General features: G+C 43.9%; 1 pseudogene; it reads left to right on the top strand.

The window, feature by feature from the left end:
• Nucleotides 1-30,185: 30,185 nt before the first annotated feature.
• Nucleotides 30,186-31,113, top strand: LOC115077704 (annotated as a pseudogene).
• The last annotated feature ends 113,066 nt before the right edge of the window (nucleotides 31,114-144,179 follow it).

Raw genomic sequence — 144,179 nt, 5'->3', positions numbered from 1 at the left:
CGAGAGGGGTCCGAGCCTGCTTCATCGCCCCTAGAGGGGTCCGAACCTGCTACAACGCCCCGAGAGGGGTCCGAGCCTGCGACAACGCCCGGAGAGGTGTTCGAGCCTGCTTCATCACCCTGAAAGGGGTCCGAGCCTGCTTCATCGCCCCGAGAGGGGTCCGAACCTGCTACAACACCCCGAGAGGGGTCCGAGCCTGCTTCATCGCCCCGAAAGGGGTCCGAGCCTGCTTCATCGCCCCGAGAAGGGTCCGAACCTGCTACAACGCCCGGAGAGGTGTTCGAGCCTGCTACAATGCCCGGAGAGGGGTCCGAGCCTGCTACATCGCCCCGAGAGGGGTCCGAGCCTGCTTCATCGCCCCGAGAGGGGTCCGAGCCTGCTACAATGCCCCGAGAGGGGTCCGAGCCTGCTACAACGCCCGGAGAGGTGTTCGAGCCTGCTTCATCGCCCCGAGAGGGGTCTGAGCCTGCTTCATCGCCCCGAGAGGGGTCTGAGCCTGCTTCAACGCCCCGAGAGGGGTCCGAACCTGCTACAACGCCCCGAGAGGGGTCCGAGCCTGCTACAACGCCCGGAGAGGTGTTCGAGCCTGCTTCATCGCCCCGAAAGGGGTCCGAACCTGCTTCATCACCCCGAGAGGGCTAGGAGCCTGTTACAATGCCCCGAGAGGGCTCGGAGCCTGTTACAACGCCCCGAGAGGGGTCCGAGCCTCTTACAACGCCCCGAGAGGGGTCCGAGTCTACTACAACGCCCGGAGAGGTGTTCCAGCCTGCTGTTTCACCCCGAGAGGGGCCCGAGCCTGCTGCACTACCCCGAGAAGAGCCTGCTGAACCGGTCCTGCTGCCGCCCCCGGAGGGGCTTAAACCGGTCCTGCTGCCACCCCCGGAGGGGCTCAAACCGGTACCACTAACAGACTTTCTGACTCAGCCATCTGAGCCTGTTGAATTGCTCCAGCTGTTGCTGCCCTCAGAGGGGTCTGATTTCATTTTTGAGTACCCCCTGCTAAGATGGGACCCAGGAGGAGGGGGAGGCCTTGAGGAGGGGGTACTGTTACGGTTTGGGCTGCAGTGCAACCGCCTCACCACCAGGGGTCCCTCTAGTGCTGGCTTTCCTGACAGGCCCAGTCCATCTCCTCTGTCCACTCTATGCTCTGGGTGTGCCCTTATAACCCTGCCTGACAGTTGCCTCGGTGCTTCGGCATCGAGCTCTTCTGGGCTCCCTGCTCTAGCCCTGCATAGCCTTCGGGCCTTTCCTTGCCTTACGCGGCCTTCGGGCCTTTCCTTGCCTTGCCCTGCGTGGCTTTCTGGCCTTTCCTTGCCTTGCACGGCCTTCGGGCCTTCTGACCTGCCTTGCTCTGCTTACAGTGTGTGGCCTACGGGCCTTCTGTGTGTGTGTGGCCTTCAGGCCTTCTGACCTGCCTTGCTCTGCTTACGGTGTGTGGCCTACGGGCCTTCTGTGTATGTGTGGCCTACGGGCCTTCTGACCTGCCTTGCTCTGCTTACGGTGTGTGGCCTACGAGCCTTCTGTGTGTGTGTGGCCTACGGGCCTTCTGACCTGCCTTGCCCCGCTTACGGTGTGTGGCCTACGGGCCTTCTGTGTGTGTGTTTGGCCTACGGGCCTTCTGACCTGCCTTGCCCCGCTTACGGTGTGTGGCCTACGGGCCTTCTGTGTGTGTGTGTGGCCTACGGGCCTTCTGACCTGCCTTGCCCTGCTTACTGTGCCCTGACCCAGCCTGAACCTAGACACTGCTTCCTGCCGCCTGCCCTGACCCAGCCTGAACCTAGACACTGCTTTCTGCCGCCTGCCCTGACCCAGCCTGAACCTAGACACTGCTATCTGCCGCCTGCCCTGACCCAGCCTGAACCTAGACACTGCTATCTACTGCCTGCCCTGACCCAGCCTGGACCCAGATACTGCTATCTGCCGCCTGCCCTGACCCAGCCTGGACCCAGACCCTGTACTAGCCATTCTTGTGTCTCTCAACCTGGAGCCACCCTTCTGGGTGGTGTTCACGACTCCTGACCGGAGCCCAGTCGTAACACCAGGGACTGAAAGGTCGAAGCTTGGCAGGAGGTGGAGGGCAACGATCCAGGATAGTGGTGTAGTTGTAAATACGGAAACACCTCTTTCACGGAAAGAACATACAACTCCTGGAGCTCCGGAAATGGCAAAATCTGACTCTCAGGCATTAATGCATGGCCCAATTGTGTTATTCCCTTGCCTCCCCAGTGGTGAAACACATCTGTCTATAAACCCGGTGTAAAGTCTGGGTTCCCTTGTACCGGCAAAAAATATGCACATATTCGGTCAGTCTGCAAACACAGAAGTTTGAACCATGACATACGAATGGGTCTAGTAATGACAATTTGCACAAGGAATGTGGGAAGCTTAGTGGACTGGGATTGCAGAACAAATTTAAGAGCTAAAGGAACAGTTAACACATTATCTGCTAAAACATTGATAAAGGTGGACGTGTCTAGCAGCCAGTCCCTGACTATCCAAAGGTTGCTGGCCAGATTATAAAGCTCCAAGTCCAGGACTCCCAAGCCTCCCTGACCCCACCTCTCTCTAAACCAGGTCAGAGGGCCTCTAGCCTTCCCACCCCGCCAGAAAAACCTTCTCTGAGCTTTGTCGAGTTGCAGCAAATCTACTCGATGTATTTGAAGAGGTAAATCTGAAACAAATAGAGCCACTTCGGAATAATAGTAATCTTAAAGAGGTTGACCTTTTCCCCCATCGACAACGGCAAGGAGATCCAGGAAAGCAACTTATCTTGAGTGGCCTTAAGCAAGGGGTAGACATTCACTTTATATAGGTGGAAAAGCGTACAAGGGATAGTAATCCGAAGGTAAGTGAATGAATCAGGTGCCCATTGTAGAGGAAAATCTGCTCCCCAGTCCCTCTGTAGGCCTGCCAGAGAGGACAAAGGCATAGATTTATTCATATTTAGCCTTAGGCCCAAGAAAACACCAAAGACCCAAATTAATTGAAGAAGGGGGCGTAGGGGACCATGGGGGTCTGAAAGAAAAACTAGTATGTCATCCGCAAAGGCGGCATACTTAAAGGTGATAGACTGAAACTGTAAACCTTTTATCCCCTTAGCTAACTGGATTGATTTTAGTAAGGGTTCTAACTGGAGGATAAACAATAACTGTGAGAGAAGGCATCCCTGATGGGTACCCCTAGTAATTGGGAATGCATCAGATTTTGAACCATTAGCTATTACAACCGCTTCCAGAGCCTAATACAAGAGGCATATCGCATTAAAGAAAAGCCCCTCAAATCCCATCTTAAGTAGCAAATGAAAGAGATACTCTCATTCCACCCTTTCAAATGCTTTTTCAGCATCAAAACTTATAACAAGGAATGGGGCATCCATTTGCTGACACATCACCATGGCAGCCAACACTTTACGTATATTAATGAGAGCATATTGTTTCCTGATAAAGCCCACTTGATCTAGTCCAATAAGCGATGGGAGTATCTCTGCCAATCGGTCTGCTAATATTTTAGCAAAAATCTTTCCATCAAAATTTAAGAGGGATATTGGGCGATAAGATTCTGGCAGTAATGGGTCTTTCTCTGACTTATGAATAAGTGTAATATTTGCTGTATTGGTATGAACAGGGAGGGAGCCTAGCTCCAGCAATTCAGAGAAAATGCTTACTAATGGGGTTCCTACCAAATCTGCCAAGCACTTGTAAAACTCTGTACCATAGCCATCCGGCCCTGGAGCTTTGAGATGTTTTGCCTTCCTAATAACTGAAAGAACATCTTCCAATGTAATTGGCATATTCAGCCCCATTTTCTGGACCACAGTTAGAGATGGGAGATTTAATTGGGAACAGAAACGATCGCAAGCCTGGATATCCCACCCCTCTGAGGAGTATAGTTTACTATAAAATTTCCTAAATCTCTTCAAAATGGTGGTATTCTCCATGAGTGTCTGACCAGAAGTTGAGAGTAACACTGGGATGTGACGAGGACTGCGGGTAGAGCACACTAAATTTGCGAGCAGCTTACCTGATTTATTACTATGCTGGTAAAGCTTGTACTGATAATACAGGAAATTCTTTCGGGCTCTCTGATGCAGCAATGTATTTAGTTCCCCTTGGATTGTCAGAAATTGCGCCCGAACCTCACTCGTATTAACTCTTTTCAAGCGGGGCCCTTGTTCTATTTAATTGGGCTGTCAAAGTCAGAATTCTATGATCCATAGCCTTTTTTCTATGGGCCATATATGAAATAATATCTCCCCTCAACACCACCTTTGCGGCATACCAAAATAGTCCCAGGGTGATTCCATATTGTGCATTTAGTTCTGCATAGTCCGTCCATCTAGTTCGTAAATACTCCTGAAATTTAACATCATTGGCTAGATAGAAGGAAGGAACTCAGGAACAACAATCCACTATTCAGAAGTGAGGAGACCTATTGCCAAGGCAAAGGCTAGAGGCAGGATCCAGCCTTATATATTCCTGGGTAGATGATGCCATCAGCAAGGGCCACAGGGCTTTTCCCTCCATGGGCCACGAAGATGATGGATCATGTTGGCAGTGGCTCCCCACTGCTACCAAGGAGCTCAGCACCAGGTAAGCAAAGCCAGCACGGCAAGTGTAACACTAAGTAAAAGCTGATCCATAAAAAAACAGTGACAATTGACATGACAGAAATTTCAAATCTGACTGCTTGTCTGACTATGTTCCTAACAAAGCCAGACAAACCATTTAAATATGGATCTCGGGATCCTCAAATTTAGGAATGTAATTAGTTTGCCAACATAGGTGCTTAATTTAGCTGCCTTGCTCTAAATATCAGTAGTAAGTACCTAACTATTTTTTCCTACTATGACTCCAACCCCATAGTAATCAGTTTTTAGGAATCTAGATGTAGAGACTCAGGCCCAGTCACTTATAACTCCCAAAGTTAGGGGCTAAAATCCTCTGAAAATTAATCCACAATTATTTCACACAAAATTTACCATTTCATATCTGTTATGCTTCCTTGTTTCAAGATAAACCAATACATGAAAAATCTTCAGTTCAGAACTTCAGCTGGTGATTTGATTATCTTTGATGATGAGGGAAAACTGCAAGGTCAATTTGATATTGTAAACTGGTTGATCTTCTCTAATGGAACTATCTGGAAAAATCAAGTTGGACATTATAATCCATCTGCTCCTCGGGGTCAGCAACTCCTCATCAATGTGAGTGCGATTGCATGGAGACCAAATATTACACAGGTAAGAACTAGGCATGTGTCCACTTTTCAAAAAAGTTCAAAACCAGATTTTTGTTATACCAGCAAAATATTTCATGGGTCATGAAATTTATTCCATGAACCTTTTCCCAAAAAATTCAATAAGAACTCTTTTATTCAGCAAAACTACAATGGAAAATTATATGTTTGCATGATCCATGAGTTCTACAGTGCTAAAATTCAAAGAAGATACAAACTAATTGGCAAACTCACATCATATCTGTCTGACAGTTTCCAGATTTAGTTGAGAACTTCCCCAGTAATCCATAAGAAAATCCCGAAATTCCTTCAAGCTTGATTCATTGAAATATTCCTGTTTTGAATTTGAACTTACATTTCCTGTTTCTGTAGTATAATTTTGATACAAACAAAATAAATAGAGGCATAAAAAGTGAGTTTTTTTTAATATCTAAGAGTTTTAGGGAGATTAGGTGTTGATTGTCAATGCAAGAGCCGGTGCAAACATATTTGGTGCCCAAGGCAAAACTGTGGTCTTTCGTCCCCCACCCCTAAATTATCAGCGGCAGTGGCTCCAGCACAGCACTGCCTTTACTGACATTATTGGCTGTTGTACAGCACCCTTCTAGATATCACACTGGCAGGATTTGCTGGCCCCAAAATCTTGGTGCTCTGGGCGACCGTCTAGTTTGCCTAATGAGAGAACCAACCCTGGGTGTTTGGATATTCAATATTAAAATGTCTAGGACAAGAGAGTGCCCTGTTTGGACAATAATATTTAGAATCAAGCTCATAAGTAGCTGGTTTATTCTAATGGACCTTTTCACAAAAGCATGATGAGCATAATGTGGCTATAAATGAATGTGTAAAGCTGAAAAAGGCTGATAACTTGTGTTTTAATGCCTGATCACCCTTACAACAACACTTCTTTTGCTGCTTTGATAAACACCTAACTCACGCACAGTGTCATTCCAAATTCTCTAAATAGAGCTTCTATTAGAGCCTTGTAAAAGGAGCAAAATCTGGATTGCACAGACCCTGCAAACTTTAGGTCCATTTTCTCCCTATCATTCTTGGCTAAGTTATTTGAAACTACTGTCTTGAATCAGTTGTTTGATTTCATTGAAGAGCATGAAATCTTGGACCCTCATCAGTTTAGTTTTCAAAAATTCCTAAGTTCTGAGCTTTTAAACATAGAAACATAAAAACATAGAAATGACGGCAGAAGAAGACCAAACGGCCCATCCAGTCCACCCAGCAAGCTTTTGCACTTTTTTTTTCTCTCATACTTATCTGTTTCTCTTGGCTCTTAGTAACCTTTTTTATTCTATTTCCCTTCCACCCTCACCATTAATGTAGAGAGCAGTGTTGGAACTGCATCTAAGTGAAATAGCTTAATTAATTAGGGTAATAACCACCGCAATAAGCAAGCTACACCCATGCTTATCTGTTTATCTAGACTATGTAATTCAGTCCTTGTTGGTTGTTGCCTGAATATAGATCCACCTTTCTTCATTCCCCCCTGCCGTTGAAGTGGAAAACCATGCTGGCTATGCATTGAAAGTGAAGTATCAGTCTTGCTCCCCTGCCGTTGAAGCAGAGAGCTATGCTGGATATGCGTGAAGTATCAGACTTTCTCCCCTGACGTTGAAGCAGAGAGCTATGCTGGATATGCGTGAAGTATCAGACTTTCTCCCCTGACGTTGAAGCAGAGCGCTATGCTGGATATGCATTGAAAGTGAAGTATCAGGCTTATTTGGTTTGGGGTAGTAACCACCATCACAAGCAAGCTACTCCCCGCTTTTGTGTGAATGCAAATTCTTATTTCCACATTTCCTCATTGCCGCTGAAGCTTAGAGCAATGTTGGAGTTACATTAACCGTGTGTATGTTTATTGAATAAGGGTATTATCACCAGATAGTGGCTGTCGTTCCTGTGAGTCACCCACTCTTCATTCACATCCTCTAGACTTTATGGATCCACAGTGTTTATCCCATACCCCTTTGAAGTCCTTTTCAGTTTTGGTCTTCACCACTTCCTCTGGAAGGTCATGCCAGGCATCCACCTCCCTCTCCGTGAAGAAATACTTCCTGACATTGGTTCTGAGTCTTCCTCCCTGGAGTTTTAAATCGTGACCCCTGGTTCTGCTGATTTTTTTCCAATGGAAAAGGTTTGTTGTTATCTTTGGATCATTAAAACCTTTCAAGTATCTGAAAGTCTGTATCATATCACCTCTGCTCCTCCTTTCCTCCAGGGTGTACATATTTAGATTCTTCAATCTCTCCTCATAAGTCATTTGATGAAGACCATCCACCTTTTTGGTCGCCCTTCTCTGGACCGCCTCCATCCTGTCCCTGTCTCTTCGGAGATACGGTCTCCAGAACTGAGCGCAGCACTCCAGGTAAGGCCTCACCAAGGACCTGTACAAGGGGATCATCACTTCCCTTTTCTTACTCAATATTCCTCTCTCTATGCAGCCCAGCATTTTTCTGGCTTTAGCTATCACCTTGCACATTGTTTCGCCGACTTCAGATCGTTAGACACTATCACCCCAAGTTCTCTCTCCTGCTCCATGTACATCAGCCCTTCACCCCCCATCGAATACAGTTCTTCCAGATTTCCACACTCCTTACGCATGACTCTGCACTACTTGGCATTGAATCTCAGCTGCCATATCTTCGACCACTCTTCCAGCTTCTTTAAATCCTGTCCCATTCTCTCCACTCCTTCCGGCTTGTCCACTCTGTTGCAGATCTTAGTGTCATCCGCAAACAGACAAACCTTACCTTCTATCCCGACCACTATGTCTCTCACATAGATATTGAACAGGACCGGTCCCAACACTGATCCTTGCTGCACTCCGCTTAACACCGCTCTCTCTTCAGAGTAAGTTCCATTTTTCATCACAGATTGTCTTCTGTCCATCAACCAGTTTGCAATCCAGGCCACCACCTTGGCACTCACTCCTAAGCTTCTCATTTTATTCACCAGCCTCCTGTGCAGGACAGTATCAAAAGCCTTGCTGAAAACCAAGTAGATGACATCGAGCGCTCTTCTTTGATCCAACTCCCTAGTCACCCAGTCGAAAAAGTCAATCAGATTTGTCTGACAGGATCTTCCTCTGGTGAATCCATGCTGCCTCTGGTCCAGCAATTCTCCCGACTGTAGATAGTTCACTATTCTCTCTTCATTGTTGGAACATTTTTAGAAAAGGCCTTGAAGCTTGGAAAGTTTCATTCTCGTATCTTTAGACATTTCCTCAGTGTTTGACACTGTCGATCACAAAATACTACTATTTAGGATTAAGGAATATGGCCTGTTAGGTACAATTTTGGCTTGGTTTTGTTGTTTGAGGACCCAGCTAGGCAGGAACCCCCATGGGAACAGTCCATGACTACAGGCAAGACAGATCTATGCAACCAGCCACCTCCCCTGTAGGTTGACCCCTTGGGTTCTGGAGGCCAGCAGTACTTAGACAGGGGCTGAAGGTTGAGGTCAAGCTCGACTGGAGTCTGGAACTTAGACAAGGCTGGAAACAGAGGCAGGCGTGGAACACTGAAGCAGGCTGGGGCAATGTAACAGCTGGAATACTGGAAAAAGCTGGGACAAATAGAACAGGACAGGACAGCCAAGACAAAGACTAGACCACTCAGATAACACAAAAGGCCTAGTGAGGCCACTGAGCAAGGCAAAAGCAGAAGGCCTAGGGAGGCCACTAAGCAAAACTGAAGGCTTAAGAAAGCCACAGAGAAAAACTGGAGCAGAAGGCTTTGGAAATCCACAAAGCTTTCAGAGACATGGGGCATAGCAGAGAGCCAAGTAGACTAGATGACAAGGCCCTGAGCATAACAAGAGGCAGGGTTAAATAGGCTATGCCCTGCTAAGTCATGGGATCATGGTGGCTGTGACTGAAGAGAGGAAAACAGCAGCTCACCAAGGGCCTCTGGTGGTTGGAAGGCTGCATAACAGGCAGAATCACAACAGGTTTGGATCATTTATTTCTGAATACACACAACAAATTAGAATCAGAAAACATAATTCACAATGGTGCTGTTTGAAGATTGTGTGTTTCGATTGATTCTCTTATATCTGTTCACCATCATCGTAAGACTGTGATCAGGTCTGGCTTCTTTAAGCTGAGAGCTCTGTATGGTCTGAAATATATGTTGGATAATGCTGATTTTCAAATGGTTGTCCAGGTATCAATACTACCTCTGATTGACTATTCTAATATTGTTTAACTGGGTCTTCCTATCCTGGCATTGAAACTTATCATGTATTAATGAATACCACTGCTTGAGTTATAGCAGGTAAAAAGTGTAGATACCACGTCAGATTAGTGCTGAATGTGCCAGGAGCGAGGCAGTTGTTCTTTCATTCCTGGCTAGCAAAAATAAGGTATCCAGGAAAATGGGAAGGGTTGGGGAGAAGGGGGCCCAGCATAATTTGTCTCTTATATGTGGGTGGGTGGGAGGTAAGGGAGGGGGATCCAGACGAGTGTACAATTCATTGGAAACCAGGACAGGGAGCCTGGGTAAAATACTGGTGATTTTTAAAAGATTGCAATTGGTTTGGAGCTGACATTAGTACAGCCTAACAGAGCTTTTGTATACGATTTTGGGGCGAGAGTGGGGATTGGTTTGCCTGCCCTAATTTTTTTTTTTTTTGCTTGGTTATGACAATTCTACTTTGCCAGATGTCTTTTAAAAATATCTGATTAAGTAGCATGTTATCCAGCCACACAAAGCCACATAACTGAAAAACTTACTTGACTATATTCAAATGTACTATAACTAGGTTTTTTTGTAGCCTGATAACTTTAAACAAGTATATTCAGCGAGATGTTTATCTCGCTGAATATACAGGACAAGTTATCCTGCTGAATTTAGCTGTATAACTTGTCCATTAAACTGCCTACTGAATATTGGCCTCCAGATATCTTTCTACATTACATCTAATATCTTATTACATTTCTTTTATCTCATATCACACCCCAGATTCCTCATTCTGTGTGCAGTGAGAGCTGCCCTCCTGGATACAGGAAAGCCCCTCGGGAAGGAAAACCCCTCTGCTGCTATGACTGTGTCCCATGTCCTGAAGGAGAAATCACCAACATGATGGGTGAGTAAAATGAAGAATGATAGGTGAGACAAGCCGTATGAATGATATGAAACAGATGAAGGGGAGGATCTTAGACAGCTGTCAAGGTCATTGGTATTCTTTTACTGCATTACCTATGAAAGACAGGATATTTTATACCAGGAAATACAATGCATGGATTAAAATTGGTTGCACAGTAGAGTGGATTTGATTTAATGGGGGATGTTTATATTGCCTCTTTCACCTGTCAATCGTGGAAAACTCTTTTCTTTCATTGAAAGGAAAAGTTTGATCAATGTGGTCCATGTCATGATCACCTTATGGATGAATCATTGTAATGCACTATATAATGGAATTCTATCTAAGGGTTTACATCAGCTCCAGCTCAAACAGAATACCACAGCCTGAATGCTAGAGGATTGCACGAGAAAATCACACCCACTCTATGTAACCTCCATTGTCTACCAGTATTCTGTTGAGTCAAAATTAAAATCCTAACTAACCTTCAAGGCCCAAGTGGAAAAGATCCATATTTCATGAAGAACTGGTTACCAGTTTATGCTCTTGCTAGGTCTTTAAAGTCCTCTTAAGGAGCCTACTTATGCAAACCAATGACAAAAGAAAACAAACGATCTGAAATCCATCTATGGGCCTTTTAGGGTGCTGTCATTATCTTCTGGAACTGTTTCCCAGAACAGCTTTTTTAAATGCAAGACTAGAAGCATGTGAAAGTATGGTTCTTCAGTCAGGCCTTTAAGGGTGATGATAAAAAATGGAAGCCCTACACACCTTCCTAGATGAGCTGCACACTAACAGAATTCTCAGTGTTCTAATCTCTCCCACCATACTTTTTAGCATCTATGAGGCTCATAGCTACAATGAGCCACCTGTTATGTGACCTCTGTTACTTTATTTATGCTATATTTCCTTCTGGTAGTTTCTTGTAGGGATATGCAATCATTTAGGATGAATTAGGGAATTTCAATGAAATTCCCTAATTCATCCTAGTTTGGGGAACCCGAAAACTGAACCAGATTTTCCTGAAATTTTGGGAAAATTCAGTTTTCGGTGTGCACTAAGCTGAAATTCGGGTCCCCCAAATTTCAAAGGCCCGAACCACGGGAAATACAAAATTTCCCACGGTGGGCCAAAAATGAAGCCCGAACAAAAGGTTCAGGCTTTGCACATCTCTAGTTTCTTGTTTACTTATGGTGTTTTACTCCATTTATTTATGTGATATATTGATTTGCTTTGTTTACTAATGTGGTTGTTTAAGTTTACAGTTTATTAACCTTTATGAATTGCCAGGTATGGAATGGCTGTTGGTGATTAACAATAAAAATATACATATTTTTTTCAGCAAACAAATAAAACATATGATTGACCATATCAATAAGATAACTACTGTACTAGCCTGATAGGAGATATTAAACAGATTATCAGAGTGTTAACATGTAAGCTTTATTGAAAAGGTTCAGATTTCTTTTAGTTAAGCTTTGAATTTTTTAGTGGCAGTCTCAAGTCTTGAGCTGATTGGAAGAAAGTTCCAGAATTCTAGAGCTGCTATGCAGAAGGTTTTTTTTCCCTTGTCTTTTGAAGCTGAGCCAGGTTATGTGATGGAACTTCAAGCAGGCCTCTGTTTTGTGACTGTAAATTTCTGTTGGAAGTATAAATTTTGAGGAGTGCATTAGCCCATGGAATAGAGTTAAGCTGAAGAAGATGATGAACCATAACAGAAATCTTGTATTTTATCCACCCCTGAATCAGGAGACAATGTAGCCTGTAGGGCACAGGAGAAATGTGCTCTTTAATGTGCATGCCATAGGTAAGATGTTCCATGGCATTTTGAAGCAAATGCTTTCAATGTAATGGCAGGAAAACCTAGATAGACCACATTGCAGTAATCAAGTGAAGGTAACATTATAGTCTGGACCCAAGAAACACAAAGGTAGGCGATCTAAAAAAGCCGTTAGGAAGACAAAAAGGATAGATGTCTGGGTCTTTTTCAAATCTTTATTGGAGTAGAGACGTGGTTAAAATATAATGCCCGACTGTGAAAGCTGCGAAACTCGGCCTGAGTCGGGCATTATATTTTAACCACGCCTCTACTCCAATAAAGATTTGAAAAAGACCCAGGCATCTATCCTTTTTGTCTTCCTAACATTAAAGTCTGGACAGCAGAACGGAAATCCTCAGCATTAAGTAGTGGCTTAAGGACACGAAGAAGTCATAATTTGAAGAAACCAGATCTGATGGTGGACTTAATCTGCTGTTGAAAGAAAAATCTGGAGTCTAACCAGACACCAAGGCTTTTAACATGAGGAGAAATATTCAATGAGATATTATGACATGTTAATATAGCTGGGATATCAGTACTGGAAGTATGATGGTTGTATTTTTGCTAATGTTAATTGTTTAATTATACAAAATTTTGCTTGTTATTAATTTGGAGGTCAATATTCAAAGCACTAAAGCAGCTTGTCCAATAAGTTCATGTTATGCGTGCCGGTCGCGACAGACTCACGGCTTGGCCCCCTCACCTCTTTCAAAGTAATCCAGCATCTTGTCCCTTGTCTCTGGTGGCTGTGGGCCGCTGGCTCCGTCCACGGGCCACCCCTGGTGCCTCCAGCTCTGCTACAGCTCCTGATGCTCTGTGTTGGGCCTCTCCATATGGCCCGCGGAGAGACGCCATCCTGTCCAATGCTGTGCCCCTCCCTAGGTACGCACGCATAGATAGTCTTTAAATAGGGCCCGCGGTGGGAACCTGGCCGTGGCCCCGGATGATGACATCAGCAGAACTCCAGTATATAAGCCCGGGCTCCGCTCTCTCAGATTGCCTTTGCAACAGGTCCCCTTGCTAGTCGAGTACTCATTGCTTCTTCAGTTCCTGGTTCCTGATCCTGATTGTCTTCGTTCATGTTTCCTTGTTCCTGTGTTCATATTTCTTCATCTCTACTTTGGATTGCTGACCTAGTTTGACCTCTGCATTGCCTGACTACTCCGTTGCCTCTCTCCAGCCCCGGACCTCTGCATTGCCTGACTACTCCGTTGCCTCTCTCCAGCCCCAAATCTGTGCATTGCCTGACTACTCTGTTGCCTCTCTCCAGCCCCGGACCTCTGCATTGCCTGACTACTCTGTTGCTTCTCTCCAGCCCTGGAAGTCTGCTTCGTCTGACCATCCTTTGACTCTCTCCTTGCCTAGACCTCAGCCTTGCTTGCCACTGCTTCCAGATTGCAGCCAGCCCTGATCCCAACTTGCTTAAAGATGCCTCTTCAGCCTTTGTCCTGGATGTGGTTCATTCAGGCTTTGGCCTGCTCTTGCTCAGGCACCCTCTGTCAGACTATGTTCCTATTGGCACCCGGGTCTCCAGGACGCCACCTCGTCCATTCAGACTGATACCTATACTAGTTGCTGCCTCTGAGATGACCTCGATCCATCCATCAACGACCACCAACAGAAGCCACCTAAGTTCAGCCGGCCCCAGCACCCAAAGGCTCAACCCGCGAGGAATGAGGGCTGGTATTGGTGAAGCACCAGCCAGCCTCCGTCCATCAGCCCTCTCTGCCTGCCGATGGTGGGGACCTTTAGGAGGTATCCTACAGGTAGCATCAACCTCATCTCAGCCCAAGGGTCCACCTCTGGCACAACAGTTCAGACTTAGCCAGATAAACTGTGGAATTTGAATTTCCAAGCAAATTGGCTGAAGTCAGTGAAAGAAGCAATACATCTTAATTTGAACTCTAACACTAGGATTTCAATCCAAGCTTAATGCAACTTTCAGGCATCTAGCTGAAGTAGAGGGAATAGTTCCCATAAATACAAAAAATGGGAAAAGTGGCCCCACAGAGGAATGAACAGCTCAAGTGCTATGAGAGGAGAAAAACAGAATGAACAGTGGCAAAAACATCTCAAGATACCAAGAGAGGGGCAAAGCAGCACCAAAAGAGGAAGGAACATCTCAAGGCACTGAGAGAGAAAAAAGCAGCAAACAGTATTACCATCCAAAGAATGAAAAAAAAAAACCCCAAGACCAAAAATAAACTTATTCTCCTAAACCTAGACACATTAAACTGTTAACATATACTTCAACAGAAATCAGCTATATACAAGATTTGATATTTCTCAAACAATTTAATACTGCTATAATGCTAAAATTCCTGTTTTCATTATTATCAGCCTAGATTCACCTTTTTTCAAGCTGTTTACTCCTGGGCAAATCACTGACAACAATCATCACAATTATCAATACCAATCCTAGAAATTTGACAAGGCAAACTTTTCAACTTATATTTCTATGGACTTCTCCTAACAGTTATCCTTTAGCTTTAACAATCATCATCTGCCTTCAAACTTCCTAACTCCGTTGAACACCACTCCAACCAACTGTGAATCCAAGTCCATGCTGAACTTGCCAATAGGGATCTGATTCAGCCGAACCTTTTGGTTCTGCCTTCGTTATCAGCCTGCCACAGGAAATTACATTTTTTTGGTTCAAGCCAATTTTTTTTGGCTGTACCGATTTTCGGGACAGCCAAAAAACAAATTTTCCCAAAATTTTGGGTAAATTCACTTTGGTTTTCAGGGTGGCCAAACCAAGATGAAAGCACATCCCTACTTGCCAATCTGTTGCACAACTGCTTCATCCTAACCCAGTTATATAATTCATATGGTTCCAAATCACAGAAATTCTCTTCAAAAAAATTGTCAAATGCACCCCATTCAGAAAATACCTATAAAAGCTACGGGTAGCTTCTATCTTTAAAGAGCTTTTAAAAGTCAGTCATTTTCCACCATCTCCGAAGTGCATTCTTTTTAACTTTCCTTTCCACCATTATATTAATGCTTCCATGTTATCATTAAGATATCCATCCAGATCATCAAGTACAAAACAAAAAGATAACTTAGCCCATCAGATCAATCCAGTTGGTACAATCATTTAACTAGTGAAAAATTCCTCCTCTATAGCAGAGCAAAAAGCCAATTAAACTAGCAAAAAACTGATAAAGCCTTGATAAGAAGTGGATAACAAAATAAGGACTGAAAGAGCTCTCCTTTCATTTTATTTATTTATTTTGGCTCTCCAAAGTTCAGGGTGCGTTATAAAATGAAGAGTATGTTTATCTGATTGCACATGGACTAATGGTAAGCTGTTTCAGAGTATGTGTAAGTCTAATAACAGTGAGTAGTAGCATGTTAATGTATACAAAAAGATTGAGGGCCTTATTTTCTAAGGCTATCGCACGCTTGCGCTACCAGCGCTAGCATGCAATAGCTAGAAATTGTAGCGCACAGCTGCGAAGGTGACATCGGGGCGGAGTCGGCCCTGGAAGAGGAGGAGTCGGGGCATCACCGGGGCCGACTCTGCAAAGACGGCACAGACAGCAAAAAGGTAAGGAGCCTTTTCGCTGCCTATTTCGTTCTGAATAACTACACCTTTTGTGGTGTAGTTACTTGGCGCGTCGCCAGCAGTGATCGCACCGTGGCTGTGTGATTGCTGCCAGCTAGAGCAGGACTGCCCCCCCCCCCCCCGTTCTGCGAACTTAGAAAATCCACCCCTAAGTTTGTATTTATTCACTTAAAATATCATTAGTACTTTGGATTTGCTCTGATCAATAGTAGACCTCAGAAAAGGTTATATTCCAGAAGTAAATCCACTTCCCACAAACATTTACTTTAATACATTGAACAAAACAATTGGCCAATTCCTGCCTCCTTTATTCAAAGGGAACTATTCAGAATTATAAGACTGCAGGCATTTTAAATTATAGTATTTCCTGTGACCTGAGGCATAGAACATAGTCTTAGCAGAATTTTTAATTTAGATAATTATATTCAATCACAAATATACTGAGCTCCCAAATCCTTCCAATATCAGAAAAACAGAAAAGCTAAATAGAAGACCAAACCAACTAAATTAAAAAGGGAAAGTATCAGATTAAAACTGCTCAAAAACATAATCCACAGGCTCTTGTCCACAATGGACTTCAACCAATATCATTAATTTGAGCATTTACTTTTCCTAATAATAACATTTGTCACCTATTTTATTCTTAAATGCAAAACTATTAACACAAACTTCATTGCAAAAAAAAAGTTTTTTAAAATGTACACTTACTCAAGCACATTAGCCACTATATGCATTTACTCAACTAGACAGTGATTCGTTTAAATGCCTTTCCTGTGGTCTCAAAACATTTCTATAAATATCTAAATGCTCAAAAAAGGTCCATGCAACCCAACATTGACAATGTTTCGGCAGGGGAGATGGAATGATCTGAAATAGAGCACAAAAACAAAATATGACAAACCCAAACAATAATATGTTAGAAAATAAAGAGAAACAGACAATATAAAGAAAAAAGAAAAAGCTAACCAGTGGTTACTCTCAGCTGAACTCGATTCACCAAACTGCTAGAAAATGGCTGACATGGTGTTCTCAAAACAGCCGATATTTAAATGGCCACAAGACCACACTTGCCACCAATAGAAAAAATCACATGAAAACAGACCAATTGATTTCTTTATTCAATCCTAGGGGATGGACCATTCTTAAAAAGAAAACCCAGCGCTGTTCAGCCTGTAGGTCAGGAGCCGTAAATTATGATCACATCCATGAGCCTCTAGCTTAATCTGATGGAGGACAGTAAAATACAACTCATCAAAAATGTGGTTGAAAACTATGATGTTCCACCACTGAGTAACTAGAAAGAGAGGGAGAACTCTTGCTAAAGAATTAGCTTTAAGAAGAACCAAAGACTTTGCTAGAAGAGTGAGGTCATAAATATATTAATCTTTCTTTTGTCTTATTGTTTGTTGACTTTATTTGAAATCTGAACTGAGAGCTGTAAATATTCTTCAGTCAGTTTAAATCAACTATCAGTAAAAAAGTTGGAAACCTGACTTTATTACCTATTAGATTTCTTTTAAAGAGATAAGGAAATGGTACTTGTAATAATTATACTTTGTATAAGAATATTATCGTATATTTTGTTTAAAAATGTGAAATTTCAATAAAAATAAAATTAAAAAAAAAAAAAGTTGGAAACCACTGACTTTCAGTGTGATTTTTGGATGGAAAAGAATTGAAGATTATCAGTGCTGTGTAAACTGAAGGGAAAAGGGGCTTGTTCCTAGTTTAATACAAAAGCTACTGCCCCCCCCCCCCCTTTTGACTTGCCTAGATACCATTAAAGTCTTCATTATTCAGATGAATTAATTCCACTTGTATCTTCTCAGTATTTGGATGCTTTTATCACACCTTCAAACTTGCTAGAACCCTTTAACATCACTAGGCAAGTCAAAAGGTATAGGGATAGATATCAGAACTGATTCTCCTGTAAAAAATAATGTGGGTTATGGAACTTTTAATTGGGGGAGTGAGTGAATGTGATGGATGAGTGGGGTATGTTTTATTAAAATGTATTTGGGTAATGCTGGCATGTCCATGTTGTGAAGAATGTTTGTGAAAATATGATATGATGTAAATGATATATGTGCAAAACTTTTCTATGTTTATAATGTAGGAATTCAATTCATAAAATATGAAATATATAATTATATGAGATTTGTTTATGAGGTACTATAAGAGATAGTGGTTTAATAAATTGTTTTGTAGAACACAATATATAGTTATGTGATATTCCCTGCATTTGTGAAAGATTATTAATACCTCAGACCATACAAGGGTGGGTCCTTTTGGTTGCTGTCTAAATCCATTTCCCCTTTTCCCCTGGCTTTTAAAGTGGGGAGCAATGTTTCAGTTGTGCTTAAAGCATCAAGACTTATTGGTTAAGGATCATAATTTCTGCTAAAGGTTGGAACTTCCATACTAGCAAGTTATCCCCATGCACGCATTCTTCATTTCCTTTAGGACTTTGATATAGAAGCAGTCCTATGCTTTTTCCCCTATGTCTGTGCATGAGTATCCCAGATCATAGAAGTCAGGGCCCTTGATTGTTGTCTGAATCCTATTCCTCTTTTTCCCCTGCTGTCTAAGTGGGGAGAAACTGCTGCACCAGCAAGTTACCCCCTGCACGCTATTCCTCATTTCTGTCCTTTAGCCATCTAAGTGGGGAGCAATGTTGCAGTTTCATTAAAAGCATCAAAGTTAAGGGTAGTAATTTCTCTGTCTTCTTCTAAGGTAGTAACCATCGCACTAGCAAGTTACTCCCCTCACACGCTTTTCTCATTTTCATCCTCTAGCCTTTAGAGATCCACAGTGTTTATCCCATGCCCCTTTAAATTCTTTGACTGTTTTCATCTTCACCATGTTTTCCAGAAGGACATTCCAGCCATCTACCACCCTTTCCATATACAAATATTTCCTGATATTGGTTCTGAATCATCGCCCCTGGAGATTCATTTTGTGACCCCTAGTTCTATTGTTTTCTTTCCAATTGAAAAGGTTCAAAGTACCTGTGGGTCTTATCATTTCTCCCCTGCATCTCCTCTCTTCCAGGGAATACATATTCAAATATTTCAGCCTTTCCTCATAGGTCTTCCGATGCAGACCCCACACCATTTTGGCTGCCTTTGTCTGGACTGCCTCCAATAGGATGTGAGAGGGGAGCCCATGAAGGTAAAAGATGTATTGGATGAACAGATGGGCCAACTCTGGAGCTTAAGGTAGACCAGGAAGAGGCATATAATGGGCCATTTTAGAAAATCAATCCACCATGACCCACATCATGGTGTGGTCATTAGAAGGATGGAGGTTCATGATAAAATCAGTGGACAAGTGGGACCAGGGTTCTTTGGGCTGGCAACAGCTTTAACAGCCCCAAGGTATGTGTAGAAAAGCTCTTATGCTGGGCATAGGTAGGACAGGATTCCCCATAATGCTTTACATCTGCTAGAGATGTGCATTGTTTAAAGCTTTTGGGTCGGGCTTCAGTTCATTTTCCTACGGTTTGTTTGTTTTTTTTTCATCAATTTTCGATGAAGTGCGTTAGTGCGCACTAATGGACATTACTGCATACTAACAACCAGTTAGTGCGTACTATCTCCAATTTAGTGCACATTATGTCGAACAAGATAGTGCGCACTAATTAGATGTTAATGAGCGTTAATGTCCGTTAGTGCGCCCTAACAGGTTAGTTAGTGCTCCCTAACAGATTAGTTAGTGCACCCTAATAGAACTTACAGAGCACTAAGTAGGTAGTAGGGCGCTGAAACTAATATTAGTGCGTATTACAAAAATGCTACTTAAAAATTAAAAAGTATCAATTCCTTGGGGAGTTCGTTAGCTAGAGATGGTTCTGTGTTCCCATTGGTTCTCTCCATCTCTAGGTAACGAACTTCTTATGGAATTGATACTTTTTAATTTTTAAGTATCATTTTTTTAACATTGCTCGGTTAGCGCACACTAATTGAAGTTATGATGCACTAAGCCGTAGTTAGTGCACGGTGAATTCAATTAGTGTGCGCTGCCCATCTGGAGGTAGCGTGCACTAATCCTTAGTCCGTGTACACCAATCAAGGTTTAATGTGCGGCGATTTGAATTACTGCGCACTGCCCATCCCGAGGTAGCGCGCACTAATCCTTAGTCCGTGCACACTAATCAAGGTTTAATGTGCGGCAATTTGAATTAGTGTGTGATGCCCATCCGGAGGTAGTGCGCACTCAACCTTAGTGCTTGAGCACTAATCAAGGTGCGGTGCACGGTAAATTCAATTAGTGCGTGACGCCCATCTGGATGTAGTGCACACTACTCCTAAGTCAGTGTGCACTATGTCAGCATTAGTGTGCACTAACAGCACATTAGTGCACACTAGACTATGCATGCTTCATGGTGTCCCCAGGGGCATTTTGCTTCTTCAATGCACAGTAACGTTTAGAAGACAGACATCAAGCCAAGCAGAGAGCAGAGCGCACTGCTGCTAACCTGCTCAAGCAGAGTGACCTGGGAGGAATATACCTGATTAACCAGAGCATAAACACTGTAAGTATATAAGGTTTTGTTTTAGTTTTTCTATAATATATAGTTAGTTAACTGTGACTGCAGTTACACTTTTTTTTTCACAAAATGTATTTAATTTTTTTTATTTTTGCTAAAATAGCATAAAATATAAAAATATTAATATTAAATGAAGTACTTTATTTCATTTTAAGTTAAGTTACATTAGGGGAAATAAAAAGTTTAACACACAAAGTACTTCATTTTATTTTATGCTACTTTAGTGAAAAAAAAAAAAAAGTTTAACACAGAGACTGACAACCTGGCCACAGTTCTCACCAGTTTTGTCAGCTGTCCTTCAGAGATGGCAGAACTGCCTGGCCTGTCACTCCCTCCTCTCCCCCATATACCAGCCAGTGAATGGTGTGTGGATGTGGGGGGGGGGGGGAGGATTGTGATGGGTGAGAGCTCTCTGCATTATATAGGGGAGGGGAGGGGGTGATAGGCCATGCAGTTCCCCCATCTCTGAAGGACAGCTGTCTGTTCAGAAGCTCACACCTTAATGCAGGGAGCTGCTCACCCATCACGATCCTTACCCCCCCACACCCACACACCATTCACTGGCTGGTATATGGGGGAGGGGAGCAGGTGACGGGCCAGGTAGTTTCCCCATCTCTGAAGGACTGCTGTCTGTTTAGAAGCTCACACCTTAATGCAGGGAGCTGCTCACCCATCACGATCCTTACCCCCCCCCCCCACACCCCCACACCATTCACTGGCTGGTACATGGGGGAGGGGAGCAGGTGACGGGCCAGGCAGTTCCCCCGTCTCTGAAGGACAGCTGTCTGTTTAGAAGGTCACACCTTAATGCAGGGAGCTGCTCAGCCGTCACGAGCCTTACCCCCCCACACCCACACACGATTCACTGGCTGGTATATGGGGAACTGCCTGGCCCGTCACCCCCTCCTCTCCCCCATGTACCAGCCAGTGAATGGTGTGTGGGTGTGGGGAGGAGGATCGTGACGGGTGACTGATCTCATTCCTGTTTTTAAAATTTTAACTTGTTTTCTGAATTTTGATCTGTCTTGTCGTGTAAAGAAATACCACCTACCGGCAGGGACAAGGCCGGGCTTCCTGGGCCTAGCAGGAGCGGCCACCAGAGGAAGACAGAGGCACCAGCAGCTAGTGAGCCAGTAGTATATCTGGGGCTGAAAAACAAAATCATTTTTTTGAGATCAGTCAGTATTAGTGGCTGGGACAGATGTATGTGTGTATTTGTATATATTATAATGACACTGAGGGACTACGAGAGTAAACTAAGGAATGGAAGGAGAAAGAAGAGATTTGTAGTGTACCATCATATTCTGTCTAATTTGAGAGAGTATCTTTTATTTTCCCTTCCAATCCTTCAAATTATGTACTATCTCTAATCTATCTAGATTTGATATCCCTCCGCGCTCCCCCTCCCTCCTTCTCCCCTGTTATGGACTCCTCATTTTCCTAAAACCCTCTAGGTTAGTAAACTAAGGGGTAGATTTTATAAACTTGCTCACACGCGTCCAGTATTTGCTTATTTATTTGCCATATATGTATTGTTCTATGTCTCAAGTTGATTTTTTTTTCCATTTCTTTATAGGCCAAGAAGAAGCAGTGGAGGCGGCAACAGCAGCCCGGCCCAGCACCAGCACCGGTTCTGCCGTACTTCCTGCAGGATCTCCTCCTAGCTGTGCATGCCCTGCACAGTTTTCCAAGCTGGAGGAGATCCTGCAGGAAGTACGGCAGTTTAGGGCTGAATGTGATGCAAATTTCATAAATCTGGAAAGGAAGTTGTCAGCCCTGAAGGAGGCCTCTCAGGAGCAGAGGGCAATGGCATCTCATGAGGAGGAGATGCCAGTGACCTCCACTCCAGAGCAGGATCCTCCTGGGTTGCCACCTTCCTCTCCAGATGACCCTGCAAAAGGATGAAATTCACATCACATTTTTTTAATTTTAGAAATATTAGTAGACTGAGAATTCTTCTAATGTGACAAACTGTCCAGTGTGTTTGATTACGTTCATATATGTCTTTCTGTATTTATATATTAATATACTATTTAAAAAAAGTTATTTAACTTAGTAATAATAATTATTACTAAATTAGGTTGTATGGTACTAAATTACAGAGAGCAGACATATACGTATTATAATCCAACATATTTCAGTGTTTTGGTTTGTTTTTTTTTATTAGTATGACACTCAGTCATACGCTTTCATAAAATATTCAGTCTGGTTGAATTAGCACAAGTTGTATAGTTACTTGTGAGCAGTAGCGCCAACGTCAAGGCTTCAACCATGGCTACTGACCATTCATACATCTTTCAACCTGGCCAATGCAATATTGCGCACTGCACTGCACTTAGGCTACTGCAACGAGTATAACTTCGATGCCAAAAATTGCTGCATGACCAAGACAGCCATTTGAAGCAGCAAATGTAATGCTTGTGATACTAAAGTAGGAGTAAGAAGAAAGCATAATCATGAAAAAAAAAGCCCTTCTGAAATGTACAACTGCTGGGCGCTCAGTTTTTCTTTTCTTATTATTTCTGAAGGTCTTTTGTTTGTTTTATATGATTCTGCTTTCTTAGTCCTAGTACTTAGTAATTAGTTAGTACTTTACTATTAGTATTACAATGAACAACAACACATGGCAATGTTTGGCATCGAAGTGTTCTTGCATACACATTAACAATACACACAGTCCAGGGTGTGTATATGTTTATTTTAATCAATGTATTGTTACATTGGTGGGATATAACAGGCATGGCTAGCCATTAGTAGCCAGCAACCTCTCTGCGTACTCTTCACCTTGAGAGAAAACATACTATAATCATTCAAACACCGATAACCCTAAAAAATAACCAAAAAATTGAACTAGCCGAAAAAGTAAGGAATCTGGGAGTAATAATGAAACATAGAAACATAGAAACATATAGAAACATAGAAATGACGGCAGAAGAAGACCGAATGGCCCATCCAGTCTGCCCAGCAAGCCTCACACATTTTTTCTCTCATTCTTATCTGTTTCTCTTAGCTCCTTGTTCTATTCCCCTTCCACCCCCACCATTAATGTAGAGAGCAGTGATGGAGCTGCATCCAAGTGAAATATCTAGCTTGATTAGTTAGGGGTAGTAGGGGCAGTAACCGCCGCGATAAGCAAGCTACACCCATGCTTATTTGTTTTACCTAGACTATGTTGTACAGCCCTTGTTGTTTTTTTTTTTTTTTTTTCTCCCCTGCCGTTGAAGCAGAGAGCCATGCTGGATATGCATTGAAAGTGAAGTATCAGGCACATTTGGTTTGGGGTAGTAACCGCCGTAACAAGCCAGCTACTCCTCGCTTTGTGATTGCAAATCCTTTTTTTTTTCTTCACCCCTGTCATTGAAGCTATGCAGGATATGCGTGAAGCATCAGTTTTTTGTTTTTGTTTTTGGTTTGTTTTTTTTTCCCCTGCCGTTGAAGCAGAGAGCTATGCTGGAAATGCGTGATTTATCTGTCTTTCTCCCATGCCGATGAAGCAGAGAACCATGCTGGATATGCATGGAAAGTGAAGAATCAGGCACATTTGGTTTGGGGTAGTAACCGCCGTAACAAGCCAGCTACTCTCCGCTTTTTGAGTGCGAACCCTTTTTCTTCTCCCTTGCCGTTGTAGCAGAGAGCTCTGCTGGATGTGTGAAGTATCAGTTATTCTTCTCCCCTGTCATTGAAGCAGAGAGCTATGCTGTATATGCATTGAAAGTGAAGTATCAGGCATATTTGGTTTGGGGTAGTAACCGCCGTAACAAGCCAGCTACTCCCCTCTTTGTGAGTGCAAATCCTTTTTTCCATTACCTCTTGCTGTTGAAGCTTAGAGCGATGTAGGAGTCACAGTAAGCATGTGTATGTTTATTTAATAAGGGTATTGTGTCAATAGCCATCATTCTGGCGAGGTCACCCACTCTTCATTGGCGGCCTCTTGACTTTATGGATCCGCAGTGTTTATCCCACGCCCCTTTGAAGTCTTTCACAGTTCTGGTCTTCACCACTTCCTCCGGAAGGGCATTCCAGGCATCCACCACCCCTCTCCGTGAAGAAATACTTCCTGACATTGGTTCTGAATCTTCCTCCCTGGAGCCTCAAATCGTGACCCCTGGTTCTGCTGATTATTTTCCTACGGAAGAGGTTTGTCGTTGTTTTTGGATCATTAAAACCTTTCAAGTATCTGAAAGTCTGTATCATATCACCTCTGCTCCTCCTTTCCTCCAGGGTTGTACATATTTAGATTCTTCAATCTCTCCTCATACGTCATCCGATGAAGATCCTCCACCTTCCTGGTCGCCCTTCTCTGTACCGCTTCCATCTTGTCTTTGTCTTTTTGTAGATACGGTCTCCAGAACTGAACACAGTACTCCAGGTGAGGCCTCACCAAGGACCTGTACAAGGGAATAATCACTTCCCTTTTCTTACTCGATATTCCTCTCTCTATGCAGCCCAGCATTCTTCTGGCTTTTTGCTATCGCCTTGTCGCATTGTTTCGCTGTCTTCACATCATTAGACACTATCACCCCAAGGTCCCTCTCCTGCTCCGTGCACATCAGCCTTTCTCCCCCCCCATCGAGTACAGTTCATTCGGATTTCCACTCCCATATGCATGACTTTGCACTTCTTGGCATTGAATCTCAGCTGCCATATCTTCGACCCTCTTCCAGTTTCCTTAGATCCCGTCTCATTCTCTCCACTCCTTCCGGCGTGTCCACTCTGTTGCAGATCTTAGTGTCATCCGCAAAAAGACAAACCTTACACTTCTATCCCGTCCGCAATGTCGCTCCACAAAGATATTGAACAGGACCTGGTCCCAACACTGATCCTGACGGGTACACCACTTAAAACCGCATCTCTCTTCAGAGAAGGCTCCATTAACCAGAAATTAACCTGAAGCAACACATATCTATAAAAGTAAGAGAAGGCTATGCAAAACTTATGGTCCTCAGAAGATTGAAACCATTACTCACACCTGCCCACTTCAGAACAGTATTGCAAACACTTATCTTTTCTAGCACTGAACTACTGCAACGCACTCTTACTAGGACTCCCAAGCACATCGATAAGACCACTCCAGATACTTCAAAATACTGCAGCTAGAATACTAACAGGAAAAAAGAGGAGGGACCATATAACCGAAACTCTAGCAGACTTACATTGGTCACCCATCGAATACAGGATAAAATACAAAGCCTTATGCACCATACACAAACTAATATATGATAAAGAAGCAGACTGGCTAAACACAGCCTTACGAGTACACGTTCCACAAAGAAAACCTCCGCTCAGCAAACAAAGCACTACTAACAATCCCTTCAGTAAAGTCAGCAAAATAACCAAGTGAGAGAAAGGGCTTTATCATTGACTGGGCCCATACTATGGAACACGATACCCCCGAACTCAGATTACAGAATAATCTCAAAACTTTAGGAAAAATCTAAAAACATGGCTCTTTAAAAAAAGCCTTCACTAAAGAGTCTGGAGGGTAGAGAAGGAAAGTACAGGGTAATGCAGGTGAGAAATGAATTTACTCAATCCATACTTTTAAGAAGTTATATTTCACAAGCGATAGTAACTCAATAATATACCTGGACTTGACCAACATTACTCAAATAATGATTTTATTTATGAAATTGTAACCGAACTTTATTGGCACCTGTTAGAATGTAAGATATCCTACATTAACTTACCTTAGTCTATGTGCCTATTTGTAAACCCGTTGCGATGGTATATAACTTAGCAACGGTATAGAAAAGTTTTTAAATAAATAAATAAGTACATTTTATTGCATTGGCCTGAAATTCTTTCATACTTCATTCATACAATTATTTTGTTTTGTAAATAAGTCTGAGACTCATGCCTCAGAGGTGGACGCTAGGGGAAAGAAGGCAGAGGCATGGGAGTGAATGAGAAGCCTGTGTGTGCAGTTGTGTCTGTCGGAGAGGGAGCCTGGGATTGAGAAGCCTGTGTGTGCATGTTGTATCTGTGGGAGAGAGAGCCTGGGAGTGAGAAACCTGTGTGTGTGTGTGTTGTGTCTGGCAGGCTGTAGTGCGCCCCAGCGGGTGGTGTCGGGGATGGAGCATTCATGTCTTGTGACATGAACACTGCTGCCTCTTGTGGCTTCTTCTGGGGGCCACAAGAGGCAGCAGTGGCAGTGTGGTAGTAGTGACACTACTGGGTGCCCCAGCAGGCGGTGCGGGGAGCATAGCTGACCAGAGCGAAGCATCTCTTCCAGCCCCCAACTTTGCATCCCAGGCCTAGACAAGAGGCTTATTCCTCATCCCAGTCATAGGGAACATCTGGATACCCAAGCAGTGGAAAGTTCATTTTGATGAAAACCAATTGCTCTACTAAGTCTGGAGACAAATGTGCATGGTGTGGACTCACAATGTTCCCTGTCATTGAAAATACTCTTTCACTTTGCACACTGGTTGGTGGGCAGAAAAGAAAGTGCTGTGCTACTATGGAAAGATCAGGCCACATTGAAGCTTTCTGTGCCCAATATCTCAAGGGATCTGAGTCCATGCTCTGAATTGGCTCAGACAGAAAACTCTTAACCTGAATTTCTGAAAGCTTCTCTTGCAGGTATTGCTGCTGGTCAGCACCACTCACAGTTCTGCCAATAAGTAATGCTCTTCACTGGTACATGAGACCCAATTCATGAAACTTGGGATGAGATTGGTCTCATGGCAGGGGAGCAGCTGGTGGAAGCAGTTGAGCAGGATGGAGTTGGAGACTGAGAAGAAGATGATCCTAATTCATCATCATCATCCTTAAAACTGACCCTCAACATTATATTTTCAACCATTGCAATCAACTTGTTTTTCCAGAGCAAAACTGCCTTTCACATGTGGGTCACACATTGTGGCTAACATATAGCAATCCCTTTGCATGAGAGGTGTCAACCTTTTCTGTATTTGCTCTTTTAAGGATTTCACAAGCAGTAACACTTCCTTCTGGAACTCTGGCTGATGCAGAAATTTATCTAATTTCTGCAGTAGATAGTATATTGCAGGGATGACATCACCTAATGTGACTGTAGCTGAACTCATTGCATCAGTATATTCTTTAAAAGGCTTGAGGACATGCACCATCTGTGCAATGTTTGTCCAGTCCTGACATCCAAGAGGACTTTCCAATCCAATTTCAGATGCCATTGCCAAATCATGAATGTTGTCTGCTATTCACACAACCTCTCCAACATAAGATAAGTGGAATTACATCTGGTAGGCAAATCCTGAACAAGGTTGTGCAAAGGTGCCCCAACTGCTATTTGACTCTCTCTGAGTTGCTTCCCACTTTTCACACCTTGGTTGAAATGCCCAGCTATTTTGCGACACTTTTCAATCAACCACTTCAGGACTTGACTTGTACCACCTTCCTTGGCACTAAGTCCCAAAGCATCCCTCACTACCAGGTGCAGGGTATGTGAAAAACATTGGATGCCCTTTAATCCACCATCAGCCAGAGATTTAAATATTGGCACCATTGTCAGTAAAGAAATATCCATTTAAACATTCCATATCACTGCTTCTATGTGCCCATTCCATCCTTCCATCATCCCCTGAATTGCCTGTAAGATATTTTCTGAAGTGTGGCTCTTGTCTAGCACTTGAGCATGCAGTAAAGCCCACCGGTATCCTGGCAAAATCTTTTTGGAGCTGCTGGTGCTACTGCTGCCACTGCTTATAGGTAATGCCTCATTCAGCTGCCACCAATGTGCTATTAGAGACAAATATGCATGCATTGCATTCATACTAGTCCAAATATCAGTGGTGAGATGGATGCTCCTCCCCTTTGCCCTTGCCATCACAATCTGCATTTCAGCATGACATTTTGTGTATAGGGAAGAAAACGCCTGACAGCTAAATGTACTTCTTGAAGGAAGTTTGTAGTAAGGGGTAAAATAATGGATCACCTGCTTAAATCCCTCATTTTCTACAATCTGCAGTGGATGATCATCCACAGCAATCATTACATCAATATGCCTGCTTCCTACTCTGTGACATTGCAGAAGGACACCACCCATCTGCTCCATGGTAGCTTGCCGCTGCTGCCGAGGAAGTGGAAGAGGAGACTGCTGCTGCTGCAGATGCACACAATCTGTACTACTACTTTCCTTCTGTGGCTTCCTTGTTGCTTTACTTGAAGCCTGGACAAGCACAATAGTGGGACCACCTTCTTCTGCAAGTAACAGTGCTCTATGTTCTTTTTTAGGTGATATTTCATGTTGCTGTTAGTAATATGTCCAATAATTCTTCCACGGTTCACTATCTTTTTACAATGGATACATTGTCCAAATCTCTGATCAGCCACAACATGATAATGTTTCCAAATCTTAGATGTTATTCTACTGTCCCTTACTCTAGTCCGGACACTTGTTGTCATTTTCATACTAGTAGCATTAGAAATAGTAGTAGTAGTTTTAGTCACATGCTGATGTTCTAATGGTGTAGGGGTATCACTACTGGCACTGGCAGTGGTTGTTTTTGCAATCTGACTGACATTGTCATTGGTGGTATTCTCCTCCTCCTTCTCCTCCTCCTCAGAATTTTTACTAGCCAAGAAACCCTGATCATCAACATCATCATCCTCCCTCCTCCTCATCATCATCATCAATATCTGATTCATCATCATGCAAGACTTTCTCTAGCCACTGTTCTTTCATCTAAGAATTTGACCTTTTCTTCACATTGTTCTGATTTAGCTCCTTCCTTCCCCTGCAAGTAACCTTGTGCTTCTACATCCTTATTCTCTTTCATCTCAAAAAATCACAGTTTTTTCCTAGGGACTGGCAGACTGGTCTTTCTGGCACCAGTGCTCTTGCCACAAACAATTTGCCAGCCAATACTAGTAGTACTACTAGTACCATGTTTTCTTCCAGAAGGGAGTGGCATGATGTCTTGTGGTCAAAAAAGGATATAGTGAGTGAGTGACACTGATGATTGATAATTTGATATACTATATATATATATTTTGCGGTATTGCGTGATCTGATTGATGAATGACTGTCAGCTAGGCACAGTCAAAGCTGCAAATGCACTGACAACTAAGCTGGCAGGCACAGCAGTGAGACACTAGTTTGGTATTTTTAAAGCTTTAATTGATATACTAGTGGCTCACTGTCTAGAATAGCTAGCTAAGCTATACATCTAGTAGAATGATATAATAAATCTACTACACTACTGCTGCACTGTTTGGTATTTTTAGATATATAGCCCCAGACCACAGGACAGATATAGAATATAGGATATAGTGACACTAGTAATCTGATTAATATACTAGTAGTGGCTCACTGGCCAGTGACATTAGGCTAGAAGCCTAGCTAGCTATAATAAATCTAGTAGATTGATATAATAAATTAAGAAATCTACTAAAACTCTACTGCTGCACTACAAAGAAAGCTTTAAACCTTAGCATCTTAGTGTAGTTTTGTGCAAGGAACACTACGCTAGGTTTAAAGCTTTGAATACCGCCAAAAATTATTGTCCCTCCCAACGCAGCCATGTTTGGCGAAACACGGGTCCGTGTCGGGAGACCCCTTGTGTCTGAAAAATTGTGCACCTTGAAGCAATGGAGTATGCCGTGATAATGAATTAAAGATTCTTTCTTATGAAGTTCGAAGTATGGGACTGAGTTCATATTTCCGCATTCCCTTGATGCTTGTTTTATTTAAAGACACTAAAGAATACATTGAAAAAAAAAAAAAAAGAATGATCAAACAAATAATACTGTAGGTAATGAAGAAACAGAACTGAAATTTGAACCAAAAGAAATTTTATGGATAAAAGTGATGGTGGTGCTATTTCTACATTATATATGTTACAATAGAAAAAGTAACAGTCATATCCAGTGTGAAAAGAAACAAATTATTGTAACCTATCAGCCAAATTGCTTAAAATGTTTGTTTTCTTGATTCCTTGATAGATATGGAAAACTGTGAGCCCTGCTCAGAAGATCAGTGGTCAAATCCGGAGAGAGATCGATGCATCCCAAGAGCCATTGACTTCCTTTCCTATGAGGAGCCTTTGGGTCTGGCTTTAGCTTCTGTTGCTATTTTCTTTTCTATGGTAACTGCTGGAGTGATGGGAATTTTTAAGAAACATAAAGATACTGCCCTAGTGAAAGCAAATAATCGTGATCTCAGCTTCATCCTGCTCACCTCCCTTATGATGTCCTTCCTCTGCTCCTTTTTATTCATTGGACAACCTCTAAAGGTGACCTGTCTGCTACGACAACCTGCATTTGGGATTATATTTGCTGTTTCTATTTCTTCTATATTGGCTAAAACCCTCACAGTTGCTATGGTCTTCAATGCTACGAGACCTGGCAGCAGGTTTAAGAAATGGTTAAAGACCAGAATATCCCTCTATCTTGTTCTTCTGTGTTCAGTGGGTGAAGTCCTGATATGCACTGTGTGGCTCCTCATGTCTCCTCCATTCCCAGAGTTGGACACAAAATCTGAAACAGGGAAAATGATATTACAGTGTAATGAGGGATCTGTAACTGCTTTCTATATTATGGTTGGATACATGGGATTTCTGGCATTGTTAAGTTTTGTTGTTGCTTTCCTAGTAAGGAAGTTACCTGACACATTCAATGAGGCCCAGTTTATCACCTTCAGCATGCTGGTGTTCTGCAGTGTTTGGGTCTCCTTCATCCCAGCGTACCTGAGCACCAAAGGCAAATACATGGTGGCTGTGGAGATATTTGCTATCCTGGCCTCCAGTGCTGGTCTTCTGGGCTGTATTTTTTATTCCTAAGTGCTACGTTCTTTTGCTAAAGCCTGAAACGAACACAAGAGAACACTTAGTAAGGAAACATTCAAAGAATAACAATTTCTAACAGAATTTTGCCAGAGGGAAATGCCAGTTCTGCTCACAGTACTTTTGAGGTATTCAAGATGTCATAGGCTAAATGAACATAAAAACGGAGAGAGAAACACTGAATAAAATGATAATAAAAAACAATTGTGTGATGTTGAATTTACTTCACTCTTCTATTATATTTGATTTTGAATCTCAAAAAAAGTGAGTGAAAAAGTCAATGCATAGTAAAAAAATTGTTCCACTGCAAGTAGATGCCAGCTAGATGAAATCATAACTGTCATTAAAAAACACCCACTATAACAATGTGTGTTCAGAATTAACTTTAAAAATACTCTTTTACTTATCATATGAATACATAAAATCTTTGTAACATACATTCCTTATGTGTGTGTGCTTTATCATTTAAATAGAAATTCCTGTACAACACCCCACCCTAATAAAGGATCCCTGTTTCACAAACCTCCTTGGCTTTTTCAGGGGAACATTCAGACAAAACATCACAGCTCAAGAAAAATGTATCTCACTGTAGGATAGGACTTTCCAATCTTTTGGGCCGATTCAGTCCGCGCGATTCTGTATTTAAATTAGGTGGTGCGGTTAGAAACAGGCAAAAGGAGCGGTGGCTGTAAGCGGGTTGACAGCCAACGCTCAATATTGCCAGCGTCGGTTCTCGAGCCTGCTGATAGCCATGGGCTCGGAAACTGGATGCCGGCAAAATTGAGCGTCCGGTTTTCGGCCCGACACCCGCCGGCCCATTTAAATTTTTTTTTCTTTTTTTTTCTACTTTTTTTACTCTTCTGAACCTCTGACTTAATATCGCCATAATATTAAGTCAGAGGGTGCACAGAAAAGCAGTGTTTACTGCTTTTCTATGCACTTTCCCGGTGCTGGCAGAAACTAGCACCTACCTTTGGGTAGGTGCTAATTTCTTAAAGTAAAATGTGCAGCTTTCTGTATTGCGTGGGCATACCTAAAAGGGCCATCAACATGCATTTGCATGTTGAGGGCGCTATTAGGTGCCGCAGGTTGGACGCACGTTTTTCCGCCCCTTACTGAATAAGGGGTAAGGGAAAACGCGCGTCCAAGGGCAGATTAACAGTGCGCTCCATCGGACCACACTGTACTGTATCAGCCTGTTTGAAAGTGCAAATATACCTTGAGATATTTGTGCAAATCTCGTCACTACAACTCAAAAAATCAGAATTATAAATGGTACAGAGAAGGGTGACCAAAATGATAAAGGGAATTGAACGATTCCCCTGTAAGGAAAAGTAAAAGAGGTTAGGGCTTTTCAGCTTGGAGAACAGACTGTTGAAGGGAAATATGATAGAGGTCTATAAAATAATGAGTAGAGTGGAATGGGTAAATGCAAATTGGATGTCTATTTTTACAAAAAGTACAGAAACTAGGGTTGATGACATGAACTTATTAAGTAATACATTTAAGACAAAAGGAGAAAATATATATTTTTTTACTCAACACCTAACTAAACTCTGGAACATTTTGCCAGAGGATGTGATCAGTATATTAGTGAAATTAAGCAATAGCTTAATAATCAACTTTTGTATAAAAAAGTAGTTGAAGACCTCACCCCATGATTCATTCTCCAAAATCTGAGAGAATGAAAACAATCAGAGAAGGAAGGTTTCCTAAGCCATCGTGCGATCCGATATCTGATGCCAAACTTTCCTATGATCAGGGCTTAATTTGATGACCAAAAGGAAGTAGAACTGTGGAGAGCCAGAACCAGAAGTGACCTGTGTATAGAGGAGGAGCTAAGGCTGAATGTGAACTCTCTGTCACACACACACATATCTGACACATTATTCACACTTGGTAGGAGAAGGACTGCTGGGGATTAAGGATATAGGATCATTGAGGTAAAGAGCAGAAAGGTGGACAGAGATAATGGGAATGGGCTCTTTTCCTCTAACTCCCTCCTCCTCTCTGTCCTGGTGATCCTGATCCTCTGTCCCCAGCTCCTGTGCTCCTTGCACCCCTCCCACCCCAGTGATCGTGAATCTCCTATCCCTGGTGATCCTCAAGTCCCTCCTCTGCCTGGAAATTCACCCTTTGCAGCAACTTTCTTCCTCTCCCTCTTCAGTCAGTAAAGTACAGGCCTCCTCTTCAAGGCAGAGTCAGCTGGTCCACCTCTGCTTTGGGATGGAGGGCGGGAGGAGACTGGTGTGCACTGCCTGCTGTTCTCACTTTCCTTGGATAGGAGAGTGAGGCCTGGAATTAAACATAACCTGCTTTGTTGCCTGCTTTGGGGTGGATGGAAGGGAGCAAAGCCTCATCCTTCTGCCTCCCTCCACCACACCCACTCCTATCCCCTCCCCTCCCTCCGATCCCTTCACTCACTCATTCACTGCTGCCGCCCCCCCCCCCCCCCCCAGTGTGATCAGGAGCAGCAGAGGCAGCAGAGCCTGGGATGATGGCAGGAGAAGCAGGAAGTCTGACATTCACCCCACATCTCTTTTGTTCCATAGCTGTTCCTCATCATAACCATTTAAATTGTGCTGGGAAATTACACAAAATCCTAAGCCATGTGGCCACCCTTATGTCTGGGTAAGCAGCTTCAACTCTCTGCTCTTCTCTGCTTCCTCTAAGAGCTGGGGAGGCATAAATAATCCAGGCCACTACTGGCTCACTTCCGTTTCCTCAGGGGAGCTAGAATTAAGATGCAATGACGGCTCTGTTCTGCCATCTTAGCTCCCAGAAAATAGGATCTAAGATGGCAGAACAGATGAACTTCTCTGTAATGGACACAAAAAAGGGGATTAATTAGTACTAGTTTGAAAGTAATGAGCAATAGTGCCACTCATCAAAATCAGGGCTGAAGCCTTCACAATTAGCACTACTACTCACACTTGTGCTAATTCAAAACCTTTTCATGTCTATTCTTTGCTCTGCAGCAACTGTTTTAGTATCATCCCATCCCCTTTTATTCATTGCTATACAGGAGGAGAGGTAGGGAGAGGGGGAAACGTTGGTAGTGACTGGTTTAGGGAGCAGAGTGGCTGTTTTCTTTTCTGTATGCTCCAGGCTTACTTTCTCCCTTTCTCTTCCTGGAGGGGAGGGACTGGAGATCAACTCCCCCGGTGCTCTGCTGATTAAGCCTTAGAAGAAGTGCCATAACCGTGTTCCTGCTCATTCCCCATTAAATTAAGCTTTGCCTAAGATCCCAGTCTTCTATACAGTTCTGAACTTAAACATAAAAATATGTTGAATCCGCTAGGAAGACCAATAGTGGCATCACTTGTTTCTGTTTTTGAATCTTTAATTTATTTTTGTGGATCTCCTTCTGCAAGCTGAAGTGCCTCACACTCAATCATATGGAAAAGATACCAAGCATATGCTTAATAATCTCTAGATGTTAACATTAGAGACACTGGATATAAGAATGGTGATGCTGGATATTAATTATTTGTACATAAACATTTCACAACGTGAAGTGCTAGGAATTCTGGAGCTTATTTTGAAGAAACATCCTAAACCCCAGTGTATTCCATCAGATTATGTATTAATGATGGCAGAATTATCCTTAAGCTACAATTATTATTCTTTAGTGGATGAATAAGAACATAAGAACATAGCATTTGCCAAGCTGGGTCAGACCAAAGGTCCATCAAGCTCAGTATCCTGTTTCCAACAGAGGCCAGTCCAGGGCACAAGTACCTGGCAGAATCCCAGAGGGTAGATGGATTCCATGTTGCTTATCCCAGGGATAAGCAAAGTATTCCTGCAACTGCACCTTAATAATGATTTAAAGATCTGAGCCACACTGGAAAGAAAAGAAAGAATTTGAAAAGAAGCTTGCCATGGAAGCAAAAATTCATAATAAAACCTTTGTCAGGCACATTCAAATTGACCATTACATTCAATTTGACCATTAGATGATAGGGATGTGAATTGTTTTTGAACGATTAAAATTGTCAGATAATTTTAAAATCGTCCAAAATCGTTAGAGTGCACGATACAATACAAATGCCCCCAATTTATCGTCAGGGGCATTTGTATTGTATCGTTAAATAGGGCGCGGGAAAACCGGCACACCAAAAAACCCTAAAACCCACCCCGAACCTTTAAAAAATCCCCCACCCTCCCGAATCCCCCCAAAATGTTTTAAATTACCTGGGGTCCAGTGGGAGGGTCCCGATGCGATCTCCCTCTCTCTGGCCACGGCTGCGTTGAGAGAAATGGCGCCGGTGGCCCTTTGCCCTTATCATGTCACAGGGCAAAGGTAGCGCCGGCGCCATTTTGGTTCCTGGTTCCCGACGTCATGCATCCAGGAGATCGCCCCGGACCCCCGCTGGACCCCCAGGGACTTTTGGCCAGCTTGGGGGGGGGCCTCCTGACCCCCACAAGACTTGCCAAAAGTCCAGCGGGGGTCCGGGAGCGACCTCCTGCACGCGGGCCGTATTGCCAATCTTCAAAATGGCGCCGGCGCTACCTTTGCCCTGTCACATGATAAGGGCAAAGGGCCACCGGCACCATTTCTCTTAACGCAGGTGTGGCCAGAGAGAGGGAGATCATGCCGGGACCCCCCCACTGGACCCCAGGTAATTTAAAACATTTTGGGGGGGGTTCGGGAGGGTGGGGGATTTGTTTTAAAGGCTCGGGGTGGGTTTTAGGGTTTTTTTGGTGTGCCGGTTTTCCCGCCCTCCCCTGATTTACAATTTTTAACGATTTAAAAAAAAAACAAAAAAAAAAAAACACGACAATAAGATTTCCCTCTCGCCACCAGCCAAAATCGATCGTTAAGACGATCGATCACACGATTCACACCCCTATTAGATGATCAAGGAGTAAAAGAAGTGCTTAGGGATGACAAAGTCAAGGCAGAGAGACCAAATCAATTCTTTGCTTCAGCATTCACTGAGGAAGATATAAGAGATAGACCCATGCTAGAAATGATATTCAAAAGTGATGATTCAGAGGAACTGAAACAAATCTCAGTGAACCGGGAACATGTACTAGGATAAATTGATAGATGGAAGAGTAGCAGATTACTTGGACCAGATGGTATACATCCTAGAGTGCTGAAAGAAATGAGAAATTAAATCGCTGACCTGCTACTGGAAATTTCTAAACTATCAGTAACATCATCTATGGTACCTGAAGACTGGAAAGTTGCCAATGTAATGCCAAATTTTAAAAAGGGATCAATGGGTGATCCAGGAAATTACAGACCAGTGAGTGATGTCTGTGCCAGGTAAAAAGGTAAAACAATCATAAAGAAAACCTTTGCTGAATATATAGATAATCATAGTTTAATGGCAGAAAGCCAATATGGATTTAGCCAAATGAAGTCTTGCCTCACAAATTTGCTACATTTTTTGGAAGGGATAAATAAAAATGTGGATAAAGAAGAACCGGTTGATAGGGTGTATCTGGATTTCAAGGAAGCATTTGACAAAGTTCTTCATGAGAGACATTTTAGGAAATTAGAAAGTCATGGTGCTAGGTGGCAGTGTCCTATTGTGGATTGCCAACTGGTTAAAAAAGAGAGTAGTGTAAATGGTAAATTTTCCCAATGGAAAAAGGTGAATAGTGGAGTGCTCCAGGGATCTGTTCTTGGAATGTTGCTTTTTAATATATTTAAAGAAAATCTAACCCAAGAAGTATAAGAATGGTCCAAATAAAGCAATAAATGATAATAATGACATTTATCTTATGAAAATGACCATCATATTTATCACAGGACTAACAAACAGACTCCATGTCTATTTTTTTTCTGAACTGTGAGAAGTGTATTTTTCAGGTAAAGTTTCTTATTGCATGTAAAAACATTACTTAGCCCTTATGAGAAATCACACTTATCTGAGAGCTTGTAATGTGCGTCTAGGAGTCGCCTTTGCTCATATCAGCTGGTGTACATTAATTTCTGGAGATCCATGGGCAACCCAACACTGCACAGTTTCAGAAGAGGTCTTCTTTCTTTAGGGGTCACCTAAGATACTGTGGTCTTTCTCTTGTATAGATACCAGTTTCTAAAATATGCAGCATATACTTGCAGTCTTTAACTTAACTAAACAAAACAAAACACCCTCATATTGTGAAACAATATGATGTATATCATTTAAAAGCACAAGGCAATAATGCTTTAAAACTGAGCATGAAGAATGTGAATATAGAGACTTACTATTGTTGACTCCTTAAAAATGAAGGTCTTTTCATATGAACGGTTCTCGAATAGAGAACAATTATTGCAAAACAAAGCTAAATCAAATTTTGAAGAAATAGTATATGTTTTGAAATATTCCAATATGGCTGAGAAAATTAAAAAGATTGTAAAAAAGCATTGGCATATTTTAAGTTGCCATTCAGTCTTTAAAAATTTTCTGTTTTATCAAAAACAAGAGGACAAAATATCAAAGGTTGGTGAGAGCGGCATTGCCAATGCAGATAATTCCATGAGCTACAATTACAGGTCACAATGTGTATCAAAATTTTGATTTATGTGACAATAATATTTCTGGACTAAGCTGGGAAGAAAGAAACACAGGCACTACAGTAAAAAGAGGCTTTAACACCGATTGTCAAAAACATAGGGGTAAATTTTAAAAGGAGAGCACGCGACATACATGTGTGCGCACTACCCGGCACGCACACATATATGCCCGATTTTATAACATGCGCGCGAAGGCGCGTGCATTTATAAAATCAGGGGTTGGCGCGCAAGGGGTCACAATTGTGCACTTTGCGCACAACTAACCATGCTGCCTTCCCCCGTTCCCTTCCCCCTAGCCTGACCAGCCCATCCCTTCCCCTAATCTTTACCCCCCTAGACCTACTATAACCCTCCCTGACCTTTGTCTTAGCTTTTGAGCATGTTGGCCGACTGCTGGCGAGTGATCCCCGGCACAGCGGCAAATGGCCGCTGTGCCAAGAGCCTCTGACTCTGTCCCCACCCATGCCCCCGGATCACCCATGCACTGCCCCTTTTTGCAAGCCCCGGGATTTACACGCGTCTTAGGGCTTTATGCGTGTCACCGGGCCTTTTTTAAATAGGCCCAGTGCGCGTAACCTTTTAAAAATCCAGCCCATAATGTTGTATATGCCATATAGTGTCCATGTAGTAAAATATACATTGGGATTAGAATGCGAAGTATTAGAACTTGTTTAATTGAACATAGAAGTCACATTAACACCACAGATGAAGGAGCACCAATGGTTACACTTTGCATTGAGACAGGACATCAATTTCAAGATTTACATTGGACCATTTTAGAAACATTCCCCCGTCACCGTGTGGAGGCAATTACAGAATAAAGATCAACCAGAAGGAAACCTGATGGATTTTCAAATTAAATACTGTATATCCAAATGGACTCAATGAGAAGATCAAATGGAATTGTTACGATTGTGGACCCTGGGGCCAGCTAGAAGATGGTGATGCAGCTCTGAAGGAATACCCACAGTGGAGTCGTAGCCAGGAGGTGGACTTGAACCAGAAATCTGAGAGAATCTTCACCACTGGAGACCCGAGATCCCCCCGGGAGAAGCCCTTGGAGACCCGAGCCGCTTGGACTTAGGCGTGGGCTCTGGGGATGAAGGTATGAAGAGGGTCCCAGGAATAGAGAATCCAAAGAAGAAGTCAGAGCCAGGAGACCAACAGGAACCTCGCCACTGGAAGCCAGCGATCCCCCTGGGAGGAGCCTGTGAGGGCCCGAGCTGCTTGGACTTGGTTGCAGTCTCCGGAGAATGAAGGTCTTGAAGATAAATCCAAATCAAGGCAGGCAGCAGAGATGCAAGACTTGGAGGCAAACCAAGGGTCAGGGCAGGCGGCAGACAGCAGAGACCAAAGACAAGCCAGAAGTCAGGACGGGCAGCGAAGCAGGATACCGAAGAACAAGCCAAGGGGACGCAGGAACAGGAGCAGGCAAGGATGGGATGGAACTGGAACAAGGCTGGGGCAGGACTCAGGAACACGCTGGGACAGGAACAAGCAGGAGCGAAGACAGCAACTAGCAAACTCAGAGAGTGAACCTCACTGCAAGGCGAAGAGGGAGACTGTGAACCAGGTTTAAATAGTTGCCAGTGCCTGATGTCAGTTCAAAGGAGAAATTGAATTTCCCGCGCTGGTCCCTTTAAATAAGCCGGCTCTGCGCGCAACTGGGGGGCGGGGTGCCGTCATGGCAGGACGTGCAGGAGCTCGGCGGTGTCTCCCTCATGGAGACGCCGCCACGGACAGACTAGGCTGCGGTCCAGATTAGAGGACCACTGTGAGTTGCTCCAGAGCTGGCTGGGAGAGAGGTAACAGCCCGGTCGCGGCATCCCACGACCGGGGATCATAACAGTACACCCCCTCTTATGCTTCCTCCTCGGGGGACCTGGTGCATTTGGATGCTCCTGGTGAAAGCAACGGAGAAGTGATTTGTCCAAGATATTGACTGCCAGCTCCCAAGTATTGTCTTCAGGGCCACAGCCCTCCCAAGATAACAAATACTCCCACCGGCAGTGCTGGAAACGAACATCAAGAACATCGCAAACCTGATAAATGGAATTGTCTTCAGCAGGAGTGTTGGAAGGATCAGGAGGTTTGCGATAAACCTTTGTTACTGTCAAGATTCTAAGTAGAGATATGTGAAATACGTAAATGTTCATCGAACTAGGAAGGGATAGGCGGTAGGAGATGGCACCTACCCTCTCGGATACCCGGAATGGACCAATGAACCGGGGCACCAATCGCATGGAAGGGAGGCAAAGGTGAACATGCTTCGTGCTTAACCATATCTTATCACCAGATTGAAATACCGAAGTGGGACGGCGATGTTTGTCCGCATTCCTTTTGGCAATGGCCGCAGTTTGTTGTAGCTTGGTCTGAATGGATTCCCAAAGATAATGGAGCTGCTGTGCAGATAAATGGGCTGCGGGAGACGTTACAAAGGCAGAAGTAATGGTAACTTGGGTTCATGACCATAGACCAGTAGAAAGGGAGACTCGCCCGTGGCTGAATGAACATGATTGTTATAAGAAAATTCAGCCCATGGAAGAAGGGAAACCCAGTTATTTTGTTGGTCCCCTACGAATGTTCGAAGGAAGGTCTTTAATGAGCGATTGGTATGTTCCACTTGTCCGTTGCTTTGGGGATGAAATGCAGAAGTGAAGTATAGGCACTAGGGATGTGAATCGTATGCCCGATCATTTTAACGATCTGGTTCGGCTGGAGGGAGAAAAAAATCTGATTGGTAGAGATGTGAATCGGAATCGGTTCCAATTCCGATTCACATCGCTAATTTTTTTTAGTGAGGCCCAAGCCGATTAAAAAAAACAACCCACCCAGACCCTTTAAAATTGACCCCTTAGCTTCCCCCACCCTCCTGAACCCCCCCAAAACTTTTTACAAATACCTGGTGATCTAGCAGAAGTCCCGGGAGCGACCTCCCATTCTTGGGCTGTTGGCTGCACTAATAAAAATGGCGCCGATGGTCCTTTGCCCTTACCATGTGACAGGGTATCCGTGCCATTGGCCGGTCCCTGTCACATGGTAGTAGCACTGGATGACCGGCGCCATTTTTAAAGATGGTGCTGACCATCCAGTGCTCCTACCATGTGACAATGGCACGGATACCCTGTCACATGGTAAGGGCAAAGGGCTATTGGCGCCATTTTTATTAGTGGCAGCCGACGGCCCGAGAACGGGAGATTGTTCCCGGGATCACCACTGGACCACCAGGTAATTTTAAAATGTTTTGGGGGGGATCGGGAGGGTGGGGGAAGCTAAGGGGGCGCTTTTAAAGGGCCGGGTGGGTTGTTTTTTTTTATCGGGCCATCGGCGCCATTTTTATGAGTGGCAGCCGACGGCCCGAGAGTGGGCGATCGGTCCCGGGGCTTCCACTGGACCACCAGGTACATGTAAAAGGTTTTGGGGGGGTTTGGGAGGGTGGGGGAAGGGATTAGTTTTAAAGGGTCGGGTGGGTTTAGGGGTTGTTTTGGTATGCCGGTTTTCCCACCCTCCCCCCAAATAACTTTCTTTAGTGGACACTATCCCGATTAATGATTTTTTCACGATAAGTCGGGGGAATTTCTATTATATCACACTCTTTAACGATTTTTGACGATTTAAAAAATATCGGACGATATTTTAATTCATCAAAAAACGATTCACATCCCTACTAAGCACACACTCCAAACTTTTTACAAAGAGCTTTCCAGTATCTAGCCGTGAATTGTGGACCTCTGTCAGAGGTGATGTGAAGAGGGAGTCCATGAGTACGAAAAATGTGTTGTATGAAGAGTTGTGCTAACTCCGGCGCAGACGGAAGTTTGGGCAGAGGCACAAAATGGGCCATTTTGGAAAACCGATTCACGGTAACCCAAATAACAGTCTTCCCCTCCGATGATGGTAAATCCACTACAAAATCTGTGGACAGATGCGTCCTTGGTTCAGCAGGGACTCGTAGTGGCTGTAGAAGCCCCCAGGGGCGACCGATCAATGGCCTTTATCTGGCACATGTTGGACAAGAATCAACAAGGAGGTGAACATCGCATCTTATGTGAGGCCACCAGTAGTATCAAGCAAGTAGCTCTAAAGTCCTCGCTCAACCAGGATGTCCAGCACTGAGAGAGTCATGGGCCCAGGAAAGGACCTTTTTTCTCAGACAAACAGGGACTTCTGTCTTTCCGGGAGGAGGCAGATCTGTTGTAGCCACGACCACACTTGCAGGGTCTAAAATGTACAGGGGTGGATCTGGCGAGTCCTCGGATTCCGGATTCCGTGATAACGCATCGGCTCATATATTCTTTGCTGCAGGCCTATAACGCAGAGAAAAGTGGAATCGACTGAAAAATAGGGACCCGAGGGCCTGTCGTGGATTCAGCCACTGAGCACAACATAGGAACTCCAAATTTTTGTGATCCATATATACCACGATGGGATGCTATGCCCCCTCCAGCCACTGTCTCTATTCCTCAAAGGCGAGCTTAATAGCGAGGAGCTCCTTATCACCGATACCATAATTTTTCTCCACAGGGGAAAACTTCCTGGAGAAGTAAAAGCAAGGTAGTAACCTTCCCTTCTCAGAGACCTGACTGAGAACCGCTTCATCTGCAATGTTCAAGGCGTCTACTTCTACTATAAAGGGTCGTAGAGGATCCGGATGGTGAAGGCAGACATCCTGCAAAAAGGCCTTCCTCAATTCTACAAAGGCTAGACAAGTTGATGGTGGCCATTCCTTAGGGTTATCACCCTTTTTGGTGAGGGCTGTAAGTGGTGCCACTTTTTGGGAATAGTGAGAGGTAAACTGTTAAAGTTCTCAAATCCAAGGAACCATTGTAGGGCCTTGATCCCTACAGGCTACAGCCAATTCTTGATAGCGGAAACCATGCCTGGGTCCATTTGGAAACCGGTTGATGAGACATTGTAACCCAGGAAGGGTAGTGACTCCTGTTCAAACATACACTTTTCAAGTTTAGCGAAAAGATGATTATCTGTAAGCCATTGTAATACCTGTCTCACATGGTGGCGATGAGTCAAAAGATCTTTGGAGTAAATCAAGACATCGTCTAGATAGACTATCACAGACAAGTGAAGCATGTCCCTGAGTACCTCATTCATTAGGTTTTGGAAAACTGCTAGAGCATTACAAAGCCCAAAGGGTATAACTAGGAACTCAATATCCGTCGCGTGTGTTGAAAGCGGTCTTCCATTCATCTCCGGGGCAAATTCTTACCAGATTGTAAGTGCCACGGAGATCAAGTTTAGTGAAGATTTTAGCTCACTGTAGCTGGTCTAGGAGTTCTGGGATGAGTGGAAGAGGATACCTGTCTCGACGAGTGATAGTGTTGAGACCTCTATAATCTATGTAGGGTCAGAGCGACCCATCCTTTTTAGCAACAAAGAAGAAACCAGCCCCCGCTGGCGAGTTGGACGGGCAAATGAATCCACAATCTAGGTTTTCTTTGATGTACTTTGACATGACTTGTGTCTCTGGAAGGAACAACAGGTATACCCGTCCCCTAGGAGGAGTTGTGCCAGGCAATAGCTCTATAGCTCAATCAAAAGGCCGGTGCTGTGGTAAAAGTTCTGCCATCTCTTTAGAAAAGAGATCCTGGTAAGCAGCATAGTGAGATGGTAAAGTAAGTGACATAGTCATCAATGTCAGTCCAGGCCGAGGTATCGTCGGGAAGCAGGACGAGAAGCAGTGTGGACTCCAGGCTGCAATCTGCAGGGTGTCCCAGTGGATGGTAGGAGAATGTTCTTGGAGCCATGGTAGTCCCAGAACAATAGGATGGACGGCCTTCTCAAGAACTAGAAAAGAGATCTCTTCCATATGGAGCACTCTGGTGCGGAGAGTCAGAGGTGCAGTCGACACAGAGATACTCCCAGGAAGCGGCGTGCCATGAATAGAGGAAATCCAAAGCGGAGGGTTAGGAGGGACTACTGGGAGTCGTAATTGTTGTACCAAATCCATGAGAATAAAGTTCCCCCTGCTCCAGAATCAATAAATGGGGGAGTGGAGAAGGTTCCTCCGGGGAACTCAAGGGTCACTGGTACCGTACATTGAGGAGCAGAATTAACGCAGCCCAGGGATAGCCCCCCGATCATACCTAGATGCTGAAGTTTTCTGGTCATTCAGGGCACCATGCTAAGAAATTCCCCTTATTCCCGCAGTATAGGCAAAGGCCTAGCGTGCATTGACATCTCCTCTCTTCAGAAAAAAGAGAGCTACGTCCCAGTTGCATGGGCTCTACACCTTGATTGCCTGAGGAGGCAGAGGGAGTAGCCAAGGGTCAAGAAAATGCAGGTGCCAAGGTAATCAGTGGACTATTCTCCCTTCATGAGTCCATTGTTAAAGCCTTCGGTCGACCCTTCCCGCTATGTCAATCAAACTGTTAAGGTCGTCTGGAAAGTCACTAGCCGCCAGCTCATCTTTGAGGTGTGAAGATAGCCCCTCTAAGAAGATTCCGTGAAGACTGTTTTCTCTCCAGTCCAACTCGGTAGCCAGGGTGCAGAACTCGACCGCATATTTGGCTAGTGGGCAGGACCCCTGGCGCAGGCACAGCAAATCAGCAACTGCCATAGATTTACACGCTGGTTCATTGAATATTTGTTTGAATGCAGTTACAAAGTGCTGAAGATTTCCCAGAATGGGATCATTATGTTCCCATATTTATTTATTTATTTGAGGTTCTTTATATACCGCCATTCATTTAGTAACATCATGACGGTTCACATACAACAAAGTTTCAGCAGCAGTGCTAGAACAATTAGAAAATAGCAACAGTGCTTTACAATTAACGTTCAACTAAAGAAGGACCATTAGAAAAATATAACAATGCTAAACTAGAGCAACTGAAAGAAGGTATATGGCAATGTAAAACAGTAGTAATAGTAATAAAATAATTACAATAGGTTGATGCATGAATTATATACAAATAGTACAATATTTATAAAGGGTAATATTTATTTATTTATTTATTTATTTCAGATTTTTATATACCGACATTCTCAATACAAGTATCGAATCAGGTCGGTTTACATATAACAAAACTTTCGCACAAAAGGCGTTACATGGAACAGCGTTTCTTAACATATAACGTATAACATATAGCATATAACCTATAACATATAGATATTAATAATAAATTAAATATTACATAGATAATAATAGTAACTCGTCAACAGGACGCGGGTAAATGTTCGGCATGTTTATAGCGAGAATAAATATCTAGAAAAAATTAAAGGGTAGACTAAATTGTGATATGAGGGTACATAGACCATGTTGATGTGCAAAATATGCGAGAAATGCATGAGTTAAGGAAGACTGATGAATCAGAGAAGAAGTCTTAAACAGGTGAGAAGTTCAGATCTGACGTGGTTGGGTCTTGAAGGGGGTATAGGTGAAACTAGGATCTGGTGTTTGGGCTATTTTTCTTTTTGGCCGGTGTCTAAGTAAACTTGTGATTCTGTATATGTTTGCCTGAAAAGCCACGTTTTTAGATTTTTCTTAAAAGTTAGATGGCAGGTCTCTTGGCGTAGATCTGGCGGTAGTGAGTTCCAGAGTGTGGGTCCGGCTGTTGAGAGTGCTCGTTTTGTTAATGTGGTTTTGATTGGGGGAGCATATAAGGAACCTTTGTAGTTGTGCCTGATGGGTCTTTGAGATGTGTGGAGGCGGAGATGCAAATTTAGATTTAGGTGGGCGATGCCCATTATATCCTTGTGGATCATTGATAGTGTCTTGTAGGTGATTCTAGCTTTTATAGGAAGCCAGTGTAGGCTGTGAAGAATAGGTGTTATGTGGGCTCTTTTATTAGTGTTGGTGAGTAGCCTTGCTGCTGCATTCTGCACCATCTGTAATGGTCTGGTGGATAAAGCTGGGAGACCTAGCAGTAGTGAGTTGCAGTAGTCCAGCTTAGACAGAATTAAAGACTGGACTACTAGCCGGAAGTCACTGAAGTGAAGAAGAGGTTTGAGATTTTTCAGCACTTGGAATTTGAAATAGCATTCTTTAGTTGTGTTGGTTATGAAGGATTTTAGGTTAAATTTGTTGTCGAGACGCACCCCCAGGTCTCTGACGGAGGTGGATAGGTTAGTGTTTGGATATGAGATTGCCTGAGGAGGCAATCTCATATTCAATATCCAATAGGGTAGTAGGGTGAGGGTAGTAGGGTATAGGGTAAAAGGGTATTAGGGTAGCAGGAGGGGAACTTAGGTAGCATAGAGGGATAATACATATTTACAAAGCTTAGACTCAGGGAAAAGCAAAGGGGGAATTGCTGGAGAAAATGTTTGGTACTTTATGTGAATGCTTTTAAGAATAACCATGTTTTAAGTTTCTGCTTGAATTTTTTTGGGCATGATTCCTGCCGCAGTTCAGGTGGCATAGTGTTCCAGCAGGAGGGGCCGGCTATAGCGAAGGCGCGTTTTCTGGTTGTGTCTAGTCTGGTAGTTTTGTGAGGGGGTAATTGAAGTGTGGCTGCATGTTGAGGTCTGGGGATTCTGGAGTGTTTGCGGAACTGAATGGCATTACTAAGCCAGGTCATATTCTCAGTGTATAGGGTCTTATGTATTAAGGATAATATTTTGAAGGTGACTCTTTGAGCAACAGGTAGCCAATGTAATTCTTTAAGTATGGGAGTGATATGATCTGACCTTCGTGTATTAGTGAGGATGCGGGCCGCAGCATTTTGTAACATTTGTAACGGTAGGATGGTGGAATTGGGAAGGCCTAACAAGAGGGCGTTGCAGTAGTCAATTTTAGCAAATAATAGGGCCTGAAGCACTGTACGGAAATCACATTGGTATAGGAGGGGTTTGAGCTTTTTTAGAGTGTGTAGCTTGAAGTATCCGTCTTTTATAATATTGTTGATATGTTTTTTAAAATTAAGCTGGTTGTCTATTGTTACACCTAGGTGGGGAGGCCCAGGCCAGGGTCCTCTCGTCCAGCAAGGATACGATGTAGTTGGTTTTTACCAGATCCGAAGGGAATTGGGTAGGCAGTAGAGTAAACCGTATGTAGCACTGATTGAGGAAACCGCGGAACTGTTTGGCTGGTAGATGCGTAGAGGCCGCCAGGCCGGGAGTAGGAACCTAGAATGGAGTGGGAGGCGATACCGTAGGGGTGGAATCCAAGCGGATTTCCAACCTGTCTTCCATTACAGTTAGGACATCCAGGCAGTGTTGGTGCTGCTGCAGGCACTCGGCAATACCAGGAATGGCCTGGAGGCCGGAAAGATCCGCCGGGTCCATGGCCTTGCAAACTGTTATAATTGTGGTCCCTTGGGCCAGCTAGAAGATGGTGATGCAGCACTGAAGGAATACCCACAGTGGAGTCGTAGCTGGGAGGTGAACTTGAACCAGAGATCCAAGAGAATGTTCACCACTAGAGACCCAAGATCACCCCGGGGGGAGCCCTTGGAGACCCGAGCCACTTCAACTTAGGCGTGGACTCTGGGGATGAAGGTCTGAAGAGGGTCCCAGGAATAGAAAGTCCAAAGAAGAAGTCAGAGCTATGAGACCAACAGGAACTTCACCACTGGAAGCCCGCGATCCCCCTGGGAGGATCCTGTGAGGACCTGAGCCGCTTGGACTTAGGTGTGGTCTCCAGAGGATGAGGGTCTTGAATATAAATCCGAATCAAGGCAGGCAGCAGAGATGCAAGACATGCAGGCAAACCAAGGGTCGGGGCAGGCGGCAGACAGCAGAGGCCAAAGACAAGTCAGAAGTCAGGACGGGCAGCGAAGCAGGATACCGAAGAACAAGCCGACGTCAGGAGCTAGGAAGACAAGCCAAGGGGACGCAGGAACAGGAGCAGGCAAGGATGGGCTGGAACTGAAACAAGGCTGGGGCAGGACTCAGGAACACGCTGGGACAGGAACAAGCAGGAGCGAAGACAGCAACTATCAAACTCAGAGTATGAACCTCGTTACAAGGTGAAGAGGGAGACTGTGAGCCACGTTTAAATAGTTGCCAGCGTCTGATGTCAGTTCAAAGGAGAAATTGAATTTTCCGTGCTGGTCACTTTAAATGAGCCAGCTCTGCGCGCGCGCGAGTCTAGGGGGCCGGGTGCCATCATGGCAGGAAGTGCAGGAGCTCAGCAGCATCTCCCTTGTGGAGACGCCACCACGGACAGGCCAATCTGCGGCACAAACAGATCAGAGGATCGCTGCGAGTTGCTCCGGGGCTGGCTGGGAGAATAAGTTAAAAAAAAAAAGAAAAAGCTATCTTCTTAAGTTGTTCTGGAGTTTATTTTCACAGGTACAACTTTCTTTTTTTCATGAGAGAAGGATCATAATGCACGTGATATCCTCAATAAAGAAGAAAATCTCTGCAATTTTATAATGTGAATAGCCAGTGTATTATTACACTTGTTCTAAGCTCACGTCCCGGTATTTTTTCAGAATATATACCTTGTTTAACCACAAGGAGATGGTCATATCACATTTCTTTTCTGCTAGAGAATTGTCCAAAATTTTTTCTAAGCAGTTATCAACTTTTCTCCAAAGGCTTAACATCAGGATAAATACAGTATTGAAATTTTATTCCTTAAAAAATTGTGCTTAAGGAATCAGCAATAGGGTAAGCCTCTACATTCACATTCTTCAAGATTAGTTTTTAGAGCATTATTATATTGTGCTTTTAAATGACATACTATAATTTGCCAATGATGAAAACAACCACTCATTCAATTTAATAAACACTGTTTAACAAGAAAAAAAATGTGAGGATGGAGTGGAACGTTTCATAACTACTTGCGTTTCCAATGCCACCCCCTGGCAATGGGAATTAAATTTTTTTCCTCATTAATGGTCAAACTATCAACAACTTTATCTTTATGTTTTACTGCGTGCAAAAAAACTATAAAATCTCAAAAAAGTAAAAAAAGGTCCCATGTGCAATTTGCTTATTTGAAACTGTCTTTTGAAATAAGCAAATTGCACATGGACATTTTTTGACATTTTTATACATAGGGGATGGAACAATTCCCCTATGAAGAAAGGTTAAAGAGATCAAGACTCTTCAGCTTGGAGAAGAGACAGCTGAGGGGAGATATGCTAGAGATCTATAAAGTAATGAGTGGAATGGAATGAGTAAATGACATTAATCAGTTGTTTACTCTTTTGAAAAGTACAAAGACCAGGGGACACACAATGACGTTACTGGGTAATACATTTAAAACTAATAAGAGAAAATATGTTTTTACTCAATGCATAATTAAGCTCTGACATTCATTGCTAGAGGTAAAATAAATTAGTAAAGCTGTGTTCAAAAAAGGTTTGGACAAGTTCCTGGAGGAAAAGTCCATTAACAATTATTAAAGGAGAGTTGCAGCGATCCAATACTTATCTTGGATAAGCAAAATGGAATGTTTCACTCCTTGGGATTCTGCCTGGTACTTGTGATCTGGCTTGATCACTGTTGGAACAGGATACTGGGTTTGATGGACCCTTGGTCTGACCCCACTATGGCAAGTGTGTGTGCAGATAAGGGGGGCAGCCACAACTATGGAGGTGCACCGCCTCCAAAGCAATGTGAGGGAGTAAAGACTGGGGGTGGGATGCTGAGCTCAATTTTAAAGGCTTGTCAGCCCATTCACCAGCCTCTTCTTTGCATTTTTTTTTTTAAGGTAAGACCATGCATATCAGCTTATCTTTCTCTTCCACGTTTTTCTTGTAGCCTACCTTTGATTCTAATTCTAGTTGTTGATTTCTGGATGCCATTATCTTTTGTTTGTTTTCGGCTTGTCCATGTTGATTGTTCATCTTTTTCCAGCATCTTACCTGATTCCATTGTAAATAGTGGTCCCCTGTCCTGCTTAATTTGGTTATCAGGTGGGCCAGTAGATTAAAACATTTTGCGAGTGTGAGCACATCACTAGTTATCTGGATGAGGACCAAGTGTCCTTTCTTTAGGTATTTTCCCTGCCATTTGCATGGCTTTAACAGCAGGCAGTTTGGTCCAGTTGGGCTCATTGGTGACCAGGTTGATCAGTGGAAGCCACATGGAGCTACAAGCATGTCTTGTATGGGTGCCTGCAAGGTTCCAACAGGGAACAGGAAACACCATTACAGTGGCGACTCATGACTGACACTTCTCCTCCCAGCCACTACCTTCAGTCTTTTCTTTGCATGTGAATTCACAAAAGGAAGTTACATGAGGAATGCAAGCCTGAGGTGTAGACAATCATGGTAATGTACTCTCTGATGTGTCCCCTGATGGGACTCACTTTTCTGTAAGATCCTGCCTGGAGGCCAGGCCTTGATGCATGTGGCTTGCCTGACTCCAGGGTTGGGGATAGTGTTGTGACCTACTCCAGAAATGGGGTTTCTCTGTGCCAGAAGTCTTGGAAATAAGTCCAGTTCATTCTCTCCCCTACTCCCATATAGAGGCTGTGTACTGGTCAATCTTGGGAGTGAGAATTCTGGATGATGCATCTAGGTGAGGTGCTAAGTTTTCTGGCTGCTCCTGTTGCACAGGAGGTGGACCCTTGGGCTGAGGTGGAGTTGATGGTTCCCGTAGGGGAGGCCCTATGGGTCCCCACCATCAGTAGATGGAGCTGGATGACTGACAGAGGGCAGTTGGGAGCTTCATCAATACCAGCCTCGTTCCCATGGGTTGAGGCCTTGGGTGCCGGGGCCAGCTGGAGTTAGGAGGGCCTCCATCTGAGGTCTTCCGGGAGATGATGAGGAAGTCAGCCAGGGACAAGCAACAGTAGAGATGAAGAGTATGTACTGGACAAGGCGGTGTCTTGGAGACCCGGGCACCAAAAGGAACAGAAGGACAGGGGGCACCCGAGTAAAGCAGGCCAAAGCCTGAAAGGCTAAGTCCAGAACTAGAGGTGTCGTAGAACAGGCTGAAGTCAGGGCAGGAGGCAACAAAGGAGCAGTGGCAAGGCAAGGCAGAAGTCAGGCCTAGGAGATGATCAGGAGCATAGACAAGCAAAGCAGAGATCTGGACTAGGAGATAATCAATAGCGTAGTCAAACAAAGCAGAGGTCAGGTCCAGGAGAAGATAAATGGCGTGGTCAGGCAAAGCAGAGCTCGGATCCAGGAGAAGATCAATGATGTGGTCAGGCAAAGCAGAGGTCAGGTCCAGGAGAAGATAAATGACGTGGTCAAAGCAGAGGTTGGGTCCAGGAGAAGATCAGTCCGTAAATCTAGTTGACTAGAGCGAAGCACAGGAACCAGGAGAAGATGAAATCAGGATCAGGAACATGGAAGGAATAGGAACCAGGAACATGAGGAAATCACCAAGGAGGCAACAAAGGACACGTCCAGTGTGGAGACCTGTTGCAAAGGTGACTAACAGGAGCTGAGCCCAGCCTTATATACCAGAGCCCAGAGATGACATCATCTGGGGCCAAGGGATGGATTCCCGCCTCGACCCCTTTAAAACGAACAGAGATGTATATGCACATACCTAGGGATGAGCAAGGCATGGGATGGTGGCTTCTCTCTGCAGACCATGCAGAGAGGCCCGCTGAGGAGCACAGGAGTCTGCCTTGGAGACAAGAGCACTGGAGATGGCCCGAGGTCAGAGATGGCAGCCCACAGTTGCGAGGGAAGTGGAGCCAGACACTGGAGCAGGGAGAAGAGGGTAAGAGGGCCTGGCCACGGGCTTGCCATGGCCGGCACATGCAACAGTACCTTTCTCACGCCCCCTCTTGGAGGTCTGGGTTTACCCATATGGGCACGGTGAAACTGTAGGAGGAGGTTTTTATCCAGGATGTTACGAGTTGGCTCCCACAAATTCTCTTCTGGGCCATATCCCTCCCAGTAAAGGAAGTCTTCCCACCGACGGCCCCTATGGCGGACATCAAGGACTTCATAGACCTTGTAAGTGGTGTCAGACTCTGCAATCAGCTGAGAAGTTTTGGGAACCTTATGAGAAGGCCAAGAGAGAATGTCTGGCTTTAAAAGTGACATGTGAAATGTGTTGTGAATTTCCAAAGTTGGCGGCATCCAAAGTTGGTAGGTAACAGGTCCAACATGATGGATGACTGGAAAAAGGTCTGATATATCTTGGTGTGAACCTTTAGGAAGGTATCTTAAGATGAACATATCATGTATTTCACCAGATGTTTTGACCAGGAAGGAACTCAGGAGCAGAGCGTTGATGAATATCCATGGACTTCTTAGCCCAGGTTGCAGTTTGGTGCAGGCAAAGGTTTGCCTGATTCCAGAGAGCCTTAAGGGCATCTGCAGTAGCTTGTGTGCTGGAGAAGGTACTGACAGCGGTATAGGTATTGAAGGCCAGGGTTGCTTACCATAAACAATGAAGAATGGTGATGTTCCTGTGGCAGTGGTGAGATGGGAGTTGTGGGAGAACTCTGCCCAAGAAAGAACATTGACCAGTTGTCCTGCTGGTCATTAATGTAGGCGCGGAAAAAAGCCTTTAGAAAATGATTTGTACGTTCGTCTTGACCATTGGCCTGTGGATGGTAAGCTGTGGTGAGGCTTGATGTTGATGCCAAATTTGAAACATAAGAGTGCCGCCAATAACGGGCGACAAACTGGGGACCTCTGTCTGAGACTATGTCCTTGCGTAAGCCATGTAGACAGAATACATGAAGGAAGAACAGGCGTGCCAATGCTGGAGCAGAAGTTAAGCCCGGCAATGGAACAAAATGGGCCATTTTTTAAAACCTGTCAATGGTAACCCATATGTGACCTTTAGATGATGGAAAGTCCACAATGAAATCCATGGAAAGATTTGTCCACGGTTCTTCTGGAGCAGGAAGTGGTTGGAGAAGATCTCAAGGTCAACCGACCAGGGGCTATTGTTGAGCGCAAGTATTGCAGGAATTGATGTATGCTCTGGTTTCAGAGATGATAGTTGGCCACCAAAAGATTCACTGCAGTAATGCAAGTGTTCGTGCCCCATCCTGGGGGGCCAGCAAACTTGGTCTCATGTGCCCACTGGAGAACATTTCAAGTGGGCTACGGGGCACAACAGTTTTTCCCAGCTGGACCTGGGAGAGTTGCAGGCAAGCAGATACAAACATCTGCCCGGAGGTTTTTCTCAGCTGGGCAATACCCGAGTTCAAAACTGAACCTGGAAAAGAACAAGCCCATCAGGCTTGATGGGCATTGAGACGCTGGGCATGACTCAAGTGTTCAAAGTTTTGGTGATCAGTGGGAATTGTAAATTTGTGCTGAGCGCCCTTTAACTAAGGGTGCCATTCCTCCAAGGCTAGCTTAATTGCAAGTAATTCTCGGTCTCCAATACTGTAATTCTGTTCTGCAGGGGAGAACTTACGTGAAAAGAAGGAACACGGGGTCAGGGAGCCGGATGTTGAATGTTGGCTCAGAACCACCCCATCCCCAATTGCAGAGGCGTCCACTTCGACCAGGAAGGGGCGTTTTGAGTCTGGGTGATGAAGGCATGGTCCAGTGAGGAGGGTATCTTTAAGGCACTGAAGGGCTGTAAGTGCTTACGGAGTCCAATTCCAAGTGTCTTGGCCCTTACGGGTCATCGCTGTGAGGGGAGCAACTAGAATCAAATAGTTGGAAATGAAATGGTGGTAGTAGTTTGTAAATCCTAGAAACAGTTTCAAAGCTCGGAGGCCCAAAGGCAGAGATGTTATGGTTAATGGTCCCACGGGGGGCAGACCCGTGAAGGACAACGGTTTCAAGCTAGACTCCGGACAAACACAGATTTGAATGTTTTATTAAACAGTGTGAATGGCCACCAGAGGTGGCAGTAGTGAATAGTGGTTGTAGAGCCCGGCTGGGCACGTCACACACAGAATGCTGGAACAGTGGAGCCTCTACAAGGCAGTGCTGTAGTAGAGACAGAGTTATGAGAACACAATAAGATTAACATTCAGAGTCCCAATGTAGAAATAGGAGAAGCTCTGAGACAGGGAAAGCAGGCCCTCGAGGAGCAAGTATCTGATCCCTTAGAGCAAAGAGACTCGGTAGCGTTGTACTCACTTAGCAGTAACAGAGATTCCACTAGATGAGAGGTCTGGCACCAGAGCAGAGAGCAGGCGCTCGAGGAGCGAGTACTTGATTCCAGTGAAGCAGTACTGTGGAGAGAGATGGTTTCTGTACCCACTGATGGTACCTGTAAGTTAGTTCTTTCAAGTAGAAGGGTAGAGGTTGCAGGCAGCGACACAGGGAACATGGGCCCTCGAGGAGCGAGTACTGGTTTCCTGATAGCACCTGAAAGAAGCAAAGAGGCCCCCAAGGAGCGGATACCCTGTCAGAGACCCTGAAGGGTAGTAAGAGTTCCAGATAACGCTGGAGTGGCAGAATAGTTTAGGAATGGATAGCGAATCCCATCCGTATGAATCCTGTTGCTAACTCAACGAGCTAGCAAATACTGTAGGCAGATATACCCGGAAGATGTGACGTCAGAACAGGGGGATGCCCCTGAGGTTCACGCCAACGTAGAGTTAAAGATGAGGGCGGCATGCGCGTGCGCACCCTAGAGGTACCTTGAAGGAGAAAGGCAGGAGGCAGCACCAAAGCCGGTCCGGGGACACCAGAAAGAACGGCAAGCAGACTCCGTGGCAGCCATCAGTCCAAGGTGAGCGGGAGGTGCCAAGAGTAGAGAGAGGTAGGTGGGGTGAAGCCGTCGAAGACCAACGGATGCAACAGTACCCCCTTTCAAAGGGCGACCTCCAGCCCTTTTACCAGGTATTAGTTTGTGTGGATGCATCTGGTAAAACAGAAGAAGCATCTCCTTATCCAGGATATTTGCCATTGACTCCCAAGAATTTTCCTTGGGGCCATAACCTTCTTAAGACAGAAGGTATTCCCAAGTTTTGCCATGTATTCTTACATCCAGAATAGCTTCAACCTTATATTCAAGGTCTTCTTCTGTGGTAATAGAAGTTGGTTCTGGAGACTTGGAAGATAACTCACTGAGAATGAGTGGTTTCAAAAGTGAAACACGGAATGTGTTGTGGATTTTCAATCCAGGTGGTAGCTTCAGACTGTATGTAATGTTGCCAAGACGTCAGAGAATTGGAAACGGTCCAACATAGCATGGAGCAAATTGAGTAGAAGGCAACTTTAGTCTCAAGTGCTTAGTTGACAGCCAGACTTTGTCACCAGGATGAAATACAGGCGCTTTAGAACGATGAGCATCGTAAGATTTCTTTGCTTGTTCACCTGCTTTGATTAGCATGTCTTTAGTCTAGTCCATAATTGATGGATATCATCATCAGTGGATTGAGCTGCTGGGGACGACACAGAGAGTCAGTGGAAGTGGCAGTGAAAGTAGTTGTCCATAAACCACTTCAAATGGTGTTGATCCAGTGGATGATGCTGGATGTGCGTTAATGGCTAATTCTGCCCATGGCAACAGTTCGGCCCAGTTATTCTGACGGCAACTCACATAGGCACAAATGTACTGTTTTAGGGTTCTGTTCATCCTCTCAGTTTGGCCATTAGATTGAGGATGGTAGGCAGATGTATAATCCAGAGAGATGTCAAATAGCTTGCACAAAGCCTTCCAGAATTTTGCTGTGAATTGAGATCCTCGATCAGAGACAATGTGCTTTGGTAGGCCATGTAGGCGAAAGATGTATACGATGAAGAGCTTAGCAAGCTCCAAGGCTGAGGGTAAGCCAGGCAGCACTACAAAATAGGCCATCTTACTGAAACAGTCAGCCATCACCCAGATAGTATTCATTTGGCTCAGCTCCTGTTAGTCGCCTTTGCAACAGTATTCATTCCTCCAGATCAACTACAAAAAGTCTGTAGTGATGTGAGTCCATGGCTCCTCCGGAACTGGCAGCAGTTGTAGCAATCCCAAGGGCTGACCAGAAGTAGGCTTATCTTTAGCACAGTTGGAACATGACGCTGCATAGGAGTACATGTCTTCCTTGATTGTAGGCCACCAATAGTACTTCTGTAATTTCATCAGGGTACAGTGTTGACCAGGATGGCCAGCCAGCTTGGAATCATGAGCCCAGTGTAGTAGTTTCTTTCTGAGGTTCTTCGGTACAATCATTTTATCGGCAGGCACAGAATGGATAGCCGCCAAGATGACTTTCTTTGGGTCGATGATATGCTAAGGTTCTTCAGGAACATCCTCAGAGAGGAAAGAGTGAGACAGGACATCAGCTCTGGTATTCTTGTCTCCGGGATGGTATTTGAGCACAAATTCAAAGCGATTAAAAAACAAGGACCATCTGGCTTGTCTTTGGTTAAGACGTTGCGCATGACGGAAATACTCTAGATTCTTGTGGTCCGAGAATACGGTAATTTGATGTTGGGTGCCTTCGAGCCAAGGCTGCCATTCCTCGAATGCCATCTTATTAGCCAGGAGCTCTTTATCTCCGAACCCATAGTTCTTCTCTGCAGGAGAAAAGTGTCGCGAGAAAAAGGAGCAGGGCTATAGAATCTCCAGTTTGGCTTAATATGGCCCCTACTCCAACATCTGAAGCATCAACCTCCACGATGAAAGCTCTATTGGGGTCCGGGTGTCGCAGACATGGATCAATGGAAAAGGCAGTCTTTAATCTCTCAAATGGAGAAATGGCCTCTGCAGACCACTTTGAAGCATTAGCCCTTTTCTGTGTCATAGCAGTTAAGGGCACTGTCAAAGAAGAATAGTTCTTTATGAAGCTTCTATAGTGGTTCGCAAATCCCAAAAATTGCCTCTGGGCCTTCAGAGTGGTAGGTTGAGACCAATTCTTGATATTCTCTAATTTTTGGGGATCCATCTGGAAGCCTTGTTTCGATAAGTTATAGCCAAGAAAAAGCACAGATTCTTTGTGAGACTCGCATTTCAACAATTTGTTGTAGAGACGGTGTTCTCAAAGTCTCAGTAATACTTGTTTGACATCTGCTAGATGAGTAGACATATCTTGTGAAAATATCAAGATGTCATCTAGGTAGTCAATGACACATTTGTACAGAAGATCCCGCAGAATGTCATTCATCATGTTCTGAAACACGGCGGGGGCGTTGCACAGGCCGAAGGGCATCACCAAATATTCGAAATGGTCGTCTCGAGTGTTGAAAGCTGTTTTCCACTCGTCGCCTTCACGAATAATAATCAAGTTATAGGCTCCCTTCAGGTCAAGTTTTGAGAATAACTTGGCTCTTTGAAGTTGATCAAAAAGCTTCGAGATCAGAGGAAAGGGATATCGGTCTTTAATCGTGATCTCGTTCAGACCTCGATAGTCAATATAAGGATGCAGTGTGCCGTCCCTCTTCCCCACAAAGAAGAAGCCTGCGCCCGCAGGAGACTTAGATGGTCTAATGAAACCCTTTTGCAAATTTTCCTCAATGTACTCAGACATGGCTTTGTTATCCACCACCAACAGTGGGTAGACATGTCTTTAGGAGGTTCAGCATTAGGTTCAGTCTTATGGCAAAATCATAAGTTCTATGTGGCAGAAGAATGTCAGCAGCTTCTTTGGAGAAAACATCATGAAATGATGCATACTGAGGCAGCAGTCCTGGCATCACTGGAGTTGTAGGCATAAAGAGAATAGGAGTGACCTCCTTTAGGCATTTGCCATGGCATTCTGGGCCTCAACGAGAGGGTTCCAACATGGCCCAATTAAATTGTGGCATATGTAGCTGCAACCAGGGTAACCCTAGAACGATATGGTGCATGGCCTTCTCTAAAACAAAGAAGGAAATTAATTCAGTATGGAGAGCTCCGATGCGGAGGGATACCGGTTCGGTACAACAGGTAACATTACCCGGTAAAGGCTCCCCGTATATGGATGATAAGAGTAGAGGAGTCTTCAGAGTGGTGAGGGGAATCCTCAAATGTTCCACTAGACGTTGAAGAATAAAATTACCTCCTGCCCCTGAGTCCACCAGGGCAAGGTTCGGAAATTCCAGAGGTCCATAGATCAGAGAGACAGGTAGAGAGAGTGGAGGAGAGGGCATAGTAAGGCCTAGGAAAAGTTCTCCCACAGGACTTAGGCCCATCCGTTTCCCGGAAATATTAGGCATGTTTGGACTGCATGACCAGCTTGTCCACAGTACATGCACAATCCATTCCTCTTCCGAAGTCTTCTCTCTTTGGATGTCAGGTGACTGCGACCAAGTTGTATCGGTTCTTTCCCACTGGCAACAGGAGTCAAAGGAACCATCCTGAGTGCAGGTTTAGCATGAAATTCCTTCTGAACAGGTCCTTCACAAAGCTTGAGTTCTTGCACCTTATCACGAAGTCAGTGATCAATTCTAGTAGCTAAGGCCATTAGCTCATCCAGCCAGTCAGGTGTCTTGCGAGCAGCCAGCTCGTCCTTCAAGCGGGAATCCAAACCTTTGAAGAAGAGAGTTTTCTGGCATCGAGGGTCCCAATGTAATTTAGTCGCAAGAGTCTTGAACTCTATAGCGAAATCAGCCAGTGGTCTGTTGCCTTGCTTCATGCCAACCAATGTAGAACCAGCGACAGTATACCGGGCAGGATCATAAAAAAATGGATTTAAACAAGTCCATAAATCAGTCAATATCCTGAAGTATGGGGTCTTTGCATTCCCACAGCGTGGAAACCTAAGTCAAAGCCATTACATCCAGCTAGGATAGAATATAATAGGGATGTGCAGAGCAAAATTTTATGTTCATATTTCTTATGTCCGAAAGGGGGTCCCACTTGCGGCCAATATGGACATAAAAAAAATCCAATGAGTTGGGTATATGTACATATGTCGCCCATTAAAGTCAATGGGGGAAGGATTTCCAGCCTATTTTGGGCTGCAGAATTGTGGTTTTCTTATCAATTGGCCCAGGAGAGAGTTCCCTTTCCTTTGTGCAGGGAAGTACTCCCTGGAAAGGGTCCACCCCTAGAGTTGTGTGTACCCGGTGTTTACATTGGCGTCCAGTGAATATCGTTGGCGTCTAGTGAATTCCGTTGGCGTCTAGTGAATTCAGACGGTACTTACGCACTTCAGCAGATGACAAAAGAATTGGAGGATCTCTCAGAAATAAGAATACGTGTGGGAACACAAGGTCTGGATGAACAGGCAGGCACAGCAATGGAGTTAAAACAGCAGTAGGAACACAAGGCCTGGATGAACAGGCACTTCATTCGAGGACAGAGGTCAATCCCAGCTAGGGACACAAGGCCTGCATGAACAGGCACAGGAACTAGGTTAAAACACTGGTAGCTCGCCAGCATCTTTCTGATGCATGCTAGAATATTGGCAGCGGTATGGGCATGGTCCGTCAGGTGGGTGTGCAGTAAAGCCCACCTCCACCCTCATGCTTGTTCAGGGAAGGACTCCCTGGAACGGGTCCAACCCTAGAGTGTGTGTACCCGGTGTTTACATTGGCGTCCAGTGAATATCGTTGGCGTCTAGTGAATTCCGTTGGCGTCTAGTGAATTCAGACTGTACTTACGCACTTCAGCTGATGACAAACGAATTGGAGCCTAGGATCTCTCACAAATAAGAATACGTGTGGGAACACAAGGCCTGGATGAACAGGTACATCATTCGAGGACAGAGGTCAATTCCAGCTAGGGACACAAGGCCTGCATGAACAGGCACAGCAACCAGGTTAAAACACTTGTGGGAACACAAGGCCTGGATGAACAGGCACAGCCACTGAGTTAAAACACCTGTGGGAACACAAAGCCTGGATGAACAGGCACCGCCACTGAGTTAAAACACCTGTGGGAACACAAGGCCCGGAAGAATGGGCACAGCAACTGAGTTAAAACACCTGTGGGAACACAAGGCCGGGATGAAGAGGCGCAGCAGTCGAGCACAGAGGTCGATCCCTGCTAGGGACACAAGGCCTGGATGAAGAGGCACATCATTTGAGGACAGAGTTCAATCACAGCTAGGGACACAAGCCGCGGAGGAAAAGACACTAACCAGGATCCTCCAAGCCCTCATTTTCTCCAAATTAGACTACTGCAACTCTACATTTCTTGGACTCCCTTCCTCATACACAAAACCACTCCAAATGGTTCAAAACGCAGCAGCCCATCTACTAACAAACACTAGGAAAAGAGACCACATTTCCCCAGTCCTAAAAGACCTCCACTGGTTACCAATTCAGTTCAGAGTCATTTACAAATCCATCACCTTGATATACAAAATCTTTCACCAACACACCATAATCGACCTACAAATTCCTCTCCGTTTATACAAATGCACAAGACCGACCAGGGAAGCCTACAGAGGATGCCTCCTTGTTCCACCCTCCAAAACCACTTATCACAGCACCTTTAGAGATTGAGCCCTTTCCACAGCAGGTCCACCGTTATGGAACTCCATCCCCCCAGATCTCAGAAATGAACCTTGCCTCCTAACCTTTCGGAAAAGACTCAAGACATGGCTTTTCAGGCAAGCCTTCCCGAACTGCACCTAACACACACCATCAATAAATTCTCAGCTCAGAAGCTGTATATATTGGACGCCATATTTGTAGTGTACTCTTGTATATTTTTATATTCTACACATGTATATAATTAACCTCCTCTATCCCTCTTTATTTCTTACACTCCCAGTTCATAGCCCCAGTTAATTGTAACTGCATCTCTTCACCACGTGTATTTATGTTTTAGGTTGTTTTCTTTGCACCCCTGTTTTCTGTAAAGTGACATCATGTGAACGATTTCATGAATGCCGGTATAAAAAAACCTTAAATAAATAAAATAAATAAGTAAGTACCGCAAGGGAAAGTTGAAAACAACTTTGAAGAGGGAGTTCAAGAGGGCGTGAAATTGTAAAGAGGTAAATGGGTGGGGTCCGTGCAGTCCGCCCGCAGGATTCAACCCGGCGGGTTCGGTCGGACCGGAGTTTCGGCGGATCCCCCACCCCCACCCCTTTCGCGGGGGGTGGGGGAGGGGCGGGGAACGCCTCCCGGACGGCCCCGGCCCCCGCAGGGCGCATTTCCTCCGCGGCGGTGCGCCGCGACCGGCTACGGTTCGGCTGGGAAGGCCCAGGGGGGGCAGGTGGCCCGCTGCTCCAGCGGCGCGTGTTATAGCCCCCCCTCCCGGCGTTTCCTCCTTCCCCTTTGGCAACTGTTAACTTGTCTTAACCTCATTCACTACATCTATGCAGACGATGTTCAGATTCTTATTCCCATAACAGAATCTATTAACAAAGCCATCGCACTTTGGAACAACAGCTTACAAGCCATCACTAATCTCCTCAACAGTCAAAGCATGAGATCTTATTAAGAAACTGACATTATCCTCAACAAATTCTTACTCCTAGCAAAACCTCTACCAAGTAAGTACACAGGGGTCTGTATTTTCATACCCCAGTGCTTGCTGTTTGAATACCGCTCTTGCCGTACCGACCCGCAGGGACCACCTAGGGACACAAGCTGTGGAGGAAAAGAAACTAACCAGGATTCCCTCAGTAACGGCGAGTGAAGAGGGAAGAGCCCAGCGCCGAATCCCCGCCTGTCCGGCGGGCGCGGGAAATGTGGCATACGGAAGACCGGCTCCCCAGCGCCGCTCGGGGGCCCAAGTCCTTCTGATGGAGGATCAGCCGGCGGACGGTGTTAGGCCGGTAGTGGCCCCCCAATAAAACCACCAAAGACTGCTTCTATAAACTGCAAGTTTAAAAAAGGATAAGACCACTCTTCCACGCCAAACACTTCAGAACCATCCTCCAAGCCCTCATTTTCTACTACTGCAACTCTACATTACTTGGACTCCCTTCCTCATACACGAAACCACTCCAAATGGTTGAAAACGCAGCAGCCCGTCTACTAACAAACACTAGGAAAGGAGGCCACATTTCCCCAGTCCGAAAAGACCTCCACTGGTTACCAATTCAGTTCAGAGTCATTTACAAATCCATCACCTTGATATAAAAAATCATTCACCAACACACCATAATCGACCTATAAATTCCTCTCCGTTTATTCAAATGCACAAGACCGACCAGGGAAGCCTACAGCGGATGCAATGCCGGTATAAAAAAATAAAGTAAATCAATAAAATCAATAAGTACGTAAGGGAAAGTTGAAAACAACTTTCAAGAGCGAGTTCAAAAGGGCGGGAAACCGTTAAGAGTTAAACGGGTGGGGTGCGTGCAGTCCGCCTGGAGGATTCAACCCGGCGGGTTCGGTGGGACCGGGGTTTCGGCGCATCCCCCACCCCTTTCGCGGGGGGGCGGGGAACGCCTCCCGGACGGCCGCAGGGTGCATTTCCTCCGCGGCGGAGCGCCGCAACTGGCTCCGTGTCGGCTGGGAAGGCCCAGGGGGGGCAGGTGGCCCGCCGCTCCAGCGGCGCGTGTTATAGCCCCCCCTGGCAGCAGCTTTGCCGTTTCCCCCACCGTTTCCTCCTTCCCCTTTGCCAACTGTTAAGTAGTCTTAACCTCATTCACTACATCTATGCAGACGATGTCCAGATTCTTATTCCCATAACAGAATCTATTAACAAAGCCATCGCACTTTGGAACAACAGCTTACAAGCCACCACTAATCTCCTCAACAGTCTAAACCTGGTCCTCAATGCCTCTAAAACTAAACTCCTCTTCATTTCCTACTAGCAAGAAAACCTCCCATCTCAGATCCATCACAAACACCTTCTCACCCACAACCATGTGAGAGACCTGGGAGTAATTATAGACAACCGTCTTCACCTAAAGAATATGATCCAAACCACAACTATAAGATATAATATTATATCTTAATGGGCCTCGACAAAGGAAACTCTTTCCTATTGATCTTGTTAGACCTTTCCGCAGCGTTCGACACGGTCAATCACGCCATCCTCCTAAACCAGCTTTCGTCCATAGGAATCAGCGGCACCGTCCTATCCTGGTTCAAACCGTTTCTCAATTACAGAGGTTACAAAGTTAAACTCCAAAACAAGGAATCCTCAAGATTTGACTCTGTCATAGGAGTCCCTCAAGGTTCTTCATTGTCTCCGACCCTATTTAATATCTATCTTCTTCCTCTCTGCCAACTTGTTACCGACCTCAATCTAAAGTACTTCCTTTACGCAGATGATATTGAAATCATCATCCCTATCAAAGACACATACTGTAAAACTCTTGAGTACTGGGAAACATGCCACCAGAAAATCAAACAAGTAGTAAACAACCTACACCTCATCTTAAACTCATCCAAGACAGAAATCCTACTCATCTCTCCTGAAAACAATATCTCCAACACTACTCTTCCCACCAACCTACCTACCACACAAGTTAGAGACTTAGGAGTGATAATAGACAACCGGCTAAACTTCAAGGCACATATCAACAAAACAACCAAAGACTGCTTCTATAAACTCCAGGTTCGGAAGAAGATAAGACCTCTTTTCCATGCTCAAGACTTCAGAACGATCATCGAAGCAGTCATTTTTGCGAAATTAGACTACTGCAGTTCCCTATTGCTAGGTCTGCCCTCATCCTATTCCAAACCACTACAGATGGTTCAAAATTCAGCAGCCCGATTACTAACAGGCGCAAGAAAGAGAGACCACATATCTCCCATTCTGAAAGAGTTACATTGGCTACCCGTCCACTTCCGTATCATCTATAAAGCCATATGTGTCATCTTCAAAACTATTCATCAACGCATCTTATGCAATTTAGCTGATGACAAAGGAATCGGAAAATCTCTCAGAAATAAGAATACGCGTGGGTACACAAGGTCTGGATGAACAGGTACATAATTTGAGGACAGAGGTCAATCCCAGCTAGGGACACAAGCCGCGTAGGAAAAGAAACTAACCAGGATTCCCTCAGTAATGGCGAGTGAAGAGGGAAGAGCCCAGCGCCGAATCTCCGCCACTCCGGGTTCGGGGATCTGAACCCGACTCCCTTTCGATCAGCCGAGGACGACGGAGGCCATCGCCCGTCCCTTCCGAACGGCGCTCGCCTATCTCTTTGGACCGGCTGACCCATGTGGAACTGCTGTTCACATGGAACCCTTCTCCACTTCGGCCTTGAAGAAGAATGCTCAGTCTGTTTAAAATAAGAAAACGAACGGGCCCACTCTGAAGGACCATGCTCAGTCTGTTTAAAATAGCAATATCAACAGACCCACTCTGAAGGACAATGCTCAGTCTGTTTAAAAGAACAAAATGGAACAGACCCGCTCAAGAAGATTGCTCAGTCTGTTTAAAATAACAAAATGGAACTGCCCAGCTAGGGACACAAGGCCTGGAGGAACAGGCATATCATTGGAGGACAGAGGTCAATCCCGGCTAGGGACACAAGGCCGGGAGGGACAGGCAGGCACAGCAATGGAGTTAAAACACCAGTAGGAACACAATGCCTGGAGGTACAGGCAGGAACAGCAACGGAGTTAAAACACTTGTGGGAACACAAGGGCTGCACAGTAGATGCCGGTCAGGCACAGCGATTCATGTCAAGAACATGTGCTGCAGTGCTTACATTATCTTGAGCATAGGAGGCAATTGGAACTGCTGCAAGGCTCCTTTCAATAGCTTTTATTCATCTTGCCATTCACAAGGAAAATCAGGAAAGCCAAGCAATGGCAGGTTTACTTTCAAAAACACTAGCATTTCCATCAAGACCAGTGACAGCCTTGAGCGGTGAGGGCTCATGATATCCCCTGTCATTGAAAAAACACGTTCACTGGGCACACTGGTTGGTGGACATGACAGATATCCTTCAGCCACTTTGGCTAGGTGTGGCCAGACAGTGGACTTGTGTGCCCAATATGCCAGCGGATCTGTCTGCGTGTTCTCTATCGGCTCTGAGAGATACCGTGTCACTGACAGCTCTGCTGCTGTCTCCTCCTGTGCTTGGGAGGGCTGAGAGTCACTCAATCCAGTTACTTTCTCTCTCGCCTGTTGCACAACTGATGTATCTTTATGGCCAACATGCCTTGGGCGTTCTGACGTTGAGGTGGACGCACTAATAATAGTATCTGTCACTGACACAGTCCTTCTCCTGCCAGGGCTAGCAGCAGCACAACTCTGTGACGTGCCTGCTGTTTCCACCTGTGCTTGAAGCCTAATCTGTCTCCGCCTATGGTGCTCCTGTTCACGGACCTGTGCTAACAACAGCTCCTTCACAAATGACAGACAATTGGTCTGTAGGGCGAGTTTACCTTTCACACGGGGATCACAGACAGAGGCGAGCATGTATGTGCTGTCCTCTGTTAAAGGCCTTAATCTGTCTTTCACCTGCTGCTGCAAAACGTCCACACACTGCAGCACCTCAGCAGTCATTCCCTCTTGCCGTTTAATGCCTTCCAAATGGTCATCCAGGAATTTCACAATAGGGATGATGTCAGCCAAGGTGGAACTTCTGGAGCTCAGCTCCTCCGTGACTGTCCTTGAAGGGCTGCAGGATTTTTAACAGCTGACTCATGACTAACCAATCGTGATGCCCCAGGGGATTCTGTACACCTATGTCTATTGTACCAGAAAGTTCATGAAGGGGTGTCTGCAGCTCCAATAACCTTTCCAGCATCATAAAGGTGGAATTCCACCGGGTGGGAACGTCTTGAATGAGACGCTTCTCTGCCATATCCAAATCAGTCTGCTTTTCTCGGAGAACCTGCCCCGCCCTGACACTTCTGTGGAAGTGTGCTGCTATGTTCCTGCACTTGTGTATTAACCGACGCAGGTATTCAGTCTCCTTGTCCTTGGACTCCAAGCCCAAACCTGACCACTACCAGATGCAGAGTGTGTGCAAAACATCGGATGTTCTTAAACCGCCCATCGCTTATTGCCTTAACCATGTTTGCACCGTTGTCTGTGACAAAAAAGCCTGCCCGCGTTTTCCTGTCTCGCTGGTGTACTTTCCAGCTCGCCAGCATCTTTCTGATGCATGCTAGAATATTGGCAGCGGTATGGGAATGGTCCGTCAGGTGGGTGTTCAGTAAAGCCCACCTCCACCCTGATGCTTGTTCAGTAATAGAGCTGCTGGCTGCCCCTGCCTCTGCCATGTCCCACCAGTGTGCTGTCAGAGAGAGGTAAGAGTGTGCAGCATTCATGGCGGTCCAGATATCGCAGGTGAAATGCACTCTTCCGTCTGCCTTACCTAGCAGTGCTTGCACGCGACTGACACAGTGCTTGTACAGGCTGGGGATGACCTTTCTACTAAATGTGGTTCTGGAGGGGACTTTGTAATTTGGAAGTACGACCTTCAAGAAACGTTTGAAACCCACATTCTCAACTAACTGCAGGGGCTGGTCATCAAGGGCAATCATTTCCCCAATGCTCCTGGTTACTACTTTTGCGGCTGCCTGCCTCCTACCCCGGGATAGCGTTACCGCACTCCACCCCATTTCCTCCATGGTGCATTGTCGCTTCTCCCACATGTCAGTGGGTTTCTGGCCTGCCGCCTGACTGCTAGAAGGGTATGAGGGCGTGGGCTGACTCTGCTGCTTTCCTACCACTGCACCCTGGTTGGAAGGGGAAGGGGTCCCCTGACGGAAAATGCTACCATCCCCAGATGGCAGTAATCTTGTTGGGTGTTGCCTCTTAACATGATACTCCATGCCAAAATTTGACAGATGTCCCAATTGCTTGCCTCTGCTAATATCCCTGGCACAGTAATTACACCGAGCATAACGCGGGTCTTCTGTCACTTTAAAATGTGCCCAGATCGCAGATTTCTTTTGTGATCCTCCTCTCTTTCCCGCCCTGGGGGTGGATGGTGGCACTGGAGTTGAGGTACTACTGGGTGTGGGTGGTGCACCCACTGCACCCGGCGAAGCAATGCCAGCGGGGGCAACAGTCACCCTCTGTCTCCCTTCTGACAGCTCTTCCTCCTCCTCGATATCAGTGGAATGTCTCCCCTGCCGCAGATTTCTGGAGGTGGAGGCTAAAACAGGACTAACTGACAATTCTACCGAAGATTGCTCAGGTATTACATCTTCCGTTTCTGATGAGAATCCCATCCAAGAAGATTCTTCTTCTGAATCAGAAGCTAACAGTGCCAGCGCTACCTTGTCACCGCAAAGTTTTGCAGGACACTTCTGTCCCCTGGCTGCTCTTGGGTGTGTAACTTTTGTCTGGCTAGACTCTGCCTCCTCTTCACTCTCCTCCAAAACTACAGTGCCAGAAACACGTGCTGGCGATTGCAAAGTTTCATGGTCTGATTTCTTTTTTTTTGCCATGGAACTGCCATCCCCTACAAAGACGTTTGATTGCGACAGTTGCCTTTTTACCTGTACTGGTGGTGTTGCGCTGGTGTCTTTTGCGGTGCCTCCGCTGCCATTCCCACTAAGTCGCTTGCATCTCCCTTTCCCTGACATTATGGATTTAATGTCAATGAGTACTAGTGGTAACACTGCCCACTGTCCCACAATAATAATGTTCGGTCAGTTTAAAATAACTAAATTAACAGACCCACTCAAGAAGAATGCTCAGTCTGTTTAAAATAACAAAATGAACGGACCAAGTCAAGGACAATGCGGTTAAGCCTGTTTAAAAATAGCAGATTGAACAGACTCGCTGAAGGGCAATCTTCACTCTGTTTACAATGCCCACTGCCTCACTGCCTGCCTGGCAATGCACGGAATGTGTCTGTCTGTGTGTGTGCAGTGAGTGCACAGAGAACAAGCTTCCTTTTCAGTAGATATGAGGCAGGGTACTCCCAGCCCTGGAACTGCTGCCCACCCAGCACTGAACCACTCAAGGACAATGCGGTTAAGTCTGTTTAAAAATAGCAAATGTAACAGACTCGCTGAAGGGCAATGTTCACTCTGTTTACAATGCCCACTGCCTCACTGCCTGCCTGGCAATGCACGGAATGTGTCTGTCTGTGTGTGTGCAGTAAGTGCACAGAGAACAAGCTTCCTTTTCAGTAGATATGAGGCAGGGTACTCCCAGCCCTGGAACTGCTGCCCACCCAGCACTGAACCACTCAAGGAGAATGCGGTTAAGTCTGTTTAAAAATAGCAAATGTAACAGACTCGCTGAAGGGCAATGTTCACTCTGTTTACAATGCCCACTGCCTCACTGCCTGCCTGGCAATGCACGGAATGTGTCTGTCTGTGTGTGTGCAGTGAGTGCACAGAGAACAAGCTTCCTTTTCAGTAGATATGAGGCAGGGTACTCCCAGCCCTGGAACTGCTGCCCACCCAGCACTGAACCACTCAAGGACAAAGCGGTTAAGTCTGTTTAAAAATAGCAAATGTAACAGACTCGCTGAAGGGCAATGTTCACTCTGTTTACAATGCCCACTGCCTCACTGCCTGCCTGGCAATGCACGGAATGTGTCTGTCTGTGTGCACTGCAGTGCACATAGAACTAAAGTAGATATGAGGCAGGGTACTCCCAGCACTGGAACTGCTGCCCACCCAGCACTGAACCACTGAAGGAGAATGTGTTCACTCTGTTTACAATGCCCACTGCCTCACTGCCTGCCTGGCAATGCACGGAATGTGTCTGTCTGTGTGTGTGCAGTGAGTGCACAGAGAACAAGCTTCCTTTTCAGTAGATATGAGGCAGGGTACTCCCAGCCCTGGAACTGCTGCCCACCCAGCACTGAACCACTCAAGGACAATGCGGTTAAGTCTGTTTAAAAATAGCAAATGTAACAGACTCGCTGAAGGGCAATGTTCACTCTGTTGACAATGCCCACTGCCTCACTGCCTGCCTGGCAATGCACGGAATATGTCTGTCTGTGTGCACTGCAGTGCACATAGAACTAAAGTAGATATGAGGCAGGGTACTCCCAGCACTGGAACTGCTGCCCACCCAGCACTGAACCACTGAAGGAGAATGTGTTCACTCTGTTTACAATGCCCACTGCCTCACTGCCTGCCTGGCAATGCACGGAATGTGTCTGTCTGTGTGTGTGCAGTGAGTGCACAGAGAACAAGCTTCCTTTTCAGTAGATATGAGGCAGGGTACTCCCAGCCCTGGAACTGCTGCCCACCCAGCACTGAACCACTCAAGGACAATGCGGTTAAGTCTGTTTAAAAATAGCAAATGTAACAGACTCGCTGAAGGGCAATGTTCACTCTGTTTACAATGCCCACTGCCTCACTGCCTGCCTGGCAATGCACGGAATGTGTCTGTCTGTGTGTGTGCAGTGAGTGCACAGAGAACAAGCTTCCTTTTCAGTAGATATGAGGCAGGGTACTCCCAGCCCTGGAACTGCTGCCCACCCAGCACTGAACCACTCAAGGACAAAGCGGTTAAGTCTGTTTAAAAATAGCAAATGTAACAGACTCGCTGAAGGGCAATGTTCACTCTGTTTACAATGCCCACTGCCTCACTGCCTGCCTGGCAATGCACGGAATGTGTCTGTCTGTGTGCACTGCAGTGCACATAGAACTAAAGTAGATATGAGGCAGGGTACTCCCAGCACTGGAACTGCTGCCCACCCAGCACTGAACCACTGAAGGAGAATGTGTTCACTCTGTTTACAATGCCCACTGCCTCACTGCCTGCCTGGCAATGCACGGAATGTGTCTGTCTGTGTGTGTGCAGTGAGTGCACAGAGAACAAGCTTCCTTTTCAGTAGATATGAGGCAGGGTACTCCCAGCCCTGGAACTGCTGCCCACCCAGCACTGAACCACTCAAGGACAATGCGGTTAAGTCTGTTTAAAAATAGCAAATGTAACAGACTCGCTGAAGGGCAATGTTCACTCTGTTGACAATGCCCACTGCCTCACTGCCTGCCTGGCAATGCACGGAATATGTCTGTCTGTGTGCACTGCAGTGCACATAGAACTAAAGTAGATATGAGGCAGGGTACTCCCAGCACTGGAACTGCTGCCCACCCAGCACTGAACCACTGAAGGAGAATGTGTTCACTCTGTTTACAATGCCCACTGCCTCACTGCCTGCCTGGCAATGCACGGAATGTGTCTGTCTGTGTGTGTGCAGTGAGTGCACAGAGAACAAGCTTCCTTTTCAGTAGATATGAGGCAGGGTACTCCCAGCCCTGGAACTGCTGCCCACCCAGCACTGAACCACTCAAGGACAATGCGGTTAAGTCTGTTTAAAAATAGCAAATGTAACAGACTCGCTGAAGGGCAATGTTCACTCTGTTTACAATGCCCACTGCCTCACTGCCTGCCTGGCAATGCACGGAATGTGTCTGTCTGTGTGTGTGCAGTGAGTGCACAGAGAACAAGCTTCCTTTTCAGTAGATATGAGGCAGGGTACTCCCAGCCCTGGAACTGCTGCCCACCCAGCACTGAACCACTCAAGGAGAATGCGGTTAAGTCTGTTTAAAAATAGCAAATGTAACAGACTCGCTGAAGGGCAATGTTCACTCTGTTTACAATGCCCACTGCCTCACTGTCTGCCTGGCAATGCACGGAATGTGTCTGTCTGTGTGCACTGCAGTGCACATAGAACTAAAGTAGATATGAGGCAGAGTACTCCCAGCCCTGGAACTGCTGCCCAGCCAGCACTGAACCACTCAAGGAGAATGCTTTTAAGTCTGTTTAAAAATAGCAAATATGAGGCAGAGTACTGCCAGCCCTGCCTGGCACTGCCCAGGATAAATGTACAGACTCACTCAATAAGAATGTTCTTTTTTTTTTTTCCCTAACAAAGAATCTGTTCTGTGTTGTCTATCAAATCTGGTTCTGTTCTGTGTTGTCTATCAAATCGGGTTCTGCTATCTTCTCTGCCTCAGCCTGCCTAAGCCCACCCTGCACGATCCCGATCCCACCTCCCCACTGAATCGCTGACAGTCCGTCAGTCCTCGTGCTGCTGCTGCTTTTATAGTGCTGCTGGCTCGTCAGGAAATCCTCAGAGAAGCACGGAATGACAGCGCGATTCGCTGCATTCAGTGCTTCTCTGAAAAGGTGAACGCAGATTCGCTGCGTTCCGGTATCCATGCCGACCTGTCCCACCCTTTCCTGTGAGTCACTGAGACTCACAGGACAGGGTCAGACAGGTTGGCATGGTTACCGCAGGGGCGCCGCCATTTTCAGGTAATCCGGGGCTCCGAGCTCGAGTCGCAGGTAATGGCGGCGAGAAAGCGCGCGCATGGCGATTCGCCATATCCGACATATCTATGTTCATTTATGTCGGAAATCTGCTCATATACGCCCCATCTTTTTTTTAAGTAAAAAAAAAAAATTGAGTTGCGTTTTCCATATGCGGTCAATCCGAATGCACATCCCTACTAAATATGTATACCCTGGAGGAAAAGAGGAGCAGGGGTGATATGATACAGTTGTTCAGATACTTGAAAGGTTTTAATGATCCAAAGTCAACAACAAACCTTTTCCCTTGGAAAAAAATCAGCAGAACCAGGGGTCATGATTTAAAACTCCAGGAAGGAAGACTCAGAACCAATGTCAGGAAGAATTTCTTCACAGAGAAGATGGTGGATGCCTGGAATGCCCTTTCGGAGGAAGTGGTGAAGACAAAAACTGTGAAGGATTACAAAGGGGTTGGGATAAACACTGTGGATCCATAAAGCCTGGAGGATGGGAATGAAGAAAAGAGGTATGGGGTGGCTTGCGGGAATGACGGGTACTACCTAGTGATTAATATTTATTTATTTATTTATTTAGCGGTTTTTATATACCGCAGCACGTAAGAAGATACATCACCTCGGTTTACAGGGAACAATAAATTAGCAACAGGCTTTACAGAGAACAGGCTTTGCAGACAGTAACAAAAACATTGTAACAGGCTTTACATATAAAAAATGTATTCAGGAGTAAGTAATATAAATCGTCTATGAACTATCAAACAAAGGGTAATATAACTCAATGAGGGAGATAAGGATATAAACAGGTAGATAATTGTTATAATGCTTATTCTTTTCTTTAACATCAATTTAAAGCTCAAAAACATGGAGCAGGCAGGAGGGTAGGGGTGCGGGTATGAGGTGGCGGAAAGAGGTTAAAGGGCTGAGGAGCAGGGAGCTAGGGGGAAGGAGATCATTAGACTGCATTTCAGATTAAGAGGATATCATTGAGTGAAAGCTTGTTCAAACAACCACGTTTTGAGACTTTGTTTGAATTTCTGATGGCAGGGTTCGAGACGCAGGTCGGTGGGAATTTTGTTCCAGATGTGAATTCCAGCAATGGATAAAGCGCGGTCTCTTGTGGCCATGAGTTTGATGTGTTTAATTGGCGCAGTGGCAAGTTTAGCTTGGTGAATATTTCTTATTGGTCTCTTAGATGTATGGAAAACAAAATGCTCAGAGAACCATTGCATTTCTTGGTTGTGGACAGATTTATGAATAAGTGAGAGAACTTTAAAAATAATTCTAGATGCTACAGGGAGCCAATGCAGGAACATGAGAGCTGGTGTGATGTGTTCATGGTGACGAGTGTTGGTGAGTAAACATGCTGCGGCGTTCTGTAGCATTTGTAATGGTTGAATTGAGTTTTTAGGGAGCCCTAGAAGTAATGCGTTACAGTAGTCGAGTTTCGGTAGTATTATAGCTTGCAAAACTGTCCGGAAGTCTTGTGGGTGTAGAAGTGGTTTAATTCTTTTTATAGTGTGTAGCTTGAAGAAACCTTTTTTGATTGTGTCTGAGATGAATACCCTTATTCAGTAAATGTTCACATGGTTAATGAGAATCCTACATTGCTCTATGCATTCAGGCAGCAACCAACAAGCGTGGGAGTAGGTTGCTTGTTGCGGTGGTTACTACCCCAAACCAATTAAGTCTATTTCAATTTCAGCGCATATTCAGCGTAAATCTCTGCTTCAATGTCATCTCTGCTTCAATGTTATCTCTGCTTCAATGGCAGGGGGAATGAAGATAAGATGATTTACATTCAGACAACAACCAACAAGGACTGAATTGAACAGTCTGGATAAACAAATAAGCATGGGAGTAGCTTGCTTGTTGCAGGGGTTACTACCCCAAACCAATTAAGCCTAATACTTCACTTGGAAAGCATATCCAGCGCAGCTCACTGCTTCAACGGCAGGGTGAATGAAGATACGAGGATTTATATTCAGATATCCAACAAGGACTGACTTGCACAGTCTGAGTAAACAAATAAGCATGGGAGTAGCTTGCTTATTATGGTGGTTATTACCCCTAACAAATTAAGCTTGATACTCCACTTTGAATGCATGTCTAGCAGAGCTCACTGCTTCAAAGGCAGGGGGGAATGAAGAAATAGGATTTACATCCAGCCAACATCTAACAAGATATTGATCTGAGCAGTATGAGTATACAAACATTGGGATAACTTGCTCGATATGACAGTTACTACCCTCAAACATTAAGCCTTATATTTCACTTTGATACAGCTCAACACTGCTCTCTGCATCAATGGTGGGGGTGGCAGGAAATTAGAATAAAAAAGCTACCAATAAGGGCCCTGAGCTCAGCAGTCAGAGTAACAGATAAGTATGAGAAACTAAGTGTTAAAGCTTGCTGAGCAGACTGGATGGGCCTATTGGTCTTCTTCTGCTGCCATTTCTATGTTTCTATAATCCCTGAATCCTGAATCCATGAATATTGTTCTGAATCCTTTGAGTGTATCCTGTTTCTGGTCTTTGGAGTTCCTTGTCTCAGCATCTGACCATGTCCAGGAGTCTGCTCTGCTTCGTGGGGTCAACGATCAGTCCATGGGTGGATTTTGTAGGGCATGCAACAGTATAGTTCTCTCCTGAGTCTTCATCAGGTTTCCAGTATCAAGTCTTCTTCATGTTCCTGCCTGGAGTCTGCTTCGCGTTCGGCGTGGTCCATGACCAGACCACAGGCTGTGGAAGGTGCGCTGTGGTGCAAAACTCGACTTGTAATTGAATCTGAATCTGAACCTGAATCCTGAATCTGAGTCTGAATCCTGAATCTGAACCTGAGTCTAATTCCGAATCCTGAATCTGAATGTGAGTCTGAGTCTGTGTCTTCATCTAAGTAGCCTGAGTCTTCATATAAGTATCCTGAGTTCCAAGAGTTTTCATCCAGTTCCATGTCTTGCCATTTCCTGTCCTCGGCCTTCGTCTGCCCTGATGCACAGGCCGTTCCTAAGCGGCAGGTCTGGAAGGGCTATTGAATGGCTGGAGGGCTACCCTAGAGATCAGCATTGCTGGCTCTCACTTTGTGCATGCAAGTTCGGTGGAGGTCTGACCCTGCCTTGATCCAAGGTCCTAGCTCATTCCAAGTCCATCTCTTGCCTGGACATGCTCACCTCCCATGCTATGTGCTTTGGGGTTCCCTTCTGAGTCGCACTAGGGTCCAAGGGTTCGCAGTTTTCTTGAGCAAGCGACTGCATCCCCACGCTCATAAGACAAGCTAGTTCCAGCTACCCAGGTTATATAATGCAGAGAGTAAAACCGGCAGGTAGATCTGATTAGCTTTTAGATTTTGTATGTTTTAATACATAGACTCTAAGGTACTATGATTTTTATTTCCCCCAGATGCTATTGTCTTTCATTGAACTGCAATATCTCTCTCTCTCTCTCACACACACTCATGCATATACACATGCATGCAAATACACACACACACACATACACTGCACTGGAGGTGGACCCTTGGCCTGGCACAGGATTGGTATGGCCCTCAGGGAGGTCCCAGAGGGTGCCTACTGCCAGTAGGCAGAGTACACGAGGAGACATAGACAAGCTGGAGCTTCACCAATAACAGTCTGGAGATTCTGTAGGTTGAGCGTTGTATAGCCTGACCGCCTGGGCTTAGATGGGCCTCTGAGGGTCTCCTGAAGAGGTAGCGGAGAGGTGTGCCCATCAAGAGCAAGGTGCGTGGTTAGTGGAGAACAGATGAGCTAGACCGGAACAGAGTGTACCGGAGACCACTGAAGGTCCTCCGGGCAGGATAGGCAGTGCATATAGGTCTAGCTTGTAGAAGGCTGCGAGCAGCGTCAGAGCAGACTGACCTGGTGGTCACAGGAGCAGCGAAGAGAGTGTCCAAGTGAAGTGCAAGGGTAAACGCCAGGGTATCCAGCAAGGGTCAGTTCCAAGTATCAGTCCGAGCGTGGTCAGTGGCAAGCAGAGGTCAGTTCCAAGCAGCGGTTCAAAGTGGTCAGAGGTGATCAGAGGTCAATACTGGGTATCAGTCCAAACGTGATCAGAGGCAAGCCCAGATCAGCACCATGAATCAGTCTGAGAAGGTACAACCTGGGTAGCGGAACGTGGAACATGAATCAGGAACAGACGTTGGCACACAGGCACACAGGCCATTTATGCAGGCCTTTTATGCAAGCACACAGGCCTTTTATGCAGGGTTCAAGTGACGTCATCGCTGTGCGCGCGGAGGAGTTTCCTGCCTTTGGCCCTTTAAAGGGCCAGTTGATCCGCACACGCGTGCCTTGGGGTGGACCCGACGCCGATGAGGATGCCGAGCCCCGACATTAGGAGCGGTGCGAGGTCGAAGGCCCCAAAGGACCTGGAGATGCCATGGGATGCCGTGGATGCCGGGGGCTGGCTGCAGCTGCGAGGGAGGATGGACCGGGCCTCACGGATGGGAACCCGAGGTGAGCAGGCCTGGCCATGGCACTAGCATGGCCGGGACGCACAACAATGCAAACACACACACATAAGCACATACATCAAAACATCTGCAAGTTCTTTGGAATAACTTATAACACTCAATAAAAATTAATTTTGTATTATATCCTACAAATATGCCCTTAGAAGTTACAAACATGTCTACCGTGTTTCCTTGTCTGAAAATTTGCAGAAGGGATGATGTAAGCAATTATTTCTCAAGCCAGCAATTAAATTGTACTGCTCTTCTGAGAATAAATGTTGCTGTCTCTTATAGAAAACATTCTAATAATATGATGAGGTCTAGAGGAACAAAACAAAAATAACTGCATTATAAAAGGAAGGGGAAATGATATTCATTGTAAAATACTATTTATCTGGAAGAGATTCCACTTCTCCTGCCTCATAACTCTCTGTAAAATATAAGTTTGCAGGGACTTTCTCTCATAGTGGAGCACTTGCAAGATTCATTGTTTCCTTGATGTGCAAGTCCAGCAGAAAGAAGGATCAGGGCAGTGTGTAATACGAGCATACAAATGATGTACATTTGCCTGATGTTTCTGGAAGTCATGCTGCTTTTATTTTCATCTCTGGAGCATGCATTAGAAAAGTCACAGCTCATGTATGGTAAAAAAGGCAATACAGTTTTAAACTACACAAAGAATGGCGATCTGATTCTGGGTGGAATTTTTCATGTATCCTTTCATGTTGTTAAGTATTTTCCCGAATTCAGAAACTATCCTTTTGGAGATGTTTGTGATAGGTAAGTATTACATATTCTTTTAGATCGATGTACAATGCATTATCTGTTTTGGCAGCTATTCTGTTTTATCTCATGGAACAAAATATTGCATGTACTACCCCCATTGTATGCAAATCTGTCTCATGCATATTCACCTTCAGGGTCAGACCGTATTCAGAAAGCTCACTGTCAGGATAAAGGTAAATGCATAACTTTATTCAGATATTCAGTGGGAGTTTTCCAGATAAAAGTGTTGCTGATTATTCCCAGTTAGATTTATCCAGTAAATTGAGACCTGCTGTTTGCCTGACCAAGGTTTCCCAGGTGACTTTGTCCAGCCAGTAGTGAATGTCTGATCTGCCCAACTATTCTTAAACTACCCTAGGAACTCTGCTAGTTCTGTCCCTTTTCATCCAGCTAAGCTTTATGAGAGCAGTAATTTGTACAACCAAAATGTAGTCAGTCAGGAACCCTGCAACCACAAGATTTATCCAGGCAATCTCCAAAGATAGGAGGACAAAGCTTTTGAATATTAATTCCATTGTGCATAACCAGAAATCCTTCTTGACTGTGAATTCCAGAAGAGAAGTTTGGGAGGCACTGCCGTAGAAAGGAGAATAAAAACCTCATAAGATTGTAAATTTGATCACTTCTATAAGGCTACTTGACATATCCAGCACTGTACAAAAAAAAAAAAAGTCAGTCCCTGCTCAGTAGAGCTTTCAATCTAATCAAGACAATCCTCAGAGCAAAAGAGACTTTAGAGTTTCATTTATTAAGAAAAATGGTTAAAATCAACAAAGCTATGGGTGGGGTGATCAGAGCTTAAGATTAAAGCAGCATGAAAACAATTATTTTCAGACTGAATTTGAATAAGGACAGAGAGGTAGCAGGACATAAACACAGGAAGTCTTCTCCAAGTGTAAGGTGAAGAAAGGTGGAAATCTCACAGCTGAGGGATGGCAGTGGAGGAGAAGGACCCAGATAAAGTGATTTTCCCAATGAGCAGAGTTGGTGTAGGATGGGATAATTGAGGAGAGGAATGAGGAGCAGCAGAGTGAAGACTCTAGCAGGAGAGAAAGTGGAACTTGAACAGTATGGAGAAATGTACAGGGAACCAATGGAGTGGACTAGGAAAGGAAACTTTGCTATACAATTTTCTCATGGCTCTTGCCTGAATGTCCAATAATAAAGTCCATATATTTTTTCATGTCAACAATTTTGTGACACACACATTCTACTCACCCTCTGGTAATGTATAACTGTTGCAAAGGGAGGGGTAAGCTGGAAAATAATAGACCCACTGGGCTGCTTTATATATTAGAGTTGCATTGTATTGAAGAGTTTGTGATTAACTGGGGCTAGAGAGTACCTCTGTGCCTACTCTCTACCACCCTAGGGCACCCCCTTCTTTATATATTAGAGATGCATTGTATTGAAGATTTTGTGATTAACTGGGGCTAGAGAGTGCCTCTGTGCCTACTCTCCACCATCCTAGGGTACCCCCTTCTTTATATATTAGAGATGCATTGTATTGGTTTGTGATTAACTGGGGCTAGAGAGTGCCTCTGTGCCTACTCTTCACCATCCTAGGGTACCCCCTTGTTATGCATGGGACACAGACATAGGATTGCCAAGACCCCACCGGAGGCAAAACAACAAACTCTAGATATAAGAATAAACTTTAACTTAAAGAAATCTGTTTATGATTTGTCTTTATTTTTCCTAACTACCTACAGTATCTGAATGTAATCTGCTCTCAAATGGTTGAAAAACAGAATAAATAAATACATAAATCAGATAAATAAATACATAAATAATACATGAAATAGTCATATAGAGAGAATTCAGGAAATAGACTCTGAGTAACAGAACAATGAAGAATTTAGTAGAGGAAAGAATAACAGGAACATTTTCATTCCTAATAAAATATAAAATAAAAATTTACCATAAATCCTATGCTCAATAGTTTCTGCTATTTAATATTGCAATCCAATTATGATATAGTCAAGCTGCAAGCATTGATGCTGGGATTATCCTGGAATTCAAAATAATGCTTGCTGTGCAGAGTAAATAAAAATTCCAGGGCTGTTTTTAAAACTGATTTCTCAAGTCTTATTTCCTTGCTTGTCTGAGCAAATGCAGCAAATCCAAGAGCAAGAACGGCACCCAAATATAATATTATAGTACACAAGGTGCAGATAATTCACATAGTCCACTTCACATAGCTGAATAGATGAATTTATTTTTCAAATGCAAATGGCAACTCCACAAGTAATCATGTACAATTTTCAAGATGGGTCCCCCAACACGGACCGTGTTTTGCCAGTGCTGCGTCGGGAGGGACAGATCAGTGTAAACACATCTAAAATCAAAGAATACACAAGGACTATGTCTAGTGTCTAGTGGCTAGACAAACAGACCTACTTATTCAGAAAAGAATTGTTACATACCGTAATGATTCTCAAATTATTGTATTCAGGAGCGCGTATACTATTGGGAACAGTGTATTTTTAAAGTCCTTCTGAAAGGCACCAAAAAAACTATACTGAAAGAATGACATTTACCTCCTACTCCTTTTTATTTTGTTACATTAGACATATAGAAACATAGAAATGACGGCAGAAGAAGACCAAATGGCCCATCCAGTCTGCCCAGCAAGCTTCCCTCATTTCTTTTCTCATACTTACCTGTTTCTCTTAGCTCTTGGTTCTAATTCCCTTCCACCCCCACCATTAATGTAGAGAGCGGTGATGGAGCTGCATCCAAGTGAAATATCTAGCTTGAGTAGTTAGAGGTAGTAGGGGTAGTAACCGCCGCAATAAGCAAGCTACACCCATGCTTATTTGTTTTTACCCAGATTATGTTATACAGCCCTTATTGGTTGTTTATCTTCTCCCCTGCCGTTGAAGCAGGGAGCTATGCTGGATATGCGTGAGGTATCAGTTTTTTTCTTCTCCCCTGCCGTTGAAGCAGAGAGCTATGCTGGATATGCATTGAAAGTGAAGTATCAGGCACATTTGGTTTGGGGTAGTAACCGCCGTAACAAGCCAGCTACTCCCCGCTTTGTGAGTGTGAATCCTTTTTTCTTCTCCCCTGCCGTTTAAGCAGAGAGCTCTGCTGGATGTGTGAAGTAACAGTTTTTCTTTTCCCCTGCTGTTGAAGCAGAGAACTATGCTGGATATGCATTGAAGTGAAGTATAAGAATGGAGTGATCAAGCTAGTTGAAAGGCATCAGGAATAGAGGAAGGTGGAGGTAGTAATTTGGATATTTGGTTTGGGGTAGTAACTGCCGTAACAAGCCAGCTACTCCCGTCTTTGTGAGTGCAAATCCTTTTTTCCACATTTCCTCTTGCTGTTGAAGCTTAGAGTGATGTTGGAGTCACAGTAACCATGTGTATGTTTATTGAATAAGGGTATTGTCTCCAGGCAGTAGCCATCATTCTGGCGAGTCACCCACTCTTCATTGGTGGCCTCTTGACTTTATGGATCCACAGTGTTTATCCCACGCCCCTTTGAAGTCCTTCACAGTTCTGGTCTTCACCACTTCCTCCGGAAGGGCATTCCAGGCATCCACCAACCTCTCCGTGAAGAAATACTTCCTGACATTGGTTCTGAATCTTCCTCCCTGGAGCTTCAAATCGTGACCCCTGGTTCTGCTGATTTTTTTCTTATGGTAAAGGTTTGTCGTTGCCTTTGGATCATTAAAACCTTTCAAGTATCTGAAAGTCTGTATCATATCACCTCTGCTCCTCCTTTCCTCCAGGGTGTACATATTTAGATTCTTCAATCTCTCCTCGTACGTCATGCGATGAAGATCCTCCACTTTCCTGGTCGCCCTTCTCTGTACCGCTTCCATCTTGTCTTTGTCTTTTTGTAGATACGGTCTCCAGAACTGAACACAGTACTCCAGGTGAGGCCTCACCAAGGACCTGTACAAGGGAATAATCACTTCCCTTTTCTTACTCGATATTCCTCTCTCTATGCAGCCCAGCATTCTTCTGGCTTTTGCTATCGCCTTGTCGCATTGTTTCGCAGACTTCATATCATTAGACACTATCACCCCAAGGTCCCTCTCCTGCTCCGTGCACGTCAGCCTTTCCCCCCCCATCGAATACAGTTCATTTGGATTTCCGCTCCCCATATGCATGACTTTGCACTTCTTGGCATTGAATCTCAGCTGCCATATCTTCGACCACTCTTCCAGTTTCCTTAGATCCCGTCTCATTCTCTCCACTCCTTCCGGCGTGTCCACTCTGTTGCAGATCTTAGTGTCATCCGCAAAAAGACAAACCTTACCTTCTATCCCGTCCGCAATGTCGCTCACAAAGATATTGAACAGGACCGGTCCCAACACCGATCCTTGCGGTACACCACTTAAAACCGCTCTCTCTTCAGAGAAGGTTCCGTTTACCGTCACACATTGTCTTCTGTCCGTCAACCAATTTGCAATCCAGGTCACCACCTTGTCACTCACTCCCAAGCTTCTCGTTTTATTCACCAGTCTCCTGTGCGGAACCGTATCAAAAGCTTTGCTGAAATCCAAGTATATGACATCGAGCGCTCTTCCTTGGTCCAATTCCTTGGTTACCCAGTCAAAAAAGTCAATCAGATTTGTCTGACAGGATCTTCCCCTGGTGAATCCATGTTGCCTCTGGTCCATCAATTCTCCGGACTGTAGATAGTTCACTATTCTCTCTTTCAGCAGAGACTCCATTACTTTTCCCACCACCGAAGTGAGGCTAACCGGCCTGTAGTTGCCAGCCTCCTCCCTGTTCCCACTCTTGTGAAGCGGGACCACCACCGCTCTTCTCCAGTCTCTCGGCACCACTCCCGTTTCTAGGGATCTATTGAACAGGTCACACAGCGGACCCGCCAGAACATCTCTGAGCTCCCTCAATATCCTTGGATGAATCCCATCAGGCCCCATGGCTTTGTCCACTTTCAGGTTCTTTAGCTCTTCCCACACATTTTCTACTGTAAAAGGATTTTCATCTATTCCACTTCCCTCCAGTTTCTTGTTGTGTAGAGATGGTCCTTCTCCAGGGTCTTCTTTAGTGAACACAGAGCTGAAGTATTCGTTTAATATTTCTGCCATTTCTTCGTCTGTCTCCACACATTGATCATTACCACCTTTCAATTTCACTATACCACTTTGGACCTTTCTCTTTTCGCTGATGTATCTGAAAAATGTTTTGTCACCATTTTTTATCTCCTTGGCAATCCTCTCTTCTGCTTGATTTTTTGCCAACTTGATTGTTTTCTTCGTCTCCCTCAGTTGATACAAATATTCTTCTTTGTGCTCCTCCCTTTGGGATCCTTTATATTTCTTGAATGCTGTTCTTTTAGCTTTAATTTTGTCAGCCACCTCCTTTGAGAACCAGATAGGTTTCAATTTTCTTTTGCTTTTCTTTATGTTTCTAACATATAGAGCAGTTGCCTTGGTGATTGCTCCTTTTAGATTGGTCCACTGCTGATCCACATCTCTCTCGTTCTCCCATCCTTTAAGTTCTTCCTCCAGGTACTTTCCCATTTCCTCAAAGTCTGTGTTTTTGAACTGTAAAACTCGGGTCTTTGTGGTTCTTTTCCCTATTCTATTAGTGATATTAAACCATACCGTTCGATGATCACTGCTGCTGAGGTGGGCGCCCACCTGGACATCTGAGACATTATCTGCATTATTGAGCAATAAGTCGAGTATAGCACCTTCTCTCGTGGGTTCCAACACCATTTGTTTGAACAAAGATACTTGCATGGCATCCATTATTGCTCTACTATTTTTAGTTTCTGCAGATGGGATTTTCCAGTCTACATCTGGCATATTAAAGTCACCCACGATCACCACTTCTCCCTTCTTACCTATCTTATGGATGTCTTCAATCAGATCTCTGTCCAGCTCTTCCTTTTGGTTTGGAGGCCTGTAAACCACTCCAATATAAATGGACACTCCGTCATCTTTTTTTAGGTCGACCCATAGAGCTTCTTCTTTACCCCAACTTCCTTGTAGCTCAGATGCTTGGATGTTGTTTCTGACATAAAGAGCCACACCTCCCCCTTTTCTATCCTCTCTGTCCTTCCTTAACAAGTTGTAGCCTGGTATTGTTATATCCCATTCATGAGATTCTGTGAACCATGTTTCTGTGATAGCAACAATGTCCAATTCTGCCTCAGCCATTAGGGCCTGCAGATCTGGGATTTTATTTCCCAAATTATGAGCATTTGTGGTCATAGCCTTCCAGGTACTCTCTTTAAGGTTATTGCTTTTCCTGGACTCCTGGTGAGATATTAGTTGAGATTTGTTATTCACTTTACTCTTTCTGTTTGTAGTTGTGCCACTGTTGACAGAGTTATCCATCTCAATTAGATTTTTCTTTGGGTTATGGATCTTGAAATACTGCATGCATTGTGTTTTTTCTCTCTTTTCTGGTAATACTGCAATGTTTTTCTCAAGAACTTCCTCAGTTTTTAATATAGAGAGGGCTTGTTCTTTTTGCATTTGGTACATTGTGTGTCTCCTTATCACAGGTCTAATTCTACCAGAGCCCACTGTAATCCTGGATTGTAAAGAATTTCTTAATGACCTGTTTGAGTGGGGGGGTGTACCTGTTGGCTGCCCATCTGTCAAGAATGGGTGACTGTGGGTCCTACCTGAGCCTAATGAATCTCCTTTTCTTGACTTCTGGTTTTTCTGTGATATTGGGGAATTATTATCTGTGTAATGCAATGTGGGTGTAATACTTTTAATTGAAGCTAATTGAGCTTTTATTTCAGTCAACTCCATTTTCAAGGAAGAGAGTTGTGCACGAATTGGGCAAGCTCTAAGTTTCCAGATGCTTTCCCTCAGAATAAAGGCTCCACAGCAGTTACATTGGATAGTCCTCATCTTGGTAGTTTGTGATTTGTATTTCCTTGACTGTTACCAATGTACTAATTTATCTCGCTGCCAATGGGAAGTTAGGCAGTCTTTATTAGAAAACAAGCCCCAGGGGTGGGTGGGTAGAGGGGTAGGGAGGGAGGGAGTCAAACAGTTTAGCCTGGGACAAGCTGGGTAAAGTAGGGCACTTCTGGACTGTTGCCTTTGCTTTTGGTCAATTGTTTTAAAAAACAGTCTTTATGCCCCAATTTTTTTAGTTTGAACCGATTTTTTGTGCCAACTAACTCCAAGGGAGAGTTTAAAAGGTGTTTTAAAAGCTGGAGAGCTGTCTACTTGGAGGTTTCTTTTTTTGGGTTTTTTTTTTTTTCCTTCTAGCTTTATTCAAACAGCAAATCAACTACTAGATTAATAACTTACTATAAAGAGATGAAACACAGACCATATTCAAATATAAAGACATAGTGTCTTTATATTTGAATATGGAATTTTCATTTACTCTGCACAGCAAGGATTATTTTGAATTCCAGGATAATCCCAGCATCAATATTTGCAGCTTGACTAGTTCATAATTGGATTGCAATATTAAATAGCAGAAACTATTGAGCACAGGATTTATGATAAATTTTTATTTTATATTTTATTAGGAGTAAAAATGCTCCTGTTATTTTTTCCTCTACTAAATTCTTCATTGTTCTGTTACTCAGAGTCTATTTCCTGAATTGTCTCTATATGACTATTTCATGTATTGTTTATGTATTTATGTATTTATTTATCTGATTTATGTATTTATTTATTCTGTTTTTCAACCATTTGAGAGCAGATTACATTCAGATACTGTAGGTAGTTAGGAAAAATAAAGACAAATCATAAACAGATTTCTCTAAGTTAAAGTTTATTCTTATATCTAGAGTTTGTTGTTTTGCCTCCGGTGGGGCCTTGGCAATCCTATGTCTGTGTCCCATGCATAACAAGGGGGTACCCTAGGATGGTGAAGAGTAGGCATAGAGGCACTCTCTAGCCCCAGTTAATCACAAACTCTTTAATACAATGCATCTCTAATATATAAAAAAGGGGGTACCCTAGGATGGTGGAGAGTAGGCATAGAGGCGCTCTCTAGCCCCAGTTAATCACAAACTCTTCAATACAATTCATCTCTAATATATAAAGAAGGGGGTACCCTAGGATGGTGGAGAGTAGGCACAGAGGCGCTCTCTAGCCCCAGTTAATCACAAACTCTTCAATACAATTCATCTCTAATATATAAAGAAGGGGGTACCCTAGGATGGTGGAGAGTAGGCACAGAGGCACTCTCTAGCGCCAGTTAATCACAAACTCTTCAATACAATTCATCTCTAATATATAAAGAAGGGGGTACCCTAGGATGGTGGAGAGTAGGCACAGAGGCACTCTCTAGCCCCAGTTAATCACAAACTCTTCAATACAATACATCTCTAATATATAAAGAAGGGGGTACCCTAGGATGGTGGAGAGTAGGCACAGAGGCACTCTCTAGCCCCAGTTAATCACAAACTCTTCAATACAATGCATCTCTAATATATAATAAGACTGGAGTAATGCCCCCTTCTCCCATTACCTCCATTTCACAGCAGTCAATTCCCATCCTTTATCTCTGTGCTCTCTCACCTTCAGTCTCAGACCATCAAATGGATTGAGGCTTCCTTCTTCTCTGTAGCTTTGAAACTTCCAGGGTACGTTCTGAATCCTTCCTCCTTCTCTTCCTCCTCTTGACCCTATTCAACCTGCTTCTGTCCTGTAGCTGTTTTTCCTAAAACTGCCAAAGAATCCTTGTTCCAAAAATCCTGACAATATCAAGAATTCAGTCATGCAAGGAGCTGGTTCTGATTATTCATTTTGGAGGCAAAAAGGAAAGGAGTCTTCCTATACAGGCTTTGATTTTCATTTAGGGACAAAATGTGCTGACAGATTGACACTGCTGGATGACTGCTTCCATAGTCCCATAAGGAAACATAAGAACATAAGATATACCCTGCTAGGTCATAGCAAAGGTCAGTTAAGCCCAGGATCCTGTTTCCAACAGTGCCAATCCAGGTCACAAGTACCTGGCAGGATACCAAGAGGAAGAGAGTTCCCATTCTGCTTATCACAGAGATAAGGGCCCAGAGCCAGGCCATATGCTACAGCCTGGCCAGTAGACTGGATACCAATGATGGGCCTCAGTCACCTGGAGGCCTTCTCCCAATGCCTGTGCCTCTGGCCTAATGTCAGACCCAGGCCCAGAGACCAGGACTCGGACCTCCAGTGATCGCACTAATACCATGAGCTGGGTCACGTTGGAGCTAATTAATTCAGGAGCATTCACCACAGCAGATGGTGCCATATTGACATATGGCAGTTGAATTAGTTATTGAACATTAACATGGTACCCTCTGCAGAGGAGATTGAGCTGAAGTGATCTCTGGCGTGACACCACTATATGACATAATTTTAAGAAGAAATAAGAGGACATGATCATTAGAGCTCAGAGGCTTGGGTTCTGGCATTTGGGCAGGTCCCAAGTCAAGGACCCAGTTTTGGTACGCAGCCTCTGGGCTGAGCTGAGACATCAGCCATGATCCTCGCTCTAGTTCAAGCTCAGGCCCTTGGACCAGGCCAGGAATCTGTGCTGTATGTGATAAGTATGGTGGAAGGTCAGAAATTCCCCGGGCCTGGGCCTTTGCTCAGGTTTTTTCATAGATCCTGGCATTGTGGCAGGTCATAGGCTAAGATCCCATAATCAACTTTTGGGCATAGGCTGCTGCCACTTCATTGGATCATGGTCTAATCCTAGGCGAGGTCCATTCTTTGGGCCTAGGCCTTGGCTATGGAGCTAGAGTCATGCTTGGTGTAGGCTGGGAACATGCTTTTGGTCTCACCCTGCTCCTTAGGCCATACACTGGATTTGGAACTAGGCCTAGGCCTGACCGGTGACTTTGTATTTTAAATAGGTTTTTAAAACTACCGTAAATGTGATTCTGATGAAATTTCATTGGAATGTATCTCATTCTATTTTGAAAAATATCCAAAACGAAAAAAGAAATGTAATCTCATTTCCTATTTTGCTTCTCCTGAATTCCCACCCCTAATGAAAATCCCAATTTAGAAACACAAAATTATCTGCATTGCTACTCCTTTTTTACTTTACTTAGAAATGAATGAATGAATAAAATAAATAAACAAATACACATTTTCATCCAAAATGATCCAATTGATTGTAACCAAAAAATGAATAAAAGAACCAAAATGTAACTTTTGCTTCTGCACATCACTATTTAAGGATATGAAGAAATTTCTAAAACGACTGCTCACCCCTAATAAAAACTGAAAAGAAAGTCCCTAAGCATAGATTTTATAGAGATAGTAGAGGAAGGATTTCAATGTTGGGAAACAGGATGTAATATTCAGTTGTAACAGGAAAATAAAGAATAGGGATGTGCAGCCAAAAAAAGTTTGTTGCATTCGGGATACGTATTCGTCGGGGGTCATTTCCGTTGCATTCAGACGTATGGAGAATCCGATACGTAGATATCTCAATACGTTTTCCAGTTCCCATTATAGTCAATGGGGGAAGGATTTCCAGCCTATTTTTGGCTGCAGAATTGGGGTTTTCTTATCAATTTTCATGAAACTTCTGGGGAGCAATCATCACAACAACAAAAGAGCTCCAAGGTACATAGACTGTGGCAAAGTGGCACCAAAGTGGCATGAATAGCCTAAGGCACTGGAAAGGTGCAAAGGGGTACCAGAAGTGGCAAGAGTGCTTTAACAGAGGCACAAAGCAGCAGTGAGAATGTCAAAGACACACCACAGCTTCAAAAACAGAGCACCGATAGCAGATGCATGTACCATCGATGGCAGCACGACAGGCAAAGCGGCAATTGTCCTGTTGGATGTCAATGCCAAAGTGGCATTGACATCCAACAGGACAATGAAGGGGGAACATAGCAGATAGACTAGCACCAACACACTGAGGAACCAAGATAGTGGCAAGAACACCACAAGGAGTTAAGTGAGTCATCTGGTGTATGGTAGCAAAGCAGAGTGGCAGAAAGCTGATAGGGGCAAGACAGGCTGGCAGAGTGGAGGCAGTCTGGTCCCTGGGGTTTTGATAGGGGAAAGATAGGCTGGCCCAGGAGAGAGTTCCCTTTCCTTTGTGCAGGAAAGGACTCCCTAGAACGGGTTCACCCCTAGAGTGGGGTGTTTCCGTTGGCGTCTAGTGAATTCCGTTGGCATCTAGTGAATACCGACTGTACTTACGCACTTCAGCTGATGACAAAGGAACTTGAAGAGCTCTCAGAAATAAGAATACTGCTACTCAAGTCCAAATCTGCAATATCAACCTATGTTGACTTTGTACCGTACAGTGCCTCGGTAAACAATGGAAACACAGAGGATGAACTAGAGTACAACTACCACCAGTTTTCTATAGCACTAAAAACATTAATGTAGGAACTAAGAAACAGCTTGGGAAAATGGCCCGTATTATGAAGGTCATGAAAACTATATCCTAGCTCCAATCTGGACAGACAGGCACAGGGTTAGAGGTCGAGCCCTGGTAGGGACACAAGGCCTGGATGAACAGGCACAGCAATCGAAGTCAAACACTTGAAGGAACACAAGGCCTGGACTGACAGGCAAAGCAGTTGAGGTCAAACACTTGTAGGAACACAAGGCCTGGATGAACAGGCACAGCAATCGAGGTCAAACACTTGTAGGAACACAAGGCCTGGACTGACAGGCAAAGCAGTCGAGGTCAAACACTTGTAGGAACACAAGGCCTGGATGAACAGTCACAGCAATCGAGGTCAAACACTTGAAGGAACACAAGGCCTGGACTGACAGGCAAAGCAGTCGAGGTCAAACACTTGTAGGAACACAAGGCCTGGATGAACAGGCACAGCAATCGAGGTCAAACACTTGTAGGAACACAAGGCTTGGATGAACAGGCAAAGCAGTGGAGGTCAAACACTTGTAGGAACACAAGGCCTGGATGAACAGGCAAAGCAGTCGAGGTCAAACACTTGTAGGAACACAAGGCCTGGATGAACAGGCACAGCAATCGAGGTCAAACACTTGTAGGAACACAAGGCCTGGACTGACAAGCAAAGCAGTCGAGGTCAAACACTTGTAGGAACACAAGGCCTGGATGAACAGGAACAGCAATCGAGGTCAAACACTTGTAGGAACACAAGGCCCGGATGAACAGGCACAGCAATCAAGGTCAAACACTTGTAGGAACACAAGGCCTGGACTGACAGGCAAAGCAGTCGAGGTCAAACACTTGTAGGAACACAAGGCCTGGATGAACTGGCACAGCAATCGAGATCAAACACTTGTAGGAACACAAGGCCTGGATGAACAGGCAAAGCAGTCGAGGTCAAACACTTGTAGGAACACAAGGCCCGGATGAACAGGCACAGCAATCAAGGTCAAACACTTGTAGGAACACAAGGCCTGGACTGACAGGCAAAGCAGTCGAGGTCAAACACTTGTAGGAACACAAGGCCTGGATGAACAGTCACAGCAATCGAGGTCAAACACTTGAAGGAACACAAGGCCTGGACTGACAGGCAAAGCAGTCGAGGTCAAACACTTGTAGGAACACAAGGCCTGGATGAACAGGCACAGCAATCGAGGTCAAACACTTGTAGGAACACAAGGCTTGGATGAACAGGCAAAGCAGTGGAGGTCAAACACTTGTAGGAACACAAGGCCTGGATGAACAGGCACAGCAATCGAGGTCAAACACTTGTAGGAACACAAGGCCTGGACTGACAGGCAAAGCAGTCGAGGTCAAACACTTGTAGGAACACAAGGCCTGGATGAACAGGCACAGCAATCGAGGTCAAACACTTGTAGGAACACAAGGCCTGGATGAACAGGCAAAGCAGTCGAGGTCAAACACTTGTAGGAACACAAGGCCTGGATGAACAGGCACAGCAATCGAGGTCAAACACTTGTAGGAACACAAGGCCTGGACTGACAAGCAAAGCAGTCGAGGTCAAACACTTGTAGGAACACAAGGCCTGGATGAACAGGAACAGCAATCGAGGTCAAACACTTGTAGGAACACAAGGCCCGGATGAACAGGCACAGCAATCAAGGTCAAACACTTGTAGGAACACAAGGCCTGGACTGACAGGCAAAGCAGTCGAGGTCAAACACTTGTAGGAACACAAGGCCTGGATGAACTGGCACAGCAATCGAGATCAAACACTTGTAGGAACACAAGGCCTGGATGAACAGGCAAAGCAGTCGAGGTCAAGCACTTGTAGGAACACAAGGCCTGGATGAACAGGCACAGCAATCGAGGTCAAACACTTGTAGGAACACAAGGCCTGGACTGACAGGCAAAGCTGTCGAGGTCAAACACTTGTAGGAACACAAGGCCTGGATGAAAAGGGTCAGCAATCGAGGTCAAACACTTGAAGGAACACAAGGCCTGGACTGACAGGCAAAGCAGTCGAGGTCAAACACTTGTAGGAACACAAGGCCTGGACAGTTGATAGTCAGGCACAGTGACTCATGTCAGGTACATGTGCTGCAGTGCTTATATTATCAGGAGCATAGGAGGCAATTGGAGCTGCTGCAAGGCTTTGAATTGCTTTTATTCATCTTGCCATTCACAGGGAAAATTTGGAAACCCAATCAAAGGCAGGTTTACTTTCAAAAACACTAGCATTTCCATCAACTCTGGTGCCAGCCTTGAGCGGTGAGGGCTCATGATATCCCCTGTCATTGAAAAGACACATTCACTGGGCACACTGGTTGGTGGACATGACAGATATCGCTGAGGCACTTTGGATAGGTGTGGCCAGACAGTAGACTTGTGTGCCCAATATGCCAGCGGATCTGTCTGCATTTTCTCTATCAGCTCTGAGAGATACCGTGTCACTGACAGCTATGCTGCTGTCTCCTCCTCTGCTTGCGCGGGCTCAGAGTCACTCGATCCAGCTACTTTCTCTCTCGCCCATTGCACAACTGATGAATCTTTATGGCCAACATGCCCTGGGCGTTCTGACGTGGAGAAGGAGGTACTATCTGTCGCTGACACAGTGCTGCTCCTGCTTGGGCTAGCAGCACAACTCTCTGAGGTGCCTGCTGTTTCCACCTCTGCTTCAAGCCTAATCTGTCTCCGCCTATGGCGCTCCTGTTCACGGACCTTTGCTAACAGCAGCTCCTTCACAAATGACAGACAATTGGTCTGTAGGGCGAGTTTACATTTCACATGGGGATCACAGACAGAGGCAACCATGTATGTGCGATCGTCTGTTAAAGGCCTTAATCTGTCTTTCACCTGCTGCTGCAAAACGTCCAGACACTGCAGCACCTCAGCAGTCATTCCCTCTTCCCGTTTAAAGGCCTCCAAATGTTCATCCAGGAAAGTAACTATTGGGATGATGTCAGCCAAGGTGGCACTTCTGGAACTCAGCTCCTCCGTGACATTCTTGAAGGGCTGCAGGATTTTTACCAGCTGACTCATGACTAATCAATCATGATGCCCTAGGGGATTCTGCACACCTATGTCCATTGTACCAGAAAGTTCATGAAGGGGTGTCTGCAGATCCAGTAACCTCTCCAGCATCATAAAGGTGGAATTCCACCGGGTGGCAATGTCTTGAATGAGACGCTTGTGAGGCATATCCAAATCAGTCTGCTTTTGTCAGAGAACCTGCCCCGCCTTGACACTTCTGTGGAAGTGTGCTGCTATGTTCCTGCACTTCTGTATTAACCTATGTAGGTATTCATTCTCTTTGAATTGGACTCCAAGCCCAGAGCTGACTTCACTACCAGGTGCAGAATGTGTGCAAAACATCGCATGTTCTTAAACCGCCCATCGTTTATTGCCTTAAACATGTTTGCACCATTGTCTGTGACAAAGAACCCTGCCTGCATTTTCCTGTCTCGCTGGTGTAGTTGCCAGCCCTCCAGCATCTTTCTGATGCATGCTAGAATATTGGCTGCAGTATGGGCCTGGTCCGTCAGGTGGGTGTGCAGTAAAGCCTACCTCCACCCTGATACTTCTTCAGTAATAGAGCTGCTAGCTGCCCCTGCCTCAGCCATGTCCCACCAGTGTGCTGTCAGAGAGAGGTAAGAGTATGCAGCATTCATGGTGGTCCAGATATCACAGGTGAAATGCATTCTTCCGTATGCCTTAGCTAGCAGTGCTTGCATGCGACTGCAACACTGCTTGTATAGGCTGGGGATGACCTTTCTACTAAATGTGGTTCTGCACGGGATTTTGTAATTTGGAAGTAGGACCTTCAAAAAACGCTTGAAACCCACATTCTGTACTAGCTGCAAGGGCTGGTCATCAAGGGCAATCATTTCCCCAAAGCTCCTGGTTACAACTTTTGAGGCTGCCTGCCTCCTACCCCGGGATAGCGTTACTGCACTCCACCCTATTTCCTCCATGGTGGATTATCGCTTCTGCCAAATGTCAGTGGGTTGCTGGCCTGCCGCCTGACTGCTAGAAGGGTATGAGGGTGAGGGTTGACTCTGCTGCTTTCCTACCACTGCACACTGGTTGGAAGGGGTCCCCCGACTGGAACTGCCACCATCCCCAGATGGCAGTAATCTTGTTCGGTGTTGCCTCTTCATATGATGGTTCATGCCAAAATTAGATAGATGTCCCATTTGCTTGCCTCTGCTAATATCCCTGGCACAGTAATTACACCGAGCATAACGCGGGTCTTCCGTCACTTTAAAGTGTTTCCAGATCGGAGATGTCTTTCGTGATCCTCCCCTCTCTAACACCTTGGGGGTGGATGCTGGCATTTGAATTGAGGTAGTGGGTGCACCCTGAGAAGCAATGCCAGAGGGGGCATCAGTCACCCTCTGTGCCTGTACTGACTGTTCTTCCTCCTCCTCGATATCACTGCCATCTTTCCCCTGCTGCACATTTGTGGAGGCTAAGACAGGACTAACTGATTCTACTGAAGATTCGTCAGCTATTACTTCTTCCGTTTCTGATGAGAATCCCACACAAGAAGATTCTTCATCTGAATCAGAAGCAAACAGTGGGCGGCTGTGCTGGAAGGAGAAGGCCTACTCGGGGAACAGAGAGACTATCTGATTCTCGGCATCGTTGTGTTAGACGCTGGGAGTTTTTCCTGCGGACCCAGAGGGAACATCGGAGCTCCACCCCCGACGCCTTTGACGTCACTGAAAGGGGACGAGGCGCCCATAAAACCGATGCTTGAGCAGCGCACCGTCGACGCCGCCAAGCCGCGCGCACACAAGGGGCGCTCCGGCTTGTTCCGGCTTAGTCCGGAGCAGGACGGAGGAGCGGAGAGGACTCTTGATTCACCACAGTTCGCCACAGAGGTAAAAATTACACAATTAGCTGGACATATACGGAACCCTGAAAACGGATTAAAGTCACTTAGTTTCAAAATGCCGCCAAAGAGGTAGGGGAAAGTAAGGGTTTTTCCCTCTACCTCTTATCCTTCCCCTATACAGCAGGAGATTGTCTGTTTTATGTCAGCTTCTGTACATAAACCAGCGACTAAGGATCCCGCAGAGCCAGTTCATGAGGGGAACAGATCTGGACTCTTGGAGGAGGCATCGCTGAGTCCTAATCCGGATATACCACCGATGCAGAGGGCGATTGAGATCTCCTCAGGTATTACATCTACCCAATTAAGCTCTCCAAGTGAAGGAGTATTAGGAGAAACTGTAGAACCTACGAGCCAAAATATAGAACAAGAGGGAAATGTTATCCTCGAGGCCATGGGTGGAAGGGGTAGGCTAACAGCTACTGGAGAGACTCGGGAAACATTGATATGACCTGCAGTGGTAACACTGGACTTGGTGTGGGATCTGATGGTTTCAATGTCTAATAATATTAAGGGTCTTGAGAAAAAGATTGATTCTTTACAGGGAGGAATCAACAGGATATATTGCAAATTCAAGAAGTAGTTAGAAAATCTGAGTATAGAATCAAGAAATTAGAAGAAACTAGTGAAAGGAATTTGGAATTTCAATCTATGGTAGTAAAAGATAGAGATATCTTGTCTAGACGAATAGAGATATTCGAAAATAACTCCAAATGTTTAAACTTACGTTTACTCAATTTCCCAAGAGTAGCTGGGGAAATTGTGATGGAGACTTTGAAAAATTTTTTAGTAGAAGTATTACTATTTTCTGAACAAGAATTTCCAGAAATAAGTTACTGCTACTTTCTGCCAAAAAAACATTCTAACTTAAACATATTGGAGTTACCTTTTCAGGGTAATTTATCAAACTTTCTTGAAGATTCTGATAATTCAGTAATAGATAGAGGTATTCTGTTAGTGTCTTTTATGAATTTTGCAGACCTGAATAACGTCATGAAAAAATATTTCTTGAAATACCCTATTACGTTTTATGATAACCCTGTAAATATTTTTCCAGATATCTCATTTACTACACAGATAAGGCGAAAACAATTTCTGATTCACCGACAGGATGTAATAGCTTTGGGATATACATTTAACCTGAGATTCCTATGTAAGTGTATTATAAAGAAAGAACAGGATGTGTTTATATTCTTTACTCCTGACCAATTAAAAAACTTTGTAGAACAAAGGAAAATAACCACCTCCTCCCCACTAACCAGTGAAGAGCAAAATTAATTGTACAGATTGTGTTATCTGTTAGAATATAATTAAGTGATAAAATACCCCTTTAATTGCTATTAAGCCTCTGTAAGGTTGACAAAAGTACATTTGCCTGTATTATGAAAATAATGTATGGTTGTTGTAATAATGAGGGAAGGGTTGGGTAGGTTATACCTACCCTACTGTATTTTCTTTATTGATTAAGATTATGATGGTCTTGTATGTTAATTATTGAAAATGAATAAAATATAAATTATAAAAAAAAAAAAAAAAGAAGCAAACAGTGACTGTGCTACCTTGTCAACGCTAAGTGTTTATTTATTTATTTATTTATTTTAAAAAGTTTATATACCGCCTTTACAATTCAGAAGAATTAATCAAAATTGTTTACAACCAAACATACATAGTAAATAAAAAAAATAAAAAATTTAAATAAAAAACAAAACGGTATATAACCGAACATACATAATGGATAAACTTTAAAATAAGACGAGATAAAAACTAACATTAAAATAATAATACAATAAACAATCATGCCCTTATGATTTTAAACAGAAAATTGGGTTGAATCTATAGTGTTAGTTCTTATGGATATTATCTGTTTGAAAGTAAATAGTGACATTGTAGGAGATAAGTGACTGGTAATTTTATGAGTTAGAGAATAAATTGTAGGCTTTCTGAAATAAGTAAGTTTTTAGTGATTTTTTAAACTGTTGTGTGGAAGGAATAAGGCGAAGAGAGTCTGGGAGTGAATTCCATAAAACAGGGCCTGCTACTGAAAAAGCCCTTTTTCTAGTTAATTCGTGTTTTGCCAGTTTGATAGTAGGTACATCTAAAAAAATTTTGGAGAGAGATCTGAGATGTCTGGAAGGTTTATATATATGGAGATTAGTGCATAGCCAGGTAGATGAAGTGTTATAGATAAGAGAATGAATAATTGATAATACTTTGAATTGAATTTGGTATTTAATTGGCAACCAATGAAAGGAGAGTAAGACAGGTGTAATATGATTTCGGCGTGAAGTACCAGCAAGCAGCCGAGCAGCAGAGTTCTGAATTAGTTGCAAAGGGTATAGAGCAGAGTCAGATAAGCCTAAGAATAGAGCATTGCAATAGTCCATACCCGAGAAAATTAGAGATTGCAAAACAATACGATAATCTTTGAGAAAAAGGAAAGGTCGAATTCTTTTCAATAGATGTAATTTATAAAAGGATTTTTTTGTAATATTGGCAATGTGATTTGCCATTGAAAGATCGGAGTTAATTGTTATACCTAGACTGATAGTGGAAGTACTAATAGGAATTAGAATACCTTTAAAATTTAAATGAGAAGGGGACCCTATAGTGGATTCGGAGATGGATGAAAGATGAGCAATAGTGGTTTTTGAAGGATTCAATTTTAAACGGTTGTGATCTAGCCATGTATTAATAGTGGAGAGAACCAGAGATATTAAAGAAAATGTTTCTGAACATGAGTTTTTGTAGGGGACGAGCAACTGAATGTCGTCTGCATAAATTCAGAAGTAAACATTTAAGGCTGTAAGAATGTGACAGAGGGGAAGCAAGTATATATTAAAAAGTATCGGGGATAGCGAAGAACCTTGTGGTACACCAGAAGAAGAAATGTATGAATCTGAGCAATGGTTATTGACTTGTATGTGTAAATAACGGTTAGTTAGAAATGACTGAAACCAAGAAAGAACAGTGAATTGAATGCCTATGGACTGTAAACCTGATAAGAGTATTTGATGGTTCAGGGTATCGAACGCTGTAGAAATACCTAAAGAAATAAGAATATATTCTGTGTATGCGTCGAACCCACGAAAAACTGTATCATAAGAACATAAGAAACATAAGAAAATGCCATACTGGGTCAGACCAAGGGTTCATCAAGCCCAGCATCCTGTTTCCAACAGTGGCCAATCCAGGCCATAAGAACCCAAAAATTAAGTCTATTCCATGTTACCATTGCTAATGTCAGTGGCTATTCTCTAAGGGGTAGATTTTGAAAAACTGCGCGATCGCGTACTTTTGTTTGCGCAGCAGGCGCAAACAAAAGTACTGGATTTTATAAGATACGCGCATAGCCGCGCGTATCTTCTAAAATCCTGGATCAGCGCGCGCAAGGCCACCGATTTTGGGCAGCCGGTGCGCGCCGAGCCGCGCAGCCTGCCTCCGTTCTCTCCGAGGCCGCTCCGAATTCGGAGCGGCCTCAGAGGGAACGCTCTTTCGCCCTCCCCTCACCTTCCCCTCCCTTCCTCTACCTAAGCCACCCCCCCCAGCCCAATCTAAACCCCCCCTACCTTTATCCATGGATTTACGCCTCCCAGAGGGAGACGTAAATCCACGCGTGCCAGCGGGCTGCTGGCACGCCGGGACTGGACCCGGAGGCGGTTCCGGGTGGGTGCGGCCACACCCCCAGAACGCCCCGGTCGGAAACCACGCCCCCGGGCCCGCCCCCAAAATGTCGTGTCGTTCGTCCCCACCCCCTCGACACGCCCCCGACACGCCCCCTTCCGAAAACCCCGGGACCTACACGCGTCCCAGGGTTCTGCGCGCGCCGGCGGCCTATGGAAAATAGGCACGCCGGCGCGCAAGGCCCTGCTCGTGTAAATCCGAGCGGTTTTACGCGAGCAGGGCTTTGAAAATCCGCCCGTAAATGAACTTAATAGCAGGTAATGGACTTCTCCTCCAAGAACTTATCCAATTCTTTTTTAAACACAGCTATACTAACTGCACTAACCACATCCTCTGGTAACAAATTCCAGAGTTTAATTGTGCGTTGAGTAAAAAAGAACTTTCTCCGATTAGTTTTAAATGTGCCCCATGCTAACTTCATGGAGTGCCCCCTAGTCTTTCTACTATCCGAAAGAGTAAATAACCGATTCACATCTACCCGTTCTAGAACTCTCATGATTTTAAACACCTCTATCATGTCCCCCCTCAGTCGTTTCTTCTCCAAGCTGAAAAGTCCTAACCTCTTTAGTCTTTCCTCGTAGGGAAGTTGTTCCATTCCCCTTATCATATTGGTAGCCCTTCTCTGTACCTTCTCCATCGCAATTATATCTTTTTTGAGATGCGGCGACCAGAATTGTACACAGTATTCAAGGTGCGGTCTCACCATGGAGCGATACAGAGGCATTATGACATTTTCCATTTTATTCACCATTCCCTTTCTAATAATTCCTAACATTCTGTTTGCTTTTTTGACTGCCGCAGCACACTGAACCGACGATTTCAATGTATTATCCACTATGACACCTAGATCTCTTTCTTGGGTTGTGGCACCTAATATGGAACCCAACATTGTGTAATTATAGCATGGGTTATTTTTCCCTATATGCATCACCTTGCACTTATCCACATTAAATTTCATCAGCCATTTGGATGCCCAATTTTCCAGTCTCACAAGGTCTTCCTGCAATTTATCACAATCTGCTTGTGATTTAACTACTCTGAACAATTTTGTGTCACCTGCAAATTTAACTATCTCACTCGTCGTATTTCTTTCCAGATCATTTATAAATATATTGAAAAGTAAGGGTCCCAATACAGATCCCTGAGGCACTCCACTGTCCACTCCCTTCCACTGAGAAAATTGTCCATTTAATATCAAAACAGGATAGTAGTAAAGTTTCTGTAGAGTGGCCTTTCCTAAAGCCGTGTTGGCCTACATGCAAAAGGTTGTTGTCATCTAGAAAGTTGTAAAGTTGTTTAAGACTACCGATTCAATAAGTTTGGCCAATGAAGGGATCAGGGCTATTGGCCTCAGATTACTGAGGTCTAAGGGATCTTTCGATTTATTTTTCTGAATAGGAAGAATGGCAATTTTTTTAAAATTATCAGGGAAGTCACTCAAAAACTGACAGGTATAAGGGACAATAGCTTTGAATAATTTTCTGAACAGGTATTGAAAGGAGAGTTGGTTGTTTTTTGCTTCTGAATTATATTCAAAATAGTGGAATCAGAAATGAGTTCAAATTCGGACCAGGACAAATGAGCAGGTGGATCTTTAAAAGTAGGAACAGGCAAATGCTGGAACTCCTTGGAAATAATTTCAATTTTGTTTTTAAAATGACACGCTATTTTATTGCAATCTTCAAGGCTATAGTTCGAATTGTTTGAATTATTAATAGTGGTTAAGGATTTTACAATATTAAACAAAACATTAGGATTCCCATGAGCATCAGAAATCTTTTTGGAAAAGAAGGACTTTTTTGCTTTGTTGATCGAGTCTTCTGTCCCCCTGCTGCTTTTGGGTGTCTACATTTTGTCGGGCATGACTCTGCTTCCCCTTCCCTCTCCTCCAAAACTACAGTGCCAAAAACAAGTGGTGGTGATGGTGATGTATCATGGTCAGATTTCATTTTTTTTGGCATGGAACTGCTATCCCCTACAAAGAGTTTAGATTGCGACAGTTGCCTTTTTAGCTGTACTGGTGGTTTAGCACTAGTGTCTTTTGAGGTGCCTCTTCTGCCAATCCCAATCACTCAATTACATCTCTCTTTCCCTGACATTATGGATTTAATAAGTAATAAATAGTACGTTAGCTTGTCTGAAAATTACTTCTAAAAGTGCTAGTCAGTACCAAATTTGAACTTCATATGGATGAATTTAGAACTTCATATGAGTGATTTAGTGACTCTCATAACATCCCGCGGATTTTTTTGGCATCTCTCCTCTTTATCAAGCCGCATTTGGGATCATCTTTAATCATTGGTCACAAATTCACTTATGTGCTTTTTTTGGATTTTTCTTTTCTTTTAGATAAAATATTTAAGTCGAAATTAAGTCGAAATGACTTCCCTTTCGAGGATCACTGTCCATGGAGGGTGCAACCCTTCCAGGAAATTCAGAGTGCAGTTTGACGTGCACGTTTCGCATCCGATGCTGCTTCAGGAACTCCTCTGACTGTGTACATACCGGAGTATCTTCGGTTACGCTTTAATTTCTAAAAAAGCAAATTATTATGACAATGTAAACTCGATGTAAACAGAGTTGATTTGATTTGTATCAAAAAATTTGGTATATAAAAGCCTTAAATAAATAAATAAACCATTCTGTTGGGATTGCACTTGCCTTACTTGAGCTTCAACATATACTTACAGCCTCGCGAGAGTGTGTATTGCATCGTCGCTATTTGGGAGAGATCTCCTGCTAAGCGGCAGCTCTAGAGGACTGCTTTTAAACGCATGCGTGTCATTTGAATTCAGCTGATTGTTCACTAAATGATTTAACTCGAGTCACCCTGATTTTACTTTGTTTGCGCATGTGTTATGATGTAGAGGGAACCTGAAAGTGTATTCACTCAATCAGTCTGCTGATTGCAGGTGACCCGCTATCACACACACTGAGTCCATTCAATTTCACGATTTAATCCGTGTGGATGAACGGTGTTTATTTGAAAAATCCACCGCTGTTCGTGTATTCTCAATTGTTTGATTCGGTAACCACTGCGCCAATGTGCAGGTACATGTTCCAATACTGGCCAACTAAGGTCCTTAAAACTGTGTTGATACTCCGCAAAATGAGATACCAGGGGTGCTTCCATTTTCCCTGTTTTCAGGCAACTTTTGTGCTCAGTCAATCTGGTTTTTAGTGAATTTATGACCAATGATTAAAGATGATCCCAAATGCGGCTTGATAAAGAGCAGAGATGCCAAAAGACTACGCGGGATGTTATGAGAGTCACTAAGTCACTCATATGACGTTCTAAATTCATCCATATGAAGTTCAAATTCGGTACTGACTAGCACTTTTAGAAATAATTATTTATTGTTGTCTTCGTTGGTTCAAAAATAAGGTCGGAGTCTTATTAATATTATGGATTTAATGTCACTGAGTAGTAACACTGCCCACTGTCATGGTGCCTGGCTGTGCACTAATGTGTGTAGCGTGTACACAGAAGCTGCTTGCTTATAAGCACAAAAGAGGCAGACTCCCTGGGCACTTGACTGCACAGACCCACCCAATAATAAGGTTCAGTCTGTTTAAAATGCCCACTGTCCACTATCACGGTGCCTGGCTGTGCACTAATGTGTGTGGCGTGTACACAGAAGCTGCTTGCTTATAAGCACAAAAGAGGCAGACTCCCTGGGCACTTGACTGCACAGACCCACCCAATAGTTAGGATCAGACTGTTAAAGCTACCCAGTGCCCACTGTCACGGTATCTGGCTGTGCACTAATGTGTGTGGCTTGTACACAGAAGCTGCTTGCTTGTAAGCACAAAAGAGGCAGACTCCCTGGGCACTTGACTGCACAGACCCACTCAATAATAAGGTTCGGTCTGTTTAAAATGCCCACTGTCCACTGTCACGGTGCCTGGCTGTGCACACAGAAGCTGGTTGCTTGTAAGCACAAAAGAGGAAGTCTCCCTGGGCACTTGACTGCACAGACCCACCCAATAGTTAGGATCAGTCTGTTAAAGCTATCCACTGCCCACTGCCACGGTGCCTGGCTGTGCACTAATGTGTGTGGCGTGTACACAGAAGCTGCTTGTTTGTAAGCACAAAAGAGGCAGACTCCCTGGGCACTTGACTGAACAGACCCACTCAATAATAAGGTTCAGTCTGTTAGGGGGGCAAGATGGCTGCCTGATAGGACGTGCAGGAAGCAAGCTCCTCCACGGCGATTTACCTTTTGAAAAATACCTATTGAAATGCCGCATACTAAAAGAAAAGGAAAGGTTCGGGGAGCACTGACCAGTTCCCCGATGCTATGTCCTTCTCAGCCGCGGATTGAGGGCTTCCTGACGGGAGTATCAACGACGCCATACGGGCTGGTCGCGGGGGGAATGCTAGAGGAGCGAACGCATTCACCTCTGACCCTGGACGTCACGCTGAGCCCTGGCGAGCCGATACGGCCGATGCCCCCAGCACAGAGTGTTCTCTCTTTCTCTGACTCGACCCGAAGCGGTTTGCAACTTGAGACTTCGGGGAAGGTGCAGGCGAGTGCTGGGACTGTAGAGGTGGAATCTGCTGCCCCGAGAGATGTAGGACCCTGTGGTGGGTTGGAAGAGAAACCTGGAGAGCAAGATTCTACCCGTAAAAGGAGCCCAGGGAAACAACAAACGGCAGCTTCGGGAGAGCACGAAGAAACACGACAAGAAACCTCAGAGGTTAATGTAAATCTGGGACAGCCTGAGGACATAACACTTGGGAAGGTATGGTATGCTTTAAAAGCTATTGATTCAGCATTGAAGTCTATTGCATAATCCACCTTTGAAGTTAAAAACCAGATTAAGGAAAACAAAGAAGCTGTTAAAGGTTTTGAAGTGAAACTGCAGAGCCACGAGGAACGCCTGCAAAAAATGGAGACTTTACAGAAAAACTTTATAACATCTGAAACAGCCATGGAAAGGAAAATAGAAAAACTTGAGAATAGTTTAAAATTATTAAACCTTCGTGATTTAAACTTTCCGGTGGTTAGAATGATATCACCTATTGAATTATTCAAAATATACATGAAAGAAATTCTTAAGCTTCCAGAGGCGGCTCTTCCAGTGTGTACAAAAGCCTACTACCTCCCAGGAGTAACACCTCAGGCAGAGAGAGAAGATTTACCTTCGCTGGATATATCTCAAGTTTTAGAACTCTCGATAGAAGCTGAAATAAGGGAAAGGAAATCAATGCTGATATCTTTTGCGTTCTTATCTGAACGTAATTACATATTGAAAATGTTTCTGAGAAATAGGCAAGCATTATTTTACGGGGCAAAGATTTGGGTATATCCTGATCTTACTAGATCAACACAGCTTCGCAGGAAGGAATTTCTTGCCTTAAGAGAGAGGGTTACAAGTATGGGGGCCCGTTTTGTATTAAAGTTTCCCTGTAAAGGATGTGTTAGATACCAAAACAATAATTATGTCTTCTTTGACCCTAAACAACTGCGAGATTTTTTGGTGGGACATCCTAATATTACTCCAGAAGCGTAATCGACTATAAAGAATATGGTACTCTCCTATCTATTTCCTTAGTAAATTATAATGTTATTCGCTCCTTTTTGTTTCACTTGCCCCCTAGTTACCTATATTAAGGTACAAATTATCTGTATAATTTTTCAGTTAAATAGTTTTAGAAAGGAAAGGTGTTTAACCTTTTTTTCCAGAAATTGTACCGTAATCTTATTATGTTCTATTTCATGTATTGTATGTGAAAATTTGAGAAATAAAAAATTAAAAAAAAAAAAAAGAATCAGTCTGTTAAAGCTACCCACTGCCCACTGTCACGGTACCTGGCTGTGCACTAATGTGTGTGGCGTGCCCACAGAAGCTGCTTGCTTGTAAGCACAAAAGAGGCAGACTCCCTGGGCACTTGACTGCACAGACCCACTCAATAATAAGGTTCAGTCTGTTTAAAATGCCCACTGCCCACTGTCACGGTGCCTGGCAGTGCACTAATGTGTGTGGCGTGCACACAGAAGCTGCTTGCTTGTAAGCACAAAAGAGGCAGACTCCCCGGGCGCTTGACTGCACAGACCCAGCCTGTTAAGCTTCCCAGTGAAGCCAAGTGCACTGAGAGACTAAGTAATTGGAATTTAAAAAAAGCAGGAATTTTTGTCACTCCAGAAAAATGGATGAAATTGAAAATAATATATCTCTCCAAGCCAGCCCAACACCCTAAATGGTGGTCAGTGCTAGCTGACCTAGCACAGCTTCTCTTCTCAGTCAGAGATGAGTCTGACCAAAATAAACAGCTTGAAAGAAACAGGACTAGTAGTAGCTGTAGCTGACTCTGGCACTGCAGCAAAACAAAGAATAATTTTCTTTCCTTTACTAGTAGCTAGCCTATCTCTCTTAGTTCTGCCTCCTCCCTCTTCCACCCAGCCCACCTCCCCACAGCATCACTGGAAATAACTGTGTGGCTCCTCGTGCTGATGTTTATAGACTGCTGGCTCATCAGTAAAATCCACAGAGAGCACTGAATGACAGCGCTATTGGCTGCATTCAGTGCTGCTCAGAAAATGTCAGCGCGGATACGCTGCGTTCCGGTGTCCATGCCAACCTGTCCGACCCTTTCCTGTGAGTCACTGTGACTCACAGGAAAGGGTCAGACAGGTTGGCATGGTTACCGCAGGGGCGCCGCCATTTTGTGCAAATCAGAGGTAGCAAGCAGCTAATGGGGTGAAGAAAAGCACGTGCTGCTGGGCGCGCCGAATTAAACAGAAAATCTGTTAAATACGTGAGGAGTCGCGATACGTTTCGCCTCCCCACGTATTTAACAGATAGGACAAAATACGTTGTGGATCACAAATAAGTGGAAAACGGATGCACACCCCTAGTAGAGAATATTCCTACGAAAGTATGAGGACTTTCACCCAAATTATGTTTGCACTTACAAGAGACTACTATGGGGACTTTTCTGAATATTAACTAGAAATTAGGCTGAAAAACATCCATCAGTAATGCACAGCATTTTCTACCCACTCCCCCTTACTCTTCCCATAGGCTGCCCCCTGGAAGTCATTCAGGAAAAGTAGCTGCAACTTAGAGGCTCTATCATTTTTACCTATGATTTTTTTTTTAACTTTTATTTTACTTTAGACCTTCCTGTTCTGTCATCTTATCAGAAATGATTGGATATTGAATACTTAACTCCCCTTTACATGTTTAAATTATCTATTTTTTCCAGCCCTTTCAGGCTTTCCTTAATGGGACATAAAGAATTTGCACCCGAATTTACGATGGCCTGTGCACACAAATACCAAGGGATATGCATGTGGCCGGGCCCTGTGCGGGCTGATGCAGTTTAGAAAGGGCCTGGCCATGCGTGTGTCTCCCAATATGCACAGGACTGCTGGGTCAGCGAAAAGGGGTGAGCTGGGGGGGGCGGGGTCTGGGTGGGAAAGGGCGTGGCAGTGCCAACTGGGAGAGCAGCCATCAGGCCCTGTCCCAGGGAAGCGTGCGCCGGCAGCTGGTACTTATGTCTCCTGCAAAGAGGAAGTAATGAGACAAAAAAATAGGATATATAACGTAAATTTAGGGATTGAGGAAGAGAGGGGAAAAGGAGTATAGGGGTATAGGAAGTTCCCTCCGAGTCTGCACACATGGATGTGCATGCGCGGGTTTTAAAATCGATCCCTTGATTTTAACCCTTAAGACTGGGTTCTACGCATGTAAATGCACTTTATCCATTAAGTGGTCTTTAGAAAATTCCTACAAGATAGGATATTCATGTGTAAGTGCACTTTACAGGCATAAATGGCTTTTTTAAATTGCCATGCTAGTATCTTACATTTACACATGTACCTCCTTTAAATATTCACCTGACTGCTTTTAGACCTTCCGTCTCAAACACTCTTAATCACCTCATTCTTTCTTTACTCCATTCATTAGTCTTATGCTTTTCAAGCCTAAAATGTCATCCTTAAGAATACTTAAACTACTTCAATAACTAGAGCTGGTACCCCAAAAATGTTTGGGTGTTTTTGTTTTCCATGCAGAGAGGGCCATTTTGGGTTCACCCTCAGATTGTTGTTCTTATTATTTCATTCTTAATTTCATTTAAACATTTTTACAAAAACAAAGCCCTCTCAAACCTTTCCCATTTATTAAAATAAGGAACCCCCTCACCAGCAGAACCCCTCCTGACCACCTTATCTCCTCCCCCAGGACTCACCAAAAATCCCTGATAGTCTAGCAGGGGACCTGGGAACAACCTCCTGCTCCTGGGCCGGTAGTTGCCATTAGTCAAAAAACAGCTAGCAGGGCTTTGTCCCTACCATGTGACTGGGCTCGGTGCCATTGGGCAGCCCCTGTCACATGGCAGGGGTAATGGACAGAATGTGCCATTTTTGAAAATGACTATCAGCTCTATGAATTAAAGCATACATGTTCTGAGGAGAGAAAAGGTGAAATGTTCATATGTTTAATAACTGAATACAATGTACTTTAAGATGCATTTATTGCTGTGCAATAACTTACATGCCAATGTTCCAATAGCTTCGTTTTTCATTATTTACAACACCTGCTGGCCTTTGCTTTTGCCATTGAGGAGATCAACAATAGCACAGACATTTTACCCAACATTACTCTGGGATTCCTGATATACGATTCCTGCCTAAGCAATACCCTTTCAGTTTCACAAACATTGCGAATATTATCTATCGATATGGATGCAATTCCCAATTATGACTGTTCTCAGAAGGGCAGAGTTGTGGCTTTCATTGGACACTTGATGTCTTCTCCATCCATTTCATCAGCACAAATCACAGGGATTTACAGATACCCTCAGGTAGGGATAATATATTTTTTTCTTTTATAGCATTGTATTACATAACATGTACTTTTTAAATGTTAATAGATTTGGACTGAATTACATTTTCCATTCCATTTTTTTTAATGATTAATTTATGTATAAGATTTATGTATACTATTAGAAAGTAAGGCAGCATCATTCACAGTAAATCTCATAGACTGAGTGAAATGTGGGGAAGTTAAAGAACAGAACATGTACAGAACACTTTTGTAACATCACACATAAGAAAGTCATAGATTTTGTATCATTTATTTATTTTATTTTATTTAAGGCTTTTTTATACCGGCATTCATGATAAAATCACATCATGCTGGTTTACATAAAACAAGGGGAGTGATAACTTTGAACGATAAACAGGTGTAGAGAGGCAGAAAGGTAAGTTACAATAAAACAAGGGAAATTGGAACTAGGAGAAGAAGAGTAGAAGCAATAATTTAGGCAGTAACAATGAGAGGAATTATTTATATAGTGTTGACAGGAAATTTACAGGTTGATGTAGTCTGTCTGGTGAGAAAGTTAGGAGAGTCAGTTGTGGTCAGGAAAGGCTTGCCTAAAAAACCAAGTCTTTAGCCTTTTTCTGAATGTTAATAAGCAAGGTTCCTGTCTGAGGTCAGGGGGAATGGCATTCCATAAGGATGGTCCTGCAGTTGAAAAAGCCTAATCCCTGATTGTTTGATGGTGTGTAATTTTTGTTTGTGGAACATGTAGGGATCCTTTGTATGCTTCTCTGATTGGTCTTGATGAGGAGTGTAGTCTGAGCGGGATTTGGAGGCTGAGAGGGGTTTGAGAGTAGATGGTTTTATGGATGATGGTGATGGACTTGCTTTGAAAAAGTCATCAAATAATGTGCACCCCTTTTCAAAGCAGACTCACTGATTGAGTGAGCCTGTTTTGAATAATATCCCATTAAATCTTTACACACAGGGGGAGGAAGTGACGTCACCGAAAGGGATGGCTGCCTGATAGTGGGAGGAAGTGACGTCACCGAAAGGGATGGCTGCCTGATACCCGAGCTCCGCTCTCCACCGCGGCAAAATCGGCGATCATCCGCTCCTATAGCGCAGCACTTGCGGCGAAAAATCAAATAACCTTACCAGCTGAGCTCGGGAGAGCACGGATGGCTCTTCGAAAAAAACTCCCGGACCTACAGCAGTTTGCTTTCTCGGTGGCGGCTGGAGCGCAGCCAGACAAAATGGTCGACCACGTGGCTGAGGCAGCGAGCACAGAACACAAATCACCCCAGGAGGAGGTGGAATCAGCAGGGGCAGAGGGTGCGCACGCCGTGACCCGGGAAGACTTCCAGCGGTGGTTTGGTGAGATGAAGGAAGGGCTGGGGCACTTGAAAAGCGAGATCCAGCAAATTGCTGCTGATCTCCGTAGAGATTTTGCAGGCTTAGGGGAGCGCATTGATACCCTGGAAACCCAGCATGAAGAACAATTTATTGCAGTAACGTCTCTGGAAAAAGAAATGGGGACCCTGAAACAAGGACTGAGGGATCAGGCCTGTTGGTTGGAGGATCTGGAGAATCGCTCCAGGAGGGGCAACCTGCGCTTTCGGGGGGTCCCGGAGGAAGAAAAGTATCGAGACTGTTCCAAAGTTATAACGGATATCTGCACTCAAATTTGGCAAGCCTCACAGACAGAGGAGACTCTCCCCGAGATACTGCTCGATAGAGCACATAGAGCCCTCACCAAACCCCGGGGGAATTTCCCCAGAGACATAGTGGTTTGCTTCCACAGTTTTTCATTCAAGGAGAAAATCTTACAGAAGGCAAGGAAACTGGAAGACTTTCAATGGCACGGGGTGAAAATTGAGACTTTTCAAGACCTGTCCCCTCTTACTATTAAAAAAAGAAGGGACTTTCGTGAGGTGCTTCAAGTCTTGCGAGCAGGAAATAATAGATATAAATGGCTGTTCCCCTTTGGCTTACAGTTTACAATCCAGGGAGTTTCATCCAGAGTGTCCACTATGGAGGAGGCGGCAAAAATCCTGCAGGCAGCTGGCCTTATGACATCCAGTCAGGCTGCTAAGCCCTTGGAGGAGAAAAGGCCTTCAGCAACAACATCACAGCGCTGGCAGAGAGTTCCTTATGGAGGAAAAAGGCTACGCAGGAATATCAGCGACCAGCGGGAGGCGCAAGACACAGAGACTTGAACTAACCAGATCAGCATAAAGGATACTCTCTACTGGGTTTCACGGTCCAAAAGCAGGTGGACAGATGACACAGATGCTGGTTCCCCTAGGTCGGGGAGAAACCAACGATGAGAAAGTTTGCTTAATATGGTTTATAAGTTTAAGTGTGCACTGTTAGTATACAACGGTTATGTTCGGATGGTTATATGGTTATGCATAGATCGGCAGCAGAGGAGAGGGGTGGAGGGCTCATGGGATGTAAGCTAATCTCTGAGTGGCGTCAGTCCTTCACACACAGGGGAAGAGGATTGAGAATTTGGGGAGGGAAAGGGGGGAGGGTGGGAGGGAAAGGGTGGGAAGGGTACAGCGAGCTGCGTGGGCAGATAAGTTAATAGGGGCAACCCAGCTAATATTGTCACCAGTGAGGCAGAGGGGAAGTTTGTCCGCGATTGAGGGGCTTGGGAACCCCAGGCATAGTCCAGACTATACCGATCATGGGTGAAATAAAGGTTATGTCCTGGAATGTAAAAGGCCTTAATACTTGTCACAAAAGGAAGCAATTATTACAGGATGCGGTTAGGGATAAGGTACACATACTTCTGTGTCAGGAGACGCATCTGCGCAAGAAATATGAGAAACTTATGATATCACACCATTACCCTGTACAGTTTTATGCAGCAGCTAGTGTGGGTCACAAGTATGGGGGTGTGGGGATATTATTTTCTAAAGATCTGACAGTAGACGCAGGATCTGTTGTAAGAGACGTCGAAGGTAGATATATTATAGTGAAATTTAAGCTGGGCAGTCATATGTATACCGTGGTCAACCTATATGCGCCAAATACAGGGCAGGGACCCTTCTTTGAAAAGCTATCGGAAACCTTAAAACAGTGGGTGGAGGGCTCATTAATAATTGGGGGGGATTTTAACCTGACCAGATATCCTTTTCTTGACTCTAATGGCGGGGGCGGCAGTCACTCACGGCGACACAGGAAGGGATTAAAACGTTTAATGAGCGACTGGCAGCTCCTGGATATTTGGAGACTCCACCATCCTACGGAAAGGAACTATTCCTATTTTTCCTCAGTACACAAAACGTATACCAGAATAGATTACTTTCTGGTGGACAGGGATTTAGCAAACAAAGTTTGTGACTCAGACATATGCCCCATCACATGGTCGGATCATGCGGCTATTACCCTCACATTACACAAACTAGGCATCCACTCTGGCGACCGTTTCTGGCGCCTCAATGAGAGTTTGCTAGCGGATGCTGAATATGCCACACAACTCAAGGCAGAAATGGAGACATTTCTAGCAGAAAATACTGCGGAGGGGATATCTGCCAACATGCTGTGGGACTGTTTTAAGGCTGTAGCAAGGGGTAAGTTAATAGCTAGAGCTTCGCATTTACTAAAACAGAGACATAAGAGGAGAACTGAAATCCTACATTTATTGGGGAAATTAGAATTACGGCATAAGAGGGAGGGGGGGGCGGATCTAGCCAGGCAACTTGTGACACTGAGAGACGAATTAAAGACCCTCTCACTGGGAGAAATAGCCTTTCAAATGGATAGAGCTAAACAAGAGTTTTTCGAAGGGGGCAATAAAGCCGGGAGATTACTGGCCCGCCGACTAAAGGTGAGGGCGGCCCAGAATCAGATTCTAAAAATTAAGTCTGAATCAGGAGAGGTACTAACTGACACCGAAGATATCCGGGAGAGATTTATTCAGTTCTACCAAAAATTGTACTCACAGCAAACGGAGATTCGGCAGCAGGAGATAGATATCTACTTAGAGGGGGTGAATCTGCCACAGGTAGAGGAGGTACAACAAAGATATTTAAATAAACCTATCACGGCTGACGAGGTGTCCAAGGCTATAACAGGGTTGAAGTCTGGCAAGTCGCCGGGTGTCGACGGCTATACTGGCAGTTTCTATAAATCTCTACGGGAGGTGATCACTCCATTACTGGTGGACGCCTTTAATAATCTTTTGCAGAATGGGGAAATAGCTAAAGATGCCAATAAAGCGGGGATCACTATTCTGGCCAAACCGGGCAGGGATGTTACTCTTTGTGGCTCCTATCGACCCATTTCATTAATAAATTTAGATCTCAAAATTCTGGCTAAAATACTGGCTACTAGACTGGGTCATGTGGCTCCATCCATCATACACACCGATCAAACAGGCTTTGTACCAGGAAGATTAGCTGGCGATAATGTGAGGAGGGTCGTCGATCTCATTTGGTATGCTAAGGTCAAACAACACCCCATGGTTCTATTTACAGTTGATGCGGAAAAGGCTTTTGACCTTGTGCACTGGGATTATCTCTTTTCAGTCCTTCACAAGATGGGGATGGGGGGTAATTTTCTCACCTGGATTAGGAAGTTATATACTACTCCCAATGCGTGCATTAAGGTAAATGGGGGCTATTCAAAAGTATTCCCAATTGAACGGGGAACTAGACAAGGTTGCCCGTTGTCCCCCCTTCTATTTGTTTTATATTTAGAGCCCTTAGCCGAATATATCAGGTGTTCAGGGGAGATACAGGGGATTAGCATAGGAGACCAGGACTATAAACTTTCACTTTTTGCGGACGATGTGCTTTTCACTGTGGTGAATCCCTCCAGCTCCCTCCCACACTTGGTTAACGCTTTACATACATTCAGTGGGGTTTCTGGATATAAATTAAATATGGACAAATCTGAGCTACTTAATATAACTCTCAATTCAGCGGAAGTGCGAGAGATACAACATAAGTTTCCGTTTAAACTGGTTAAAAAATCCTTAAAATATTTGGAAGTCAGAATAGGAGCCGACCACGGGGATTTGTACTCTTTGAATTATGAGCCCATCTGGAACGCTATCAAGGAGGATTTGCAAAAATGGGAAAGATTGGAGTTGTCCTGGTGGGGGAGGATATCCACTATCAAGATGAATGTCTTACCCCGGCTTTTATATTTATTCCAGGTTTTACCGATTCCTGTCCCATCCACAGCTCTGCGTTTGTGGCAGAGGCACCTCTATCGCTTTTTGTGGAAGAGGTGACCTCCTAGGGTTAGCAGTAAGGTCTTACAATTGCCTAAGGATAGGGGGGGGTTGAGTGTGCCGTGTTTACAGTACTATTATGCTGCGGCCCAGCTTCGATATATCATTGACTGGCATGTTGAGGGGAGTCAAAAAAGATGGGTGGCCCTCGAGGGGGCCCTTATGGGGGATTTACCCCCAAAAATGATGGTTTGGCTGCCACAGTCGGCACGTATACTGCCGAAGGAGATCGCTCCGTCCATTGTACATACGTTTTCTATTTGGGAACAGTGGCGAAGGGAGTTGGTGGGAGACCGCACGATATTCTTTAAAACCCCTATTTTCAATAATAAAGCTTTTCCCCCTGGAGTTTCCGGGGCTGTTGCCTCCAGATGGAGGTCCTTTGGGTGTACATCACTGGAGCAGGTGTGGGCCAGGGGGGCGATTAAGGAATTTTCTGAATTCTCTACAGATTTTCCTTTATCAAGAACGGATCAATATTTTTACCTTCAAATCAGGCACTATATGTCACAACGCTCAGTCCTGACTGATTTACGTAAAGGAAAATCGCTTTTTGAAGGTTATTGTGATAATGCTAATAAACTTCACAAGGCTTTATCTAGGATCTACACCCTACTTAATAAGGGTCTGACAGTGCCCTCAGCACATATTATTAACTGGGAAACAGATCTGGGAGAAAAACTGTCGGAGTCTGACTGGTCTGATTGCTATAGGGCGGCGAAGAAGGGCTCAGTGTCAGCCTCTATTATAGAGCATAATTATAAAATGTTATATAGATGGTACCTGACCCCGATGAAACTCCATAAGTTCTACCCAGCAGTTTCAGACCAATGCTGGAGGGAGTGTTGGAGTCAGGGTACCTTTATTCATATTTGGTGGGAGTGTGGCCGCATCCAGGGTTATTGGGCAATGATCAGTGAGCTAATATTTGAGATATTACATGTGTCCCTTTCTGTTCAACCTAAATTATGTTTGCTGAACATCTTTCCGCAGGAATGTGCTGCTGAGGACACTTATTTAATACAGCAGATTACTCAGGCAGGTAGGGCAGAACTGGCTTTGCTATGGCGCCAGACGGAGATACCGTCGCGGGCACGGGTACTCCAGCGTCTGACCAAAGTGTGGTATTTAAGCCAACTGACAGCTATCAAACAGAAGACTTTGAAAAAACACAAGTCCCAGTGGAACTGTTTTGAACTGTGGAAGCGGCAACAGGCGGGGCAGACGGGGGCAGAGGGGTAGCATTCTGAGGCACGTGAATCTGTATATATGTTTTGCCTAGCATCAGGCTGGATCATCCCACTGTGGGCGCCAAGTCTACATGTTGCGCTTGGTGTATCCGGTACTCTTCACCTTTCTGTATGGTAGCACTGAGATCCGAAGTCGTATCTGGTACTACATTATATGCATTTGCTGTGTGTTGCCTCTTGATAACGGTAATCGGAAGGGGGGGGGGGGAGGAAGGGGAAGGGAGAGGGGGGGGTGGGGGGGGGAGAAATTCACAAAACAAACGCATTTCACACGAGTTGGTATTCAAAACTGCATGTTGCTTTATTATTCAACATTTTATTATTCAATATTTCTTATAGCTTATCTCTCTGTTACGTTGACTATACATGTATGTTTCGAGATGTATGCACTTGCTATTTGTTTACATGCATAAATTACAAATAAAAAAAAAAAAAAAAATCTTTACACACAAGTTATGCCTGCTAAAATACCCACATATTTTCATTAAAATATATATTCCTAATTACTTATTAAAATAAAAATGTATGCATGCAGGTGCAAACTCCTATCCAGCTCTGTGACCAGAGCTCATCTGCTCAGTGCAGGTAAATTTATATTTTATAAATACAAATGATATATGTGCACACATTTTTCCTGTATATAGGCTGGATAATTTTCAAAATAGTAATTTGTGTGGATGAAGAACTGTTTTGCACAAAAAGGTCTTTTTGAAAATTATCCTCATTAGAACATAAGAAATTGCCATGCTGGGTCATGCAAAGGGTCCATCAAAGCAAACCGGTAACCGATCCAATGTAGCGGACAGCAGAAGAATGAAAGGATGGATCGGTTAAAACGGACTTTATTGAAACTTGCCCGACTCTGGCCGAGTTTCGCTCTGCCGAGCTGCCTCAGGGGCTTGTTGAACCAGAAACTTGGCTCTATATACTTTTGCTGATTTTCAAGGTTGAAGGAACATGAGTAAACACATCGAATCCCGACTTGTCACATGTGATTCATAAGTCACTTGTGCGAGCAGTATTGATGCGATTCTTTGTTGAACTAGCACCCGGTCACATACCGCTCTGACAAACGCTGCATCAAGCCCAGCATCCCTTCTCCAACAGAGGCCAAACCAGGCCACAAGAACCTGACAATTACCCAATCACTAAGAAGATCCCATGCTCCTAATGCAGTTAATAGCAGTGGCTATTCTCTAAGAAAACTTGAATTAATAGCCGGTAATGGATTTCTCCTCCAAGAACTTATCCAAAGCTTTTTTGAACCCAACTACACTAACTGCACTAACCACATCCCCTGGCAACAAATTCCAGAGTTTAATTGTGTATTCAGTGACAAAGAACTTTCTCTGATTAGTTTTAAATGTGCCACATGCTAACTTCATGGAGTGCCCCCTAGTCCTTCTATTATCCAAAAGAGTAAATAACTTATTCACATTTACCCATTCTAGACTTCTCATGATTTTAAACACCTCTATCATATCCCCCCTCAGCCATCTCTTCTCCAAGCTGAAACTGGTAGGTAGAGATCATCAGACGGGTGAAAGCATGCCAAAGCATCAAAAAATATGCCAATGTGGCTCCAAATGTTTCATAAAGAATCGAAGGCACTGCGTAGAGTCAAAGGGATATCAGCAAGGGCAAGAGTTCTCTAATATTGCGCTTGGAAGTGGACCCTTATCCTGGAGCAGTGGAGAATGGCTCCCTGGTAGGGACCAGAAAGCACCTGCCCGCAGGGGGTGGAGCACAGGAGAAGACAGAGGCTAGGATGAGCTTCACCACTGGAAGCCCGCGGTCCCCCCCGGGTAGAGCCCATAGGGACCCGGGCTGCTTGGACTTAGGTAGGCCTCACAGGGTCTCCCGGAAAGGTAGTAGAGAGGCGTGTCCACAAGCAGCAAGGGAGCACGGTTAGTCACTAGGCTGTAGGCCTGGAGGATCTGGGAAGGCCAGTACAGCGTAGGCGATGACAAGGCAAGGGACAAAGCCAGAATCAAGAGACGTGGTCAATGGCAAACAGGGTCAGGTTCCGTGGATCAATCCGAGGAGTGTCAGCAAGGCAGAGGTCAGATACCAGAAGTCAGTCCCAGAGTAGTCAACGAAGCAGGGGTCAGGTTCCAGAGGTCAGAAGAGGTCACAAGGCAGGCAGAGGTCAAGATCCAGGCAGCGAGCAGAATGTTCAATGGAGCAGGCCGAGGTCAGTACCAGAGAGACAGTCTGAAGGTACTACCTGGGGAGACAGGACAGACAGATGCTGGAACAGAAGGGTACTGGAACAGGAGGACGCTGGAACAGGAGGACACTGGACCGGCTGGAACAGTGTGATGCTGGAACAAGGCTGGAAAAAGACTGTGAACGCGGAGGCAAACTAGAACACATACAGTGCCAAACCGATTGCCAAGGCAAGGAAGTGCAGGCAAGAACTTCCTTATGTAGCACGTTCAATCAGGGCACGCCGCAGAGCTAGGACCTGCCCCTGGCCCTACAAGAGACCGGGCAGTCTGTGCGCACGTAGGGGCGTGGCCAACACCACTGAGGACGCCAAACTCCGGCATGAGGCCTGGTACACAGTGGAAGGACCATCAACCACTGCCGCGGGATGCCGAGGCCTGGAGGAGCTTGAGGCTGCTACTGGGGAGGCCAACCCATGACCTGCAAATGAGCTAGCGAGGTAAGCAGGCCCGTGCACGGGTCGGGCACGGACGGGGCGTGCAACATCTAAGGCACTATTAGAGGAGCAAAGAAACATATATGGTAGATACAACACCCCAAAGCTTCATAAGAGGGCACTAATAACAGTGACATAAAACTTCAAAGGCAGCATGAGAGGCAAAATAGAACTGAAAGTGGCTTCAATATCATAAAGCAGCATAAAGAGTAACAGAACACAGAAGGTAGCAGAAAAAGCACTAAGACACTAATAAAGCATCGCAAGGATTAGCACTGACATACTGAAGCATCATGAGAGGAGCAAAGCAGCTCCCAAGCATGGCAAGAATACCCTTAGATGTAGAGTCTAAGATATGATAGCAAGGCAATTTGAGAGCAAGACCCTCAAGATGCAAATTACAGAATGAAAGAAAGACTCCTAAGGTGAAGAATAAGGAATATAGCAGCAATATAGAGTGGCATGGAAGACGTTTGTCTTCCTGTGGAAATACTTGCCCTCTTTTCAGATTTAGTATAAGAGAATATCTTCAGCATCATTTTTGTAACTTGAGCTATTATTCCATTCCTTATCTGAAATTGTTCTTGCTGCTGAATGGAATTTTTGGATTCTTGTGAAATTTGCATTCTGATTAAAACTTTAGTCACAATCATATCATAAAAATCATCTCTTGTCAGGGAGTTTTCCATATTCTTTTGCTCAACACAATCTCTTCCCTTAAATGATTTTGTCAGTAGCATTAATTTCCTCTTTCTTCTGAAACTTCTTCCACATTCAGAGCATATGTGTGGTCTCTCCTTTGCATGTGTTCTGTTTTGCCTGTATTTCCACAGTATAACCAACAAAAATTACAGGGTGGGTGAACCAGGCTGGGATATAGAGAGGTAGACACAATGAAGAACCATAAAACAGATGCAATAGTAAGAGAAAGTTGAATTTTTTTTCAATTTTCATATTTCTTTCTGGGCAAAAATTGCTAGTAGAAAGAGGAAAGGAAAAGCAGGCTGGGATTATAAAAGGGTAGAAGTAAAATAAGAAAGAAAGAGAAAAGAATGGAGTGGAAGGAGAAAATTATATATATTGTTTTGTTTTTACATTTTTTTCCTGGGGAAAAAACAAGCATCACGGTATAACCAACAAATAAACAACAAAAAGACACAAAATATCTAAGTTAACGTTATTACCCCCTTGTTCGATGAAACTTATGTAAAACTACATCAATTAAGGCATCCCCAGTAGCTTGGTCCGATCATTTTTACATTTTTTCTCAGATTGAATTCATATGTTCAAAAAAAAACCCTTAATAGTAATGATTTTTATATTACATTTAGGCCCCAGATACAAACCAAACAACTTGAGAAAGAACTGGTAAATATTTTGAATAACTTTGAAGAAAAAGGCTGTAATGAAGCATCATTGGAATGGATACAAGAAACTAATAAGATTGCTGATAAACTATGTCCTATTAATACAATTAGAATTAAACCAAAAGATAATCAAAATCCGTGGTATACTAAACAATTATGTATACAGAAAACAGCTTTATGTAAATTAGAACGAAACTGGAGAAAAAATAACAATAACTATACGTTAACATCTTTTCGTATAGCCCTGAACCAGTACAAAAAGAATATTAACATAGCAAAAAAAGATTTCTATAATAAAAAAATACAGCAATACCAACACAATCCAAAAATACTCTTTTCAATTGTAAACAATTAACCAAACAACCTTCTCAAGTGAATAGTTTGCTCCCAGAACATAAGTGTGATGAGATAGCCTCATATTTTAAAAATGAAATTGATATCTTAAACACAAATTTTAAACTGAGTGCTAACCAGAATGTTAAAATGTTTATAAAAGAAGGTATATCCTGGGATACTTTTAAGTCTACATCCGTTTTTGAGATAGAAAAATTAATAAAAAATTTAAATCCAGCCCCGCACCCATTTGATTCTCTTCCTATTCCAACTTTAAAAATAATCACAAATTTGATTGCCCCATCAATTACCACTATTATTAATCAATCATTAATTGAGGGTACTGTTCCTGAAGTGTTAAAAAACACCATTATTAAACCTGTAATAAAAAAAACAAACCTAGATTCATCGCAATTTAGCAGTTATAGGCCCATTTCTAATTTATCTTTTTTGGCCAAAATATCTGAAAAAATAGTCCAGAAGCAATTAGCAGAATTTTTAGATTCCAATAATATTTTATTCCCAAATCAATATGGTTTTAGAAAACATTTTAATACAGAATTACTCTTAATTGCCATGACAGATACTATTTTAAGAGGTTTTGACTCTGGTCCGAGTTACTTTTTAATACTTTTAGATTTATCATCTGCGTTTGACACCATTGATCATGACATTTTAATAGACTGAGAGAAATTGGAATTACCGGTGTGGTTTTAAATTGGTTTTTATCATTTCTTAAAAATCGTTCATTTCAGGTTAAAATTGAAAATACTCTATCTGAAAAATACCCACGTGAAATAGGGGTACCACAGGGCTCTGCTCTCTCAGCTACCCTTTTTAATATTTATGTTTTACCTATTTGTCATCTTTTAAGCCGGTTAGGATTTAATTTTTATATGTATGCAGATGACATACAATTTCTTGTACCTATAAAAGATACAGTTGAACAAACCTACAAAGTTATAAGACTCTATCTATCTACCCTACAACAATTACTGCGACATATGAAATTGGTTTTGAATATGAATAAAATGGAAATAATCCTATTAGAAAGAAAATGTAGACAACAAGATCTCCCGCCAGTAGTTATCAATAACAACACGAAAATCAAGCCTTCCTTTTATGCTAGGGACTTAGGAGTTACAGTTGATTCAGAGTTGTCATGGAACAGGCACATTGCAACTAAATTAAAAGATGGTTACTTTAAACTATTAACACTTCGAAAATTAAAGTCATTACTAGAACTAAATGGTTTTAGATCAGTTTTGCAGGCTCTTCTTTTTGCAAACATAGACTATTGTAACTCTATTTTACTAGGGTTACCACAAAATGCTATCCGATCTTTACAAATTTTACAAAATGCTGCGGCCTGTATCTTAACAGGCACAAAAAAGAGTGACCATATAACCCCAATACTTATTAAATTACATTGGTTACCATTAAGTTATCGTATACAATATAAAATGGCATGAATTATATATAATATAGTTTATGGATCAAATGTTGAATGGCTGAATACAACAATATGGCTACATGTACCGCAGAGGAATGTACAGTCTGCCAATAAAGAGCTATTAACAGTACCAACTAGGGATGTGCAGACCAAAAGTTTAAGTTCATAAGTCCATAAGTCGAAAGGGGGGGTCATTTGCGGTCAATATGGACATATGGAGAATTCCATAAGTTGAGTCTATGTCCATATGTGCAAATAAAAATTTAAACCCCTCACCCGCCTTAATCCCCCCCCCCCCCAGATTTACCAAAACTCCCTGGTGGTCCAGCGGGGTCAGGACGCCATTTCTGAACTCCTTTGCAAGGAGCACGTGAGGTCGGCGTCACGTCGGAGTGACGTGGCGTCTCGTGATTCCCCGCGGGTGCGCTCCCGGAACCCTCGTTGAGCCCAAAAGGCACTTTTGGCCAGCTTGGAGGGGTCAGGAGGCCCCCCCAAGCTGGCCAAAAGCTCCTTTTGGGCCCAACGAGGGTTCCGGGAGCGAATCCGAGGGGAATCACGTGACGTCGGCGCCACGTCGGAGTGACACGGCGTCACGTGGTTCCCCGCGGGTGCGCTCCCGGAACCCTTGTTGGGCCCAAAAGGCACTTTTGGCCAGCTTGGAGGGGTCAGAAGGCCCCCCCAAGCTGGCCAAAAGTTCCTTTTGGGTCCAACGAGGGGTCCGGGAGCGGAACCGCGATGGACCACGTGACGTCGGCGTCACGTCGGAGTGACGCGGATGTCACGTGATTCCCCACGCGTCCGCTCCCGGACCCTCACGGAACTTTTGGCCAGCTTGGGGAGTTTTGGTAAGTCTTGGGGGGGGGGATTAAGGAGGGTGAGGGGTTTAAATTTTTATTTAGATCAACAATCGCGATTTCCAACGTATTCAACATAGCTATGTTGAATAAATTGGAAATCCGATTGTTTACGCCTCATCACTTTTTTAAGTTAAAAAAAAAAAAAAGTTGCGTTTTCCATTTAAGTTCAAAACTAATGCACACCCCTAGTACCAACAATTAGATCGTCAAAACTTTGTCAAGTTCGTGAAAGGGCAATATTGATAGCAGGCCCAAAACTATGGAACTCTCTGCCTGAAGAAATTAGACTGCAAGCAGATTTTAAGAAATTTAAGGCAGATCTTAAAACCTGGCCTTTTAAATGTGCTTACTTGGAATCATAGTGACAACAGAACACGGCATTGCTGCAGCACCTTCTTATTTTGTATCTTATTTTATCTTTTTAACTTTCTCTTTTAATGAATTAAGCTAAGTTTATTTTAGTATTTATCTTTTATTGATTATTAAGTTTTTACATGATTTGATTTGTATTGTATTTTCTTACTTAAATTATTGTTCACCGGAACCAAGATGGCTGCTCAGTAGCGTTGTTTGACGAGGAGCTCCGTAGGCATCTTAAAAGTTTTTTCTTTCCTGCTTACGATATTTCCTATGGGGAGGAAGCGTAAACCACGGGGCATGTCTTACCCTGCAGCTCCTGGGTCAACGCCAATATCCGGACCCATGGACGTTCATATCGTCCATAGAGACGCTAATGCGGGAGCGCAGCTGCTGGAGAGAGGAGGAGGGGAAATGGAGCTCCCCTCTCAACTTGGCTCGATTTCACCTTTAAGCCCCGCCGTAGGAACTCCTCCAGGGAATCCTGCCGAAGCAAGGAGAGCCCAAGGACTGTGGGAATTGTCGCCGGACCAAAGTGCCACGGGGCAGAGCCCTGCAGGGTCAGTCGGGGCCTCGAGCATGGCAGGAAGCCTACAGAGTACACCAGAGCTGCCTGGAGTGAGCAGGGGAAATGCAGTGGGAGAAATGTCTGTGATTTCTCAAGAACACCTCACTGAGAGAATTTCACCGGTGGTAAGACCCGAGACTTTCTCGTTAGAAACAATCTGGGAGACAATTGTAGAGATGAGACTTTCTATTTTGCAACAAATTTTGCCTATAAACGATAAGATAAAGGAGTTAGAAGATCAGGTTATAGTGCAAAATAACACTAATTCTGAGCTGGAGAAGCAAATATCGACAAATAGAGATTAGATAAATTTGTTACAACAAGTACAGCAAACAGCTATAAAAGAGAGGAAAAGTATGGCTGTTAAGATGGAAAATCTGGAAAACCTGATAAAGAATAGAAACCTGAGACTTATTAATTTTCCTCGTGTTCCTTATAATTCACCTAGAGAAATCTTTAAAAGGTTCTTCATATAAGTACTGCAGCAGGCAGAGAGTACCTTTCCACCATTATCCAAGACTTTTTATTTACCAAAAGTGAGAGGAATGATGGAACAAGTGGAAGGATCTTCTGCCCCAGCTGTAACTTTGGACCCAATGAATATATCCACAATGGGCCTCATTTTCCAATATCGCAGTGGTAACGCATGAGGGGGCGTGTCCCATGCAAATAAGGCATTTTTCGTGCAGCGGGGAAACATCGCATGACGCGATGTTTTCGCCATTTGCGGAACTGGATTCGCAAACCGCGAAAACATCGTGCACCGCGATAAAACAACCAATGAATCTTTGCAGTACACAAACAGCCTAATTCCACTCCTAGGTGCTGCAAGCAACATGTTATGAGAGAGAGAGAGAGAGAGAGAGAGAGAGAGAGAGAGAGAGAGAGAGAGAGAGAGAGAGAGAGAGAGAGAGAGAGAGAGAGAGAGAGAGAGAGAGAGAGAGAGAGAGAGAGAGACTTGCTATAGTGCCTATGCCCTAGACAGGTATTTGTAGCCCTATGGGAGGGCCACCTAGTAACTCGAGGTGGGGATTAGGTATGAGCGTAGGGGGTTGGAGGCCACTTTCACATTCAACATGAGACGTACGGAAAGAACAGTGGTCTCTAGTGAAGATTTGCTGGCCGTCGGAGTGAGGAAACTCACTCCAAGAAGAGATTTGGGCAACATTCTCTCCACCTAGCTTGATGGACAACATTCTCTCCACCTAGCTTGATGGACACATCAAGCTAGGTGGAGAGAATGTTGCCCAAATCTCTTCTTGGAGTGAGTTTCCTCACTCCGACGGCCCTCCCATAGGGCTACAAATACCTGTCTAGGGCATAGGCACTATAGCAAGTCTCTCTCTCTCTCTCTCTCTCTGAAATGGGCCGTTCAGAATTGTCATGGGTCACAATAACCCTTTACTGACCTGTAGCGCACAAGGTAACGTAAATGTTGTAGCTAGGAGCCGCGCTAACACTGCGGCTGTTTCGCGGCACACGATAACTGTTTCCCATTTTACATATGCTCCGCCCCCTGAATATAAAATTACCAAATCGCGTTAGCGCGAATTTATCTCCCACGATAACACCTTGGAAAATGACCCCCTATATTAGAGACTTCTGATACTGATCTAGCACAACCAGCTACGTTAATAGTTACATTTGCACTTAAACCTGACAAAGAGTGGATGTTAAAATTATGTTTGCGACATAGGAATGATTCTTTTTTAGGATGTAATGTGCGGGCTTTCCCTGATGTTTCACGCGAAACTCAGAAGAGGAGGAAGGCATTTCTCCTCCAGAGGTCTCGAGTCTTACAGATTGGGGGGATGTTCTATCTTAAATTTACATGCAAATGCATGATAAAATATGCCAGTAATACTTATATTTTTTTTGACCCCCCTCAACTATCACAATTTTTGGTGGGGAAAACTTTGTTGAACGCAGATGTACCCAGTTCTGAGATCCCTAGTTCCACATACAATGTTTTGTCTCTACAAGCTACTGAGATTTGCTTTATATTCATTTTTTCTTCTAGGTTGTGTAGTTTTCCTTCCCCTCTCTGTTTGTGGACTTAAATTCAGAGATAGAAAGTTTGTTATTGTTTGTGAATTGATTTAGGGGTTTATATGAATATTGTATTCTCTGATTTTTTCCTTCAAGATTAATATCTTGTAATTAAATGTAAAATTGCATAAAGAAAAAAAAAATATATTGTTCACCGTTATGACGGTTCTACTGAAATGACGGTATAAAAATAAATAAACCTTAAACCTTAAACTCACCCATGTTCGATGTAAACCGATGTGATATGACTTTCGTCATGGACATCGGTATAGAAAAGAATTAAATAAATAAATAAATAATGGTAATTCATATTAGACATGGCCAATCTGCATATTAATATTCTGACTCTGAAGGTGGTATTTCAGGGGCATGGCAGGTAGGCAAATCAGTAGCAGCAAGAGCCATAAGGTGGCATGGGATAGAACTCATCGGTAGGTCTTAGCAGTGGGACCTGTAAAGTGGAATAAGGAGCATGACAGGTAGGCAGGCAGAGCAGTAACAGTCTCTTAAAGTGGTATATCCAGGGCATGACAGCCAGGCATGTAGCAGAAAGACCCCAAATGCAGTATAAAGGGGCATGCAAGTAGGCATCTGGCATCAAGTCCCCAGGTAAATTGGATAGGTAGGCAATCTTAATATGAAAAAGCACATTCATCTCAGAATTAGAGATGGTTATAATAAATTGCACATTTTAAAACAATTAAAACTCTTCTTAATCATGAAGATTTTCTTTCTGTGCTTCAAAATTTGATTTTCTCTCCTTTAGATTATTGCAGTGCCCTTTTACTTGGGCTACTTGCAAGTACAATAAGACCACACCAACTATTACAAAATGCTACAGCTAGCAGGGATGTGCAGAGCAAAATTTTATGTTCATATTTCTTATGTCCGAAAGGGGGTCCCACTTGCGGCCAATATGGGCATAAAAAAAATCCAATGAGTTGGGTATATGTACATATGTGCAAAAAAAAAAATTTAAACCCCCTCACCCTCCTTAATCCCCCCCCCGACTTACCACAACTCCCTGGTGATGGAGCGAGGAGTGAGGACGCCATTTCTGCAATCCTTGGCGAGAAGCATGTGACGTCGGCGGCACGTCGAGTGACGCCGGCGTCACGTGATTCCCGGCGAGTTCGCGCCGGACGGCTCGTTCGGCCCAAAAAGAACTTTTGGCCAGCTTGGGGGGGCCTCCTGACCCCCCCAAGCTGGCCAAAAGCTGGATTAAGGAGGGTGAGGGGGGTTTATATTTTTATTTTGGCTCAACAATCGCGATTTCCCACATATCCAACATATCTATGTTGGATATGTGGGAAATCCGATCGTTTATGTCGAATCAATTTTTTAAGTAAAAAAAAAATATGAGTTGCGTTTTACTAATGCGGTCAATCCGAATGCACACCCCTAACAGCTAGGACCCTAATGAGCAGAAGAAAATATGAGCATATTACTCTGACTTTATAATCAATTCAACATTTAAATGGTAGGCAATAAAACTTTTGAAGTTCTTTGTTTATTACATAAGTCCATCTATAATAATAAAATAGAATGACTAAATGCATCTATTCACCTCCATAGCTCTCAACAAAACCTGAGGACCACAAACAAAGGTCTTTTATTTATTTTTTATTTAGGTGTTTTATATGTCGTCATTCCAAGATAAAATCACAACAGTTTACAAAATCATTATTTGGTTTCCAGTTCAACATTCCCATTCTAGGTCAGCATTCATATTCTGGGTCAAAACAGACAACTAATACATGGTCCTATTCATGCATTATCTACTTTCTTACAGTAGTAAATACCTATTCTATGTCAACACAACATTATTGAGTATAAGTTAATTAAGGTGCTAAGAAGGAAGAGTGAAATCTATAATGTTCATTTCATTATCCTACATGCCTTACTCAGTGTAGTTATTTACACTTTACTTATGTTCTTATGTACATTGTTCAATTCTCTTTTTTCAATTTACTAATATTGTCTAAAGATCTAACATTGATGTTATCAGTTTGTTGGCTTTTAAGTTAGATTGCAAACATTTCTAATGAGCCATGTTTTCAGTTTCCATTTTAAACTCTTTCTTTCTTTATCAGACAAAGTGACTCTGGGAGATGGTTCCATAACTTGGGGCCTGCTATGGAAAACATTCGATCTCTTATTTGCATTAAATGTGTGCTCTGTGCTGGTGGCATTTTTAGCAGTGCTTTGTCTTGTGATCTTAGGGCTGTGTGCGAAGTGTATGGTTAAAGAGTCACTCCTAATAGGCATGGGTTAATGTTATTGATGCTATTAAAAATTAGAGTCAATACTTTATAATGAATTCTGGATTGTACAGGTAGCCAGTGCAGTGCTATCACGATGGGGTGATGTGGTCAAATTTCCTTGTCCCTAGTAGCAGTCTGGCTGAGGTGTTTTGTAATGGTTTTATGAGTCCAGAGAGTAGGCCTAGTAATAGGGAGTTGCAGTAATCTATTTGGAAAATATTAGTGTTTGTAGAACAGTGCAGAAGTCCTGCACTGTTATTAAAGGATTCAAGTAAATGTAATATTCTAAGATTGGAGTATCCTAAAAACATAAGAACATAAGAAGATGCCATACTGGGTCAGACCAAGGGTCCATCAAGCCCAGCATCCTGTTTCCAACAGTGGCCAATCCATGCCATCCTGTTTTAATTAGTTTGCTTATATGATTTATCATTGACAGATTCCCATCAATCTGTATTCCTAGGCATGTACCTGATCTGAAGAAGTAATGTTAAAACTTCCTAGGTTTAATAGAAACATAGAAACATAGAAACATAGAAATGACGGCAGAAGAAGACCAAATGGCCCATCCAGTCTGCCCAGCAAGCTTCACACATTTTTTTTCTCTCATACTTATCTGTTTCTCTTAGCTCTTGGTTCTATTTCCCTTCCACCCCCACCATTAATGTAGAGAGCAGTGATGGAGCTGCATCCAAGTGAAATATCTAGCTTGATTAGTTAGGGGTAGTAGGGGTAGTAACCGCCGCAATAAGCAAGCTACACCCATGCTTATTTGTTTTACCCAGACTATGTTGTTCAGCCCTTGTTGGTTGTTTTTTTTCTTCTCCCCTGCCGTTGAAGCAGGGAGCAATGCTGGATATGCGTGAAGTATCAGTTTTTCTTCTCTCCTGCCGTTGAAGCAGAGAGCCATGCTGGATATGCATTGAAAGTGAAGTATCAGGCACATTTGGTTTGGGGTAGTAACCGCCGTAACAAGCCAGCTACTCCCCGCTTTGTGAGTGCGAACCCTTTTTTCTTCTCCCCTGCCGTTGAAGCAGAGAGCTCTGCTGGATGTGTGAAGTATCAGTTATTCTTCTCCCCTGCCGTTGAAGCAGAGAGCTATGCTGTATATGCATTGAAAGTGAAGTATCAGGCATATTTGGTTTTGGGTAGTAACTGCCGTAACAAGCCAGCTACTCACATCTTTGTAAGTGCAAATCCTTTTTTCACATTTCCTCTTGCTGTTGAAGCTTAGAGCGATGTTGGAGTCACAGTAAGCATGTGTATGTTTATTTAATAAGGGTATTGTGTCCAGGCAGTAGCCATCATTCTGGCGAGTCACCCACTCTTCATTGGCGGCCTCTTGACTTTATGGATCCACAGTGTTTATCCCACGCCCCTTTGAAGTCCTTCACAGTTCTGGTCTTCACCACTTCCTCCGGAAGGGCATTCCAGGCATCCACCACCCTCTCCGTGAAGAAATACTTCCTGACATTGGTTCTGAATCTTCCTCCCTGGAGCCTCAAATCATGACCCCTGGTTCTGCTGATTTTTTTCCTACGGAAAAGGTTTGTCGTTCTCTTTGGATCATTAAAACCTTTCAAGTATCTGAAAGTCTGTATCATATCACCTCTGCTCCTCCTTTCCTCCAGGGTTTACATATTTAGATTCTTCAATCTCTCCTCGTACGTCATCCGATGAAGATCCTCCACCTTCCTGGTCACCCTTCTCTGTACCGCTTCCATCTTGTCTTTGTCTTTTTGTAGATACGGTCTCCAGAACTGAACACAGTACTCCAGGTGAGGCCTCACAAAGGACCTGTACAAGGGAATAATCACTTCCCTTTTCTTACTCAATATTCCTCTCTCTATGCAACCCAGCATTCTTCTGGCTTTTGCTATCGCCTTGTCGCATTGTTTCGCAGACTTCATATCATTAGACACTATCACCCCAAGGTCCCTCTCCTGTTCTGTGCACATCAGCCTTTCCCCCCCCCATCGAATACAGTTCATTCAGATTTCCACTCCCCATATGCATGACTTTGCACTTCTTGGCATTGAATCTCAGCTGCCATATCTTCGACCACTCTTCCAGTTTCCTTAGATCCCGTCTCATTCTCTCCACTCCTTCCGGCGTGTCCACTCTGTTGCAGATCTTAGTGTCATCTGCAAAAAGACAAACCTTACCTTCTATCCCGTCCGCAATGTTGCTCACAAAGATATTGAACAGGACCGGTCCCAACACCGATCCTTGCGGTACACCACTTAAAACCGCTCTCTCTTCAGAGAAGGTTCCATTTACCATCACACATTGTCTTCTGTCCGTCAACCAATTTGCAATCCAGGTCACCACCTCGGCACTCACTCCCAAGCTTCTCGTTTTATTCACCAGTCTCCTGTGCAGAACCGTATCAAAAGCTTTGCTGAAATCCAAGTATATGATATCGAGCGCTCTTCCTTGATCCAATTCCTTGGTTACCCAGTCAAAAAAGTCAATCAGATTTGTCTGACAGGATCTTCCCCTGGTGAAATCATGCTGCCTCTGGTCCATCAATTCTCCAGACAGTAGATAGTTCACTATTCTCTCTTTCAGCAGTGACTCCATTACTTTTCCCACCACCGAAGTGAGGCTAACTGGTCTGTAGTTGCCAGCCTCCTCCCTGTTCCCACTCTTGTGAAGCGGGACCACCACCGCTATTCTCCAATCACTCGGCACCTCTCCCGTTTCTAGGGATCTATTGAACAGGTCACACATCGGACCCGCCAGAACATCTCTGAGCTCCCTCAATATCCTTGGATGAATCCCATCAGGTCCCATGGCTTTGTCCACTTTCAGGTTCTTTAGCTCTTCCCACACATTTTCTACTGTAAAAGGATTTTCATCTATTCCACTTCCCTCCAGTTTCTTGTTGTGTAGAGATGGTCCTTCTCCAGGGTCTTCTTTAGTGAACACAGAGCTGAAGTATTCGTTTAATATTTCTGCCATTTCTTCGTCTCTCTCCACACATTGATCATTACCACCTTTCAATTTCACTATATCACTTTGGACCTTTCTCTTTTCGCTGATGTATCTGAAAAATGTTTTGTCACCATTTTTTATCTCCTTGGCAATCCTCTCTTCCGCTTGACTTTTTGCCAACTTGATTAATTTCTTTGTCTCCCTCAGTTGATACAAATATTCTTCTTTGTGCTCCTCCCTTTGGGATCCTTTATATTTCTTGAATGCTGTTCTTTTAGCTTTAATTTTGTCAGCCACCTCCTTTGAGAACCAGATAGGTTTCAATTTTCTTTTGCTTTTCTTTACATTTCTAACATATAGAGCAGTTGCCTTGGTGATTGCTCCTTTTAGATTGGTCCACTGCTGATCCACATCTCTCTCGTTCTCCCATCCTTTAAGTTCTTCCTCCAAGTAGTTCCCCATTTCCTCAAAGTCTGTGTTTTTGAACTGTAAAACTCGGGTCTTTGTGGTTCTTTTCCCTATTCTTTTAGTGATATTAGACCATACCGTTTGATGATCACTGCTGCTGAGGTGGGTGCCCACCTGGACATCTTAGACATTATCTGCATTAATGAGTACTAAGTCGAGTATAGCTCCTTCTCTCGTGGTTTCCAACACCATTTGTTTGAACAAAGATACTTGCATGGCATCCACTATCGCTCTACTATTTTTAGTTTCTGCAGATGGGATTTTCCAGTCTACATCTGGCATATTAAAGTCACCCACGATCACCACTTCTCCCTTCTTACCTATCTTATGGATGTCTTCAACCAGATCTCTGTCCAGCTCTTCCTTTTGGTTTGGAGGCCTGTAAACCACTCCAATATAAATGGACGCTCCATCATCTTTTTTTAGGTTGACCCATAGAGCTTCTTCCTTACACCAACTTCCTTGCAGCTCAGATGCTTGGATGTTGTTTCTGACATAAAGAGCCACACCTCCCCCTTTTCTATCCTCTCTGTCCTTCCTTAACAAGTTGTAGCCTGGTATTGTTGTATCCCATTCATGTGATTCTGTGAACCATGTTTCTGTGATAGCAACAATGTCCAATTCTGCCTCAGCCATTAGGGCCTGCAGATCTGGGATTTTATTTCCCAAACTATGAGCATTTGTGGTCATAGCCTTCCAGGTACTCTCTTTAAGGTTATTGCATTTCCTGGACTCCTTATGAGATATTAGTTGAGATTTGTTATTCACTTCACTATTTCTTTTTGTAGTTGTGCCACTGTTGACAGAGTTATCCATCTCATTATCCATTTGTTATTTACTTCACTATTTCTTTTTGTAGTTGTGCCACTGTTGACAGAGTTATCCATCTCAATTAGATTTTTCTTTTGCTTATGGATCTTGAAATACTGCATGCATTGTGTTTTCTCTCTCTTTTCTGGTAATACTGCAATGCTTTTCTCAAGAACTTCTTCAGTTTTTAATATAGAGAAGGCTTGTTGTTCTTTTTGCATTTGGTACATTGTGTGTCTCCTCATCACAGGTCTAATTCTACCAGAGCCCACTGTATTCCTGGATTTTAAAGAATTTGTTAATGACCTGTTTGAGTGGGGGGGGGGCGGGTATACCTGTTGGCTGCCCATCTGTCAAGAATGGGTGACTGTGGGTCCTACCTGAGCCTAATGAATCTCCTTTTCTTGACTCCTGGTTTTTCTGTGATATTGGGGAATTATTTTCTGAGTAATGCAATGTGGGTGTAATATTTTTAATTGAAGCTAATTGATCTTTAATCTCAGTCAGCTCCTTTTTCAAGGAAGAAAGTTGTGCACAAATTGGGCAAGCTCTAAGTTTCCAGATGCTTTCCCTCAGAATAAAGGCTCCACAGCAGTTACATTGGATAGTCCTCATCTTGGTAATTTGTGATTTGTATTTCCTTGACTGTTACCAATGTACTAATTTATGTCTCTGCCAATGGTAAGTTAGGCAGTCTTTATTAGAAAACAAGCCCCAGGGGTAGGGTGAGAGGGAGTCAAACAGTTTAGCCTGGGACAAGCTGGGTAAAGCAGGGCACTTCTGGACGGTTACCTTTGCTTTTGGTCAATTGTTTTAAAAAACAGTCTTTATGCCCCAATTTTTAGTTAGAACAGAGTATTTGTGCCAGCTAACACCAAAAGAGAGAGATTATAACAGTTTAAAAGCTGGAGAGCTTAGTTTGGGTTTGGTTTTTTTTTCTCTAACTTTATGCAGCAAACAGCAAAATAACTTACTAGAATAATATCTTACTATGAAGAAATGAAACACAGACTATAAAGAAAATTAAAACACAGACAGGAAATAATCACAGAAGCTTTCTACACAACTTCACAGCAATAAGCAAAATACTTAGCCACAATGTAGATTTCACAATGCAGTATACACTTCCACCAAGAGAAACCTCTCCAGCATGTGCACAGGACCACAATGGCTCCCTTGCTCTAGAATTTAGAATTGGTGGTTTGATTATCATGGAATTTCTCCTTAACCATACAATTTCAGGTTTGTTTTTTTTCTGTTTAGTGTTAATTTCAATTGATTTAGTCTTTGTTGTATTGCCTTCATGTAAGTTGACAGAGTCAAGATCATTTTTTCAAATGATTTATCGAGTGGGATATAGAATTGTATGTTGTCTGCATAAAGGAAGAATTTGATTCCTAGTTCCACTAGTGATTAACATATAGGCAGTATGTAACTGTTGAATAGGGTGGCCAAGAGTGCTGACTCTTGGGGGACACCTGTATCGATTGGGAAGGTGTCAGGTATATGATTGTTCAGTTTCACTTGAATGATCTGTTTGTTAGGAAGGACAAGAAAAATTTGATAACAGTCCTTCTATTCCAATTTTTCTCCACTGGAGGCATAGCAGGGTATGCTCTATAGTGCTGAAGACTGCTGTTAGGTCAATTAGTACCAAGATATAGGAATCATTATCAAATCCCTGTAGCACATGGTCAGTTAGGGAAGTGAGAAGGATTTCAATAGAGTGATCTTTTCTGAAGCTGAATTTGTTAGGATATAAAATATTATTTTCCTCTCGGTAGCTTTCTAATTGTGAAAACACTGCTTTCTCTAGGATCCACTGTGTACCTGGCCTCACGCCAGAGATCAGCATCCTTGGTGACGTTGGCCACGCCCATACGCATGCATGGACCGCCCAGCCTCTTGTAGGGCCAGGGGCAGGTCCTAGCTCTGCGGCGCGCCCTGATTGAACGTGCTACATAAGGAAGTTCTTGCCTGCTATTCCTTGCCTTGGCAATCAGTTCGGCACTGTATGTGTACTAGTTTGCCTCCGCGTTCACAGTCTTGTTCCAGCCTTGTTCCAGCATCCTACTGTTCCAGCCTGTCCAGCGTCCTCCTGTTCCAGCATCTGTCTGTCCTGTCTCCCCAGGTAGTACCTTCAGACTGTCTCTCTGTTACTGACCTCGGCCTGCTCCATTGACCATTCTGCTCGCTGCCTGGATCTTGACCTCTGCCTGCCTTGTGACCTCTTCTGACCTCTGGATCCTGACCCCTGCTTCGTTGACTACTCTCGGACTGACTCCTGGTATCTGACCTCTTCCTTTGCTGACACTCCTTGGATTGATCCACGGAACCTGATCCCGGCTGCCATTGATGTCTCTTGATTCTGGCTTTGTCCCTTGCCTTGTCATCGCCTATGCTGTACTGGCCTTCCCAGATCCTCCAGGCCTACAGCCTAGTGACTGACCATGCTCCCTTGCTGCTCATGGGCATGCCTCTCTACTACCTCTCCGGGAGACCCTGTAAGGCCCACCTAAGTCCAAGCAGCCCGGGTCCCTTCGGGCTCTACCCGGGGGGACCGCGGGCTTCCAGTGGTGAAGCTCATCCTAGCCTCTGTCTTCTCCTGTGCTCCACCCCCTGGGGGCAGGTGCTTCCTGGTCCCTACCAGGGAGCCATTCTCCACTACTCCAGGACAAGGGTCCACCTCCAAGCGCAACATTAGAGAATTCTTGCCCTTGCTGATATCCCTTTGACTCTTCGCAGTGCCTTTGATTCTTTATGAAACATTTGGAGCAACACTGACATATTTTTTGATGCTTTGGCATGCTTTCACTCATCTGATGATCTCTACCTACCAGTTTCATAAGAAATGATTAGAAATTTTCAGTTTGGGAGACCAAAATAGGTTGCATTGATTCCCTTTTTGACAATGTGGCAAATAAATGGAGGAATATATTGAACATTTTTTTTTCATTTGAAAGTAATGAAACATGTCTTGGTACCTTATGAAACAAATGAATGAGTCCAACATGTCAAGCCATGTGAAAAGAAAAAAGAAGAAAGCAGCCCATCTAGTACTCTGATCTAAAAAGGTGAAAGGAATCAGAAGAGAGACTCAAGTATTAGATAATGTACAACAGAGGGTCCTTGGGGAATCACAAGTCCAGCACCAGTATACAGGAAACCTCTATTCCAGGAGGAAAGAGATTGGGAGCACTAAGAGGAGAGGATCACCTTGCTGGTGGCTGAAAGGAATCAGTAAGTATTTGCTTAGGACATTGTCTTTTTCAAAAGTATTGGGACAAAGTTAACTATTTGGGAATATTATTTAGTGTGTTTGTGTTTTTAATAGTCAGTAAGGCAGTGAATAAACAGTTTGCATTTTTAAATAGTCAGTCAGTAAGGCAGCTAGTAAGCAGTAGTTAGTGTATTTATTTTTAAAAGTCTGTAAGGCAGCTAAGTAAGCAGAAGTTAGAGTGTTTGTATATTAAAAACAAACAAAAACAAAAGTAGCCAGAAGCTAGAAATAAGCTAGGAGCAGTGAATACCTAAGTAAAAAGTTTGAAAAGTTCCGTTCAGTTACTCACCTTGGAAAGGTATTGGGGTAATGTGATTAGGTTTGATTAGGTACCAACATTTGTTAATCAAGAGAGCAGTGAGTCACTCTTGCTGACTTCCTGAAGTTAGACTATTTGTATTACCCATCCCTAGTTCATCCTTTAATTTATAGGCAGGTGCCACTTACAAAAACAAAACAACAACAAAAACCCACCTTATTGAGAGTCTGATCATTCCCCTGTAGGCCACTACTAGACATATATTTATTTATTTATTTATTCACTTTTATATACCGATAGCCATTTGCACATCGTATCGGTTCACAATAAACATTGTGTCAGTAAAATATGGCATAACAATTACATGGAACGATTAGCAACAATAGCATAACCAAGCCAAAACAAATAAAAGGACCGGATGGATCAAGAGTAAGGGAGATGAGGGCAGGGAGTAAAAAAGATGGGAGGAACTATATACAGGTTGGGCAGATGTGTAGAAAATAACTTAGAGAGGGGTTAAATATGTGATAGGGGGAAACTATGTACAAATTGGGCAGAAGTGTTGAAAATAAATTAGAAAGAATGTAGTACAGGGGAAGGAGTAGGGGGGTTACGGGAAGACCTGCTGGAACAGCCATGTTTTTAGTTTCTTTTTGAATTTAGTGGTGCATGATTCTGTGTGAAGGTCGGGGGCATAGCGTTCCAAAGACTGGGGCCTGCTATCATGAATGCTCTATTCTTTGTGGAAGAGAGTTGAGTTAGTTTAGGGGAGGGTATATGGAGGGTTCCTTGGTATGCTGTTCTTGTAGGTCGGATAGAGGAGTGGAAGCTGAATGGGTCATGAGGCCATTGCAGGTTTTTGTTGTGTAGAGATTTGTGAATAAGGGAAAGGCTTTTGTATAGGATTCTTGAGGTAATAGGTAGCCAATGGAGATCTCTCAGTATGGGCGTAATGTGGTCTTTATTTATTTATTTGCTTTTTTATACCGAAATTTAGCTAGAAGCCTTCACTCCGGATTACAAATATAACAACTTAATACATTATGGTAACACGAGAAAAAGAATATGGTACAACAGAGAACATATTAGGTGGTGTTTAACAGCTCAACTAAACTATGAGTAAATTAAAAACATTAAGGTTTTAACTCATAAAATCCTAGGGAAACGGTGTTTAAATTGAATGATGATCTGCGAGATGGGAATATGTGAAATAATTTTATAAAGCTAATGGGCAAAAACTTTCTTGCATGTGTTTGTTAAGACTTGAGCTGTGGCATTCTGTAGGAGTTGTAGGAGCTTGACAGTGGAGGCCGGTAGGACTAGGAATAGGGAATTACCATAATCAATCTTGGAAAAAATGATGGTTTGGAACATAATGTGGAAATCGGAGATATGTAGAAGGGGTTTTAGTTTCTTTAAAACATGGAGCTTGAAATAGCAATCTTTAAGGGTAGCTTTGATGTGTTGTTTTAAGGAAAGTTGGTTGTCAATTGTGGTGCCTAAGTTCCGAGCATGTAAAGAAATGGGTTTAGGGTGGGGGGGGGGGGGGGGGGGAGATTTGGAGGAAATGACAAGCAGTTCAGTTTTGTGGGGGTTAAGTGCAAGGTTCATATTTGTAAGGAGATGTTTGATAGAGGTGAGGCAGTTGTCCCATGTCTGTAGGGCTTTATGCACCGAGTCCATGAAGGGGATAAGAATTTGGATATCATCCATGTATATGTAGTGGTTGATGCCTAGGCTTGAGAGGAGTTTGGAAATGGGTAACATATAGATGTTGAAGAGTATGGAGGATAATGAGGAGCCTTGGGGAACACCACTGTTGAGGTCAATGGGATTGGATTCATGATTGGCTAAAATTGTACCTAGAAAACAGACACTATAAGGTCGTGCTAGGCAGAGTAATGCTGATCCAGTGATGCCTATATCGGAAAGGAGAGATAAGAGAATGTTGTGGCTGATGGTATCAAAATCTGATGAGATGTCAAGCATAGCCAGGAGATAGGAATGACCGTTATCCAATCCTTTAAGTAAGACATCAGTTAGTGAGATTAGGAGCGTTTCTGTATTGAGGTGTTTGCGAAAGCAGAATTGGGACATGGAGAGAATCTTGTGAAAATCAAGGTATTCAGAGAGGCAAGTGTTGACTTTTTTCAGTGATTTAGGCAAGAAAAGGGAGATAAGAGATGGGTGTGAAATTGGAGAGATCTGTGGGGTCGAGGTTGAGTTTCTTAAGAATGGATTTGACGCCTGCCTGTTTTAGTGCAGAAGGGATGGAGCCTTGTGTTAGGGAGTAGTTGATTAGTTCGGAGATGGGCTTAGCTATTATGTTGGGAATGGAAAGAATGAATTTGGTGGGGATGGTTTCAGCAGGATGAGAGGACGGTTTGATATTCTTTAGTATGGATTCAATTTAGGCTGAGGAGGTGGGCTCAAAGGAGTCGAGGGAGGCAATGGTGTTGATGGGGAGGAAGTTGGAGTTTGCGGGGACAGGGGGGAAATTTATAGTGAGGGAGGAAATTTTATTTTGGAAGAAGAGTGCTAGTTCGTTGCATTTATTTTTGGGGCTGAGGTCTATTGTGTGTGTGGAAGGGGTTTTGGTGAGGTCGGAATTGATGGAGAAGAGGGCTTTGGCATTAAACTGGAGCTGGTGAATTTTATGGGCGTAAAAGTCTCGTTTTGTTTTTTGGATTGAGTTCCTGTAGGCATGCATGGAAGTGATATAACAGGCACGAAGAGCGGGCAAGGGGTGTTTTCTCCATTGTCTTTCTTTGCTTCTTAGCTTGTTTTTTAGTATCTTTAATTCAGAGGTGTACCAAGTTTATTTGTTTTTGAGTATAGGGTTTATGGTTTATAGTGAATTCACTAATACATTTAGGGGTAGATTTTCAAAAAACGCGAATAGGCGTACTTTTGCTGGCGCATCAGGCGCAAGCAAAAGTACGCTGGATTTTAGTAGATACGCGCGGAGCCACGCATATCCACTAAAATCCTGGATCGGCGCGCGCAAGGCTATGAATTCTGTATAGCCGGCGTGCGCCGAGCCGCGCCGGCTATACAGAATTGGAGCGGCCTTGGAGGGAATCCTCTAACGCCCTCCCCTCACCTTCCCCTCCCTTCCTCTACCTAACCCACCCGCCCAGCCCTGTCTACACTCCCCCCTTACCTTTCTCCGGGGATTTACGCCTCCCGGAGGGATAAGTAAATCCCCGTGCGCCAGCGGGCCTGTTGCGCACCGGGACGCGACCTGGGGGCGGGTACGGAGGGCGCGGCCATGCCCCGGACTGCCCCGGGCCGTAGCCATGCCCCCATACCCGCCCCCAAAACGCTGCCGACACGCCCCCTAAATGCCGCGACGACCGGGCCCGCCCCCGACACGCCCCCCTCGGAGAACCCTGGGACTTACGCGAGTCCCGGGGCTCTGCGCGCGCCGGTAGGCCTATGTAAAATAGGCTCACCGGCGCGCAGGGCAGGCGCGCAGGGCAGGCCCGGTTTTGGGCGGATTTAGGCGAGCAGGGCTCTGAAAATCCGCCCCTTAAAGAACATTAATTAGACACATTCCTACTTCCATAGCAACATAAAACTTAAGCAGGAACTGAACAAATTTGAGATGAAGCCAGCAGTCCAGCAGCAAGAGGGGGGCTTCCCAGTCTTTTGCATCTTGTGTCACATGTATGATTTTTTACCCGCCGGTGAGAAATTGTACATGTGCATGCGATGCAAAGAGCTCCTGGCTCTCAGAGAATGAGTCTGATCTCTGGAGGCTAGAGTGGCAGACCTGGAGGAGCTGAGGCAGACAGCGAGGTATATAGATGAGACCTTCAGGGACATAGTAGCCAAGTCCCAATTTCAGACTGGCAGCCCTGGTGCGGCCTTGGAGGAAGAAGGTCTCATGATTGGAGAGCATCTACTTGATGCAGCAGGAAAGGATCCTGTAGCAAAGACCTGCTCTCCAGGTGATGCATTGTCCTTTCGCACCAAGGATATCTCCCCAGGGCCTACTGCCCAGGAGGGAAGGGTTAGGTCAGCCGTCATATTTTGATTATTAGGAATGTAGACAGCTGGGTGGCTGGTGGGCGTGACAATAAGAACACAAGAACATAAGAAATTGCCATGCTGGGTCAGACCATGCTGGGTCAGACCATGCCTGGTAACATGCCTACCTGGTACAAAGGTGGCAGATCTCACACTTCACCTAGATAGGATTTTAGACAGTGCTCGGGAGGATATGGCTATTGTGGTACATGTGGGCACCAACAACATAGGAAAATGTGGGAGGGAGGTTCTGGAAGCCAAATTTAGGCTCTTAGGTAGAAAGCTTAAATCTAGAACGTCCTGGGTAGCATTCTCTGAAATGCTCCCTGTTCCACGCGCAGATCACCAGAGGCAGGCAGAGCTCCAGAGTCTCAATGCATGGATGAGATGATGGTGCAAGGAAGAGGGATTCAGTTTTGTTAGGAACTGGGGAACCTTTTGGGGAAGGGGGAGTCTCTTCCGAAGGGATGGGCTCCACATTAACCAGGGTGGAACCAGATTGCTGGTGCTAACCTTTAAAAAGGAGATTGTCCTAGTTTAAAAGCTGCTCTAAGGGAAAGCCAACAGTTGCTCAGCAGCACATGGTTTGGAGAGAGGTATCTTTAAAGGATACTAATGATGCATTAGAATTAGGGCATCCCGACAGTGAGGTTCCAATAATAAGAAAAGTAGTCCAAGTGCCTGTAACTAAAAACTCACCTGAGCTAAAAAATTCTAATTTATCCCTATCAATTAGAAAGAAGAATGAAAATACAAACAAAAAACAAACTTTGAAATGTTTGTATGCTAATGCCAGAAGTCTAAGAAGTAAGATGGGATAATTAGAATGTTTAGCAGTGAATGATGACATAGACTTAATTGGCATCTCAGAGACATGGTGGAAGGAGAATAACCAATGGGACAGTGCTATACCAGGGTATAAATTATATTGTAATGCAGAGAGGAGCATCCGAGAGGCGGTGTGGCGCTTTATATCTGGGATGGCATAGAGTCTAACAGGATAAACATCCTGCATGAGACTAAATGTACAATTGAATCTTTATGGTAGAAATCCCTTGCGTGATGGGGAAGACTATAGTTATAGGAGTATACCACCGTCCACCTGGTCAAGATGGTGAGACGGACAGTGAAATTTATTTATTTATTTATAACTTTTTTTATACCGAAGTTCAGGTAACAGAATTACTTATCACTCCGGTTTACATTATAACAAGTAGAAAACAATGACAATATATGTCTTACAATGAACAAGGGAGTGAACAACTTGGATAATATAACATAACATAACTAGGAACAGTAGCAGTATGCACTATTAGAGCGAGACTAGCACATGGGGAGGGAGGTTTGCTAATGGGGGGGAGGGGGAAGGAAGATTGTTCGTGGAGGGGGGGAGGAGGGAGAAATTTCTTATTGATGAGTAAAAACATAAGCATAGGTTCTGGACATCAAAGGTTTGAAAACAGTCTATGGGAGCTGTGGAAGACTAAGTAAGTTAAGGGAATACTTGACCGAATAGCCATGTCTTGAGTCTTTTTTTGAATGTGTTGGGGCAATGTATCAGCCTTAGCTCCGGAGGAAGCAGATTCCACTGCTTGGGGCCTGCTGTGGATAGAGCTCTTTTACTTAAAGATGTTTTCATAGGAGGTGCATGTAGAATTCCTCTTTGTGCTAATCTTAGCGGTCAGGAAGACATGTGAAGCTGAAGAGGGATTCTGAGGTCCAGTGGAGTGTTGTTGAATATGGCTTTGTGGGTGATTGATAGAAGTTTAAACAGGATTCGAGATTTGACTGGGAGCCAGTGGAGCTTCTTTAGAATTGGTGATATATGATCTCTTTTGTTGGATTTAGTGAGACACCTTGCTGTAGCGTTCTGTAACAGTTGAAGAGGCTTTAGGGTGTAGACTGGGAGACCGTGAAGCAGTGAATTACAGTAGTCCATTTTCGAGAAGATGATGGATTGTAACACTGACCTGAAATCGTGAAAATGAAGGAGGGGTCGAAGCCTTTTTAGAACTTGGAGTTTGTAGTAGCACTCTTTAACCGTAGTGTTGATGAAATCAGAAAACCTCAGATGGTTATCCATGACCACCCCAAGGTTTCTGACCCGTGGGGAGAGAACTGGGAGCGGCGTAAGGTGAGAGCTATTCAATGGAAGGTGAGAGCTATTCAATGGAAGGGTGCCATCTTGAGTGATCAAGAGGAATTCTGTCTTGTCAGTGTTGAGTATCAGGTTAAGGTTAGACAGGAGTTTGTTAATGGAGAGGAGGCAAGAGTTCAAAAAATGTACGGTCTTTTGAAGTGATTCGGTGATAGGAATAGGGATTTGGACGTCATCTGCATATAAGTAATGGGTTAACTTTAGATTGGAAAGGAGATGACAAAGCGGGAGAAGATAGATATTGAATAACGTAGGGGATATCGAAAAGCCTTGAGGGACCCCTAATGTGGAACTGAACGGTGGTGACTCTTTGCTATTGATCTTAACTTTGTAGTATCTGTTCTGGAGGAAAGATTTGAACCAGTTTAGAGCTTTGTTTTTTATGCCGATCTCGGATAGTCTTTCGATGAGATAATCATGGTTGACCGTGTCAAAGGCGGCCGAAAGATCAAGGAGGATGAGCAAGCAGGGATGTTTGTTTTCTAGATTCATGAGAATGTTGTCTGACAGAGATAAAAGAAGTGTTTCGGTACTGCGGGATTTGCAAAAGCCTAATTGAGCCGGGGAGAGGATGTTGTTATTTTCAAGAAATTCAGAAGCTGTTTGTTGACTATTCTTTCCAGGATTTTGGCAATGATCAGAAGATTAGCAATCGGGCCGAAATTTGCTGGGTTATCTGTAGAGAGATTTGGTTTTTTTAATAAGGGTTTTAAGATGGCAAGTTTGAGGGGGTCAGGGACCAGGCCCTGTGATAGAGAGGCGTTGATGATCTGGGTGATAGGTTTAGCGATGTCTTTAGCGCAGGTTATGAGAAGGTTAGCTGGAATTGCATCAAGAGGGTGTGAGGATGGCTTGAGTTTCTTTAAAAGGTTTTCAATCTCTAAAGAAGATGTAAGCTCGAAATCTTCTAAGCGGGCCGTTTGTGGCGAGGAGGCTGAGGAAAGTTGAGGATATATTGGGCTGAGTAGTAGATTAGGAGAGCATGAATGATGTTGGGTAGGAACTTTATTGCTTGTACGGGAGGCGAGTAGGTTTGTTATTTTATTTTTGAAGTATGTGGCAAGTTCGGAAGCTTTAGTGGCAGCTTTGTCATCTGGGATCGTTGAAGAAGGTGGTTTGGTGAGCGATGAGACCAGGGAAAAGAGGGCTTTTGGGTCGTGGATGAAGTGATTGATTTTTTGAGAGTAGAAGTCTCTTTTTGTCTGAAGAATGTCGATCCTGTATTTGTGCATGAGTGATTTAAAGGCCAAAAAGTTAGATGAGGAGGGTTTTTTTCGCCAATTCTGCTCCTTTTTTCTAAGTTCACGTTTCAAAGTTGTTAATTGTGGCGTGAACCATGGTTTTTTTTTTTGTCATTGTTGTCACTGATGATTTTGGTTGTAAGCGGGCAGGTTGCATCGGCCACTTTGTTAGTGATTTTTATCCAAGAGGTCAGCGCAGTGTCAGCATCCGAAGGGTCGATGTGGAATAACTCGGAGGATAGGTGAGAGCTGAGGGTTTCCTGGTTGCATAGCTTTCTGAATTGGATTGTGGATTTCTGTGTTACCGAGGGAGTTGAATGTAGGTATCGGAGGGAAGTAGAGATAAGCTTATGGTCCGACCAAGGAATTGGCAGACAATCGATATGTGACGCTAGAGTAAAGCTCTGGTTGATGAAGATGAGATCTAGCGTGTGACCTGCTTTATGAGTGGGTTCGTTGATTAGCTGTTTGAAACCCATGCAGCTGAGGGAGCTGAGGAAGGATTCGCAATTGGAGGAGCAAGGAGTGGCGTCCACGTGGAGATTGAAGTCTCCTAACAGAATGGTCGGTGAGTCAATGTTAATGTGTTTTACAATGTATTCTATTAAAGGTGAAGGGTCCGCATCAAGACGTCCAGGGGGGGCGTAAATAAGTCCTATTTCTAACTGAGAATATTTGAAAATTGAGAATTCTAAGGAAAGTGAGGAGATAGTTGAGTGTAATGACAAGCCAAGTTTTTTATTGGCAGCAAGTAGCAGGCCGCCTCCTCTTCTTTTCAATCTGGGGACGGAGAAAATGTCATAGGTTTGTATGGGGAGTTGATTGATGAGGACCGTGTCTTCGGGTTTGAGCCATGTTTCTGTAATGGCGCACAGGTCTGGTTGCTCATCCATGAGGTAGTCATATAAGAGGTGGGTTTTTTTTACGATTGATTGAGCATTCAGTAGAGTTAGGGAGAAAAGAGTGAGACCCAGGAGTTGGTTGAGAGGTGAGAGCATGATGGGAACAAATCTTTTTTGTTGTTGCTGTTGCTGGGTGGCTGAGTTGACAAGTTTTGATGTTGTGAGTCTCATAGAAACATAGAAATGACGGCAGAAGAAGACCGAATGGCCCATCCAGTCTGCCCAGCAAGCTTCACACATTTTTTCTCTCATACTTATCTGTTTCTCTTAGCTCTTTGTTCTATTCCCCTTCCACCCCCACCATTAATGTAGAGAGCAGTGATGGAGCTGCATCCAAGTGAAATATCTAGCTTGATTAGTTAGGGGTAGTAGGGGTAGTAACCGCCGCGATAAGCAAGCTACACCCATGCTTATTTGTTTTACCTAGACTATGTTGTACAGCCCTTGTTGGTTGTTTTTTCTTCTCCCCTGCCGTTGAAGCAGGGAGCTATGCTGGATATACGTGAAGTATCAGTTTTTTTTCTCCCCTGCCGTTGAAGCAGAGAGCCATGCTGGATATGCATTGAAAGTGAAGTATCAGGCACATTTGGTTTGGGGTAGTAACCGCCGTAACAAGCCAGCTACTCCTCGCTTTGTGATTGCAAATCCTTTTTTTCTTCACCCCTGTCGTTGAAGCTATGCAGGATATGCGTGAAGCATCAGTTGTTTTTTTTTTGGTTTTTTTTTGTTTGTTTTTTCCCCCTGCCGTTGAAGCAGGGAGCTATGCTGGAAATGCGTGATGTATCAGTCTTTCTCCCATGTCGTTGAAGCAGAGAGCCATGCTGGATATGCATGGAAAGTGAAGTATCAGGCACATTTGGTTTGGGGTAGTAACCGCCGTAACAAGCCAGCTACTCCCCGCTTTGTGAGTGCGAACCCTTTTTCTTCTCCCTTGCCGTTGAAGCAGAGAGCTCTGCTGGATGTGTGAAGTATCAGTTATTCTTCTCCCCTGTCGTTGAAGCAGAGAGCTATGCTGTATATGCATTGAAAGTGAAGTATCAGGCATATTTGGTTTGGGGTAGTAACCGCCGTAACAAGCCAGCTACTACCCTCTTTGTGAGTGCAAATCCTTTTTTCCATTTCCTCTTGCTGTTGAAGCTTAGAGCGATGTTGGAGTCACAGTAAGCATGTTTATGTTTATTGAATAAGGGTATTGTGTCCAGGCAGTAGCCATCATTCTGGCGAGTCACCCACTCTTCATTGGCGGCCTCTTGACTTTATGGATTCACAGTGTTTATCCCATGCCCCTTTGAAGTCTTTCACAGTTCTGGTCTTCACCACTTCCTCCGTAAGGGCATTCCAGGCATCCACCACCCTCTCCGTGAAGAAATACTTCCTGACATTGGTTCTGAATCTTCCTCCCTGGAGCCTCAAATCGTGACCCCTGGTTCTGCTGATTTTTTTCCTACGGAAAAGGTTTGTCGTTGTTTTTGGATCATTAAAACCTTTCAAGTATCTGAAAGTCTGTATCATATCACCTCTGCTCCTCCTTTCCTCCAGGGTGTACATATTTAGATTCTTCAATCTCTCCTCATACGTCATCCGATGAAGATCCTCCACCTTCCTGGTCGCCCTTCTCTGTACCGCTTCCATCTTGTCTTTGTCTTTTTGTAGATACGGTCTCCAGAACTGAACACAGTACTCCAGGTGAGGCCTCACCAAGGACCTGTACAAGGGAATAATCACTTCCCTTTTCTTACTCGATATTCCTCTCTCTATGCAGCCCAGCATTCTTCTGGCTTTTGCTATCGCCTTGTCGCATTGTTTCGCTGTCTTCACATGTATGGTGGGAATGGCTGAGATGAGCATGCTTATTATCTTTAAGGCTGAGATGGTCCGGCATTTGGTCTGTGTGGGAGAGGCAAGATATCAGACTCAGAGGGAGAGAGATCTGTGAAGTCCTGCAGAGTCAGGTTGGGTCGGGTCTCGGGGCTGTACGAAGGGGTGTAGAAAGAGAAATTAGGGAAGCTAACCAAATTGGTAGTGAGGTAATAATGGGAGACTTCAATTACCCTACTATTGACTGGGTAAATGTATCATCAGTAAATGCTAGAGATATAAATTTCCTGGATGGAATAAATGACATTTTTATGGAGCAATTGGTTCAGGAACCAACAAGAGAGGGAGCAATTGTAGATCTAATTCTCAGTGGAGCACAGAATTTGGTGAGAGAGATAACGGTGGTGGGGCTGCTTAGCAATAGTGATCATAATATGATCAAATTTGAAAAGACTGGAAGGGGGACAGTAAGCAAATCCACAACTTTCCTGCTAAACTGTCAAAAGATAAACTTTGAAAAAAAGAGAAAACATGTTAGAAAAAAACTGAAAGGAGCAGCTACAAAGGTAAAAATTGTGCAAGAGGCGTGGCCATTGTTAAAAAATCCCATCCTAGAAGCACAGTCCTAATGTATTCCACACATTAAAAAAGGTGGAAAGAAGGCAAAAAAATTACCGGCATGATTAAAAGGGGAGGTAAAAGAAGCTATTTTAGCCAAAAGATCATTCAAAAATTGGAAGAAGGATCCAAAAGAAAAAAACAGGATAATGCATAAGCATTGGCAAGTTAAATGTAAGACATTGACAAGACAGGCTAAGAGAGAATTTGAAAAGAAGTTGGACATAGAGGCAAAAACTCACAGTAAAAACTTTTAAAAATATATCCAAAGCAGAAAACCTGTGAGGGAATCAGTTGGACCATTAGATGATTGAGGGGTTAAAGGGGCACTTAGAGAAGATAAGGCCATCGCGGAAAGATTAAATGATTTCTTTGCTTTGGTGTTTACTAAAGAGTATGTTGGGGAGATAGCCGTTCCGGAGAAGGTTTACATGGGTAATGATTCAGATGGACTGAACCAAATCACAGTGAACCTAAATGATGTGGTAGACCTGATTGACAAATTGAAGAGCAGTAAATCACCTGGACCAGATGGTATACACCCCAGAGCTCTGAAGGAACTAAAAAATGAATTTTCAGACCTATTAGTAAAAATTTGTAACCTATCATTAAAATCATCCATTGTACCTGAAGACTGGAGGATAGCAAATGTAACCCCAATATTTAAAAAGGGCTCCAGGGGCGATCCAGGAAACTACAGACTGGTTAGCCTGACTTCAGTGCTGGGAAAAATAGTGAAAAGTTTTCTAAACATCAAAATCACAGAACATATAGAAAGACATGGTTTAATGGAACAAAGTCAGCATGGCTTTACCCACGGCAAGTCTTGCCTCACAAATCTGCTTCACTTTTTAAAGGAGTTAATAAACTTGTGGATAAAGGTGAACCAGTAGATGTAGTGAACTTGGATTTTCAGAAGGCATTTGACAAAGTTCCTCATGAGAGGCTTCTAGGAAAAGTAAAAAGTCATGGGATAGGTGGCGATATCTTTTCATGGATTGCAAACTGGCTAAAAGACAGGAAACAGAGAGTAGGATTAAATGGACAATTTTCTCAGTGGAAGGGAGTGGCCAGTGGAGTGCCTCAGGGATCTGTATTGGGACCCTTACTTTTCAATATATTTATAAATGATCTGGAAAGAAATACGACAAGTGAGGTCTGACCCAGTATGGCATGTTCTTATGGATCCCAGAGTATTTGACAGGTCACTTGCTATCTCCCTGCCAGTCTCCATGCAATCAGTAGTTCAACCTTTCGTCTAATGTGAAACATTAAATGCAGCAGTCCTTACATGTTTCCCACTTCCCTCTTTCTCAAAGCCCTGATATTGTGAAAGAGTGAGAACTCCAATGCACTTTAAAATGACTGTAGATATAAGGAATGTGAAGGGGAAAAGAAAATTTGTTTAATTTGTTCATTTGTTTCATAAGTCATTGAGATGCTTTTCATTACTTTCAAGTGAAAAAAAAAAGTTAGTTATATTCATTCTGCCATTATAGTCAAAGAGGGAAGCAATGCAACCTATTTTGGGCTCCCAAACTGAGGTTTTCTGATCATTTCTATTGAAACTGGTGGGAATAGATCACCAGAAGGGTGAAGGCAATCCAAAGCATCAAGATTATGTCAATGTGGCTCTAAGAGTTTTATAAGGAGTCAAAGGCACAGTAAACAGTCAAAGGGATAACAACAAGGGCAACAGTTCTCCAAGGATGAAGAAGAATCACCTAATATTGAATACACAAAACTGAAGCAATATACGTCTCTCATGATCCAGAATATCTATCAAAACATAATGGAGCAGATTTGAAAAGATTTACATGAATGATGAATCCTGTGATAAGGGGGCGGGGGGGGGGGGGGGGGGCGGCGAAGGAGAGAATGGGCAGGCAATAGCCCACAGGTGATCGCACCATGGCGGCGTGATTTCGATAGTGCAGCCAGCTGCAGACTATCATGAGACTAGCGCCACTGCCGACTCCTCCCTAACCCCGCCCCGACACCTCCCTTCCCCCTAATTTTAATGTTACCACCGCAAAAAGGGCCTTTTCACATGCGATATGGCCTTATCATATGCGTTAGTCCTTATCATGTGCGTTAGGGCCTTATCGCATGAGATAAGGCCCTAATGCAGGGGTGGGCAGTTCCGGTCCTCGAGGGCCACAAACCAGTCTGGTTTTCAGGATATCCCTAATGAATATGCATGAGAGAGATTTGCATGCACTCTGCCTCTGTTGTATGCAAATCTATGTCATGCATATACATTAGGATATCCTAAAACCTCGACAGGTTTGTGGCCCTCGAGGACTGGAATTGCCCACCCCTGCCCTAATGCATGCGATAAGGCCTTAGAAAATAACCCCCTTCTTTTGTTAAAATGCCACAAAATAATATAAGGTATACCTTGGAAAGAGAGGTAGTGTGCCATATAAACTACTGATATAACAGTCTTTCTCAAGTGATTTTACTCATAGCAAGGCTATGTATAGGATTTCTACACTTGTTTCATCTACCTTAAGTTAGACTACATCATTGCATAAACTTATATGATTGTTTTCAAATATAAACAAATAATAGGAATAGACATAAGGTAGTTTGCTCTCAGCTCCCATGCTAAATATTCTTGTCTCATATGTAGATGAGGTTATCCCTGGCCCGCAATTAGATGAAATGTAAAATTCCTTTGTTTCTGTTCAAACATTTTCTAATCTTAAATAGAATGTCAACTGGCTTTGCATTTCTTAAAAAATATTCTATAACCTTGTAGTTCAGCATATTTTATCTAACTTATATAGTATTTTTTTTCTAGGAAAACAAGTACACGGCTGAGACTAATATGTTAATACTTACAATACTGCTTATTTTTATTTATTTATTTATTTATTTTGTATACCGACATTCGATCGAGATATCACATCGGTTTCCAGATAACTAAAGGAATAGGGTGATAACAGCCCTATTTTACATTATAACATGGTATTAAATAGATATAAGAATATTTTACATTATAA

This window comes from Rhinatrema bivittatum, chromosome 16 (genome assembly GCF_901001135.1).
Source record: "Rhinatrema bivittatum chromosome 16, aRhiBiv1.1, whole genome shotgun sequence".
Taxonomy (NCBI): domain Eukaryota; kingdom Metazoa; phylum Chordata; class Amphibia; order Gymnophiona; family Rhinatrematidae; genus Rhinatrema; species Rhinatrema bivittatum.
Note: the sequence above shows the minus strand (reverse complement) of the source record. Positions and strands in the feature narration are given on the sequence as shown.